Genomic DNA, 144179 nt, shown 5'->3' with positions numbered 1-144179 from the left:
AGAGAGGAACCTGTGTTGTGGTTTACACTGGCTATGGAAATAAAGAAGAGCAAAATCTGTCTGATCTATTTTCTCCAACCTCTGAAGTAGCTAATAATATAGAACAGAATGCTCAAGAGGTAAGGACGCAAAAAAAAATTCAATTCCTGGAAGCAGAGACTGGATGACAAACTAACCAGTATAACTTGTTGGTTTGATCAACTGAGGCATCAAGTTTTTCTTAATGACACCTTTAACAATAATGTGTGGTTTTTTTGTTATTAAAGAATGAAAATGAAAGTCAAGCTTCAACGGATGAGAGTGAAAACTTGTCCAGGTCTCCTGGAAATAAACCAAATAATAGCAAGTCAAAAACTACTCCGTGGAACTCTTTTCTCCCTCCACCACCCCCCATGCCAGCGTCAGGACTAGGACCAGGAAAGGTAAACTTTCCTCCCAGAAAAGATTTCTCAGGAAATAATATTTGGTACATTTAACCCCTCCATTATTTGTAGCTTTCCTGTGAAACATTTGTAGCTTTCTTTAGATGTTATTAACACACACATGAGAATTCTTTGAAAAGAAATAAAATGGTCATGCAGAGTGGTTTGTACTGAAAGACTTACCCAACTACTATTGTTGAGTATTGTGTGTTAGGCTAATAATTTAGCAAACTATTTGAGTTAGAAAGTATAATAATATTTTATCATCAGCTAGGAGATGTGTCGTAGTTCCCCATATCACCCACATAAGATATGTTAAAAAAATGTATATATACAGTGTTTACATCTAATATGTATAAAATCCTAAGGAGCTCCCAGATTATTTTGTAGAGTTAAAATGTAAATATTGTTTTCATTTATGGTTATAAGTAACAGAAATCAACTTAAACAAAAAAGATTTTTATTACAGATTAGGTTATGTCATGGAACCCAAGGGTATGTCCCTATGCAGTTGTTTTGTGTATAGCAGTGATTTTTTTCCCTGGAGGGCATGGTATTCAGGAAATAATTTTTGAAAAATCAAGCATGACTCATCAAATTTTTTTCTTAAGATTTTCTCTGATAGCTTTCTTATTGAGGTTTACATCGTATTATGGTTTCTTAAATTTAAAATGATCAAACCTCTTAATATATATCATGCTTTGTTGGTCTTGGGGGGTTGATTTTTGTTAGATGAGAGATTTGCTAGTTTTCATAATATGCGCTGTAAGTTATCATATATAGCTAAGAGTGTTTCCATTAACAGGTTATACAGTTTTTAGTTAATGGAAGTGTGGGGGATATAGTCTTTTATGATTGAAATGTCTTGCTAAATATACTGTGTCTGATTTATTAGATAATTACACATCTTCCTTTCTTGGATTTTACTTCCTTTACTTCTTTCTCATTTACGTAGAAAGGAAATGAGAAAAATCTAGAGGTTGTCATTTGACTTATGAGTCTGTTTGACTTCAGGATTTGGTACATGAAACTCTATTTAATCTTTTTGATATGTATAATACAGACCTTATTCTGGATAATTATTTTTATCCTTTTGGTATTGAATCCTTTTTCTTCCTTTCATATTGAAATTGGTAAATTACTTTTTCTTTGAAATATTCTTTATAGCCAGGTTTAAAATTCAATGGCCCACCACCACCACCACCACCACCCCCACCACCCCACTTCCTATCATGCTGGCTGCCTCCATTTCCTTCTGGACCACCAGTAAGTACAGAAGAATTCAGATTAAATTTTGCTTTCATATACAGTTTGGATTTAGCAGGATATAGGAGATTAGAAAATGTCATCTTAGACTATCCCTAGGGCCAGATTCTAATAGGCAAAAATTTGAACTAAATCTCTGATTTTTTTGTATTTAATGGTAGATTTTTAGGTATTAACAATAGACACAGACATTTTTTGGCAGACTATATGTTGGTGTAGGGGTAGGGTGGAGGTCCTACCCAAGACCCTTACTTAAAATGGCCCTTGAAATGCTATGTGGGTGTTTTTGTGTGTGTGTGTGTGTGTGTGTGTGTGTGTGTGTGTGTGTGTTTTGAGGAAAAACATAAAAGTATTTATGCTTGGTCTTTTACTCATAGCTTAATAATAGTGGAACAGAAAAATAGTCTCATCAAGTCAAAATGTTTAAACATTTTATGTCACCTATTATCTTTTGATTCTTGTTAAATTTAGTTTTCTTGGTCTTTAGTTGTTGTTATCGGTTGCCTTTCTCCAAATGTTAGATTTTTTAAAAAATTTAAATAGGAGATGACGTGAGATGTAGGAAAAGATGCAGCGTTCTATATGTAAATAGCCAGCATTCTCTATGTAAAATGAATCTCCAGACATCATATTTTTATTAACTGGATTTAAAATATATCTTTCTCCATTTCCAGATAATTCCCCCACCACCTCCCATATGTCCAGATTCTCTTGATGATGCTGATGCTTTGGGAAGTATGTTAATCTCTTGGTACATGAGTGGCTATCATACTGGTTATTATATGGTAAGTCAGCATCTTTTCCTAAAAATTTCTTTGTGGTTATATGACTTTGTCTTGTGACTAACGAGTAGTTTGTTATGTAGATCCTAAGACTTGAAAACTACCTTAAAAATTAAAAAATATAGCTATCTAAGGCTTAAGTTATTCTTGCATTGTCCCTATTAAGAGTAATTGTAGTTCATTTAAAAAAAACTTTGCGGGGGGGATGGCTGGGCAGTACAGGGATCCAAACCCTTTCCCTTGGTGTTACAAAGCTATGCTGTAACCAACTGAACCAACTGGACAGCCCTTTTTGTGCATAGAGGGTAGTATATATCAAATTAGACCTTGGGAACTGGTGCTTCAAACTTGTCATTTTGTACATCAGTCTAGTGCAGACATGTTCTATTGTATTTTGGTGGGAAATTTTAGAATTATTTTTAAAAGAAAGTTATTGTGTAATGCTAAAATTATGTGATATCATAGGCACTTGAATTTTTGTTAATTAATATAGAAGAAAATAAACAGTTGACTTGAAGGTGTAATATTTTTTAGCATGTCATCAGTGCATGCCCTTTTTAACATTCTTATTTAGAAACTATTCTTGGCATTGGCTCCCACTTCTGAACCCTGACCTCTGGATGTCTCAGCCAGAGTACTAGAACTGAATGTTGCAGACCTCTGTCCTTGACCCCTGATCTCTCTCATCCCTAGTCCAGGTTCTGGGTTCCCCAAACTGAGGCAGTCAGCCTCCCATCCAGTCCCTAAGAACCAAACCCATGGGCTGGTCCCGCTTTGAGCCCATGGCCAGTATTGACTTGGCCCCTGGGCCTGCAGCACCTACAGGGTAGCCCCCGTGGCCTGGATCTGAGCCCTGAAACATGGGAAGGGTGGTTTTTTTCTTTCTTTCTTTCTTTTTCTTTTTCTTTCTTTCTTTTTTTTTTTTTTTTTTGGTGCTTTGGAGACACCAGAATTAACACTATTTTTGATTTTGAAAAAATAAAAAAATAAAAGCTACTCTTTAGCTGTTGTATAACCATGGTATATTTGTATATATGATGAATTTCCCCTTTTAATAACCAAAAAGATGATAAAAATTAAAAAGTTAATTGCTTGTATTTTGTTTTGAGACCAATTATCTGACTCCATTCTCTAAGCTTGCATGATTTTTTAATTATGGTGTATTTGAAAATAATATATATAATGCACATATAAAGTATTGGCATAATTTATGTTTGTTAAAAATTTTTTTAGACAGGGAAGTGTAGAGGGGAAGAAATTCATGCATAACTCTGTTTACCCAGTTTAATATATATTGACTTATTTTGCAATTCATATTGTGCATAGATTCATGTTTTTTGTTTCTGGTTGTCAATGTAACATTTTATTGAAAGATACTCATATTGAAAGTGAACAGCTTGATGAATTTTCACAAAGTGATTACACCTGTGTAATCGGCACCAATATCAAGAAAAAGAACATTATCATAATCCCATAAGCCTCCATATTCTCATCATTACACATCCCTTTCTTAAGGATAACCATTTTCCTGACTTCTGACATCATAAATGATTAGTTTTTCTCATTTTGGGACTTTTATGGATGTCTGAGTATATAAGAATAAACAAATCAAAGTGTTTATTCTGTGCTGTCATCTGCAACAATCAACACAGAAGACTTCTGTGACCAAATTGTGGGAGGAGGGGGGTTCCCCACACACCAAGCATTCACTTCTGCACTGGACATCAGCTGGATGTTGTCTAATTTGGTTTAATTCTGTGAGAAATGCCCTCACCCATCCAATGCCAAAGGATGGACACGGAGACACAAGGTATAGTGAAGCGGGACTTTAATAACGGCCTTGCAAGTCTGGATGTCTGTGAATGGGACAGGTACATGGAAAAGGGATTGTAGCAAGCAATTTATTCCCTAGTACACAAGTCCCTCCCCCCAATTCCTTATTGGCTGTGTACTACGGGGTACACAATCTTCCCAAACTACGCCTAAAATTTATTATCCACTTGCAAAGAATTCCTTCGTCTGGGGGCTCAGAACAAGCCCACAGAAAATACCCACTAAAGCCCTGTGAAGGGAGAAACACCAGGGAATGAAGAAAACAAAAGTAGTTAGCAACTAATTACCATCTCAAGGGGAGCCTTATCTGTTCAGCAACTCTCTGGGAAAATGAAGAAAACAAAAGGGGCTAGTGACTAATTACCATCTCAATAAAACAAGGGTTTTTATGGAGACAACTCATTAGCATACAGTAAGGTACTTAGCACTTTGGAGATTCTAAGAATTTTAGGAGTTTTATGCTAGGAGACGGGGACAAAGACCAAATATGTTTTACAAAATCATAGGATGGATTCATACAAATATTCCTATGAGGCTGGCTTTTTTCCTTCAACATTTTGTTTGTGAGACTAATCTGTGTTGTTGTATGTAAGTGTAGCTGTTATCACATTTCATGATTGTAGCTACATTGCATTTTATTGTATGAATATACCATAATCTGTTTATTTGTTCTACTATTGATGGATGTTTGTGTTGTTTCCAATTGGGCTATTAAAAATTGTGTTGCTATGGATATATTTTTTTCTTTTTTCTTAATAGCTTTATTGAGATATTTTACATGGCATACAGTTCTCACTTTTTAAAGTATATAAGTTAATGGTTTGGGTTTTTAATATATTCATTGTTATGCACCATTGCTACAGTCCTACTGTCAATTTTAGAACATTTTCATTACCCCAAAAAGAAACCCTGTACACACATTTTCTGCAGCCAGTAAGCTTCCTGTCTATATGGATTTGTCTATTCTGGATGTGTCATATAAACAGAATTATATGTGGTCTTTCATATCTAGCTTCTTTCATTTAGCATAATGTTTTCAAGGTTCATCCATGTTGTAAAGCATGTATCTTTATATAAAGGCATAGTATGAGAATTAGTTGCAGTTTGGTTTTCTTACTTATCAGTCTTTGCTGGTGACTTTTTTAGCCCTACCATTTAGCTAAATTTAGGGACTATTTAGCTCTACCCACTTTTTTTTTTCTTTCTACCCACTTTCTTTATAACTTTTCTAGTTATCATGCCATTTCTTTCCTCCCCTCCACAGCCCAACTTCTTGAAAGCATTATTGCTGGTTTCCTACCTTCTTCACCTTACAGTGTCTCTTTAGTCCTATGAGGTAGGCTTCCCTAACCAACTAAGATTTTGCCTCCAGGTCAAATCAGTGGTCATTCCTCTGCTTTTATGTCTCTTCTCTCAGCAACATTTCTATACATTTGACTACACTTTGAAAACATTTATTTCTCTTGGCATGAGTGACACCATATACTGTACTGGTTTGATGCCTTTTGGCTGCTCCTTCTAGACTCCTTTAATGGCTTTTTCTCCTCCTAATATCTGAGTTCCTTATGTCCACCTCATAGCCCACTTCTAACTCTCACTAAGTGATCTTATCTAGTCCATGGTTTAAAATGGCATATGTGTACTGATAGTTCTCAGATCTGTAGCCCTAAATTTCAGACTTGTTTATCCAATTGCCTCTTTTTTTCTCATAGTATGGATATCTGTTAGATACATCTCAAAGCGAAACTCTTGGTGTTACTCCTTACAGCTGTATTCCAATAGCCTTTACATCTCACTGAGCAATATTATTGGTGTTCTAGCAGCACCAGTTGTTCAATCCAGAAACCTGGAATTAGCCTTGATTCTTTACTTTCCCTAACTCTGAACATCCAATTTGTAAAAAAGTCTTCTTGACTGTTTATGTACAGATCCTGAATCAGTGCACTTTGCTCTCTCTCTGCTGCTACTACCCCATTCAAGACAGCATCATCTCTTTTTTAAATTTGAGATACATTTCACATACCTTACAATTCACACTTTTAAAGTGTACAGTTCAGTGGATTTTATTATATTCATGAAGTTGCGAAACCACTACCACTATCTAATTCGAGAACATTTTCATTACCCAAAAAGAAACCTCATGCCCATTAGCAATTCCTCCCTAATACCCTCTCCTCCCAGCCCTTTAAACTACTTTCTACCTCTATGGATTTGCCTGTTTTGGACATTTCATATAAATGGAATCATACAGTATGTGGTCATTTGTGGCTATAATCTTTTTTTTTTTTTTTTTCTTTTGACAGCTGGAGGGTAGGACAATACAAACCCTTGACCTTGGTGTTACTGTGTGCAGATTCGTTTACTTAGCCTAAGTTTCTCAAGGTTTCATCCAAGTTATAGCATGTATCAGTACTTCATATGTTTTTAATGCTGAATGATAATTCGTTTTATGGATGTACTACATTTTGTTTATCCAGATGGACATTTGGGTTGTTCCCTTTTGGAGGCTGTTATGAATAATGCTGTTATGAAAATTTTTTCGATTCTTTGGGGGCATATACCTAGGAGTGGCATTATTGGCTCATACGGTAACTGGTTAACACTTAGAGAAACTGCCAAGCTGTTTTCCAGAGTGGCTACATCATTCTGCATTCTTTCCAACAGTGTGTGATGGTCCTTATTTCTCTACATCCATTTCAACACTTGTTATTTTCTCTGATTATAACCATCGTAGTGGGTGTGAAGTAGTACCTTATTGTGGTTCTGATTTACATTTCCTAATGACTGAATAATGTTGAGCATCTTTTCGTGTGCTTGTTGGCCATTTGTATATCTTCTTTAGAGAAATGTCTTCAAATCCCTTGCCTAATTTTTTAATTAGGTTGATTGTCTTTTTATGATTGGATGTTAATAGCTCTTTATGAATGCTGGAAAACAAATAAGACATCATCATCTCTTGCGTTACTGCAATAGTTTCCAGCTCTCTTTGCTTATAAAATCTTTTTTTATTAGCATATTCATTATTACAAATTGTAATTATTCTTTATGCCCCTTAGCCAACCAATCACTCCCCAACTCTCCTCTCTCCCTCCTCCCCATATCTAGTATCCTTACGTTTGTTCTCTCCTTTTGAAAGTTCAATGTATTATTGTCGTCTTTTTGCTTATAAAATCTTGTGTCCCACCCTACCAAATCCATTCTCCATACAGCAGCTAGAATAATACTTTAAAATGTAAAGCAGATCATACCTATTCCTTTAAAACCCTCCAATAGCTTCCAGTCATACTTAGGTTAACATCCAAACCTTTTACCCTGGTTTGCAAAAGTATAGCATGAAGTGTCTTGCCAACTTGTTTGCCTTTCCAAGCTCTTTCATACTTCATTCCAGCAACACTGGTCTCTTTTCTTCTTGATATATACCAGGTTTATACCTTCTTCAGGTCTTTGCACTCGCTGTTCTTTTGTCTGAAAATTCTGCCCCCAGATTTCACTTGTCAGGCTTCTTGTCATTCAGATAACTTAAATTTTACCTTCCCTGTTTAGTCTAGAAGTACTGTCCCTCATTCTCTATCACTTTACCTGATTTAGATCTTTATGTGGCATTTATCATTCCCTGGTATAATTTTTTTACCTTTTTATTTGTCTCCCTCCTGTGGAGTGTAAGCTCCATAAGGGTAGGGACGTTGCCTGTCTTGCAGCCCTTGGATCTGTAGCATTTAGAACAGTGCCTGGTTCATAATAAGGTTGGTTCAGAGTAAGTTTATAATTTGCCAAATGTTATATTAGCAGGTTTTTATTGTGGTAACTAGATAACCATTTTTATATATAAAGTTTCTTGTAGATTATTTTCTAATGATTTCTAGAAGTGTCATTATTGGGTCAAAAAGCCTAAACATTTTTTTTCCTTTTTCTTTGTTTTGTTTTGTTTTGTTTTTGTTTTTGGCACCTGGCTGGTATAGGGATCGAACCCTGGCACCACAAGTGTAAACATTTTGATGGCTTTTGATACATACTGTCAACTGGCTTTCCAAAATTCTTATTTCCATGTGCATGCTGCAGTGCAATTTGAAAATGCCAATTTTATCATACCCTTAGATAGTTATGTATCTTATTATTTCCAGCTTTGATGATTCTAACAGTAGTTAAAAATATGAATGCATTAACATGTTAGAATATATTTGATTTGAAAGATGACATGAACAATTAGAGTTAGTTAAATTGTACTTGAACGTTTCTATTTCATGTACTTGATTGTTGTACTGTTATTAAAACCTAGTAGTTTTTCAGTGGACTTTTAACCTTTGTCCTGACCACCAAAATCCAGATGTCTCTGTTTCTTTTTCTTGAGTTTGAGTAGCAGTTGTTGGGCAGCAGCCTTCTTCAGAATATTTGCCACAAATTCAGGGCTAACCAGAGAAATGGTCTTTACTTTTAAGAGTGTTATTTGTATAATAATATGCATTAATTAAATTTAATTAGCTGAATTAAAATATAAACATATGAACTTCATTTCAGAAGTGTGAGGAAATGAGTTTCCTAGAGCCTGCATTTTTTTTTTTTTTTTTTTTTTAAAGATGACCGGTGAGAGGATCTTAACCCTTGACTTGGTGTTGTCAGCACCATGCTCACCCAGTGAGCCAACCGGCCATCCCTATATGGGATCCGAACCCGTAGCCTTGGTGCTATCAGCACCACACTCTCCCGAGTGGGCCCACAGGTCAGCCCCGAGCCTGCATTTTTGTATCTTGGAAAATTTTAATGTTAAAAACTATAAGCCATTGCTTATTGTCAGGTTTTCCGACAGCTTAAGTGTTAAGACACCATTGCCTTAGGCTAGCAACTCTTAACCTTTACTCCACAGAGGCCACTTTGTTGATGACTTTTCCAGTATCCCGCTACTTTTGTAAGAGCAGCCATATAGGCTTTGAGTCCAGCTCTTAAACTCTACCTTTTTCTATTTCTAGAAATCTAATCAGAATGCAAATGACTAAGAGTAATGGTATTAGAATAACATAGAATAGGTTATGCTTTTGGTACTTATTATAACACATCACTTTCAGATGTATTCATCTTATGGCCTTTTAGGCCTTTTAGATGTAGATTAGTAGTGAAGTGGGAAGCCACTACAAGCTAGTATACATGCAGGGAAAGATACAAGGCGTTGAAGCCAGAAGAGAAGAATAGGACATTTGGGCTAGATGTAACCAGGAAAAACAATAAATATTTGAGTATTGATTTTTTAAAACTGCTTTAATGTTTTTATTTAGTAATTACTGATCTTTAGTGGTTTTATTTTAATAAATGAGTATTACAGAAATAATTTTAGGTTGTATATTTTTATTTAACAAAAATAAGGTATAGATGGATTCAGGAACTTTATTGGACTTAGTGAAAGAAGGAAAACTTAATTGCAGCCTAATAATTGTTTGCTTTGGGATCACTTTTAAAGCATATTAACATCTGTATTAAATGTGTATGTATTCTTTTAACTTCCTTTATTTTCCTTACAGGGTTTCAAACAAAATCAAAAAGAAGGAAGGTGCTCACATTTCAATTAAGGAGTAAGTCTGCCATCGTTATGAAAGTGAATCTTACTTCCGTATAAATTTTTTGATCTGTGAAAAACAAATGTTTTTGAACATTTAAAAATTGAATGTTAAATAGTTGAAAAGTTAATGTAAAACAATATTAAAGACATTTTGATGCCAAAACTCTTAGATAAAATATTGATCTAGGGGCTGGCTGTTTAGCTCAGTTGGTGAGAACATGGTGTTATTACACCAAAGTTGAGGATTTGGATCCCCCTATAGGCCAGCTGCCAAAAAAGAAAAAAAATAGAGGGAAGGGGGGGGTGCTTTGATCTGTATCCCCACTAGAATTCTCATGGTGTCAAATTATTATCTCACCAAATAATTGCTGATTGGTTGTGCAGAAGAAGCATACTTTTAATGTAAAGACCTTATTCATTCATTTATTTATTTATTGCGCGGGGCGGGGGGGGGGGGACAGTGGAGCTCTCCAGTACTGGGATCTGAACGCATGACCTTGGTGTTTAAGGCTGCACTCTAACCAACTAAGCTTACTGGCCAGCCTTACAATAAAGACCTTGCAACACCAAAGTCATCGGTTTAGATTCTTCTACTGCCCAGCTGCCAAAAAAAAAAAGAAAGAAAGAAAGAACACTAAAGAAATCCCTAGGATCTGATGACGCTTTGCAGTGCCAGTAGTCAGACAACCAAACATGCCTTTTGATTTGTGATGCAGTATGAAGTACACTATATTACCTATGAAGTGTTCTGGTCAAAAAAGTTTAACTGGAATTTAGTTAAGTCTTTAGTCTAATTTCCCATTTATAGGAAATTCTGGGGCTAGAGCAAAAAGTTAAGTGACACCACTAGAGAAATGATTAGACAGGCCCAGAATGTGGACTGTTATAGAAGGTAAATGGCCTCATTTTTTCAAAATATCAGTGTCAGGAAGGAAAAAGGAGGTGGGGTGGGTAACTTTTCTAGATAAAAATTACCTAACAGCATAATAGCCAAATTTAGTGTGGGATCCTTCATTGGACTCTGGTTTGAAAAGCCTTCTGTAAAAGACTTGGGGAAGAGGCATTGAAGAAATTTGAATATGGACTGGAATTTAAATATTAGATAATTATTACTAATTTTATGAGCCGTGATAAGAGTGTTGTAGTTTATAGAAGAATATATTTTAATTTGTATACTGAATAGAGTTAAGTGTTATAGTGTCTCTAAAATATTTTTAAAATAGTCTGGCAAAATGTGTATGTGTGTGTGAATCATATATGGCAAAATGTTAGTGAATCTAACTGCTGTGTATATGGAAGTTCATCTTTTTTTTTCTATTTTCTATATGTTTAAAAGTATATAATAACAGTTTCGGCCCATATCATTTATACTTTAATATGAACACCATCATAGCAGTGTGTGTGTGTGTGTGTGTGTGTGTGTGTGTGTGTGTGTGTGTATCCCCACTTAATGCACTCTTTTTCATATCTTTACATTATTGTTTCTGTCAGATTTTTTGCCTCTATACTGCCACTGTTCCTTTAGTGCAGTAGTTCTTGCCATTCTGGATAACTTCACAGTAAATACCTTCTATATGTAGTAATTTGATTCTAATCTGTCATAGTTTTAGAATGAATATCTGTACTATGACTATTTTATAAAAGACTGTGGATGTTGTTAGGATTCTTAGTAGATATTTCCATGTTTCCTTGAAAAGCAAATTTTTGAAGATCACATCGTCTTTTTCATTTTCAGAATGGGAGATGTAGTCCTGGGAGAAGTGTTTATTAAATTATATAAATCATTGCATTAAAAATGTAATTACCCATATTTCATTCTTTGGTTAAAATCATCTTCATTCACTTGAAGTTTTTTACCTGGGTTATTCAGCCAAGTCTAAAAATGTAAATAGAAAAATTAGGCAGAGGATGGAATTAGTTAGATTCTTCCAGGCGCAGAATGTACAAAGCCAGAAGCATTAGTGCATGATGTATTTATTTATTTATTTTATTTGTTTCTTATTTTTATTTAATCATAATTGATTATATATATTTTGGGGGTTCAACATTGACATACGTTGATCAAATAATATTACTAGCATATATATTGTTGCATGTCATACTTGTTCTTTATGCCCCTTGTCTAATCTCTCTTCATCCCCCTCTCCCTCCCACTTCCCCCTCTAATTACCCTAGATTTCTTCTCTCCTTCTGAAAGAGTAATGGTTACTCTGTTGATTTGTTGCCTAGATGATCTGTCCAATGCTGAGAGGTGCATTCAGGTCCCCCAATATTATCGTAGAGCAGATGCTTCTTCTGTCACTCTGGAATGAGCTTTGTGGAGAGAGACATCCTCTTCTTTTCTTTGGTCTCTGCTGGTGACTCTCCTTGTGTCAGTGGACTCCAGTGGCTGGTGGACCATCTGCATGGCGGTTGTGGCATCTAGTCGCTTTTATGGCAGCCGTGTTTATTGTGGTTACTATGGTGGGCCACCCACATGGAGGTGATGTTTTTGGCATGCTCCTTACCTAGTTGGTGGTGGCAATGGCGGTGTGCCTGGTTATGGGAGAGGGTCTGGTTCATAGCTCCATGCCTCAGGACTTTGGGCGGACCCTGTGGCGCTGGCAGTGAGGGCACGATGTATTTAGAGGCATAAGCTAGGTCAAATGCCATATCACTATTCTTAGTGCTACCCAAACTTCTTATCTGCCACCCCCATCTTTGTAATTTCCCCTCCTTTAATCTGCTCTCAACTTCTGTTACATAGCTTCTCACATTATATTGTCTTTATTGTTTATATATCTGTCTGTCTTCTATCATTAGAGGAATGGTACTACATCTTATTCTTCACGAAGTCTACAGTATCTGGCAGATTTTTGAAGTCAAGGATGGGCTTAGAGCATAGACTGGAGGTAATGTCAAAGAAGAGTGAAAATGGTAAATGGAAGAGAAATTTCAGAGTTGTTTTCAGATCAGTCTTCCATTCATCATGAAAGGTTAGGCATTAGTTCGATTTCTTGCTAGTTTTGAAGAAGACTTTTAACAAATCCTGTGTTAGGTGAGTGGTTTTGAAAGTTGAGTTAATCATAATGGTTATGACCTAGGATTATTTTTAGGCACTATTTACATTAACTAAATATTCAGTAATGAAGCAGCTTTCCTCTTAAGTACAGACAGAAAACAGCAAAGCCACAACATTGTATGTCTAGAGTAATCCTAGGAATAAAGTCAAAACAGAGCTAGTTCTTTGGCATTCACTATAGTAATTGTCCTTGTGCTTATAAGGAATCGCAGATGGATAATCCCAGATGGCTTGTTCTACAGCTATGGCAGTACCTACATTCAGAAGAGAGACAAACACAAGGAGCCATATTTGTTTTGTTTTGTTTTTCTCCTTAATTTTATTTTGTCGATGTACAATGTGGTTGATTATTGTGGCCCATTACCGAAACCTCCCTCCCTCCTCCCTCTCCCCGCTCCCACCCAACAATGTCCTTTCTCTTTGCTTGTCGTATCAACTTCAAGGAATTGTAGTTGTTGTGTCTTCTTCCCCCCCACCACCAGTTGTGTGTGTGTGTGTGTGTGTGTGTGTGTGTGTGTGTGTGTGTGTGTGTGTGTGTGTGTGTGTGTGTGTGTGTGTGTGTGTGTGGTGTGTGAATTTATTTATTTATTTTTGGCTCCCACCAATAAGTGAGAACATATGGTATTTCTCTTTCTGTGCCTGACTTGTTTCACTTAATATAATTCTCTCAAGGTCCATCCATGTTGTTGCAAATGGCAGTATTTCATTCGTTTTTATAGCTGAGTAGTATTCCATTGTGTAGATCTACCACATTTCCCGTATCCACTCATCCAATGATGGACATTTGGGCTGGTTCCAACTCTTGGCTATTGTAAAGAGTGCTGCGATGAACATTGGGGAACAGGTATACCTTCGACTTGAAGATTTCCATTCCTCTGGGTATATTCCCAGCAGTGGCATAGCTGGGTCATATGGCAGATCTATCTGCAATTGTTTCAGGAATCTCCATACCATTTTCCATAGAGGCTGCACCATTTTGCAGTCCCACCAACAATGTATGAGAGTTCCTTTTTCTCCGCAACCTCGCCAACATTTATTGTTCAGAGTCTTTTGGATTTTAGCCATCCTAACTGGGGTGAGATGGTATCTCAGTGTAGTTTTGATTTGCATTTCCCAGATGCTGAGTGATGTTGAGCATTTTTTCATGTGTCTGTTGGCCATTTGTATATCTTCCTTAGAGAAATGCCTACTTGGCTCTTTTGCCCATTTTTTAATTGGGTTGCTTGTATTTTTGTTGTAAAGTTGTTTGAGTTCCTTGTATATTCTGGATATTAATCCTTTGTTAGATGTATATTTTGCAAATATTTTCTCCCACTCTGTTGGTTGTCTTTTAACTCTGTTAATTGTTTCTTTTGCTGTGCAAAAGCTCTTTAGTTTCATATAATCCCATTTGTTTATTTTTCCTTTGGTTGCCCGTGCTTTTGGGGTCATATTCATGAAGTCTGTGTCCAGTCCTATTTCCTGAAATGTCTCTCCTATGTTTTCTTTAAGAAGTTTTATTGTTTCTGGGTGTATATTTAATTGTTTAATCCATTTTGAGTTGACTTTAGTGTATGGTGAAAGGTTTGGGTCTAGTTTCATTCGCCTGCATATTGATATCCAGTTCTCCCAGCACCATTTGCTAAAGAGGCAGTCCCTTCCCCAGTGTATAGGCTTGGTGCCTTTGTCAAAGATCAGATGGCTGTAGGTGTGTGGATTGATTTCTGGATTCTCTATTCTATTCCATTGATCAGTGTGTCTGTTTTTATGCCAGTACCATACTGTTTTGGTTATTATAGCTTTCTAGTATAGTTTAAAGTCAGGTAGTGTTATGCCTCTAACTTTATTTTTTTTTGCTCAGAACTGCTTTGGCTATGCGTGGTCTTTTGTTATTCCATATAAATGTCTGGATAGTTCTTTCCATTTCTGAGAAAAATGTCTTTGGAATTTTGATGGGGATTGCATTGAATTTGTATATCACTTTGGGTAGTATGGACATTTTCACTGTGTTGATTCTTCCAATCCAAGAGCATGGGATATCTTTCCATCTTCTTGTATCCTCTCTAATTTCTCTCAGCAGTGGTTTGTAGTTCTCATTATAGAGATTTTTCACATCCTTGGTTAACTCAGTTCCTAAGTATTTTATTTTTTTGGTGGCTATTGTAAATGGGCAGGCTTTCTTGATTTCTCTTTCTGCATGTTCACTATTGGAGAATAGAAATGCTACTGATTTTTGTGTGTTGATTTTGTATCCTGCTACTGTGCTGAAATCATTTATCAATTCCAAGAGTTTTTTTGTAGAGGTTTTAGGCTGTTTGATATATAGGATCATGTCATCTGCAAACAGGGACAGTTTGACTTCATCTTTTCCAATCTGGATGCCCTTTATTTCCTTCTCTTCTCTCATTGCTCTGGCTAGTACTTCCAACACTATGTTGAATAGGAGTGGTGAGAGTGGGCATCCTTGTCTAGTTCCTGTTCTTAAAGGAAAAGCTTTCAGCTTTTCCCCATTCAGGATGATATTAGCGGTGGGTTTATCATATATGGCTTTAATTATGTTGAGATACTTTCCGTCTATGCCTAACTTATAGAGGGTCTTTATCATGAATGAGTGTTGAATTTTATCAAATGCTTTTTCAGCATCTATAGAGATGATCATATGGTCCTTGTGTTTGAGTTTATTAATATGGTGTATCACATTTATTGATTTGCGTATGTAGTACCAACCTTGCATCCCTGGGATGGATCCCACTTGATTGTGTTGAATAATTTTACGTATATGTCGCTGTACTCTGTTTGCTAGTATTTTATTGAGGATTTTTGCATCTGTATTGATCAAGGATATCGGCCTGTAGTTTTCTTTTTTGGTTATATCTTTACCTGGTTTTGGTATCAGGATGATGTTTGCTTCTTAGAAAGAGTTTGGGAGATTTGCGTCTGTTACAGTCTTTAGGAATAGTTTGTAAAGAATCAGTGTCACTTCCTCTTTGAATGTTTGGTAAAATTCTGCTGTGAATCCATCTGGTCCTGGGCTTTTCTTTGTTGGGAGCTTTCTGATAACAGCTTCAATCTCCATTATTGTTATTGGTCTGTTCAGATTTTCTACATCTTCATGGCTCAGTTTTGGGAGCTTGTGTGTGTCCAGAAATTTATCCATTTCCTCCAGATTTTCAAACTTGTTTAGTTGTTTATAGTAGTCTCGAATGATTGCTTGTATTTCAGATGAATCAGTTGTAATATCACCTTTTTCATTTCTAATTTTTGTTATTTGAATCTTCTCTCTTCTTTTTTTTGTTAGCCATGCTAATGGTTTGTCAATTTTATTTTTTTAAAAAACCAACTTTTTGATTCATTGATCTTTTGTATTGTTTTTTGGGTTTCAATTTCATTAAGTTCTTCTCTGATCTTAATGATTTCTTTCCTTCTGCTAACTTTAGGTTTGGATTGTTCTTGTTTTTCTAGATCTTTAAGGTGAAGTGTTAGGTTGTTCACTTGCCATCTTTCCATTCTTCTGAGGTGAGCATTTAATGCAATAAATTTCCCCCTTAATACTGCTTTTGCAGTATCCCACAGGTTTTGGTATGATGTATCATTATTTTCATTAGTTTTAATAAATTTTTTGATTTCCTGCTTGATTTCTTCTTGGACCCATATGTCATTAAGTAAAATGCTGTTTAATTTCCATGTGTTTGTATAGTTTCCAGAGTTTCATTTGTTATTAATTTCTAGTTTTAATCCATTATGGTCTGAGAAAATACATGCGATAATTCCAATTTTTTTGAATTTGTTGAGACTTCATTTGTGACCTAATATGTGATCTATCCTGGAGAATGATCCATGTGCTGATGAGAAGAATGAATATTCTGAGGTTGTTGGATGGAATGTTCTGTAGATATCTGCCGATTTCAATGGGTCTATAGTATTGTTTAGATCTTGTGTTTCTCTACTGATTCTTTGCCTAGATAATCTGTCCAATATTGACAGTGGGGTGTTTAGGTCCCCTGCTATTATGGTATTAGTGTCTATTTCCTTCTTTAGGTCTAATAGATTTTGTTTCATAAATCTGGCTGCTCCAACATTGGGTGCATGCATATTTATGATTGTTATGTCTTCTTGATGGGTCAGTCCTTTTATCATTATGCAGTGTCCCTCATTGTCTCTTTTTATGGTTTTTAGTTTAAAGTCTATTTTGTCAGATATAAGAATAGCTACTCCAGCTCGTTTTTCTTTTCTGTTTGCATGGTAAATCTTTTTTCTTCCTTTCACTCTTAGTCTGTGTGAGTCTTTATGGGTGAGGTGGGTTTCTTGAAGGCAGCATATAGTTGGGTCCTTCTTTTTAATCCAGTCAGCCAGTCTGTGTCTTTTGATTGGGGAATTTAAGCCTTTTACATTAAGAGTTGTTACTGAATAGTGTTGATTTATTCCTAGCATTTTATTGATTGTTGTTTGGTTGTCTTAGATGTCTTTTGTTCCTTGCTTTCTGATTTACTGTTTATTTTCTGTGTTTGTTGGTTCCTTAGGTTGTAGATAGCCTTTTTTTTGTTTGTTTTCTCTTCATGAATGCCATTTTTATTATACTAGTGGGTTTTGATTTTTCTTGGGTTTTTTTGGCAGTGGTAGTTATTTTTCAGGAACCAAACCCAGTACTCCCTTGAGAATTTCTTGTAAGGGTCGTCATGTGGTGGTGAACTCCCACAGTTTTTGTTTGTCTGAGAAATATACTATTTGCCCTTCATTTCGGAAGGATAGCCTCGCAGGGTAGAGTATTCTTGGCTGACAATCTCTGTCTTTTAGTATTTTGAATATATCATCCCATTCCTTTCTAGCTTTTAGGGTTTGTGATGAAAAGTCTGATGTTAGCCTGATTGGGGCTCCCTTATAGGTGATTTGACGCTTCTCTCTTGCAGCTTTTAAGATTCTCTCTTTGTCTCTGAGTTTTGCCAATTTGACTCTATAACATGTCTTGGAGAAGACCTTTTTGGGTTGAATATGTTTGGAGATCGTTGAGCTTCCTGGATCTAAAGATCTGTGATTTTTCCTATACCTGGGAAGTTTTCTGCCACTATTTTGTTGAATATGTTTTCAATGCAATCTCCTTTTTCCTCTCCTTCTGGAATACCCATGACTCGGATATTTGAGCGCTTAAGGTTGTCTGATATCTCTCTCAGATTTTCTTCAATGCCTTTGATTCTTTTTTTTTTTTGTCTGCTTGTGTTATTTCAAACAGCCCATCTTCAAGTTCAGAGGTTCTCTCTTCAACTTCCGCAAGCCTGTTGGTTCAACTCTCCGTTGTGTTTTTTATTTTGCTGAATAACTTCTTCAGTTCAGCAAGTTCTGCTACATTTTTTTTCAGGACATTGATTTCCTTGTACATTTCCTCTTTCAGGTCCTATATACTTTTCCTCGTTTCATCATGATGTCTGGCTGAGTTTTCTTGTATCTCATTCAGTTTCCTTAGAATTATCACTCAAAATTCCTTGTCAGTCATTTCAAGGGCTTCTTGTTCTATAGGATCTAGAGCTTGAGATTTATTATCATTTGGTGGTGTACTTTGATTTTTCGTATTTCTGGTATCTTTTCTTTGATGTTTATTCATTGTGGCAGGGGGTTTCACAGTCCACAGGTTTGACACTATTGACTGACTAAGATGTTGCTGTGGTTGCCAATTTGGTATGGCTACCTCAGTGACTCCCTGTTCCTTGCGCTCTGGCCCGGGCTGCTGGGATGCGCCAAGGCACTGCAGAGCGTGTGGTCTCTGCAGAGCTGCCCCTTCCCCTGCAGGATGTCTCCCTGCTCTGTGCACTCTAGGCCGGGCTTGGGATGGAGCCGGGTGGCGGCGGTGAAGCCTACCTGCTGCTGGATCGCGCGGTGGTGGCCCCCGACAGGGTGTGTGGACTCTACGGAGCTTCTGTCTCCTTTGCTGGATGACTGTGCTCCTTACACATTGGGCCGGGCTGCTGGATTGCAGGGCAGCAGCGTGGACCCTGTGGAGCTCCCGCCTCCCCTGCCAGACTTCTCCCCACTCTGTGTGCACTGGGCTAGGCTGGGAATGAAGCCAGGTGGCGGCGGAAGCCTACCTGTTGGATCACGCAGTGGCAGCCCCACGGGGCGTGTGGTCTCAGCGGAGCTTCTGCCTCTCCCACTGGACGTCTCCCTGTCTCGGCCACGGGTTGATTCACTTCCAGCTCCAGGGACGGGCGGGTGGGGGAAGGGGGTCAGAAGCCGCGGGCACCGCTGCAGCCCAGGGTGACACACGCCAGCTCAGGCCTCCATGTTTCCACGTCTGCGGCTGCGATGCAGGCCGCTGCACACCAGCAGTTTGCACGCGGGTTGGGGGAAGATTCCTGGTTCTCGGCAGGGTAAAGACACCCTTTCGAAGCCATTCCTTTGTGTCGATTCCGCTACAGCTGCATCTGGCGCGGGCCTCAGGTTGCTTCTACTCGTGGCGGAAAAGCGGCAGGCAGCTCTCCTCTTGCCATCTTGACCTCCACTTTTGAGGAAGGAGCCAGCGGATCAGCCCGATCGCAGTGGCTCCCTGCAGCGCCAGCCCCGGTCGCATGCAATCCAAGGAGCCATATTTGAAGCGAGCCTTCATTAAGGCATCAGGCAGGGAATACTTCATCTGAGTCATATTGTAGTTTAGCTTTTCTGCATGGTTGACATTAACAGAAATAAACTACAGGGTTAATTTTTTTTTAAGTTTTATAAACTTAAGTCTTGTGAAGTTTGAAGCTCTTGATGAATGGAAAAACAATGAATTCAATTTAGAAGTAAAATTCTGAAAGTTAACAAGTGCAACTATTGCTTCTGTGGAAGTTCATGTTTCATTTACAGCAATCAGTAGAAGACACTGAGTACTTAGTTATCTCACCAAATACTTGGCATTAGGTCATGTTTATGTATAAATCATGGCCTTTCAAGAGAACTGAAGAACATTTGTGCACAGCACTCATTTTTTTCCAGTATACTTTGAGGTATAATTTATATACAATAAAATGCACAGATTTAATATGAAGAGTTTGATCAGTGTTGACAAATGTATACCCTTGTTATTAACACCTCAATCAAGATAAAGAACATTTCTCTCAATCCAGGACACCCTTTGTGCCCCTTTCTAGTCATTCATCACTCTTGCGTACGCTGGCAACCACTGTTTTGATTTCTTTGTGAGCAAAGGTTATTTTTACCTACTTTAGAACTTCATATAATGGAATCATATAGTAGCACTCAATCGCACACCATTGTTTTTATGGTATAATTATTTATGAGTTCAGCTATTGTGAGATAATGTACAAGGGTATTTCAGAAAGTTCACAGAAAAATAGAATTAAAAGGCAACAAAAAAATCTTTTCATGAACTTTTTGAAGACTTCATATGTAGTATATTTTGAAGATATTAAGTAATATAGTTGAGAAGCCTTTGAAAAAACTAGCTTCTGAGCTTTGAAGTTCTGATCCTTTCATCACTATTTATTGTGACACATAAATAGATCTTTACGTTTAAAAATTGCATGTAATTTAGGGTTGAATTATATTACACTTTTAAATAAAACCAGTTCTTGGTTGCTAGGTAGAAGATGACACAAGTGAAGGAGTGTATCAGAACATTAATGGTTACTAAGATTACTCTAACCTCTGTGTTTCACTGAAGACTTCTGGTTTATTGTGATTACTGTGTGCCAGACATAGTTGTTTCATTTAATCTTTGTAACACCCATCAAGTTAGATACTATTATTCCGATTTTTAGAGACAAGAGGGGAAAAAAGTTATTATTCCTGTTTTACAGATGAGAAAGTAGACGCACAGAGGTAAAATGACTTGCCTTGGTCCACATAGTAAATTGTGCAACTCTGTACAACCTCTGAACTCTCTCTGAGACCTCTCTCTCTGTGGAACTCTCAGCACTCAGCTCCCCAAAAGTTGCTTTTGCCAGGCCCTGTGGCATCTTGTCCTACACATGCACAATTTAAGATTGGGCAAGACCTAAGTGGAAATCCTACACAAATTTCTGAAGATTCTTCTAATCCCTCCTCTCTAAACCCTGCCATCTCGAATTCCAGCTGCTTTATTACAAGGCCTGCACTCTGATCTCTATTTCTTCCACTCAGGAAGACCAGTAATCTCCTTGGCCTCCCCCTTCCCTGCTGCAGTTTGGAAATCATATCGAGCAGAAGGGGTGAATATGAAGTTCATTTTATGTGTTTCCCTTTCCTGAAGATCTCAGCCCTGTACTTTCTGTTGCCCAATGCCTGCAAATAGTTGTATCGTATGTTGTGTCCAGTTCTATAGTCTGTGGGAGGAAAACAAGTCCTCTACCAGTTATTCCCCTCCTTTTAAAAGACCAGTTGGTTTCGACAAACATTTAATCATTTTCTTCATGAATATGTGGCTAGATGGCACAATTCACTGCATCATCTTTCCCATTTTAGAGCAATTAATTTTCAGTTATTGCATGTTTTCTGAAAGATTATTCTATTGTGATGGTTAAAACAAAATGTACTAAATGGTGATATTATACTCTATACCTCTCAAATACATAAGATTTAGATGTGAAATTTATTATTATATTTCTACATGGCAATAATAAATTTATTTTGGACTCTTTCGCTTAGCATAGTTCTATAGTAGTTTTTTTGTTCGTTGCTTAATTTTGAATACTGGTTCCTAAATTCTAAATAGTTCTATACATCATCATATACTGTTATATTGCTTTCCCCAAAAGAACAAATTAATTAATAATGCCCTCATTTTTTACACTTATGTGTTTTTTTTTTTTCCTTTGGTGGCTGGTCAGTATAGGGATGAACCCTTGACCTTAATGTTATAACACCTTGCTCTATCCAACCGAGTAATTATTATAGTCTCTACTTGGTATATTATTTTTGAGAATTATTGTTTTCTCTATTGTTATTCTTGTTTATAAAATAAAACTTCTAAAATAGTTTGAATCTATTTTTGAACATTATTCAATTTATTCTTTTAATCTTTTTTGTTTGTCTTTTAAAAAGCAACATTGTTGCTTTGTTATATGTATAGTAATCTGATAGGAAGATATATAATTGAAAAAAGTAACGTGGAACTGTATGTATTATGCTCCCTGCCAGTTGTGTAAATATGTTATGTATATGTGTGTATGAATGTGTGTTGATTATCTTCTCAGGGCAATACTCAAGTTACCTCTGAAGAAAGACAAAAAGACACAGGGATACTTTTCACAGTGCCCTTTTGTGTTTTTTAAAATTTTTTAACCACGTACATTTATTGAAGATAAAAAAATAAAATGTAATTAAAATAAATCTATTATATATCATCATTACCCCTTAAACTTTTAAAATTTTTTATTTTTATAGGTAATTCATACAGTATTCTTTAATAGGTAAGTGCTTTTTCTTCACTGTATCTTGGAGAACAGTCCATATCAGTATATAAAACTGTCTCATTCTTTTAAACAGTTGCAAGATAATCTTTTATATATAGATGTGTACCATATTTAATTGACCTCTTGTGGATGAAAATTAAGGTTTTTTCCAATCATTTGCCATTTAATACAATAGTAAGTTGTTATCTTACATAGTTCTTTTTATAAAAGTATGAATGCATCTAGAAGTAGAACTGCTGGGTAGAAGAGGATATGCGTTTAGAATTTTAATAGATTTTTGCTAAATTGCTCTCAATATAGGTTGTATTAATTTTATTCCCACTAACATTGTTTTGAGAGTTCCTGTTTCCCATAATCTAGCCAGTAGTTTTATCATACCTTTGGTTCTCTGTTGATCTAACAACTGGAAATGATTATCTTGTTGTATTTATAATTTTTCATTTATCTTATTATGAAGTTCAGCACCTTTTCATGTGTTTAAAAGCTATGTTTAATTTTTTTTCTTTGTGTATGTGGTTATTTTCCTATAAATGTTGTGTTTACTCTCTTAAGTTTTTGCTTATAAATTTTATTTACAGTCAATCCTCATTATTTATGGATTTCGTATTTGCAAATGCACGTACTTGCTAAAATTTATTTGCAGTCCCCAAATCAGTACTCTCAGTACTTTCATGTTTATTTGTGAACATGCATAGAGTGGTGGAAATTTGAGTACCTGACACAGACATTCCCAGCTAGGATTGAACAGTGCTCTGTTCTCTTGTTTCAGCTCTCATCCTATAAACAAATGTCCTTGTCAAAAGCAGTTTTCTTAGTGCCACAATTTTTGCATTTTTGTGCCTTTGTGATCTTGCTGTTTAAAATGGCCTCCAAACATTGTGCTGAAGTGCCAGCTAGTATTCCTAAGAGCGAGAAGGCTGTGATGTGCCTTATGGAGAAAATACATGTGTCAGATGAATTTTGTTTGGGCGTGAGTTATATTGCTGTTGGGTGTGACTTCAATTTAATTAATCAATAAAATATATTAAATAATTTGTCTTCAAACATAAACACACATAAAACAAGATTGAGTATTGATGGGCTGATGAAAATGTGACCAGAAGCTTGCAAGAATCTAACCTGATATTTCTTCTAGGAGCAGTGGTTAAGTATTACCTAATTCAGTGTTTGTGGCAACTGTATAGAACATAACTATCTCAAATAACAAGAAATTGATTGTATTCCTTTTCAAGTTAATTTTCAATTTACAAAAGTAAGAATAAAGGGATATTGAAAACTAACTTTGTTAGCAGTTTTAATGAGAATTCAAATATAGCAAGCCCAATTTTTTATTACATTTTCCCAGTTTTGAATTTATATGTATATCTGAATACATCCTTTGAATGCAGCTGTTCATTAGCTGTTATACACAAACGTAGAACATATCTATCTTATAAATACTGATTCCAGATTTCAAATACATCTCTACTATGTTCTAGCTTATCACTACTTTGTTTCTTCTTCATGTACTCACTTTGTCAAAATGCAGTACGTTTGAAAACTTCAATGGCTCATAATTTCATTGAAAAGATAGATGATGGCTATCTTCTTTGTTCCATAACAGCAGAACATGTTCACTTTTACGTTTATAAATACCAATTAGAATGATCTGCTCAATGGCTTTTTCATTTCTATATCATTTTTTACCTTCTAGTTATTTTGTATACACATCTATCTTTCATATTTGTCCACTTATAAACTATGTCAAGTAAATTCTAGTGCAAAAGAATAAAAGATGAAAGAATACTGTCACATCCTTTTAGCAGAATGGCATAATACAGATTTTTATCACAAAATATTTTATGATAGTTTTTTCTGTTGAATGACTAATCAAATTAGACTACTATATTTCCTTTTTGTCTTTAGAAATATATGAGTTCTTAAGTTTGAGAAAAGTCATCTAAGTAGGATATATCATCTGAAAACTCCGTTTGAGGTTTTGTTTTTCACCACCATTATTAATCTAGAGCAAGGATCAACAAAGGGTTAGATAGTGAATATTTCAGTCTGTGGTTTTCCTGCTGCTGGTCTAGATGTTGCTTTCTGTCTCTTTAATTAATCTTATGATTGGTTTAATAATTATGAAATTTCTTCCTCTGTCAATTTTCTTCTCTTTGCTATTATGTGAAATAGATAATTTTTGTTAATTTTGTGCGGAGTTTTTGGCCGCTGGCTGGTATAGGGATCTGAACCCTCAACATTGGTGTTAGAAGACTTTGCTCTAACCAACTGAGCTAACCAGCCAGACCATCTCTTTGCTATTATGGACAGGAAATGAAAAATTCTGAATTGTTGACTGTTTTCAAGGAAAGATTAGTTCCTACTGGTCTGTTTATTAAAATGAATATTTTAGGATCATAAATTTTCCTTTTAGTGTTTTTGTTGTATTCTGTATGTTCTCTTACATAGAGTTCTTATCATCATTTTCTAGATATTTCAAAATTTTGAGTTTTGTTTTCAACTCTAGAAGGGTTTAATATTATAATTTCTAGGTGGTTAGGTTTAATTTGTAGTTTTTTTATATTGTAGTAAGAGAATATTTTTTGTACTGCTAGAATTACTGTTTAAAAATATTTTAACACGGGCTGGCCCTGTGGCTCACTTGGGAGAGTGCGGTGCTAGTAGCACCAAGGCCGTGGGTTCCGATCCTATATAGGGATGGCCGGTGTGCTCACTGGCTGAGCATGGTGCAGACCACACCGTGCCGAGGGTTGTGATCCCCTTACTGGTCAAAAAAAAAATATATATATATTTTAACACAATTTTGATCATTGTTTTGTAATATGTTTTAAATTCTAGTAGGACAGATCAAATATCAGTACTCCTTAAAAATTTTGTTAAAATTAGTATTACATGTTTTTACATTCACATATTTTTATTCTTTGTATTCTATACAAAAATGTTACATATTTTTATATTTGTATTCTAGTTTTATTAATCATGATGATTGTATTACTATACATGTTCTCTCTATGATTTTATGAGAAAATAGGTTTTATATTTTGTAATTATATCTAGATTTTTTTTTCTTTCAAATTCAGGTACAGCTTTCTCCTAAGGAGAATGATATTTTGATGTTCCATGGTTGATATGAACGAAAGTTTCATCATTTTCTTCATGGACACTTGGTGGGGTGGCACGATCATCTATCTGCATTGTTTTCCCTTGTTGCATGTGTTCCGTGCTTAAGTAGCCAGCGAACTGTCTTTAGGGAATTATCAGCTTGAATAACAACAATGGAAATGTGAGTGATTAAAAGGAACTCAAGGTCACAAAAAATTCAGTCTTTCAAAATTGCCATTGAGTACGTTTGTATATTGTAACTTCCTTAGTAAGTATGTTAATCTTTTTATTAATTCCTATAAAAATAAATGAAAAAACTTTTTGACACCTCGAATATATGAATTTATTCCTTGGAATATATAGGGTGAGGTTGAGTCTCTCTAAAGATGTAGAAAGAAAATTACTCAGGCTTATTTGGGTGAAGAGTAGTACTATAAAGATAGAACCAATTGTTAAACAGTCTTACTGATAACCCACGGTTAGGGATCAAAGAAAGGCTAGCTGGAGCTTAGTGTCACAAGGACTGGACCAGCCAGTCAGGAACCAAGGCTGCATTCTGTTTCGCAGGAGTCATGTCATTCTCTTCTCTACACTTTCTCTTGTTTGTCTGTCTGTCTGTCTCTCTGTCTACTTGTCCGTCTCTCCTGGCTTCCTCTATGTCGTTACCATGCGCATTGCCTAACACAGTTGCCCAAGCCATTCTCTCTACCTCATGACCTTTCAGTTACTTTCACCATCTCAATTTGATTATTGTTTCTGTTTAGTGTAGGGATTATTAACTGTGCACCCGGGATTCTTCCTAGTCCATTTAGCTGTGGAGAAAGAGGTTAGTTTTAAGTGCTATTCCTTTCAGAGATTTTGGCTGGGAAAACTAAATTGATAAGCTCCACATGTGCCTAGCATATTAGTAGCTGCCCAATACATATTTGTTAAATAAATGAACATTTAGTGTCTGGTAAGTAATCTTTGCTGAATGGTATGTTCTATGCTTTAAGCTTTCTTATACAGGGTGAGTGGAGTTTTATCATATTTCATGATACTAGGCCAATATTTTATACATTCAGCATTGGCTATGTATGTGGCAGACTACATTTAATTATGGAGGTAGTTGATTTACTTTCTAAGATACCTTTGGATTTTTGCCTTCCTTAATACCTAACACACTTGGACTGTGGTTGTAGGTTTGGGAAAATCATTTATTCTAGCAAATATTTATTCAACTTATTCTATGTGCTAGGCACTTTCTAGGTGCAACTAGAAGGAGTACCTCCCAGGTAAAGGAGATGACAAGTGCAAAGGCCCTAATACAAAAGTGTGTTTGGCATGTTCAGGGAACAGCAAGGAAGTCAGAGTAGCTAGAGTTAGAAGTAAGGAGGAGAGATTAAGGAGATTGGGGTAAGAGAGGTAGCCAAGGGTTGGGCCATATGTAAGCCATTGTAAGGTCTTCAGCATTTACTTTAAGCTGGGAGTCGATTGGAAGGTTTTGAACCACAGGTATAGCATGATCTGACTTATAGAAAGAACCTTTTGATTACTATGTTGAAAATACACCATAGTGTTTTCAAGGGAACTAGTTAGGACCAGTGGGTAGTCGTGGTTGAATCTCAGTGTATTTTGCAAGTGGAACTACCAGGATTTGCCAGTAGATTGCATGTGGGGTATAAAAGAGAGGAGCCGAGGATGACTCGAAGGCGTCTGGCCTAAGCAATTGGAAGAATAAAGTTGGAATTTAAAGAGATGGAGGTCTTCATAAAGAGTACTTTTGTGGAGGGGAAAAATGGGAGTTAGGTTTTGGACATGTGAAATTTGAGATGCCCATTAATAGGAATTAGATATGAATAAAGAGTTCAGGGGAGAAGTCTAGGCTAGAAGTGAAAATGTAGAAGTTGGTATAGACATGGAATTTAATGCCATTCAACTGGATGAGATAGCCGAGGAAGTACATTTAAATAGAGAAGATGTCAGAGGAGAACTCTGAGGTATTCCCAGTGGTTAGATATCCAAACCCAAAAATGGTTGTTTCTGAACTTACAGTAGTAGCATCATGAATTTATTTGTTTGTTTATTTGTTTTTATTTTTGGCAGCTGGCCAGTATGGGGAATCCAAACCCTTGATCTTGGTATTATTAACACTGTGCTCTACTGAGCTAACCAGCATCACGAATTTAGAATGGTCTTCTGGTTATTCAGAAAACTGCTACTTAAGTAGGTGTGAAATTCTGGATACTGACATAGATGGAAACACATGTTAAATGTAACACCTTGAGCAATATGAAGTCACTAAAGAGAGAAAATATGTTCCCCCTGAGTAGAGTGGACTCAGGAAAATTCTAAGTCCATTATAACATCTGTTGAACTCTCAAAAGCCTCTGGAATAAAAGCATTTTTCCCTAAATTCTATTTCTTCTTCACATTGGTAATGGATAAAAGGTGTAAGTAAACTCTGTTATACCAACACTAGTTAAATATTCAAAACAGGTCCTACAAGCATTAAGGACTATCTCTTGGCCCAGAAAAGATTCATCTGGATCCTCTGTTAAAGTCAGTTGTGGGCTGGCCTGTGGCTCACTTGGGAGAGTATGGTGCTGATAACACCAAGGCCATGGGTTTGGATCCCCTGTGTAGGGGTGGCTGGTTAGCTTACTTGGGAGAGCGTGGTGCTGACAACACCAAGTCAAGGGTCATGATCCCCTTACGGGTTATCTTTAAATAAATAAAGTCAGTTGTTTCACCTATGTGCAAAACTAATTCATTCCTTAAGTTAGCCATTACTTATACAAATTTAACTGTCTCCCTTGGCTTTGATATAGATCATTGCACCTTTCCCCAACCCCTTCCCTGTTGACCCTGAGTAATGGAGGGTTAGCTGTATAAACTTTATATTTTTGTTTTGTTTTTGGCAAATGGCCAGTATGGGGATCCGAACCTTGACCTTGGTTTTATCAGCACCTTAATCTAACCAGCTGAGTTAACCAGCCAGCCCAGTACTGGTAATGATCTTAAGCTCAGTGATGAATATGCAGGGTTTTTTTATTACAAGCCTTACACATTTTATAAATATTCTTTTTGTGTGCAATATTTAATAATATGTTTTGGAGGGCTGGCTGGTTAGCTAAGTTGGTTAGAGCATGGTATTGATAACACCAAGGTCTAGGGTTTGATCCCTGTACCAGCAAGCAAAAATAAATAAGTAAATAATATGTTTTTAGATAACTAGGTTTTCACAATCGTCAACAAAAAAACTCTTGATTCAGCAGTTTTTAGCTCAATTTTTTATTTCTGAATGATTGGAGAGAATGGGAGTATCCATTTCCAGAAAATAGTTAAGTGTTTAGATTGAGGATGTCTTTCTTTCATGACATTAAGCAATTTGATGTCTTCTGCATCTAAGAGCCAACTTAACATGTTCAGTTTGGTGAGGCGTGGCAGTCGTGACACACACTGACTCAAAGACTTGACTGTTGTGGCCTGAGCTTTGATACAATTCGTGAAATGCCTGGAGATAGTCAACTCTTGCAAGTTTGGCATGTTGTCCAGTACTTGAAAGAAATTTCTATATCCTTCCTCTGTAATCTTGTGATTGATTGAAAGATTTAAGTTCTCAAGTTTCTGGAAACCTCCATTGATTGCTACCTTGGCTACAAAAACAAAGCATTCATGAAAACAGAATCATTTCAGTAATGGGTAGACTAGGTTATTTGAACCAACCTCCTCTCCCACCACCACCACTGAAAGTAGGAAATGCCCAATATAATATTTTTAAATTGTAAGGTCTTCAGCATTTACTTCAAGGAGCTGATGGGTTAATAAAGAAACACCTGGCCAAATCCAAGGGAAAAGCAGAAACCAAAAAAGTAGAGCTAAATTCTAGAGCACTGAAGTCACTTCTGAATTGCTAAACCTCTTTTTCCTAATTTGGGCAAAGATTAGGTTTGATTTCACTGTAGAATCCATGGCTGTGGCTTGACTGAGTTTAGAGACACAGGTATTGAGAAAATGTCTTCAGCTGAGTCCTGAGTAAGTATCTGCAGTAATATTCAAGGGATATTTCTTATTCCCCCACATGAAAAACACTTCTTTAGGGGCTTGAAGAAAAGCTTAGGCCTTCCACATTAATTCCCTTCTTTCCCCTGTTATTGCTATAGCCCATACTTTGTATTGTGCAGTTAACTGGTTGTATGAGGTATCTGAATGCTGTCTCCTATGGGTAAAGTTTAAGCATTACTGACTACTGGCAAACAGTGACCTGTCAGCTGTCCACCAAAAAAAGCCATGCGATAGTAAGCATTCTTTATTCAGTTAACAAATATTTACTGAGTTTCCACTATGTGCCAGCCGTGCTGTGCTGGGTGCTGGGAAGAGAAAACATCTCTTGGCAGCGAGAGGGACAGGGGTTATTGGTCCAAAATCTGTGTGTGAGATTCAAGTTATAAAGAAGGCTTTGACCTAATGTAGTGAGAAGAATAGGATACAATAATGATTTGTAGTGAATGGGGATGAGAGAGACCACAAAATTTAATGTTATTCAATTCTTCCTCTTGGTGGTGGGGGAGGGCTTTAGAAAAAGATCATAAGTTTCCATCATTGTTTTTAATAACATTTATAAAGTAACAGTGCTGAACAGTAAAAAATGAGATCCAACCTTTGTAATACACCCTACAAAGCCCTCTCCAGTGTGGCTTTTACTTTCCTCTGTAGTCTTTTTTCTCATAACTAACTCCTGCCTTTCCAGACGTTCCTTTTTTGTGTGGTTTTGAGGGGGTGGGTATTTTTGTTTGTTTTTTGAATTCTTTAAATATACCTGGTTCTCTTTAACTCCAGGATATGACACAACTGATTACTGCTATTTGAATTGTCTCAATCTCCTCTCCCAATGGTGCCTGGGCCATTCCTTCTTCAGGTCTCAATAGAAATCTCATTTCCTCAAAAAGGCCTTCCTTGACCCCAAATTAGGTTTAGTCCTTCTGCTACATGCAAAAGGAGAGGAGAGAAAGAATGAAGAACTGGGCAGAAGTGACATGCATACAGGCCAAGAACTTCCCAAAACTGATAAATGACATCGAGCCACACATTCAATCATTTCTATAAACCCCAAGCAGAGTAAATACAAAGAAACCACACCTAGGCACATTACAGTGTGCTACCGCTGTTTTAGGTTTGCTTAGGTGGCCATAACAAAGATACCCTAAAGTACCCCATCTCCATATACAGTCACATTGGGGGTTAGGGCTGCAACACGTGGATTTTGGAAGGACACAAGTCCACAGCAACTGCCACAAAGCAAAGAAAAAAAAAAGCCACGGGAGGGGGAGATACCTCACCTTCAAAGGTACAAGAAAAAGACTAACAGCTGACTAAATGAAAGAAATGATGGAAGCTAGAAATGAGAGAGAAAATAAATGTCAAGATAGAATTCTAAACTCACTGAAAAAATATATTTCAAAGATGAAGCCAAAATAGAAGATACTTTCAGAAAAACAGAAAGTGAGAAAATTACCAGCTGACCCAATGGAAAGGAAATACTAAAGGAGTTCTTTAGACAGAAGTAATATGATTCGTGATGAATGGAAATGCAGGAGAGACTAAGGAGCAATGAAACTGTAAATATGTGGGAATACTAAATAAATTTAAAACAATATTTGTGGGGTTTATAATTATGTAGCATCAAAATAGATGACAATAATGCAAAAGATTAGAGGGAGATAAATAGAATCAAAATATTCTAGAGAACACCAGAGTCAAGAGTTTGGATCCCCATAGTGGCCAGTGGCAAAAAAATTTAAAAAGTTCTAGGGTCCCTTACCTTGCTCATGAAGTAATAAAAGTACTAATTTATATTAGTGTCTAATAACAAAGATAAATTTTAATATCCAGGATACCACTAAGAGAATAATTTGAGAACCTATAACTAATACTAAGTACATGGAGGAAATGGATTAATGAGTGATGCAAGAAAGGATAGAAAAAGGAACATCTTGTAGAATAAATAAAATGTAAATTTTTTTTGGCTGACTGGTACAGGGATCTGAATCTTTGACCTTGGTGTTATCAACACCACACTCTAAAAAAAAAAAAAAAAAAAACACCACACTCTAATCAACTGAGCTAACCAGCCAGTCTTGTGGAATTTTTAGAAAAGAAAAGAAAAATAGCAAGTAAGAAAGATAAATTCAACTACATTAATAAGTACACTAAACATAAATTAATACTCCAATTAGAAGTAAAAGATTAATAGATTGGATTTTTAAAACCTAACCATATGTTCTGCATAAAAGATACACCTTAAAATAGGGCATAAACAGGTACAATTAGGAGGAATAAGTTCTGGTGTTCTGTTGCATGGTAGAATGACTATGGTTAACAGTGAAGTTTTGTATATGACATAATAGCTAGAGGAGATGCTTTTGTATGTTATTGCCACAAACAAATGATAAGTGCATGAGGTGATGTTTACATTTACTATCCTGACCTTATCATTATACAACATATATGTGTATCAAAACATCAGATTGTACCCCAAAAGCATGTGCAATTACAGTGTGTCAAGTAAATAATATATGTATATGGGGGCCTAGAAAGATAAAAAGTAAAAGGAGCCTCCACCTGGAAGCAGGCAAGAGAGCAGGAGTTCTTGTGAAGAGCCAAGGGCAGTGAGCCCCCTCTGTCTCTCTCCTCAAAGCCCACTCCAGAGCAATAGAAGCAGCTGCTCTACCAGATAACCAGACATCAACATAGAGACACTAGAAATACAAAAACCCAAAGAAATATGACACCACCAAAAGAAAACAGTAATTCTCAAATACTAGATCCTATAGAGCAGGAAACTCTTGAAATGACTGAAAAGAATTCCGAGCAACAGTCTTAAGGAAACTCACTGAGATATGAGAAGACTCAGACAACCTAATGAAACAAACAAAAAAACCCCCCAAGATATGAAGGAGGAAATTTGCAAAGTAATACCTTAAAAAGGAATGAAGCAGAACTCATGGAACTGAAAGATTCACTCAACAAAATAAAAAACAACTGATAGCTTAAGCAGCAGGCTAGAACAAGCGGAAGAATTTCTGATCTCAAAGTTTGTCTTTTTGAAATAACCCAGGCAAACAAAAGAAATGGAAAAAAAATTTAAGTGAAGAAAATTTAGGGCCGGCCCGTGGCTCACTCGGGAGAGTGTGGTGCTGAGAACACCAAGGCCCCGGGTTCGGATCCCATATACGGATGGCCGGTTCGCTCACTGGCTGAGCGTGGTGCTCACAACACCAAGTCAAGGGTTAAGATCCCCTTACCGGTCATCTTTTAAAAAAAAAAAAAGAAAGAAAAAAAAAAAAAAAGAAAATTTAAGAGAGCTAGCAGACAACCTTAAGCACACAAACATTCAAATCATGGGTGTTTCAGAAGGGAAGGAGAAAGGAAAAGGCATGGAGAACCTATTCAATGAAATAATAACAGAAGACTTCACAGTTATAGGGAGAGACATGGACCTTCAGATCCGGGAGGCTCAAAGATCCCCAAACAGATTCAACCCAAAAGGCCCTGTCCATGACACATTATAGTCAAACTAGCAAAGCTCAAAGACAAAGAGAGAATCTTGAAAACAGCAAGTGAAAAGCATCAAGTCACCTGTAAGGGAGTCCCTATCAGACTAACAGCAGACTTTTCAACAAATTCTACAGGCCAGAAGAAAATGGGATGATATATTCAAAATACTAAAAGAAAAAAATACCAGCCAAGAATACTAAACCCAGCAAGGCTATCCTTCAGAAATGAGGGGGAAATAGTGTGCTTTCCAGACAGACAAAAACTGCCACATGACCAGCTCTACAAGAAACCCTCAAGGGAGTCCTGCATCTGGAATATGAAAAATGATAATCACTACGGCAAATACACAAGAAAGAACAACCCACTGGCAGAACAAAAATGCAATGAGAAAGAGAAAGAATCTTACCACCACAAAAAACCATAATGACAATGTAATAATGCTTCTTTATTTCTGATTTTAGTAATTTTGGTCTTCTCTCTTTTTCTTGGTCAGTGTAGATAAAGGTTTGCAAATTTTGTTGATCTTTCTAAAGGAGCAACTGTGGTTTTGTTGATTTTCTCAATTGTTTTTTAATTCCCTATTTCATATATTTCTGTTGTAATCTTTGTTATTTCCTGTTTATATTTACTTTCGGTTTAGTTTGCTCTTTTCTATTTTCTTAAGGTAGAAGTTTACATTACTGATTTGAGATTTTTTTAATTTTTTAATTTTTATTTATTTATTTTTTTAAAAAGATGACCAGTAAGGGGATCTCAACCCTTGGCTTGGCGTTGTCAGCACCACGCTCAGCTAGTGAGCAAACCGGCCATCCCTATATAGGATCCGAACCCGTGGCCTTGGTGTTATCAGCACCACACTCTACCGAGTGAGCCACGGGCCAGCCCAAGATTTTTTTAATTTTTAATATAGGTGTTTACAAGTATAAATTTTCCTCTAAGCACTACATGAGCCCTGTATCCTATAAGTTTTGATATGTTGTACTTTGATTTTTATCTCAGTACTCTGTGATTTCCCTGTGATTTTTCTTTTTACCTATTGTTTAATTAGGAGAGTGTTGTTTAATTTCCACACATTTGTGAATTTCTAAGTTTCCTTCTGTTATTGTGGTCAGAGAACTTATTTTCTGTGATCTTAGACTTTTTACTTGTATTAAGACTTGTAGCAAAAAAAAAAAAAAAAAAAACCCTACATTTTGTAATGACAGATATGTCAAGTATCCTGATTTGATCATCACATATTATGCACAATTACTGATAGTCAACTCTGTACCCCACAAATATGTATAATCAATTATGTTTCAATAAAAAGTATATATGTATAAATAAATAAAGGTAAAGGAAAGAAAAAGATATCAAATGAATTCTGGGTGATTGTAGTGGATTGAAATATGTTCCCCCAACTCCCTGAAACTTGAGTTGTGTCCCCCAAGTTTTATGTACTAAAAACTGAGCCTCCACTGTGACTGTTCGGAGGGTGGGAAATCCTATTATGGTAATTGAAAGGTGGGGTCTTGAAGAGGTGATTGGATTGTAGGACCATGCAGTAGTGAATGGATTAAAAATGGTGGTCAGGGGCATGGTTCTGAGGATTTTAAGAGAAGAGGAGAATCTTTCCCTCTCTCTGCTCTCTATGCTTCCAGCATCTTGCAATGTGAGACCCCTGGGTCACTGTCGCCACCACCAGATGGACGTTGGACTTCCCAGCCTCAGAAACTGTAAGCAGTAAATGTCATTTTTCTTTATAAATCACTCAGGTCCAGGTATTCTGTTATAGCAACAAAAATGGACTAATAAAATGACTATATTAATATATGACAAAGTGATTGTAAAGCAAGAATTATTACTAGAGATAAACAGGGTTAATCCACCAGGGTGACCTAGCAATTCTACATTTGTACATACCCAGCTTTAAAATATGTAAAGCAAAAACAGAACTAAAAGGAAAAGAAGACAAATGAACAATCGTAGTGGGAGATTTTAACACACCTTTCCCGGTTACTGATAGAATGAGCAGACAAAAAATTATTAAATATATCAAAGATTTGAGTGATACCTTTAACACTTGATTCAACTGCAAAAAATACATTTTTTCTAAGTGAAAATGGAACATTTACTAAAATACTCATATGCTGAGCTATAATACAAGTCTCAACAAATTTCAGAAATTGAAATCATACAGTATATGTTCTATAACAGTGAAATTAACTAGAAACCACTAACAAAAAGGTTATTAAACAGTCCCCAAATTTCTGGAAATTAAGCATTACATTTCTAAACTAATGTGTCAAAGAAATAACAACTGAAATTAGAAAATATTTTTAACTGAATGAAAATGAAAATATGGCATATAAAACCTATGAGAGGAAGCTAAAGCCAAAAGTTGGTGTTCTAACTTCATCTCAAGAAGTTGGGATGTGGGGAGTAAATTATATCCAAAGAAAGTAGGAGAAAATAGAGATAAACGCAGAAGTAAATGAAAGATATGTGCAGAATAGAGAAAATTTACAAATTAATAAACTTGATAAATGATCAAATAATGCATAAATTCTCAATATCAGGAATAAAAGGAAATATATTATTATAGATTGTAAGTCATTTTAAAAGATTACAAAAATATGAGCAACTTTAGGTAAATTTTTTTAAATCCTAGAAAAGCACAACTTGTCAAAACATGCCGATCACAAAACATAAAAGTATACCAACAGAAAATCCATAATGAGATACCACTACAGATTCATCAAAATGGCTAAAATTTACAAGACTGACAATACCAAGTAGGCCCAGAATGTGAAGCAACTGCTGTTGGGGGCATAATCACCATGGAAAACTGAATTTACCTGCATCAAATAACTCAGAAATATCACCCCTAGAAATACCTCGATGTATACATCAAAAGTTATGTATAAGAATGTTCATAGAAGCATTATTCATAATAGCCAAAATATTAGAAACAACTCAAATATCCAGGTGAATGGATAAATAAATTGGGGTGTATATATAGTCATACAGTGAAATAATATATAGTAATGAAAATGAGTGAACTCTAGCCACATGCATCAATATGAATAAATACCACAAATATAATGAGCCAAAAAAGACATGAAAGAGTACATACTGTATACAATTCCATTACATGAAGTTTTTAAATGGGCAAAACTAATCTATGGTGAAAGCCATGTAACAGTCACGTCTGGGAAGAAGAGGAAAGTATTGACAGAAGGGACACGAAGGAGGATTCTGGATGTTGGGAATGTTCTATATACTAATCTTGTTCTATCTTCTTATGTTCTAATTCTAATCAAGTATGTTCACTTGAAGATTCATTGATCCATACACTTAAGATTTTTGTACTTTTCTGTATATATTTTAATCTTCGATTTTACTTATTTTTTTGGTGGCTGGCTGATAGGGGGATCTAAAGCCTTGACCTTGGTGTTACAAAGCTGAGCTCTAATGAATTGAGCTAACCAGCCAGCCCTACTCTTCAGTTTTAAAAAGCAGTACTTTGGAGGGTCCGTGGCCAGGATTTGAGGGTTTTATATAGCCGCAAATGGGAGGTTTTTCTTGTACTTCCAAATCTGACCAGAATGATCCGAAACCCACAGGACAATAGAAGGGACACCATGATGGTGAAAATGAGGAAGTGGGTTGAAAATTTTTAGAGGGGCAAGTGTTTTTACAGACATTTTGCTGCAGAAAGCTTGAGTAATACCACTGGCTTTCATGCAAGTGGAAACAGTTTATCTAAGGGTAACTCACCGATTTCCATCACGCTGTCATCATTCAAAGTCTGGCAAAATGAGAGGACTCGGAGACATTGAAGCTGCTGACACTGCTGGATGATCACTTTGGCCACTTGATAAATCCCGTCCCCCATAGGAAGGATCAGTTCTTCCAGGTTATTAAGAGAACCTAATGTGTAGGCTATCAGAATAAACAAAAGCTATTCTCTCTGTGCTGTTTGTTCCTATACAACAGTAATCTGTAGCCTAAAAATCATGCACAGTCCAGGAGACCCTATGGAGTACAGAGACCGTTCCTCTTCCTCTCCAAGGTCAAGAGAAAGGGGTCAGCACACACCTAGATTCTCCTTGCTACCTCCAGACAATTCCTCCACCCTCCCCTGACCAATCTCTCTTATGCTGAAGTCCAGGCTGCCTGTCATATCTGTTTCCTCTTTCAGAATGAAGCTTCTTTCCACTATAAATTCCCTTACAGGAGAGGAAAAAAAAAAAAGAACAAAGTTTCTATTGGCCTGTGGGTTACTCTCCCAGCTTTGCAATGCCTTCCGCCCCCTTCTTTCCCATCCCACCTCTTCTGTCATCCTCAGTGATTTCCACACCTGTCTCCCAGCATTAAAGCTTCACAATCCCTCACTCTCACTCTTCCTTTTCACTTTGTCCCTCCTTAGTATGGTATACACTGTGGGTCATTTGATTACTAGAAAGTGCTCTACTTCTTGAGGTCTCACACATTGAAATATTTTGAAAACTTTCTAGTATAAAGCCATGGTCTAGGCTCATCTTTTACCTTTCCTGTCCCAGTTCTTTAATCAGCCATCTCTCCAAGCACCCAGGTTCCTTTAAGGAAGGACAGTATTTAGAAATCAAGATCTGGGCATCTGTTGTGTTCATTACTACTACTAAGTGCTTTCTAATCTTTCAGTTGACTGAGGGGAAATATATATTTATGTCTGTCTGTCTGTCTGTCATCTATGTTTATAGATTAAAAAACCATGAGGCCACACCAATATTTCCAATTCTAATCTAACATCACTGAGTTCTTTCTAATCTCCCCTTTCATATTTGTAAATTCCTTCTCAACAGTGAGGAAACTTGGCTCCCATTATATTCAATGGATTATTTGTTTAATCAACCTGTGATATATGCCAGCCTACTCCTTGACCTCTTATCCTGCCTCTGCGGCCTCCAAAGGATGGAAACAGAAAGGAAGAGGAAGATCCAAGCTATCATTATGTGTGCTACAGTTTAAGAAGCACTTTGAATAGGACAACTCTACACTCCATATCTCCACTTTCTCCTTTATTTTTTTCCTATTAGGAAGTTTTCCATGAACATACATTACTTTTGTAATCATTTTTTAAAAATCAAAAAAGTATTTAAACTCTTTCTGTACTTATCATTTGGTTAAATCTGGGTTTTCACATATTGAGTTTTCTTAACCTTAAAAGATAAATTTTTACCTATATCCTAGAATCCTTCGAAACAACGAAAACTTAACATGTTTGGAATGGATACCTGACAATCAAATTGCATAGTGCTATGATGACCAAATATGTTCCTAAGAAGTGACTGTGAGAAAGAACGGTGCTTTGAATGAGATCGAGTGTGAGGAATGTACAAAAACAAGAGTGAAGGCATTCGGAGGGTAAAAACTGAGCATCACTATTACCTCCTCCTAATGAGCAAGGCCAGCTAATACATAGCTTGCTTTCTTGTGGCTAACACAAAATAAGAGAAAAAGGGATTTCTCTTATTTGGGGGGTGGGGGTGGGGAGCGAATAAAGAATAAGTAAAAAGCATTGTTTTGTAAACATACCAAATTTTTCAGATGTTTCCTTATCAGGAAACTGTTGTTGTGCAAGATTTAGTGTCTTCAGAGAAGTAAAATTAGGCAAAATGATGACTATGAAAGGGAAAATAAATATTTATGTTAGATACATCTCATAACAAAGAGTAACATCCTTAAAATAAAGAGTATTCAAAAAGTAATAGGAATTAATATAATACTTCAGATTGAATTAGTATGACGAAGAAGATAAAACAAATCTCTGCTCAGAAAATAATCCTAATAAATAGAAATGTTTAAAGTTCTACAAATACATTTTATTATTGAGAAATTTACTTAAGATCAGATAGCAATTACTGTAGTTTTGTTCTTAGACATCAATTGCATTTTTTAAATTTGGCTTTTTTTTCTCAATGAGTCTGGCCAGTATGGGGATCCAAACCCTTGACCTTGGTGTTATAACACTGTGCTCTAACCAGCTGAGATAACTGGCCAGCCTAACATTTGGCTCTTTTTTTTTTCTGGGCTTTCTTCAGGTTTTATTACATGAAGAGAAGAGACACAGCTGAGAGGCAAGTACCCATCCTGGGAGGCCATGAAAGTGGGAAGAGCCCCTCGCTCAGCCCCTGTCACCCCCAGATTCTCCCTTGGGCAGGAGGAGTCCCCCTACCCTTCTCACAAGTTCCCGAGTCACTCCACTGCACCCTGCTGAGCCACTTCTGCCCCCGCCATCCCCAGGCCAGGGCACTCTGCCAGAAGTGCAAATGGGAGGGTCGGGTAGCAAAGGGGAAGGCCAAGTCACATACCCCCTCCTCCTGGCAGGGCCAAATCCCCACACCCTTCATCCCCCACCCAAACCTGAATCTCCAATTGGAAATACAGGGTCCAGGGTCCTGCCTGGGATTAGGCTGGATCCTTCCCCCTCCAAGGGCAGGTGAAGGGAGGGCAATCCCTATATACTCTCTGAGCGCTTTTGGGGTCCTTGACCCTCTTTGCAGCCTCACAAGAATCCTGTGAGGTAGGTGGGGCAGGAGGAGGCACCCCACTAATCAAAAAGGAGACTAAGGCTCAAGGAGGTGATGTGATTCAGCAGGGAGGGAGTGCATCTGCCATGCAAGAGGGGGCCCAGGAAGGGGACCAGGGGCCTGGGAGACAGCTAGACAGTGCCACACATGGCCACAAACAGGTGGCCCTGCTCAGGGGTTTAAGAGTCCAGCTCAGGCCTTGAGAGGTCCCAGTAGGCCCCATCTCGACCCTGGAGGCAGAGGATTTGGCTCTTTTTAAAGAGTGCCTGATAAGACTCTGTGTCCACAGAAGCATCTTAAACCAAAAATTTAAGACTATAGCTCTTACCGAATGGGATGGCTTTAAAAAATGCTCCAGAAAAATTAATTTCTTTGAGTTTCTTGCAGGAAGCAAGTACAGTCATGAGAGACTCAAAATCCGAAATGAAATTACATTTTAGGTGGAAAACTTGAAGGTTAGGAGAGTTCTGAATCAATTTGACTGTAAAATATCAAAGATTTTCAGAAATTAGCGAAGACTGCAAATTTCTGTCAGAATTAGCCATGTACTTTATTATTTTGTTTCAACAGTACTGAACTGAAAGAAGGCGCCATGATGTACTAAGCTAAGAATCAGGCCACTTTGGGCTTAGGTTCAAGGTTCTGCAACTGATTAGTGAGTGACATGAACTTGAATAAGTTTCTGACTCTCTCTGGGAATCAGTTTTCTCTTTTGTAAAATAAGGACATTGACTCAGTAAGATCACCTTCAACTTAAACGTCCTAATGTTTCTAAATTTGTACATGACATTTACACAATAAGAATACTATACAAAGAAACATAAAAGGAATGACAACTCTGAAGCAAAACCTAAATTTGATGCAAAAATTGCTGACAAATGTAAAAAAACTATCACTTCCAGCTTCAGCTTCAGTGAATTTTTTGCATGCAACTCTGCATGTCAAGAAAGACAACTGCACAGGTTGTCCATCAAACCCTGAAGATAGGCTGGTGAGAAACAGGGAAATGCTTCCAATTGCTACCAGTCATCACATTTCCTACCCCTGAGCTGGCAGACTTGTAAGTTGCAACGTAAGAGCAATTTAAAGACAAAATAAAACAAATCTACGAACTATTTTAGAGAGGCAGTATATCAGGACTTAAGAGCTCAGATTTTGGAGTCAATATTCCTGTATTTGAATCACAGATTTACATTTCCTTAGCTGAATGACCTTGAGCAAATTACGTAAGCTCTTTATGCCTCAATTTCCCCAGCTGTAAATGGCACTAATAATAGTACCTTACCTCATATAGTGGGTATGAAGATTAAATGAGTTAATACTTGTGAGGTGCTTAGAACAACTCTTAGCATGCAGTCAAGGCTCAATAATTACAAATAGCTCTCTACTTTCTTAATGAAAATGCTATTCCTACAATTTACCATGGCTACACCCTCAGATCCACAGAAACTTTAACTCTTAAATAAATGATTGGCCAAGTAGCTTTTCCAACTGATGCAAAAAGAAGTAAATCAAAGTGCCATCCTTACCTAGTTTGGAAAGATCATACTCAGCTGAAGTTTGGATCGATAATTTCTCCATATGGTGGAGGTCTGGAAATTCTTCAGGAATGACTGAAAAAACATTTAGTGTATCATCCAGATTCAGAGACAGTTCTTTCAGGCACAGGAACTTGTCCAAATTAGGAAAGATTTGGTCTGGAAAGCAGCACATAGTTTTCCCATTATAAAAGAGGTCCACATGGAAATTTTGTCATTTTGACTCATCCAGCTATTTTCACATTTTCCAGTGAAAACCTTTTGCATACCATTAAACATTCCTTTCTAGAAAGCATGTATCTGAAGATATTACTCTTTGCAACATTTACTGATTAACTGATTATGTACTGTATGGGAGGCCCCATGCTACTCTGTGGTGTGGACTCAGTTAAATGAGACATCTCTTCAACAAATGGTGTGGGAATAACTGTATTTGCACATGCAAAAGAATGAAGTTGGACTCCTACCTCCCACCATATATAAAAATTAACTCAAAATAGTCAATGACCTAAATATAAGAGTTAAAACCATACAACACTTAGAAGAAAACATAGGGGAAAATCTTTATGACCTTGGATTTAGCAGTGGATTCTTAGATATGATACCAAAAGCACTAGCAACAAAAGAAAAAATAGATAAATTGGACTTCATCAAAATGAAAAACTTTTGTGCACTGAAGGAAGTTTAAAGAAAATGAAATGACAATCTATAGAACGGGAGAAAACATTTTCAAACCACATTTATAATATCCAGAATATACAAAGAACTCCTACAACTTAACAACAACAACAAAAAAAAACCAATTAAAAAACGGGAGGCTGGCCAGTTACTTCAGTTGGTTAGAGCATGGTGCTGATAACACCAAGGTTTTAGTCCCTTGTACCAGCCATCTGCCAAAAAAGAAAAGAAAGAAATGAGCAAAGGACTTGAATAGATGTTTCTTCAAAAAAAAGATATACAGGGCCGGCCCGTGGCTCACTCGGGAGAGTGTGGTGCTGGGAACACCAAGGCCCTGGGTTCGGATCCCATATACGGATGGCCGGTTCGCTCACTGGCTGAGCGTGGTGCTCACAACACCAAGTCAAGGGTTAAGATCCCCTTACCGGTCATCTTTTTTAAAAAAAAAAAAAAAAAAAAAAGATATACAAATGGCTGTTACGAGCACATGAAAAGATGCTCAACATCACTCAGTCATTACGGAAATACAAATTAAAACCAGATTGAGATACCACTTCATACCTACTATAATGGTTTTATGATAATGAAAATAAAACAAAAAATAACAAGTGTTGGTGAGGATGTGGAGACACTGGAGTGCTCCGGTATTGCTGGTGAGGATGTAAGGTGGTGCAGCCACTGTGGAGCACAGTCTGAAAGCTCCTCAGAAAGTTAGACATAGAATTACCATATGAACTGACAATTCCGTTCTTAGGTATAGACCCAAACTATTGAAAATAGGGACTCAGATACTTATAATACCAGTGCTCGTTGCAGCATTATTCACAACAGTCAGAAGGTGGAAACAACCAAGTGTCCATCAACAGATGACTGGATAAACAAAACATGATATATACATACAATGGAATATTATTCAGCCATAAAAAGGAATAAAGTTCTGATACACGCTACAACATAATGAACCTTGAACATTATGCATAGTGAAATAAGCCAGACACAAAAGGACAAATATATGATTCCAATTATTTAAAATATCTAGAATAGGTAAACTCATAGAGACAAAAAGTAGAATAGAGATTACCAGGGGCTGGTGGGAGGGAACAGTTATTGTTTTATGGGTACAGAATTTCTGTTTGGGGTGATTAAAAGGTTCTAGAACGGGCTGGCTGGTTAGCTCTGGTGGTTAGAGTGCAGTGTTATAACCCCAAGGTCCAGGGTTCAGATCCCCATAGTGCCAGCCACCTCCAAAAAAAAAGTTCTGGAAACGGATGGAGGTGGTGGTTGTTATGAATATACTTAATGCCACTGAACCGTATGGATAAAATGGTAAGTTATGTATATTTTACCACAATAAAAGAAGTATTTGGGGGGTTAGATGGTTAGATCACTCAGTAGACCATGGTGCTGATAACACCAAAGTCAAGGGTTCAGATTCCCCAAGAGGCCAACCGCCCCCCAAAATAAAAATGTATTTGAAAAGAAAGATAAAATTTTTCTAAATTTGATAGGTATCAACCCACAGATCCCAAAAAGGCTCAATGACCCTCAAGCAAGATACATATAAAGCAAAGCACACCTAGCACATAACAGTCAAACTGCCGAAAAACCTAGCAACAATTAGAAAAAGACAAAAAAGTTTTTTCAACACCATTTATAATAGTATCAAAAAACATTAGTACCTAGGAATAAATTTAATAAAATATGGGTAAAGTCTGCACCGAAAACTATCAAATATTGTTTAGAGAAGTTAAAAAAGACAAATAAATGGGAGATATCATTTCCCATTTATTTATTTCTCTTTCTTCCACTAGGCAGCTGGGGTGAGAGTAATTTTCAAGCGTCATCTTACATATAAATCATTCTTTCATTAATAACAAGTAATTCATGTCTGTGAAGTAAGAGCCTTCATTAATTAGATATTAAAGTTTATTTTATATTTATTCTGTCAACGGGCAATTATGGTCTCATACCTTCAGACGTTTTCATACACCTAAAACTAAGTGAAAAAATAAAATTACCCATCAGAATAGTCATCCAAAATATATTCAGTTATACCTTGTAACTGGATTATCCTTGAGACTTCAAGAGATTCCAGGGAAGGCAGGGTGAGAAGCAATTCTTGTTCTGCTGCACTGAGCTCACATTTGTCTATGGAGCACTTGGTGACCGAGGCCTTACACAGCTCAACAGCTGGGCGGATGCTTTCAAAAAAGCCCCTGCTGTACTTTAAATGGAGTTCGATATGCTGTGAAGCTGAGAAAGCTGCCATTAGAACTCGGAGCATCTCCTGGTCTATAGCATCAGTATTAGCCACATGGACTTCCAGAAGGGGAATCTTGTACTGCTTTGGAGAAAGTTTCCAGTAGCCAGTACTGATGTCTGGTGGTGCCCTCTGTTGGATATTCAGGAAGCTGTTTATGCTATCCTCTTTTTCAGCTAAATTTTGCTCCCATTCATACATAGGTTCAAAAGCAGAAGCATAGTCCTGATCTATAGTTGGTGCCTGTGATTTGTCAATACATGTTTCCAGGACTGAGAAGTCTGGCCTGGGTGAACTTCTCTTTCCTTTTATGAAGATCTGGATGCTGGTCAACAATAACAGGCTTTCTGGGTGGTCAAAAAAGTACTGTAACTTAAGTACATCCAAAGTCAGTGTTCTTCCCTGAAGGAATTGCAAAATAAATGGAGAACATGCAGAAACAGTGTTGCTTTGATAGGCAATTTTTAGGGCAAGGGCCAGTAAATGTTCTGAAATAAATGAAAAGTAAGCTTCTGGAGATATTTGCCAAAGTCCCCTGAATACTTGCATCTTCAGTGAAATTTCTGGATGGTGCTTCGGATAGTCATTTTCAGATACATTCTCCAATGAGTCTTTATTATCCACCAAATGAAGTAAATGAGACACAATTTTTGGCACTGCCTTTGTTGAAGGGTGGATGGAGACATAGTTCAAAAAATTGTCATAGAGACTTACAGCCATTAAGGATGAGTTAATTTGTTTCAAATAATAAAGTCCCAAATCTTGATCTTCCTGCCTATCTGAATCCAGGAGTTCAATCAGCCTCATCCCAGCAAGAAATTCTTGGAATGCAGGATGTAAAAACCGATAGACTGGTCTCAGTCTCTGGGCTGTGAATTTGCTCATCAAGCACATGGTTAGATCTTCATCTTCATCAGCCCCTGTTTTTGTGAGGTCATCAGCACTAAACTCAAAGCAAGATGAAAAAAGCCCTTTCAAGGCGAGCTCACCACAGGAGGACACAGTTGCTTTGAGAAGTTCAGCTGTAGCTTTGTGCCTTATGAAAAGGCATTCCATATAGGACTTGAAAACAGCCACATCATCAAAGGGCTGGTCAAAAGGATTCTGAAACCAATTAGCACAGACTGCTGCCACAAAGAGGGGGGTTTTCTGAATTCCCTGCAAATTTTCGTTCTTTCCAAAGTGAATCATAAAGCTTTGCAGACGGGTCATATTATGTGAAAAGAGTTTCCGTAATATATAGATAGTATTGTAGAAGGGAAACGCTTTGATCTCTAGAATTGTATCTAGGTATCGGCGGATGTCCCTGGCCCGGTTTGTACGGACGGCAATCAATAAGCAGTTCCGTGATGAGTGGTTTTTTTGAATCAGTTTTTCTATGACTTGGGGGATTGAGCACATTTCTTTGTAGTCATCCAAAAGGAATAACACCTGATTCTTCAACTGCTGGATGATATTCCTCAGGCACATTTCAGTAACAGATCGTCTCATCTCTAGGAGTTGGTCACAGATGATGTTGGCCAGTCCCTGGTCCAGTGTGGTAGAACTAAGGGAGAGGTAGAAGACCAGCCGGAACCTGTTTAACAAGGGACAGCATCCTGATGCCCACAGAAAAGCTATTTTCTTCAGGAGAACTGTCTTTCCACTACCAGCTTCACCCTCCACACACATGACAGAGTTCAAGCTGGCAAAGACCTCAGGCAACACCAGGGGCTCTTGCACGGGGTTGCTGTTGTGCTTTGAAGTGATGGAGAGGTCACAGCCCAGCAGGTGGTCAGTGGCTAGACTGGAAGAGATCTCAAGCAAGGACATGTGGCGGAAACTGGCACTGGTGTAGGCTGCTCTCAGTTGCTCACTCAGACTCTTTGCCTCTTGAAACCATTGGGCTTCACCCTTTGCCATCTCTGTGGAGAGAAGAAAGGGGGCACAGCTGGGAATCATATTCACATCTCTCTTGGTCCTAATACTCTTTTCATTACATCATTCTGCCTGGCTACAACGGAGGAGGACCTCCCATGGCCATCTATGATTCCTAGATCAGGATCCTCTCACACCTTTTTCCACAAAATCAGACCATGGGGAGTATGTGCTCAAAGTACCTCACTTCACATGGGGATCTCCACATACTGTCTGTTTATTAGGAGCGTCATGGAATCCTATAATTTCCCATTTAAAACCCTCAGGAAAGAAGCTTGCTGAATGGTGCCTTTAAATACTGGTTTGTTTGTATTAAGGCACATTGGCTATTATCAATTTGGTCTTGCATTCACTCTGGAGGTGCCACAAGAACCCTGACTTTCTCTCATAAATAACACTCTCCATTTCAGGGCTGCTCCTCTTAAGGAGCTCTTCAGACAATTCAAATACTCTATTTTCAAATCCCCTACATATAAATATATTTACACATACATATAATACCATGTGCTACTTCAAAGTTCTTACCTGGCACTATAGAACTAACTGCTACTGAATCTTCAAGATTGCTTTCACTTGTGCTTTCCTTTGAAAAATAAAATCCTTTATTAAATCAAAATTTGCATAAGAGAGTGAGGCATCATGTTATAATTGGGGACCAAACATCTTCTAAAGACAGCCCACCCTCAAATATTATGCTGATCGAAGGGAGGAGTTCTCCAAATATTAAACAATGAATAATCTGCAAACATCTGAAAGAGTGTGTGTTCCTAGATGATACATACATGATACATTCCATGGGTGAATACTACCCAGGTAATCAGAATCAGTGTCTAGATTAAGATAGACCCTCCAAAAATCATTAGGTATAGCCTCTGTCCTTAGTTATTTTATTTATTTACTTACTTACTTACTTATTTATTTATTGGCAGCTGGCCAGTACAAGGATTGAACCCTGGACCTTGGTGTCATCAGCACCACATTCTAACCAATGGAGCTAACCAGCCAGCCCCTGTCCTTAGTTATTAACTATATTTTTTATATTACACAACTGGGATGTAGAAAGTTTCTTCCTTTCAAAAATTAGCTATTTATATATCTGCAAACTTTTTCCTTCAGTATTATTTTTCTTTCTCTTTCTTCTTTTTTTTTTTTTGGGCATCTGGCCGGTATGGGGATCTGAAACCTTGACCTTTGTGGTATAACACTACGCTCTAACCAACTGAGCTAACTGGCCAGCCCCAATGTCATTTTTCAACTCACAAATATAAAAGATGAATCAAGTGAATAGCAAGTTGCTTTGTTTACTTTTTGTGGGATGGCAAGCATAATATACCTTAACGTATAGCCTCAAAATAGGGTGGTATGTATGCGTGTGTTAAATCGATAGTGGCTTATATAGCAAAGAAGTATGTAGGATTTCTCAGACTAAAGAGGTCGGCCTGTGATCTTGGATTATAATTATTTGTTGGACATTTGCTTTTGTTAAAAAAACATCTTCCCATCCCTGAAAAAGGCCAATTAGCAAGTCTGGCCTTACTGCCCTCCAAATGAAGATACATGTGGGATCCATTTAGCCTGGATGATAATCAAATCTAAGTCTAAAAGAGTCTAGGCCCCAAAGTAGAAGGAACTGACTATACATTTTGTGAAGCTAGGTATTGTGTCTTACTGGTATTGTGTCTTACCATGAATGTGGTATCCCCATTCATGCCTGACAGGTACTTAGTAAATATTTGTAGAATTTATTTACTTATTTGTGATGAGAAATTCCTGTTTAAAACAGTGTTTAATTGTATGATTACATACTGCTAAAACAAACAAGGTGGTGGTATTTACCCTTAATTCAGAAAGTTCACCATGGTTCTGAAGATCTGGAATCACTTCTGCAGAGGACTTCATATTTTGGAGAAATTGACAACTAAGCACAAAAGTTAAAAGTTATAAAAAATAGTTATGTGTGATTAAGCATTTGCATTAGGTTTTTAAAAACATTGTTAGAGAGTTAGTGGCAAGAAGTATAAAACTAACATTTCCAGCGATTCTGTCAATGTGGTCATCAGGCAAGACATTTAGATTGTAGCTCTCAGCAATAAAAATGTAAATGTTTATTAAGTAATGGTGAAGATATCTAGGGAATTTGGTGGAATGAGAGCATATTTAATGCTCATCCATGAAACCAACTAAAATGAATGTAAAAAATCAAAAATAGAGAAGAAAACTGCATCTATGGATTCTGGAACAACAAAAGAACATTAGTGGAAAAAGGGGTGAAGTCCAAATAAAGTCTGGAGTTTAATTAATAAAAACATACCAATGGCAACATAAGATGTTAGCATTAGGAGAAATTGAGTAAGGTAATATATAGGAACTCTGTATTATCTTTGCACTCTTTCTGTAAATTTAAATTATTCCCAAATTAAAAGTTTAATTTTTAAAAACTCCATTAATCAAAACCAAAGAATGGCCACCTACTGTCTACAAACTATTTTGCCAGACATCATGACACTGGAACACAAGTACCCTCTAAACTCAGGTATGACATCTGCTTGAAGAACTAAGAACATTCAAAAGAGCTCTACATGCAGTTATTAACTTGGACAGGTGAAAACTATAAATTTTAGTAGGTCAACAGAAAAACTAGGAACAACCAATGGGTTTGGGGCCCATTTCCCACTGTAGAAACACAGGAGAGCAGGGGGAAAAGCAGGGGATACTTCTTTTCCTTAGATGACTTGGAGGTGAGTCCAGGAATAGAAGCATAGCTACAGGAAAACAGCAAGTAGGACATTTAGTGTTTCTGTTCAGGTCAGCCATGTAGAGACAAATAAAAATAGACCCATCAAGCAAAAATGTGAATATACTAAATGCCACTGAATTGTGCACTTTAAAATGGTCAGTGTGGGGGGCTGGTTAGCTTAGTTGGATAGTGTGGTGCTGATAACACCAAGGTCCAGGGTTTGGTCTCAGTACTGGCCAGCCACCAAAAAAATTTTTTTTAATAAAATAATTACTGTGTAAATTTTACCTCAAAAAAAAAAAAAATAAGCAAACATACTAACAAGGCAATAATTATTTCCTACAAGAATAAAAAGATATACAGGAAGGAAAAATAAATCATAATTTTCTACAGGCTTCAGCTCTGCATAGCATTTAGTTATGATAATGTAAACATGTAATGTAAAAATATTGATCTAGCCAAAACCATGACATAACTATAATGAGAAGAAGGCTAGACAGGAAGGGTGTCATGGAGCAAGGGGACAAAAGACATAAAGACTCATCCTTCACAGCATGAATCAGAGGAGTGGGTGAAGACTTAATCCAAAGATAAAATAAAAACGGAAATGAGGAAAAAATTGCTAAAGCGCATCCAAAGTCACATGCGTTAAACATTCATTCCGCTCACTTGGGAAAATATTTGGTGTGATCTTCTAATGGGTCATCACCTTCCTTCATCTTCTCCAAACATCCTCCACAGGAAAAACACTGGACGATGTCCTTTACACCTAGAAGTAAGGAAATTTGCTCAGTGCCCCCAGTGTGTGCATTTGTCAATTGACAAGCAGATAATAACCACCAGACCTGTATTAGCAAAACCCTACTCTCATTTCCAATTGGATTTTGTGACAAAGTCGCAAGTTGGGTCACCAGTGAGGTAATATTCCATAAAGGACTCTTCATCCACCAATGGAGTAAACAGCAAATAGTCACAGAATGCTCTATGCACCTTGCACTTGGATGAACACTCTCCCTGCCCGATTCTCCTTCTATCAACAGAGACATCTGCCATCAGAATCGGGAATTGAAGCTCCGTGAGGGAAGAGATTTTTGTCTGTTTTTCTCACTAATGAATCTCATGAACCTACAAGAGTACCTAGCACTTATTAGGCACTCAATAAGTATTTGTTTAATGAATAAATCAGAAAGAATATATTTGGAGCTTAGGGGGAAGAGCATATGATCAAATCTAGAGGCCCTTATGTAAGCGAGTTCATGAAGAATCAATTGCCTCTTAACACATTACTGCCAGGTTTATTCCTCTAGAAGGAGGATCAAGTCTCCTCGTGACACTACATTTCTTTGGAAGGAAATTAATATTTGGCTCTGCCAAAGGATGGAACTAGAAACATAGCATCCCTCATCTTCCTGCCACTTACTCTTGGACGCCTGCAGGCACTGCCAAACTAGGGCAAAAAAAGAAAGCCTCTCTTCATGTCTGGCCAAAAATATGAAGTCCTAGAGCTTGAAAGACCCTAAAAGAGTCAAAAGACTAGAATTTGTGGGGAGAGGTGGAGGTTTGAATATGAAGAGGATGAGGACATTGGACAGAGGGACCTTGAGGAAGGCTGGGAAGAGGAGCACACGACAGAGTGGGGAGAAAGGGCTTTCCAAAAGTTTAAGATCGTGAGGCATTATGATTTTTGGACTAGTGGAATACATCCCTTAGATAAAAAGACAACTACACGCCCCTACTCTGAACCGCTCTATGATATGTGTGATATCTGCTTGGCGTCTCAGTTAAACACCTGCGTGAACCTCCACCATAACTCAGGTGTGCGTGTGGCCTGAGGAAGACCAGCAAGCTACCTAGGAAGGGCACAATATCCTTTGCTTCATCACCTTGTGCCTCAGGCAGAGTTAGCTGAGGGGACAGGCCACCCTTTGTGCATTACAAAGTGGAGTTCTCTGATGACCAGCATCTAAAGAGAGAATACTTTGAACTGGTGGAAGATTCTGCGTGCTTAGGAATCATGAAAATGAATGTCCAGATTTTCTCCCCCAAGCCGAGTATGGCAAAGATTGCTATCCATCCCCACAGTGTCTCCCGTTCCTCCATAGTAGTAGAAACCCTGATTTTTAGCTGGGCATACTGCCACCCAAGAAAAAGATTAGGTTTCCCAGCTCCTCTTTTGGTATGGCCATCTGACTAAGTTCTATTTAAAGAAATATAAGCAGAAGTGTCCTGTGACAACTTTCCTGAGGGGACACAAGGGGTGGGGAGAGTAATGCGTAGAAAGGAAAAGACATGATAATTATCCCAAACAGAATGTTTGTATTCATGTTAGTCCAGACTTTAAGGTTTCAAGTTTGGAGCTTTACCACCTAAGGAAGGTATGGAGAACTGGGGGAGGATTTATGAAGCAGTAAAGAAAGGGGATAAATAAAGAAAGATGAAGAGTGGAGACTGTTGAGTCTGGATGGAGGCGAGCCTAGGACTGTAAGGTCTGTGTGGGGTTTAAATGGTCCAGCAAGCAAGTAGGCACAAACTGCTAACGCACCTGTGTAGAAAAGTCCTGCTTTGGCCAGAGCTGTAACTCCCACAGGTGAGTCATGGGGCCAGTTCTTAAAAGAGTCCAGCCGTAGTTCTTCATGAGCAAAGACGCTGTCATTGCAATAAGCTTGAATAAAAGGCATGGGGTGAGAACACAATCCTTTGATATCGCAAGTATCAGTGTTCAAGTTATCCCTTCATATTTACAGATGAAATGATATGATGTATGGAGTTGGCTTCAAAATAATTGGGGGTGGGGTTAGAAAAGAAGAAATGTGTATAAATGAAGCAAGATTGACCACATGTTAGAACAGTTGAAGCAGAGTGGTAGGTATATGGTGGACATATACTATCGTCTTACTTCTGTATATGTTTGAAATTTTCTATAATAAAACATATTTTTAAATTATCTCTTCATCATCTAACGTAAGGATAAAACAGGAAAAAGCTAGAGGAGATTTCCTTCCTGCCAAAGCCAATGTCAACATTTGAGAAAGGCAATTTTCCTTGTACCTCCCATAAAAACAGCCACGTTTATTTTTTGCCCTTTGGGATGTCCACTCGGGCTCTTTCTGTTAGACTTTCCATCTTGGGCTGGTCCTGGGCTTTGGTTCCTGTCTTCTGCACCCCATGAGGACTTGAAAACTAAACTTACATAAATTTGGTTCTGCAGATTTCCTCATGATGAAAGCTTGCTTCAGTGTTCCACTTAACCTCAAGATCGTTGCTGTTGCTTTTTTTTTTTTTTTTTGGAGGCTGGCTTGTGGGGGGATCCAAATCTGTGACCTTGGTGTTATAACAGTGTTGTCACTTCATTTTTAATGTGAATATTATTTTAGTTATTCCTTAATTTCTTAACAGCACAATGATCCATTTAAGAATATTTTAAAAACATTTTATCCAGAAGTTTTAGTTGTTTTACAGGAAATGTCAGTCACGGAACCAACCCTGCCATATTTCCCTGTGTTCATCTATGCTAAAAACTAAGTCACTCCACAAGACCAGAAATCTCTTATGAAAATGATTTTTTTAAAAAGACTATGGCACCATAAAATGAGGAGGAAAATAGAAGAGTTTTTTAAAAAATAGGGGCAAAAAAAGCAAAAGAAGAAATAAAAAAGCAAAGCCTTTGGAATATGTTTGCATTTTTACCTGACGCCATAGGTAATTCTCTCTTGACCCAGGAATTCACAAAATGTTCTCCCTGAGAAAAATTAAAATATAAGTGATTGATTGATTGATTGATAAAGTATACCCCTTTCTATAAACAAGAACTGAAAGAACTTTACCCCTCCAAAATGAAGAGTTTCATTGGATGGCAAGGCAGGTTGTTGGAGAATCATTTCTTTAATTTTCATTTCTGTTAATGTTGGAATCATTTTCTGCAGCGCACGCAGACACACACACCCCTGAATGTTTACCTATACCCAGCAGAAAGCCTTCTCAGGGTCACTTTTTCCAGAGACCCATCTCAAAGATGGAACTTCATTAAGACATCACAGATGTTCTTTGAACAGTGAGGAAATAAGACATGGGAAGGAAATTAAATTCAGAAGGCGTTATATATTGAGCAACTCATCCTTCTGAATAACTACTCCCAGATTTCTTTCTGAGAAAACACACCTCCTCCTCCACTATCAGATCATGTTCTCTACAGGATTCTGAGTCATTTTAGCCAATAAATTCCCTTTTTTGCTTAAGCCGGTTTGGGGTGGGTTTACACTAGGTTTCAACTAGAAGATCCCTACAGATATAGGATAAATAACCAGCTGGGAGGAGCCAGCTCTGAGGCCCGCCGTGGGTGATGGTGCCTAGGTCAGAAGATCAGAAACATGCATTCAGATGGGGGCGGCAAAAGAAAGCTCGAGGAGGAGGCCTCGGTCAAAGAGGGGAAGACTTTAGGCTGGCAGGCAGAATCAGTCAAAAGCCAGCCCTGGAAAAAGAAATTCTAAGGGCTCTAGTTTAGAAGAGAATGTGATTTTTTTTCACTCTGCAGATGAAAGGCAGGGAAATGAAAAGTGAGGGGAAGAAAGAAATAGAACCCATGACATAGAAAGAATGCCCCCGCTTCTGATTCAGATATTATTAGGTAATCAAAAGGCAAATTGAGAAAAAAAATTTGCTGTTATAAATTACCGTCACGTCAACAAATCCCTCGTAGCTTTGAATATACTGGGCAATTTCCTCTGAGGATTTTTTACTTTGAAGAAATTCACATCTATAATTAATAAATAGAATTAAAATTTACCCTAATACTGTGATAGAGATGTCCTATATCACAATGAACATTTATTAAAACGTATTGAATTGTTGAATTTTATTATACTTCAATAAAACTGTCAAAAAATTCACCCCAAAACTTACTTATGAGAGTTGTCATTGTTCTCGTATAATTATTGTTTATTTCTATTAGTAACAATGACAACATGTGTAGTTATTTAAAATTAAATCTTCCAATAATATTTTCTCTTGAAATAAAATATGCAATACAATCAAAGACACTCTGATTTATAGGAAATACAGGATGGAGTTTTTTGTTGTCTTGAATTAAGCTGTGGTGACTCAATCTAGTTCCTCAGTTGGTTAGAGCACAGATTTATAACACCGAGGTCAAGAGCTTGGTTCCCTGTACCGGCTAGCCACCAAAAAAAACAAAACAAAAAAAACAAATCTAGTTCCTGTGGCCATATGAAAATTACTGGTAGTAAAGGGAACTGTTTAAAATTATGCAATTCAAAACTTTTCACAGAGTGATTGAGCCTTCCTGCTTGAAGAAATTCTGGGGTAGTCCAATTTTGGACAGGAAAAGATCAAAACTGAAGGAGCTACTCCATGAAGGTGGCTCTTTTGTCTTTAGCTTTATCTTTAAAAAAACTGAAAACTTCAAGCAAAAAATATTTATCTACTTACTTCGGGAACCACTTGGCATGCTCCTTCCAAGGATCATCTCCTTCTTCCCAATTTCCCAAACATCCGCCACAGGAAAAACACTGCACAGTGTCCCTTTTACCTATATGTAAAGGAAAGCATTTAGATTGCCCAGCAATAGCACCAGAGGGTGTGTTGCCAGAGATGATCATTTTGTGCATGAACAAGACACATGCTCCATCCTGTTCTCTCATGGCCTCATCTGGCTCAATCTCCATCCACAGCCCCGCTACCCTAATGACCACTTTCTAAGCTCTGGAACTGCCCCGCTCAGCCATGGCCATAGTTCACATACAGAACCCTAAACTGTTTAATGCAATATGCCTGCCCCAGTTGCTTCCCAGAGCTGGTATTCAGCTCTTTGAGCTCTTGAGGCCAAAGTGATGGGGAAGAGACAAAGACCAGGACTAGCTCAAGTAACACAGTTAGAAGAGCTAAGTTTTAGCTTTGCCATGACATTTCTGTAGAAACGTAGGCACGATTCTTAATCTTGTCGAGCCTCGATGAACTCAGCTGTGAAATGGAGGAGAAAGGGGTAAATTTGTTGGATTAGAATTAGTACTCGATTTGTGCCTAGCCTAAAGTAAATGATAAACAAGTAAATGACAGTTGTTACAACTCTCATTCGTGTCTGTCATAACATCTATGGCTAGAACAATTCAAACAAAGTGCCTTTTTCTGAAATGCTATTTGCCCTATATAGTAGAATTAGATTTCAGATTAAAACAAACAAAAAACCACTCCTATATTGTAGCAATTTTAAAAATCAAAGAGAAGTCATGTTAGAGCAGTAGAAGAATGGGTGAGTAACCTGGGATAAGACTGACCTCATGATTTATTTTCAGAGCTTTAAGAATACAGCCAATATTTTCTAAGGTCCAAATTTAAGGAAAAATAACATACTTTTTGGTGGCTGGCTAGTATGAGGATCCGAACCCTTGATCTTGGTGTTATTAGCACCACGTTCTAACCAAGTGAGCTAACCGGCCAGTCCAGGAAAAGTAAGTTTCTTATTTTATATATATTTGGCAAATTAACACATACTGTACTAAATGAAAAATAAAGGAAAAGTAAAATTACTGAAGTTGAATCTTAATAAAATAGACCTTATTCTTAAGAAAATACATTTAACAAGTGAGGAAAGATTCACAAAATATTGCAAAAGCAACTGAAAGATGGAACTTAAAACTTTAGAGAAACTCTTCAAAAAATCATTTCAAGTTACCTGTAAAGACAAAACCAGCAGCTGAGAGTGCCTGTGGGGATATCCCTTGGGCATAAAATGGCCAGTTCTGGAAGGATTCAAGTCTGGCCTCCTCTTCTTGGTACCTTACTTTGTCCGCTCTCAGCTTGTCCTCTGGGTTCTTTACCCTTATATCATACTTGGCAATGTTACCAACATCTTTGTTCAAAAGGAACTCGCAATCGGGATGTAACTTCTTGTGGTCTTCGATGGGGAGTCTCCTGAGGCTGGTACCAAAGAGAATTAAGCTGCAGCAGAAGCACTGAATCCCAGATTTCACCCCAGTGAAATAAAACCCAGCTGCTGCCATCTCCTGCGGTGTCCACGAGCTATACGGCTTATAGGTCACAAAAGTCTTCAACCTTTTCGCTTCACTGCGCATTTGTGAGTTAAAGCCTTTCTGCATTTTTTCTCGTTCTTTCTGCTCATCTTCTTCTATTTGCTTTGCAAATTGAACCGCATCTAGGCTCAGAAGAGCAGACAGCTCTGGGAGCAAAGCATAATCAAACTGGGAAATCCTCTCATCAGAGGCCTTCCCTTGGGTGGCCATTTTCTGAAAAGGGACAGAAAAGCAGGTTGATTGGGTATAGTAATATTCTTATTATACGTGTTTTTTCATGTTTTGACAGTGGGCTGGTACAGGGACCGAACCCTCAATCCTGGTGTTACAAGGCCAAATTCTAACCAGCTGAACTATCTGCCCAGCCCCACAATTTCATTATAAATAACATTTCCTACTGGTTCTGAAGAAGCCAGGAATTGAAGGAATACCAGAATTTTCAAGGCAAAAAAGAAATAGTTTGGGAAATGATAAAACATCAGCATTCATCCACTTAACAAATACTCACTAAGCACCTACTGTGTGTCAAGCACTGTGCTTGGCCTTAGGGATTCAGTAACAAAGACAGACACTGATCTGACTCCACTCATGAAGACTTCCAAGTACCAGTTACAGAGACAATGTAGTAAAACGGGCATATATTTTACCGTTTATGCCAAGGAAAAATATATACAATATTAAATAGCCTGGTAGCAACAACTGTAAAATTACTCAATTTTTAAAAACCATTATTTTAATTGTGTTCACTTTCTAAGTTTCAGAGCTCTGTGCCAAAACTCTAGATGCCCCCCCCCCCATAATTATGGTTATGGGTGCCATACATTGTATTTTATAAACTATTTTCCTCAACTTAAAAATTATAAAATATTGTCACATTAATAAATATATATCTACAATGTACTTTTTTTTTTTCTTTTTGCAATGTACTTCTTAATGGCTTAATTATTCCCCTAATGTAGGACATTTATGCTGTTGCCATTTTCTCTTTATAAACAAATGTGAGTTGAGTATCCTTGGAACAAAATCTTTTTTTCCAATCTTTTATTTCCTCAGGGTAAATTCCCAGAAGAAGAATTGCTGAGTCAAACCATATGCACATTTTTCAGAATTTTGATATATGTCACCAAATTGCTCTGGAGACTGGTTATACGTGGTCCTTTTTACCTTTAATATTGTCAAGGTCCTGGTTCTCCCCCAGATGGTTCCCTGTCCTGGGTTTGCAGATCTCAAAATATTTTATGTCCTTCCATAACAGAAGCAGTCAATTTAAGCCCAGTAACAGGTCAACAGTGATTTTCCAAAAGCCATATACTTGCCAGAAGCCTCTGGTAACTTGCTAGCTCTAAATCCCCAGGGCCATTCCTGGGTGGTAGTCACAGGCTTTGGCAAGCGATTCCAGTCGGCATGAGTAAGTTGCTGATACTTCTAATATTCATTTGAACATTAAGATTGCATGGACCCAAAAGAACCAACTGGACAATGGCTCCTTGAAGTTCCCAAAGAGTTTGCTATTACTGAAAACCCCATGCAAATTTAGCTCCCCACCCCACCCCCATAACTTTGAGAATAGGGGCTAACGAAATTCCCAAACACAGTATATAATTTCTCCAGGAATCAAGAAATCTAACCAAGTTTTGTGCCTCTTGTCTCTATCTTGTAGCTAGTAACTTAAGTTTGTGTGTTTGGGAATGTTCCCAGTGGCTCTAGCCCAAGTAATTCCTAAGAATTTTATCATTTATGCTAGGCCTTGTATTTTAACCAGTCAGTCAGTCAGCCCCTTTCTAGTAGTTATATGATTAACCAGAACTTCAATTCAGTCTTAGCTGAATATTTGGATTGAGGAATCAACATTACATCACCAATATAATGAAACACAGTACTTCCTAGTTTTCTAAGCTTTTCCTCACTAGGTTGCAGCAATAAGTAGGAGATTTAAATATCTTTGTGGGAGCCCCTTAAGTGTACATTGGTGGTCTTTCTACACAAATGCAAATTGGTTTTGACTTCCTTCTGAAATATGAATCAGACCAGTTTTTCATGGAAGGAAAGTTTCCCCCTTTTAGACATAACACCCATTCTCATAATATATCAGGGAGAGATGACACAGCAATTATGCAAAATTTCTTCTCATATATTCCTTCTTTGAGCCATCTTTCGTTTTTTAAATAACAATTTATTGAGATATAATTCACGCAACATAAAATTCACTGATGTAAAATGTACAACTCAATGTTCGTAGACTTTTGCAACCATCTCCCCCAAAACACTACACATTTAGCAGTTGCTTCTCTTTTCCCCCCAACCTATCCAGCCCTAGGCAACCACTATAGTTACTTTGTTTCTATAGATTTGCCTATTGTGAACATTTCATAAAAATTGAATCATACAATATGTGGTCATTTGTGTCTAGTTGCTTTCATCTAGCATGTTTTCATGGTTCATCCTTGTTGTAGTATGTAGGAGGGTACTTCAAAAAGCTCATGGAAGGCCGGCCGTGGCTCACTCGGGAGAGTGTGGTGCTGACAACACCAAGTCAAGGGTTGAGATCCCCTTACCGGTCATCTTTAAAATAAATAAATAAATAAATAAATAGCTCATGGAAAGATTTGTATTATCTTTCTTTGGTGGCTGACTGGTATGGGGATCCAAACCCTGGCCCTCGGTGGTGTAACACTGTGCCATAACCAACTGAGCTAACTGGCCAGCCTCGTGTATTCCCTTTCAATTTTATTTTTTCACAAACTTGTTGAAGTACCTTCGTATTAATACTTTATATTCCTTTCCATTGTCAAATAATATTCCATTATATATACTATACCACTCATCTACCCAGTTGATGGACATTTGGATTGTTTACACTTTGTTATCATTAATAATGCTGCTGTTCACATTTATGTACAAGTTTTTGTGTGGACATTTCTCACTCTTAAACCTATAATTGTGGGCCGATCAGGAGAGTGTGGCGCTGGGAGCGCAGCAGTGCTCCCGCCGCGGGTTCGGATTCTATATAAGGATGGCCGATGCGCTCACTGGCTAAGCGCGGTACGGCCGGTCACAAAAAGACAAAAAAAAAAAAAAACCTACAATTGCATTGTCATGTCACTCTAATTAATTGCCCTTTAACTTTCATAAACAGGCTTTGATATGACAATACATTATGCACCATGGTCTAATAATGCCAATAAAGGTTTTATTTTGTTTTGTTTTTCCAATGAAGTTTTTTCACGACCACCAGGCCATCTTATCCACACCAACACAATGTGCTTAGGTCCCCTGTGGTGGGAGCACCAAGCAACCCTGGCCAATCTCTCCTTCATATCACACTGCTTTAAAGGGACTGTAGATTGTGCTCTTGTGTCATTATAAGGGTTTATTGCTGTTGTTTATTAATTCATGAAGTCTAGGATAAATTAGAAATCTATCTTGGTCCTTTTACAGGTTGAAGAGTTGGTGAAGCAGACAGACCTCCCAACTGCTCTAATGAATCATCTTATAGTAATACATTGACATCTTGGTAGAACTCCATTTATTTCCTCCTTTTTCACGTCTAATTATCCATCTGAACATTTCCTCCTGGCTTACTAGTCCTGTGGTTTTTTTCATTGCTTTTATTCTTATTGGTTCCTTTCTTTCAAATGATATTGATCTGTTCATTATTCAGCACAATTTGGAGCAAATGAGCTAGTAGGTCAGTGACAGCCTCTCTCACTTTATCCTGTTCTCCCAACAGTAAGGTCATATAAAGAGCCGAGGACTTGGAGGCCCTCTTATCACAGCATTGGTCGTCACTTAAGTCAAAGGCATAAAATTAAGGCACACCTTAGTATCATCATAGAACCAGACAAACGTGTTTGCTTGCTTTCTCAATATTTCAGTAACCTCAAAGTATTCCATTTAATACCCATGGGTGGAGTTGGACAGTTCCCCTTTATAAGATATGGTTTATGTATCCCCACCTTTATCCAGCTCAACTGATTTGGAATTTGACCATCTACCCACATTTCTCCGAAAATTGCAGCTAATTTAGGATCTTTATTAAGACCAAGCACATCCTTTCATCTGAAAGTCCATTTGGCAGTACCTAATGCAAGGAAGAGAGCTCTTTTGTCACTAATCTATAATCCATTTTAGCAATGGATCTGTAACAGCAGTACCCCCATAACTGATCCTCTGATTCTTTTCCCCTAGGGCTGGAGTTGGAGGAAGTTCGCAAGGCATACTTGCATGGCAAAATCCCCAGAAATAGGAGGAGTACGCTTGTCTAGCAGAATGTAAGATAAGCATTAAGGCTAGCTTAGCACTCATTTTTCTGAGTTCCTTCTTTTCCCATAGTTATTTGATGTCTTGAACCTCAGTTAAGGGGCAGGATGACATTATTCACAAATGTGTAGAGCTGTTTTCCAAACAACCTGGAGCTGCAGCCTTTGCTACGAGGCACTTACCATCCAGACCCTGAGAAATCAAGGAAGACATCAATCAACCTATGCTGATCGCACTGTGAGCCAATCAAAATCCAGCATGACCCCCAGGCCCCGCCTCGCAAGATTTACCCTATAAATGCTCTTGATTCTGAGCCTTGGAGGAGTCTAAGTACAGCCTTAGTCAGGCTGTACGCCTTGGTTGGCGCCCTCCAATAAATGCTAATCTTACCTACTGCAAATCTTGGTGTACAGATTTATTGGCTGGACTGCGTGAGGGCCGGCAAACTCCTTTCTATCCATTAACAGTTCCTCAGGGAGCTTTCAGTCCATGTTACTTAGCTCTTTGAATAGCTCCCTGTTTCAGTTGTCTCTTGATGCACCCCCCTGTACAGTCTCTTTAGTGATTATCTATCTAATGAGGGTCACATTCCCACCCAAAGAAACATCTGCCCCACTGTCCGCGGCACCCTGTGCCTTCCTTTTATAACCGGCCATAGCTTAGTGGATTAGGCCACCTCCGGCTCTTTCCTAATTACTTTCACTTTTGTGAAAGCAGCCCAAACCAGCTCAAACCAGTCAAGGTACAGTATTCTTGGCTGATTTCCTCTGTGTCTGAATTTTTTTTTAATCCGTTTAGCTGTTTCTTCTAGTTTTGGATCTACCACCTTCAAGTTCCATTGATGTGCTTTTCTTCCCATCAAGAGTTGTAGGTACTCGAGTGAGTTCAAATCAGGGATGCCCCAGCAACCAGCATGGCACCAGAGATTCTAAATCTTTTCCCACTTTTTATCTTTCTCCCAAAGCCTTACCCATCATTTAAATTATAAAGTAAAAAAAATGTTTCAATTATCCCATTCACAGTACCATCATCAGCAATTACACAGTGTTGGATAACTGAAAAAACTCACAAGACTCTATGTAGTGTACTTACATAAGGCTTTAATACAGGTAAAGGATAAGATTTAAAAAAAAAAAAAAAAAGCACAGAGAAACAGCAGGCATGGTTCCTAGGGGCCTTCCTCACTTGCACAGGGTATGCTTCATCTGAACCACCTAGATACATGCAAGATACCTTGGTCTCAGGGAAACCATAACCCCATCTGAGAAGAGGTCTTTTACACTCCCCTGGTCAGGTGGCCAAAACTAGGATGCACAACCAGTCTCAAAAACAAGCTGGAATAGGCTGTTTCCCGGTCTGTCTCACACACCACACTGGAGGACATTGACCACTAGTTAATGCATTTCATTCAGGTTGGTTAACACAGGACCAAGGGGCCAGGACTCCCCAGAGATTTAAAAAAAAAAAAAAAAAAAAAAAAAAAAAAGCCCAGGGTTGCAACAAACCAGCTGATATCAACCTGTACTGACACAACAAAGTTCAGTGGTCAATTTTGCTGGTCTCGAGGCTATTTCTGGAGAGGAGAGATGATTTCCAAGGCCCTCTCTAGGTCTAATGTTCTTTGACTATAAGTGCCGAGATGGCCATTGTTATGGAACTCAGACTTAAACCCAAGTCTGTGAAGCTCCAGCATCTGTCCTCTTTCCTCCATAACAATCTGCCTCCGAAGAGAGAAACAAGAGCAAGAGAAAGAAGCAGGTCATACGTTTAGGTGCGGAAGAAAAGCATGTTTGCTGGAGATGGTAATTGACTTACCTAGAAATTTATCCAGAGTCCCAGTCAAATGGCAGGAGAATGCTGGCCTGGGGAAGGAGATGTGTGACTTACATACAAATGCTCTGTTTGTCTTTTAATGGGAAGCAATGAGAAAATATTTGAGGAACTAAAAATTTAAACAAATTGCAATTAGGGAAGTTGCCAGTAAATGCTTTAAGGTATTGAGTCAACAGGGTTTAGTCAGGACCCAAAAGAAATAACAAAACCTACCAAGTCCCACTGTTACCGACAGGTCAGGCTCGGCTTGCCCTCTCACCTTAAACAAATGACCTGAAAGTCCAAAAGTTGATGCAAGGATTGGAAGGTTTATTCAGATTACTGGTACTCAACTAAATGTCTAAAGAAGCAAACAAAGAGAAAAGAGGAGCAGTGGGGTCCAGTTTAGCTTAGTCCCTATCAGCAGGGCCAACCTATTCCATTAACAGTAATTGATAAAAGCAGTTCTTCCCACTGTTTTCAGCATAAAGAAGAAAAGTATTGACTAGATTTAAGTCAGAAAAACAAAGCATAGCCAGGAGCCCTCCAGGGTGCACCTGTACAGACGTGGATACAATCCAACCAAACAGAAGCGGACTCAGAAAATCAGATAAAGATAAAGAGAATAAAGCATTGCCTTGTCTGAATTGAGGCCAGGGACTCCAGGAGAGATCTACCAGCAGCAGAGACATGGGAGCAAAACAGTACCAGTGACCACTTGCCTCTTGCAGCTAGAGTCCTCTCTGGTGCCCAAAGCTTTCCAATTTTTGCCAGTGATTAAATTAGGCTCTCGGTTTCCAAGGTCATAGAAATGAACAATGTACCCAACAGTAAAGCAAGCAATGCTTTATTAAACGAGGAAATAGACCTATGCATAAGGGGGGCAGTGACGGTAAGCTAGCCCCCCAAGGGGAGCTGTTCAGGGTCTTTTATAGGGAAAGGAGTTAAGGGGTGGAAGGCAGCGTCACTGGAGGTGGTCCGTTCTGTTCTTCCTGGTTGCGTCACAGCTGCATGTTCAGTAGGTCCAAAATGGCAGTGATATTCATCATTGTCACCCCAGGAGGGTCATTGTAGCAGTCATCTTGATGCTTTGTGCACAGGTGCAAATTCCTAAAGGGGTCTTAAGGTTAATCTGTAACTTTTACAATTACAGTAAACAAGCCTTGGGGAGGGGGTTTTGCAACTCAGTAAATATCTGTTTCCTCTCTTATCTCAGTCTATTTTATCAGGGCAGCCCCGTGGGGTAATCATTTGCCCTGAGGGGTCTCGTGACTGAGGAGTGGAAAAGTAACAAAGTGTCCTCTGCAGAGAAAATGGAGTCAGTTTGGTTCACAGGCCTAGCCTTACTCTGTTTCACCACAACAGGAAGTAAGTAGTTTGTTAAGGTTGGCTAATAGTTATGGTGCTAGTTTAGGTCATATTTCTTTGATGGTGACAGTTTCTGTCTTTCTGGTACCTTTTAGGATCTTCTCTTTTATCCTTGGAGCTATAAAATTTCAAAATATTGTGTCTATATGTAGGTCCTTCTACATTCATTGTACTGGGTACTCAATGGACTTTTCAATCTGAGCACTTGGGTCTCTCATCAGCCCTAGGAGATTATCTTCTGTTATTTATCTAATAACTTCCTACTGTTATCTCTTTTCACTCTTTCTGGTATTACCACTATTCAAGTGGGAATTTAATTGATCACTCAAGTTCTTATCTTTTTTTCTCAAATATTCTTAGTGTTTTTGGTCAACTTTCTGGAGATTTCCCTTCTGAAAGAAAGTGAGCTGAGATGCCAGGTACCATTAAAGCTTTATTAAAGAAAGAAATCTGCTGGGCTGTGCTCAAAGTGGAGGACAGCCCAGGGCTGCCCTCAAAATGGGGGACAGCAGCTAACATAGGGCAGTGGGAGCTTATATTGGTATGTTGGCACCAAGAGCTGAGTGATGTAATTCCAGGGTCAGAATTGAGTTAGGTCATGGGAATGGAGAGTTCTGCAGCATACGGAAATGCAGAAAGTTTCATTTTCTCTGAACCCATGAGGCTTTTTGTAAGAGAGAACAGGGGAGGGGAGGGGAGAAGGTGGACAGCGCCATTTTGTACTTGGGCTTGTCTAAGGTGGTGGCACTGGTCATGTTTCAGATCTATTACCTTCTTTTATCTTTCAACTCACCAATAGTATTTTTAAATTTCAACAGTTATAATTTCCCACAGCTCTTTCTTGTTCTCTGATGGTTCCTTATTTTCATGGCATCTAATTTTTTTTTTTTTAATCAACACAATCTTCTTGAATCCTATGATACTAATGTTGAAGTTCATCTGTTTCCAGGATTATCTGCTTCCTCCAAGGTTATTACCATCCACCTTGGTGTTTATTTTTCACATTATCAGCTTTCGTCAAATGTGTAGTGATCCTCGGTTTTCAATTCATTTAAGAATTAGGCAACTTAAAAGCAGACGGGTCAAAATAATGGTTAAAAAATCAAATTAGGAGTCACATGAGTGTGCCTTGAACATAGGCCCTTCACTTAATGGAGAACAGATTGGGGAGCCAAGATTTACCCAGGACAAGCCCTAAATGTCAGAGATACCTCAGAAAATGATTTCAAGTTACCTATAAAGACAAAGCTAGCAGCCAAAAGCTCACCTGGGATATTCCTTGGGCATGCAATGGCCAATTCTTGAAAGATTCTTTGTTTTGGGGTGCTAATGCCTATACTAGTTCTCTAGTTTTGCTGAAGCAATTTATTCAGTTTTTTTGTTTGTTAGTCTTTGGAAAAGAATCCTCTAATTTTTTGCCTCAGGGTGTCAAATATTCTGATTGTGGGGTAGAAGCAGCTGACTGTCCATGCACAGCCTTTCAATTAGTCCCTCAATGTTCAGCCCTTCATGCCGTGCCTGCACGCCTTCCTACCTGGCATTGAGTCCCCAGGTGCTCCAGGGCTCTGTGTTGGGTAGTCTGTCTCGCTAGGTATTCAGGCTATGGTTTCCTTTGGCCTGCTTCCTTGATCACTACTATTTCATTTAATTTCCACTTTCCAAACATTTTAAAAACATATTCTATGTGCTGATGGTCCCATTCCTGTTTTCTTAATTACTGGGTTTATACTTTTAAATATCTCTTCAATAATATTACCAAAAATACGAACTAAAATTTACGTAGAGAAAAACCATTTCTCTACTCACAACACTTCTGACATCAAACATATGGGTTTTTCACGCTGAGCAATTCTAGAGTTCTTTGTGCTTACCAACTGGGTTTCCTACAATTTAATTCAGTTCTGACACTAACTATCTGGAGGTAGTGCAGATGCCACAGGTTAGGGGCTCAGCTTCTCAAGACTGCCTTCCACTTCAGATGCCAGCCAGAAGTTTTGGGTCTCCAGGGTACCCACATTTCTGTCCGACTTGGCTACAAATCAGGAATTCCTACAACCTCCTCCTCGGGTTTGCTATAATAGCTCACAGAACTCAGGGAAACTTTACTTATGTTTACCATTTTATTATAAAGACTACAGATGAGCAGCCAGATGAAGAGGCATATAGAGCAAGGTCCAGAAGCAAGGTCCGAGCAAGCACGTGGAGTTTGGGGTGCACCACCCTCCCAGCATGTGGAAGGGTTGGCCCATCTAGAAGCTCTCCAAGGCCGAGCCTGTGGCGCACTTGGTAGAGTGCTGCGCTGGGAGCGCGGCAACGCTCCCGCCGCGGGTTCGGATCCTATATGAGAATGACTGGTGCACTCACTGGCTGAGTGCCGGTCACGAAAAAAACGACAAAAAAAAAAAAAAAATAGAAGCTCTCCAAACCTTGTGGTTTAGGGATTTTTTATGGAGGGTTCATCCTGTAGTCATGATTGATTAAATCACTGGCCATTGATGATTAAGTCAATCCTCAGCCCTTTCCCCTCCTTGGAATGGGGGAAAAGCTGAAAGTTTCAACCCCCTCATCATTTTTTCCTTGGTCTTTCTGGTGACCATCCCCTATCCTGAGGCTGTCTAGGGGACCCCAGCCACCAGTAATCTCATTAATATGACAAAAAGACACTCTGGAAATTCCAAGAGTCTCACACTAAATATTATAACAAAAGATGTTCCTGTCACCCCTATTACTCAGGAAATTAGTTTTCAGAGCTCTGTGTCAGGAACCAGGATAAAGACCAAATGTGCATTTATTCTACCACAATATCATAGCCTACTACTTGCCAGGCACAATCCTACAGCACTTTACAGCTGTCATTTAATTCCTTTAACGGTCCAAACAAGGTAGGTACTGTTATTATTTCTATTTTACAGATAAAGAAACTCAGGCACATAGTGGTTAAGACTAACCAGGCAGTCTTGCTAGACTCTGCACTTTTAACTACTATGTTATGCCACCATAAAGACTAGGTTTTTATTTTTATTTTTCCTTTTTTATTTGTTTTTTTTTTGTTTGTTTCTAAAAGACTAGATTTTTAAGGAAAGGCAAACTCAGGTGTTCCAGAAGGTTCATTTCTTCCCCTTTTTGGTAGTTTAGCATATTGCTGAGTTAGTAAGGCTTCTAGCTGTTACCAGCGGCATCGGTATGTAAACTCCTCTGGCTAAGCTCTATTCCAACAAGACCATTTCTCCAACCAAGAAGCAATTGTTAAATAGTTGACCAGGTGTTCCCTGGCCCCCTTCTAACTTTTATATTAATATGTGCAATCATTACAGGGGCTTGTTCTTTCCAAGCACTTCCGTGGTGCATCAAGCTGTTCCTAGCTCAGCAATTCTTGTTACAGGAGGTCAAGTTTGTGGGGAAACTCTTCACATTGCTGGCCCTTCCGAAATTCCTTTTTACACCTCATGATACTGAAAACTCCTTCATAGCCTTAATTGGAAATACCCAAATATCATATCTATATGGCAGGAAGGGGGGAAAGATCCCCAAAGGAAGAGAATTAAAATACTGGGTAGCCAAAAACAAGCAAGTAAGCACACTCTCACAAATGTCCACGACCCAATCTGAAGAGAGGATTTGATGTTTTGAGTTTTAAAGTACTATAATACTGTTTTCAACCACTTTTTCAGCCAAAAAAGTACACACACACAGGGCAGTATTTTATTTTATTTTATTTATTATTTTATTTTATTATTTTATTTTTTATATTAAAAGATGACCAGTAAGGGGATCTTAACCCTTGACTTGGTGTTGTCAGCACCACGCTCAGCCAGTTAGCTAACCGGCCATCCCTACATAGGATCCGAACCTGTGGCCTTGGTGTTATCAGCACTGCACTCTCCCTGAGCGAGCCACGGGCCGGCCCCACAGGACAGTATTTTAAATATATGTATCTCATTGTGGTTTTAATTTAAAGGCTTATTGGTCAATCATACATATTCTTTGGTAACTAAATCTTTTTCTATTTTTAAATTGGGTTGTTAGCCTTTTTATTATTGAATTGTAAGAATTCTTTATATATTTTGGACACCAGTCCTTTCTTAGATATTTACTGCAAATACATTTTCTCAGACTTTTTGTGACTTGTTTTTTCATTTTCATTTTTTTTTTTCTCCTTTTTTGTGACCGGTAAGGGGATCGCAACCCTTGGCGTGGTGTCGCCCGCACCGCGCTCAGCCAGTGAGCGCACCAGCCATCCCTATATAGGATCTGAACCCATGGCGGGCGTGCCACTATGCTCCCAGCTCTGCACTCTCCTGAGTGAGCCACGGGGCCGGCCCTCATTTTCTTAATGGTCTCTTCCGAGGAACAGTTTTTAATTTTGATGAAGTCCAATTTTAATTTTTCTTTTATGACTAATGCTTTTTGTATCCTAAGAAATTGTTTCCTTGTCTACAATTGTGAAGATGTTCTAAAAATTAACTTTTGTATTGTAAGGTTGAGGATGTGGAACAACTGGAATCCTACACATTGCTTGTGAGAATGTAAGGTATACAATTTCTTTGGAAAAACAGTTCAGCAGTGTCATGTAAGGTATACATTTACCATTCAATCTAGCAATTCCATTCCTACATATTTACCCAAGAAAATGAAAGTGTATAAACACACACAGATTTGTTCATACAACTTTATTCATAAGTCAAAAAAACAGAAACAACTGTGTCCACTGAGGATAAACAAAGTATCCATACAATGGAATACAGGCAGTAAATAGGAATAAACTACTGATATATACAACACATGAATAAATCTCAAAAGCATTACACTAAGCAAAAGAAGTCATACATACTATATGATTTAATTTATAAGAAATTGTATCTAACAAGCAAAACTAATCTACAGTGATAGAAAACAGATCAATGTTAACGTGTGCTAAAAGTCTTCAGGAGTACTGACTGCAAACAAATCCTTTTGGAGAGATGAAAATATTCTCTCACTTGATTGTGGTGGTCATTGCATGGGTATCTATTACTTGTCAAAAGCATGGAATTATTTAAAATTAGAGCATTTTATTGTATGTTATTAATAACCCAATAAAATTGATTTTTTAAAATTCTAAGTATGCAAATACACTAATATTTATAGAAAATCTAGAAAAGTAAAAAAGCAATTCCATGTTTGGGATTTGTTTTCTGTAAAGTTACCTGAGTTAATTTTTTTTTTTAAGTTCAGTGGAAGTCTATTATCAGGACCTGTTTTTAAGTTACCCAAGTACCTCTGTAATATGATTAAGAGACAGTAGTTCTCATACTTCAGCATTTATCATAACCACCTGGAGGATTTGTTGAAGCACAGATTGCCAGGTCCACCCCCAGAGTTTCTGATTCAAGAGGTCTGCGATGGGGCCCAAGAATTTGCATTTCTAATGAGTTCTCAGGTGACGCTGATGCTACCTGTACAAACACCACATTTAGAATCACTGATTATAGAGCTCCTTAAAAGATCCCTCTTCCTCCAGTGACTCAATTCTTAATGCCTAAAACCAGAACTGAATCCACTAAGAGGGGTATACTTTCCCAGGAAAGTGTAAAACCTGAAAATTAAAAGATTACCTGCCCTGATGATAAGGGATGGAGAAGAGACAGGCCAGGCCCAAGTTTGTAAACTGGTGACCTGAAGATAAGTTTTACTTTGCCTGCATGTTCTTCAAATTATATGCCAACATTTAAAACTTAAGAGAATTCACTTTTAAAATCCAGTTTTTTAGTTTCTCTTTAAATATCCAATATATGGCACCAGAGGACCTCCGTTCACAGAAAAAAACAGGCGGGGGCTGAATAATAGTTACCTCACTTAAAAATCTTTTTTATTTTTTGGACTAGGTAACAAATGCATATATATATATAATTCAAAAGGTAAAAAAGCATATACAGTGAAAACTACACCTTCCTTCTACCCCTGCCTGACCTCAGCATCTCAGAGGCTGCCTCCTTTAGATGGGACAAGTGCTTTCCACTCTGCACTAACCTGGTCCCCTTTCACTTATTTGCATTATCTGCCTGGCCCTTGTGGACGTTTGAGTTGCATCCGAGCTACAGCTCCTCCTTTGCATTCCCATAGCACTGAGCATATCGTTAGCACTTGCACATGGACTTCTTTACAGGTCTCCTACTTTTTAGACTGGGAGCTTCACAGATCCATGAGGTTAGGATTTATGTCTTTTTAATGTCTATATTCCTAATGCCTAGGATCCTGTCAGACTTACAGCAGATGTACAAGGTGTTTTGAGTGAATTAATAATGAATGAACAATTGAGTATTGTTTCCAGGGCCCTGACCTGAGGTGTGACTCAAATAGCATAGATAGATAGGAGGAATAAGATCTAGTGTTCCATAGCACTGGTGCAATGACTATAATTAGCAACAATTTATTACATACTTTCAATTAGCTAGAAGAGAGGATTTCCAATGTTCCCAACATAAAGAAATGATAAATGTTTGCGGTAACAGAAGAAAATCAGTGGTTGCCAGGGTTTCCGGGGGGGAGAAAGAAGGGGAGGGATGAATAGGAGGAGCACAAGGATTTTTAGGGCAGCAAAACTATTCTGTATGTACTTTAATGATGAATACATGACATTATGTATTTGGCAAAACTCATAGAACTGTACAATACAGAGGGAACCCTGATGTAAAACTGAGTTAATAATAAATCGATATTGTTCATAACTATAACAAATGTACCCCATTAATGTAACCAGGGATGGCTGGTTAGCTCAGTTGGTTAGGGCACAGCCTTGTAACCCCATGGTCAAGGGTTTGGATCCCTGTACTGGCCAACCACCAAAAAAAATAAAATAATAGGAGAAATGGGTGTTGGGGGGTAATGGGAAGTATACTTTTGGCTCCATTTTTCTGTAAACCTAAAACTGCTATAAAAATAAAGTCTACTACTTAGAAAAAACAAAATTTTAATCCCATAAGGACCCCAGCAGAGTCCCCAGTCCATTTTGTAATACCTCTCCCCAGAACAGAATTAGACAACATGGAAATTATAAATCCTTTGCCCTTACAAAACTGGACGCAAAAGTGTACTCCTAAAACTACTTCCCAGAAGTGTGACAACCTCCCATGCCCTTTTTTTTCTTACTACAGGCCCCAGGAACTCAAACTTCTTGCCCTTTCTCCTCAACTCTGCCACCCACTAAAGGCTTTGGGATTCCACAAACATACTTCCCAAGGGCTGGTTGTACCCTTTATTTCTCACTACTCATGAGGTCATTTCATGTTATGAATTTGCCAATCATTATAGAGATAAAGACAGCTGGAAAAAAAGAAAAGAAAAGAAAAAGGGCTGGCCAATAAGCTCAGCTGGTTAGAGCATGGTGCTGATAACATCAAAGTCCAGGTTTTGATCCTTGTACCAGCCAACACCAAAAAAACCCAAAAAACCAAAAAAACAAAAAGAAAAAAACCCAGGGGAAACAGGGCATGAATGCTAATAGGTATTGGGTTTCTTCTTTTTGTGGGGGACCATGTGAATTGTAAGATCTGAAGTGATGTCTCCTCTTTCATTCCTGATATTAGTAAGTCGAGTCCTTTTTTTTCCTTGGTAAACCTACCTAAAGCTTTGTTAATTTTGTTGAACCAACTTTTGGTTTCATTGATTTCCTCTATTGTTTTCAAGTGTTTCTTTTTGTTTATACAAATATATATTCTTATTTTTCCTCCTTTCTGACATAATAGGTAGCATACTGTATACTCTGAATGCTACTATATTCTGAGGGATGTACTTCAGAAGGAAAATCATCCTAAATAGTTCTGAGATGAAAGAAGAAATGAAGAGCCAAGAAAGTGGTAAGTATGTGACTGGATCTTCATAAACGGACTGATTAAAACAAATATTAATATCTTGTGAAGTGAAAATAAAAGAATTAAATATATGAAATAATAATATATATGTGAGGAGGGAGGTAAATGAAATTAAGGTATTTTTAGTCCTTGTATTGTCTGTGGGGAGGATAAAGGTACATGCAAGTATTAACTATAGATTTTGCTAAGTTATAAATGAATATTGGACACAAACTTCTAATGCCTCCTCAGATTCCCTTGGCTGCCTCCTCCTCTCCAAAGGTGTTGCCTACCTCCTGCTCCACACTGCTGCCACCTTAGTCTAGCTTCCTGAGCTGGCTGGAGTCCAAACTGAAGTGCAGCAAGCCTATCTGACCTGAGTTGCCCCTCCACCTTCCACAGTTGGATGCAGTGCCACATCACTGAGCATGACATCTGGCTTCCTGAGCATGAAGTTACCAAAGGACCGGATGATACTGCCCTGTGGGCAAACCATGACCAATGGGAAATAGGAGATGGAAGAAGTTAGGAATATTAAGTTATCTTTCCTTCCTCCCTTCAACAAACTGCTCAGACTGGCAGTTTCTCCTTACATACCTTCTGGAGAAGTTTTGCATTCTACGTGAACACATTTGCTGGGAGACTTCTATCTTCATAGCTTGTCATGAAGCCCCCCTGTGGTAACACATTGTATCCTGTTCTTCCTTGCCTTACTTTCCCTTTTCATCTCCACCCTCACCTCCCCAGATCTGCAATTCCCAAATAAAGTAACAATATTTTCATCTTGCCTCAGGCTTTACTTTCTAGAGGACCCACGTTAAGAAATTCTGTGTGCTGTAATTTGTAGGGTAACCACTGAATAAAAACAGTATACAATTTCCAAGCTAATGAAGAAAACTATAGAATGGTGGAAAATAATCCAAAAGAAGGCAAGAAAGAAGAGAAAAAGATGGAATAGTTTAAACCAATAAGAAAAGATGAAAGATTTAAACCCGAATACATCGGTGGTAATATATATTTTTATACATAAATATAATAAATGTTTGTATTTATTAGATATACAGTCGACCCTTGAACAATGCAAGGGTCAGGGTGCCAAACCCTCACTGTCGAAAATCTGTGTATAACTTTCCCTGCATCTTTACTTAGTTAACTGAAGTAGTTAAGTAATTAAATAGTTGGCCGTGCATAAGAAAAGTCAGCCTTCCAGGGTTCCCCATCCCATAAATGCAAATACTGTATTTTTGATACATGGTAGTTGATTAAATCTGATTTGGAACCTGTATATAAGTGGAGCTGTGAAGTTCAAACCCCTGTTGTTCAAGGGTCAACTGTAAACTTAATTTACATATTACATATAAATGGAATAAATGCTTTAGTTAAAAGAAAAAGATGGGGGGGAGGGGGGAGGGCGAAGGGAGGGAGGTTTTGGTGATGGGGAGCAATAATCAGCCAAAATGTATATTGACAAAATAAAATTTAAAAAAAAAAAAACTCTTGGAAAAAAAAAAAAAAAGAAAAAGAAAAAGATGGTCAGACTGAATACAAAAGAATATAAAGTAAAAATGTATACATGTGAAATATTTAACATAAATCTAATTTTCATAATGAATTTAAAGTATTAAAAATTTTCTAATTAATTCAACAGTGGAACTCAGAAGACATACTGTTCAGAAAGATCCCTAATGTTAAGTAGTTTCCTTGGGCTGGCCACCTAGCTCAGTTGGTGAAAGCACAACCTTATTAACCCCAAGGTCACAGGTTTAGATCCCCTAGCCAGCCACCCAAAAAAAAAAGCTTCCTTCAATATTGTAGTATATTGTGGAGTTCCAAGAGGAAATTAAAGGCCCAAACTGTCTTATATCATTATTTCTATTTCTGCAATCTTAAACCAAGATTTTCTCTATAATTGTGAAAAAGGAAATTCCTCCTTAAGCATAACTAAATATTCACCTTAACCTTATCAAGTATGAAATGAAACCCAAAACTGTAGAAAGAGATAAAGCTGTCAAAAAGGATACTGGCTATCCCTTTTTTATCAGGTTGGGAGGGTGAGTCTCTAATATAGTTCTACTAACTTTTCAAGCATTGACTACTGTAGGCCTTCTTTCTAAGTCAGGTAGGGGAAGATAGAATACTCTGACAGTGTTAAAGACATCTCCTGCAAGTCACGGATACCTCTGCTGACAAAGTAGAAGGAAGAAAATAACAGTTACCAGGTGACTTACAGCTGAAATCTGTTTCCACATTAAAAAACCACTAGGTCTAGGCTCAGGGAGTATGACTCCTGAGAAAAACACCTGTTACTTTGATCACATTACACCTTTGTGTGTGTGTGTGTGTCTGCTTGTTAAAAAATGCATATTCCTGGGCTCCACCCACGATTGATTGAATAGACTCTCCAGGGTGGGATTACATTGTCTTTACTGATAATGTTCTTCTTATTTATTTATAAAATTCTTATTTATAAAATCACAAATTTTATAATGAAACTCAATCTAGAGTGACTGAAGTTTATAGATATAAAATAGATACCTTTGCTAGGGAAGTCTGATTCACTCTCCAAAACGTATACCCAGAAAAGAGTTCTGCTTATAATGACATATCTGCATTGAACCTAAAACCTACACTTCCATCACCCATTCTCACCTAAATTTCTCTTATGACCCATAGTGGGAAAGTTGAAGAGAGTTAAGTTAAATAATTCCTGGGTATGAAACTCAGCAAGGCTAACATGGATAGACACCACAACTTTGGCTTCATTAGCCTGAAACTACATAATAAACTACTCTCAAATACCAAATAATCAAACTTAGACATATTCCATTAAAAAAAAGTGTTTTATCAATTAATACAGTGTGAGCTTTAAAGCAATAGGTTTAGCACATGACAATGAAGGGCTAAACAAGACCTTTTCCCTGTCTGCATTTGAATATCACCTTCAGTTAAACTTTTTAGCTCTGTTACCCTGGTAACTGATAGAGGTAAGAATGTCAATTATGCTTCTACACAACTTTGCTTAGTAAAAATGACTCCTGATTGCTAAATTTTATCTTGACTGGGATGCACTATAAATAACCAATAGGGACCTCATACTTTAGGCTTTCCTGAGTGTGGTGACTCTTGAAACTGATACATCCCTTTTGGGGACCTGGAAGCTGTGATTATGGAATTGTTAAAAGAAATTTTGGCTCCTTGATGCCTGTGGAGGATCTCATCTCCTTGCACCTAGACTGTGGTAGGTAGACAGCTACAAGGACTTCCACTGCTAATGACGACTGTTTGATGCTGCCCTGCTGGCAGGCTGTTGTTCTTGTTTAACAGCCTTTTGTGTATCCAAGTGTGACCATGGCAGTCTTGTGAGTTTGAATATTTAACCTAAAAAGACCCCTATTGGTCATAGCCACAAATAATTTCAAAAGTATTAATTTTATAATTATATTATAAATGTTTAGTTAAGCCTAAAAAGACCCCTCTGGTGGATGCAATAGTATTGTCATTTCATATGTATTAATTTCATAACTATTGATTAATTTTCATCTTATACTGAATTTACATTTATACTAAACTGTCTTCTTACATTAATTAATTAAAATAAACCATAAAGATTCTGTATTTAGTTTAATTATAAAACAGTGAAATTATCCCATCAATTTAATCATTATAAGTAATTTATACATAATAATGCACAATGACTTTGAAAACATTATGACTTAAAATAATAAAAAACACAACTAATTGAATGAAGTACTATTGAATTCGAGGCATATCTGTGACATGACATAAATTAAAAAATTAATAAAATATTACATTCTCAGCAAAAAGTTTCTTAAATCAGATTTTTTTTAAAAAAAATTGTTCTTTATGTTTTAATTGGAGCTTCTTCTAAAGAATTACTTTATTTACAGTTGCAAATTTCTTTTTGACACATACAATGTGTACTACATGCTGGAATCAAATATCTGAAGGAGTTGGAATCTTATGAATACAGCCAGGACAACAGTGGAGAGAGTCATGAACAAAAACATCACAGTCGACACAGAAAACATTCTGGCACACAGCACAAACATAGACCTGCAGTAAAAAGATGAATAAACAAAAGTAGTTTCCAGAGGTTAAGTAACAGCATAACTAAAAGACATGTAAGTTCCTTCGCTCTTTTATATCTCTATCAGTTTTTCCCCACCTGCCTACCTACCTACTTTATTATTTCCAATGTAGTATATATTCTCAAATCTAAGTATATATTCTTTAAAAAACTATACCTTAGAAATGAGGGAATAACTTTGTTTTTGAGTCCTTAAAGTCTATTCTATTACAGGACATTATCAATTACTTCATGTTAAGTAATTTCAGCCATGCATTGCTTAACAATGGGATAATGCATCATTAGACAATTTCGTTGTTGTATGAACAGAGTGTACACAAACCTAGATGGTACAGCCTACTACACACCTAGACTATAAAGTATACCTTATTGCTCTGACCACCATCCTACATGCAGTCTTTTGTTGACTGGTACATGACAATATTTGGGGAAGACACATGAACTTGAAACCAGTGATGGTTTTGAATGCTTAGAGAGGAAACCTGACTGACTCAATTAAGAAAAGAAGCACAAAAACTTAACACAAATTTAGTTATTCTTAGGGAATGACCTAACAATTGCAAAATTTATATTCCCTTTTCAATTAAACCTTTAAAGAATATGTCAATGATACATAAAGAAGAAATAAAAAGAAAAAAAAACACACCATTGTTCTATTAGTAATATATATGGTATTATATATAGTATAGGTATTATATAGTATTATATAGTATGGTATTGTAGAGTATTATATACTTGTGCCTTGAGATAAAATTCCAAGGTGGTATCATACAGATTTAAAAATCACTAAATCTTGAACAACACAGAAGTAGAGATGAAGTGTTCTTTAAAACTGTCAAATGATTTAAAAAGTGTTCTAGTGAGGATGAAGCTCCTGATGTCAAAGAGGCATGTAAAATTTAATAAAATTGTTTTATGAAATTTGAGACAAATAAATGAGCAATACTTCTAATTTTTTATATTTTTATAAAGTATATTAATTTTAAATATGAACATGTAGCTAAATAAAAAATTAAAACTAGACAGTGATCTATATTATTTGCCTCTATATAAGCTTATATATTCAAATTGGCTCCCGTCAAAATTTTTAAATATTTTCTCATTTGCACAATGTGGGAATCATTTTTTATCTGTAGCCCCCTTAAATGATAAATTCAAAATGAGTTATGACAGATCCTAAAAGTATAATATGAAGAAAAAGTTTTAAATACTTCTAAACTAAATGCAGTTTAGCTTGGAAACTAAAGACAAAGTACTAAAATATCTTTATAGTAAAATTAGAATGCATAATGACAAAACTAATATTTAAACTGTTTTGTTCCGATTTTACCTCTACATACTATAACTATGTATATGAGGAATAACCTGATATAAGCCTGGTCTTCAACCACCTACTGAAACTTATTACAGTACCATTTTCTCAATATTTCTTACACATTACTTAATATTTAGAAAGCCAATGAACTTACATGTTGGTCTTTCAATTCCCCCTGACATCCATAACAGAATCTGAAAAAGAAAGTTTAGGAATTATTTTTTTTTCGAATTCACTCATTAAAATAGTTTACCAAAATCTCAACTAGAATTCTTTAATTAATAAGTAATTGTCTTTATACATGACTTTTAGGAGAAAGAGTTTAAGAATACCAATTTTTTTTTAATTACACGGTACATCCCAAGGTCGTCAGATAGCCAACCAAAAATTTAATTTTTATTTTCATTAAGGTTAAATATGAGCATGCTTTCTCAACTGGGATTCTGTGAAAGAATTAAGCCCCACAGAAGATGCTTTCAGTTACTATTTTTCAGTTCTCCCAGAAATGGTAGACAGATGGTACAATTCTAGATGGACAGGAGAAAAGTTAATTTATCACATATAATGAATGCCTAAGAGCTTAATTTTCAAGGAATGGTTTAATGAGTTAAAAGTTCTCAGAACTGGGCTGAGCCCGTGGTGCACTTGGGGGAGTGCGGCGCTGGGAGCGCAGCGACGCTCCCTCCGAGGGTTCGGATCCTATATGGGAATGGCCGGTGCACTCACTGGCTGAGTACCGGTCATGAAAAAGACGACAAAAAAAAAAAGTTCTCAGAACTTATTATAAATATAGCAGTCTCCTATCCACCCTTCAGCACTTCATTTCCAGCTTCCCAGAAACACTTTCAAAACTTTTAACTGTTTGATATTTACTTATGCTTCTAAGTGCTACCTCTTGGTTATTCATAGGTATTGGCTATGAACCTCCAACAATGGAAGATAAGAATTTAATTCTCTTCCAACCCTCTCGAACCAATAGAGCATGCACGTATAACTAGTGTCATTTTCAATTCTTTCTACATAGTTAAGACATCATTTTGGACATAACAATGTTCAATGTTTAGTTTATTATGCCTATATAAACATTCTCAGCTGAGCCATGTAATAAATTGTAACTTTTCCTGTTTTTAAAACTATTTTTTTCCTGGAGTTAATAACTATCGTTATGCCCAAGCTCAGTTTCCTACATAATTAACACTAATTCAGCCTAATCTTCCCCTTAATAGCTGTCAATATGTTCAACTACATCAGGAATTCTATAGTATTCATCCTCTTGGTGACATCTCTCCTGGAGCATTCTGACCTTCTCCAAACTGGATTGACTATTCTCCATATTTGACACACAGATGTTATTCTGGGATATCACCTTACCATCATCATAGGGCTTTCTTTAGCCTGTTTTGAATTAGATACACATTCCTAGATCCCATGTCACTGCCTTCCTCTGTTCCTTTGAATCACCTACCTATTCCAGAGCTTCCCCCAAAAGTCTCTCTTTGAGACCGTAGAAGTCTGAAAATGTCTTTATTCTACCTACAGTTAATTGATAGCTTATCTGTGTATATAATTTAAGTGAGTAATAATTTTCACTCCAAATTTTGAAGGTGACTGCTCCTTGTCAGCATCCCGTGTTGCTGATGAAAAGCCAAATCATTTTAATTCCAGATCCTTGGCATGTGACCTGATTTTTCCTCTCTGGAAATGTTTAGGGTTAGTATTTTGCTGTTTATTCTGAAATTCCACAATTACATATTTTCGTGTGGGTCTGTTTTCTTTCAATATGTCAGGCACTTGACAGTCCCTTTCAATCTAGAAAGTTCTGTCTAGAATATTTCCTTGAATGCTTTGATGATTTCCTACTCTACATTTTTTTTTTTTTTTTTTTTTGGTCGTTTTTTCGTGACCGGCACTCAGCCAGTGAGTGCACCGGTCAGTCCTATATAGGATCCGAACCCGCGGCGGGAGCGTCGCCGCGCTCCCAGCGCAGCACTCTACCAAGTGCGCCACGGGCTCGGCCCCCTACTCTACATTTTACCTTTACTCTTTTTCTCGTATTATTCTGATAAGGGACCTCCTGGATAAATCCGCCAGTTCTCTTATTTTTACTCTTTCTTTATTACACCTCTTTATTTTATACCTTTTACTCTACTTTCTGAGCTATTTCTTCAACTCTTTTCTAAACCTTCTTCTGGGTTTTTCATTTCTACTATACTTAACCTCACCTATAAGTAAATAAATGCAAGCTAAAACAATGAGATTTTTTTTACTTGTCAGTTTGGGCCAATATCAAAAAGTTTCATAATACCTAATGTTGTCCAAGTGTGGAAAAACAATAAATGAAAACTCTTTGAAGGACAACTTTATAGTATCTATCAAAATTCACAAAACATACATAACTTTTGATTCAGCAATTCCACTGCTAAGAATTTGCCATGGATTTGTGTTTATTTTAATTAATTAATTTTAATTTTACATTTTTATGGGGTAAAATTTGATGTTTCAGTACATGCATATATTGTATAAAGATCCAAGCAGAACAGTTAGCATATCTATCACCTAAACAGTTATCACTTCTTTGTGGTTATAACATTCAAGATCTTCTTTTCTGGCTATCTTGAAATATACAATACAATATTATTAGCTTTAGTCACCCTAGAGCACCATTTGTATTTGTACAAATGTTCAAAGATATAGATAAAAGCATTATTTGTAAAGAGCAAAAGAAACAATCTTAAATATCCAACAGGAGGCAATTGATTATATAAACCCTGATATATCCATAAAATATGCAACAATTTCAAAAACAAGACTGATCTAGATATGCTGATATAAATGACTTCCAAACGATTTTTTAAGTGTGAAAAGCAAGGAGATGGAAGGATACATAAGTGTACGCTAGCCAGTGTTTAAATGGTTCCTAAATCCTGGATGTTCTTAAAAGTAGCAAATGTTTATTTCCTGAAAACTATTCTATAATAGATCGACCATCTATTTCAGACTTTATTAATGATATTTCACAGGAATAGCACTAACGAAAACACTTACAGGTCTATGTTATGCCAGCCTCTTATTTTCAGTGGTGTGTTAGAGATGAATTGTACTGGCTCAAGAGGGCCAACTGTTAAATACTCAGTAATTTTGAGAGCTTGTTGTTAAACAGTCAGTAGCTAGAAATTGGCCATGGTGGAGGTATTTATACCACAGAAATCAGCAAATACTACCAATTTGGGCTTTTTATTTTTCTTTTTGGAGAGCTGATTTACCAGTACACCATCACTCTTATTATACAGAGATGGGTTTAGGGTAATTAATAGATTTCTGGAGATCCAGATCTAATAATGAGTCATTTCAGTCATAACCAAGGCATTCTACATCTCATTTTCTATATTAGAAGTAATCTTGCCCAAGTTAATATGACTATCTTTTTAAAAGTATTAACAATCTATTCAAACATTAGTTTACCACTTAAAACAGATATAAATCAATCAAAAATTATATACCTTTCTCCATTATATTCTTCTAAGGAAATTTCTTGAAAAGCATCCAGAGGAAATAAATGATGGTAAGATCGTGCCAAATGGGGAGCAGACACCAAAGTAAGACCTAACAACAAAGCAGAGAGACATGTTTAATAGCCCAAACCTTATAAAGATAATGGCTGAAAAGCCAAATGATGGAACTTAGGCTAAATATTTTCAAGTTTTTTTAGGACTGCAGGTGTGCATTCTTCAGTTTACCTGTGGCCATAAAAGGAGATTCCAGGATGGACTCGGTTCTGTCACTAAGTGTGTGACCTCTCTTGGCTTATTTGCTTACTTATAAATGAAATAAAATTCTGTAAATCTGTTACTTTAATTCCTCATTCTACTTATATACATTAATTTTATAAAGGTAAGAGATGGAAAAATATCTACTAGATATTTTGCACTGCCTTTAAAGAACATACTTTTTTCAAAAAGAATATCAGGACCCGTCCCGTCGCTGGACTTTTTGCCCTCTGTTCTGGGGTCCCTCAGGCGGTCAGGCCAGTTGGCACACGCCCAGGCGGTGCTCCTGCCCCACGCTCCCTCCCTCTGCCTTTCAGTCCCAGCTGCCAACATCTTGGAAGCTTTGAAGCTTAGCAAAGAAGGGAAATCCATTGAGAACAGTCTGAAAAGTGCTTTTATTTGAAGTTCTAAAAGTGTTCCATTGGTGTTAATAGAGCTTCCCAGCACCCTCTGAAGTATCCCAGGACTACCTGCCTGCTTAGACCTGCTACAAAAGCTCTGTGCATCCTGCCATAGAGGACTCCCAGGAGGGAGCAGTCGACTGAAAGGACTTATTTTTCTTCTGAGTCTATCCCTACAAAGAAGGAAGCCCTTGATAGCTCATTTCATATTTTCTGAAGTTCTGTTTCCTCTGGTCACATTCTCTAGCAGGGCCCTGTGTAGTAGTGTAACCAGTAATGGAAAATCCTCTACACAGAACATGCTCAAAAGACTCAATGAGCTGAAGCAGGTGCCTTATCCTTGAGGACACAGTGGATGATATTTGTGTCCCCACTATACAGAAAAGGGGAGACACTGAGAAATGAGGGAAATACTATGAACAACTTTTCACTCATATATTCAACACTTCGAAGAAGTAGAACAAATTCTCAAAAGCCATAAACTACCGGTAGGCAGAGGTGCTGAGGCCAATATCCTTGATGAATATAGATGCAAAAATCCTCACTAAAATACTAGCAAACAGAATACAGCAACACATATGTAAAATTATTCACCACGATCAAGTGGGATTCATCCCAGGGATGCAAGGTTGGTTCAACATATGCAAATCAATAAATGTGATACACCATATTAATAAAGTCAAACACAAGGACCATATGATCATCTCTATAGATGCTGAAAAAGCATTTGATAAAATTCAACACTCATTCATGACAAAGACCCTCTATAAGTTAGGTACAGAGGGAAAGTATCTCAACATAATCAAAGCCATATATGCCAAACCCACTGCCAATATCATCCTGAATGGGGAAAAGCTGAAAGCTTTTCCTTTAAGAACAGGAACTAGACAAGGATGCCCACTCTCACCACTCCTATTCAACATAGTGCTGGAAGTACTAGCCAGAGCAATCAGAGAAGAGAAGGAAATAAAGGGCATCCAGATTGGAAAAGAAGAAGTCAAACTGTCCCTGTTTGCAGATGACATGATCCTATATATCAAACAGCCTAAAGCCTCTACAAAAAAACTCTTGGAGGTGATAAATGATTTCAGCACAGTAGCAGGATACAAAATCAACACACAAAAATCAGTAGCATTTCTTTTCTCCAATAGTGAACATGCAGAAAGAGAAATCAAGAAAGCCTGCCCATTTACAATAACCACCAAAAAAATAAAATACTTAGGAATTGAGTTAACCAAGGAGGTGAAAAATCTCTATAATGAGAACTACAAACCACTGCTGAGAGAAATTAGAGAGGATACAAGAAGATGGAAAGATATCCCATGCTCTTGGATTGGAAGAATCAACATAGTGAAAATGTCCATACTACCCAAAGTGATATAAAAATTCAATGCAATCCCCATCAAAATTCCAATGTCATTTTTCTCAGAAATGGAAAGAACTATCCAGACATTTATATGGAATAACAAAAGACCACACATAGCCAAAGCAATGCTGAGCAAAAAAAAATAAAGCAGGAGGCATAACACCACCTGACTTTAAACTATACTACAAAGCTATAATAACCAAAACAGTATGGTACTGGCATAAAAACAGACACACTGATCAATGGAATAGAATAGAGAATCCAGAAATCAACCCACACACCTACAGCCATGTGATCTTTGACAAAGGCACCAAGCCTATACACTGGGGAAGAGACTGACTCTTTCGCAAATGGTGCTGGGAGAACTGGATATCCATATGCAGGAGAATGAACCTAGACCCATACCTTTCACCATACACTAAACTCAACTCAAAATGGATTAAAGAATTAAATATACACCCTGAAACAATAAAACTTCTTAAAGAAAACATAGGAGAGACACTTCAGGAAATAGGACTGGACACAGACTTCATGAATATGACCCCAAAAGCACGGGCAACCAAAGGAAAAATAAACAAATGGGATTATATCAAACTAAAGAGCTTCTGCACAGCAAAAGAAACAATTAAAAGAGTTAAAAGACAACCAACAGAGTGGGAGAAAATATTTGCAAAATATACATCTGACAAAGGATTAAGATCCAGAATATACAAGGAACTCAAACAACTTTACAAGAAAAAAACAAGCAACCCAATTAAAAAATGAGCAAAAGAGCTAAGTAGGCATTTCTCTAAGGAAGATATACAAATGGCCAACAGACACATGAAAAAATGCTCAACATCACTCAGCATCCGGGAAATGCAAATCAAAACTACACTGAGATACCATCTCACCCCAGTTAGGATGGCTAAAATCCAAAAGACTCTGAACAATAAATGTTGGCGAGGTTGCAGAGAAAAAGGAACTCTCATACATTGTTGGTGGGACTGCAAAATGGTGCAGCCTCTATGGAAAATGGTACAGAGGTTCCTCAAACAATTGCAGATAGATCTGCCATATGACCCAGCTATCCCACTGCTGGGAATATACCCAGAGGAATGGAAATCATCAAGTCGAAGGTATACCTGTTCCCCAATGTTCATTGCAGCACTCTTTACAATAGCCAAGAGTTGGAACCAACCCAAATGTCCATCATCGGATGAGTGGATACAGAAAATGTGGTATATCTACACAATGGAATACTACTCAGCTATAAAAACGAATGAAATACTGCCATTTGCAACAACATGGATGGACCTTGAGAGAATTATATTAAGTGAAACAAGTCAGGCACAGAAAGAGAAATACCACATGTTCTCACTTATTGGTGGGAGCTAAAAATAAATAAATAAATTCACACACACACAATAAAAACCCGGGGGGTGGGGTGGGAGAAGACATAACAACTACAATTCCTTGAAGTTGATACGATAAGCAAACAGAAAGGACATTGTTGGGTGGAGGGGGGAGAGGGAAGAGGGAGGGGGGTTTCGGTAATGGGCCACAATAATCAACCACATTTATTTTATTGACAAAATAAAATTAAGGAAAAAACAAAACAAAACAAAACAAAAAGAATATCAGGAAACTCTTCTGGAATGCCATATTTATTCTTAGCAGTGGAGTACTGGACACTTAATGGAAAAAGTAATCTACATCTCTCTGCTCAAATTAAATCCAGAAACATAGGTAGAATTCAACATTTACACTTATTTTAGCAGCAATATGGATAAGTTATTCAAGAATAATGTACTGAATAATGAATAGTTGGTTTCTTACCACAGATTTTACACTCAACAGGAAGCTCACAGTACTTCGCCCGACACTGTGGGCAGAAATAGCCTCCTAAAGTAAGCCCTGGCTCGGTACTGCTATCCAAATGCCTGTGAGAGAAAAAAATTACTTTAGAAAAGTAATACACAAAGATATAAAAAGTTAGAGCTAAAGAAAATATGCTACCTTGATCTTAAAACCTTGAGTGTATTTTAAAATCTATTTAAAAGTCTATTTTAAAATCTGATAGTGTGTCTTACAGCTCACTTATGTTAGATTCATCTTTCTGGTCTTTTTTTTTTTCTCTTGTCACTTTTATTTTCAAGTGTCTATTACTGTCTTGGACTTCACTAATCTTTTCTTCTGCAGTGACTGATCTATACTGTTAATCCCATCCGATGTGTTTTTCATTTCAGACATTATATTCTTCATCTCTAGAAGTTGGATTTGGGTCTTTTTTTACCTTCCATATCTCTTCTTATCATTCTCATGTGCTTCTCTATTTTTCTGAACATGTGAAGTATATTTATAACTGCTGTTTTAACATCTTTGTCTACTAATTCTATCAAGTGTGTTATTTCTGGGTATGTTTTCATTCTGATTTTTCTCCTTGTTATGAGTCATATTTTCCTTTGCATGCTGATTAATTTATGATTGGCTGCCAAACATTGTGAATTTTGCTTGTTTTGGATGCTGGATTTTTTTTTTTTGGTATTCCCTTAACTATTTGGGGCTTACTTTGATGTGTTCAAAACTTGCTTTTAAGCTTTGTTAGATTAGTCCAGAACAGTCAGTAGTCTAGGGTTAATTTGGTGCCATTACCATGGATTTTATTCAATGACTGTCATGTTAAGAGATCTTTCCACACAGACTGGTGAGAACTATTCCCTGCCCTGTGTGAGGTCTGGGGATTGTTCTACCTGCTCCTTTCCAGTGTTTCTTTCCCTGGCTTCTAGTAGTTTCCTCACACAAATGTGCTTATCAATACTCAGCTGATGGCAAGTCTGCAGATCTCTAGACAGTTCTCTCCGTGTGGCTCTTTCCTCTCTGGTACTCTGCCCTGCAAAATTATAGCCATCTCAGCCTTCCCAAATGCTGAACTTTGATTCTTCAATTCAGCAAGACCTCCAGGCTCTGCGCTGCAGCCTGGAAATACTGTCTAGGCAGTAAGCTGGAGCACTCACAGGCCCACCTCATTTGTTTCCCTTCTTTTAGAGATCATTATCTGCACTACTTGTTGTCCAATGTCTGGTTTTTTGGCAGGAGGGTAAGTCTAGTCCCTGTTACAACTTTATAGCTGGAGGCAGAGTCTTGTTTGTGATTTTAAAGAATTTCTTAAATTTAATTTTGTTTTATAATTACGTAAAATATAAAGCTCTAAAGTTAAAACAGGCTAGCTGGTTAGCTCAGTTGGTTAGAGAATGGTGTTATAACACCAAGGTCAAGGGTTTAGATTCCTGCACTGACCAGCCACCAAAAAAAAAAGTTAAAACAAGGTATATTCACAAGAGTCTAGGGTCTATCTTTCTGCCTTTCCCTACACACCCACCAAGGTAAATTTTTTTTTTTTTAGTTTTTACTTTCTATTTCCATTACTCTTGTTTTTATTATTAACATAAACAAATATGTATATCTACCCATATTTCCACCTTCTTAGATGAGTGGTAGCATACTATACACTTTTCTCTACCATGCTGTTTTACTTACTAATGTATCTTGAAGATCACTCCACAGAAGTACATAGAGATAGTTCTCATTACTTTTTATAGCTACATAGAAGGTAATCTTTTAAAAAGTCATTATACTTCAAGCCCATCTTTTTAATTCACAGAAGAAATTTAAAATTTAAAAACATTATCACTGACAATTTCAAGGTCTTTACTTACGCCATGCTGAAAGAGGGTTTTGCATCTTGATCAGACAAAGAAGCAATGGTGTGCTGAGGAAATCCTTCATAAAAGAAAATGTATTACTTTCTTTTTCCAAGCAAAGAGCAGAATTCTGGAACTAGGAACCTAAAAATGTTCCTACCAGAAAGCTAACAAAGTTGTACAAAAGCTCTCTTACCTGCCTCTTAGATATGCTTATTTTATATAGCATGATGAAACTGACCATAATTCCAAGCTACAAAAAAAGGAGAGGAAATGGGGGAAAGAACTACCTATATATACGACCTCAGATTCTATAGTTCATATCTATATTTTCTTTTTATTTTCCTTTGGCAGTTGGATAACATGGGGACCCAAACCCTTGACCTTGGTTATATATATTTTCTAATTTAATAACAACAATGCTTTTTAGAAACAAAAACAGATCGTAATTTTTATATAATTTCTGATACAACTAAAGCTTATGTTAGTTACATGGTCCACTTTCAATTTAACCAAGCAATCCTTTTTTTTTTTTTTGGGGGGGTGGCTGACCAGTACAGATCAGTAGGGATCTAAAACCGTGACCTTGGTGTTATATGGCTGTACTCAAACCAACTGAGCTAACTGGCCAGCCCCTAAGCATATACTTCCACATTTAAAATTCTGGAATGCCCAAACCTTTCAAGTAGTTTGTCTTTGGTATATAATTATAAATTATGAAAACATGGTCAGGAAAAGCAGAAACCATTGAAAAGAGAGAGATTTTATTACATAACAATTTGAAATCTATGTATAAAAAATAAATAAAAGCCAAATGACCAACTGGAAAAATAATGGTATGTGGTGACTGAGAAAGACTTGATATTCCTAAAAGGACTTTAACAAATCAATTTGAAGAATAAATTATAAGTTTAAATAATGGGCTGGTTGTTTAGCTCAGCTGGTTGGAGTGTGGTGTTATAACACCAAGGTCAAAGGTTCAGGTGCCCATTTAAGGCCAACAGCAAAAAAAAAAATTAATTAATACTAACTTTTAAGGGCTGGCTGGTTAACTCAGTGGGTTAGAGCATGGTGCTGATAACACCAAGGTCCAGGGTTTGATCCCTGTACTGGCCAGCCACAAAAAAATAAAAACAAATAAATAAATAATAACTTTTAAATGGACTAAGGAAATATACCAGAAAATCACAAAAAATTAGCCAACATGATACCTAAAAAGTTTTATTCTAAATGCTTCATCTGTGTTAAATCAGTCCTTGCAACACACAATGAGGTAGATACTAATATTCTTTTATGGATGAGAAAACAGAGGCAAGAGAGGTTGATCAGTAATATAAATAGCCAAAAACAGGGTAAGAAAACATGACATCCTATTGACATTTTAAAAAAGCATAATTAAACAATGAGATTCTAGGGCCGGCCCGTGGCTCACTTGGGAGAGTGTGGTGCTGATAACAACCAAGGCCATGGGTTCATTTCCCTGTATAGGGATGGCCAGTTAGCTCACTTGGGAGAGCGTGGTGCTGACAACACCAAGGGTTAAGATCCCCTTACCAGTCAACTTAAAAAAAAAAAAAAAAAAAAAAGATTCTTTCCATATTTAAAAAGTTATGCCTTTTTTCAATATAAATGTAATAAATGTTCACTATAAAATTTTTCAAAAATAGAGGAAAAGGAAAACATTTTTAAATGATCCCAAACCAATCATTCTCCCTTCCCTGAAAAAAAAATCACTTTGAGCAATTTGATACATAACCCTACAATCTTTGTCTTTGCACTGTTTGTATCATAAAGTTTGATCATATAGTACAGACGATTTTGGAGCTTATTTTTTAAATTTCTTAATACAAGTATTTTTCTATAAACACAGTGTTTTTAATACCTTTTTAGCCTTAACAATAAAGGTAGTAGTGTTCTCTGAGTGACAGGACTACAGTAGTTTTAATTTTCTTTTTACTTGTCTATGTTTTCCAAAATGTCTTCAACAAGCATTTTTTTTTCATTTAAATTTTTAAAAAAACTTTTAAATGTTAAAATGATAACTAGTGCAAATAAATATAGAATGCCTAGTTTGAGCCAAAATGTATATTTTAAAAAGTCTATTCTAAAATAACATTATAAAATGAACACTTACCCATACGAATAAGTGAGCATTCAGAACTTGAGCTGGCAGGAGGAGGACTGACATGATGTGTTAGCAATTCTTTATAATGGCTTTCATCTAAAATAACATGGTATGTGCCTAACAAAATGAAAAGTAAAAGAAAAAAAAATTGGATTTGTAGACATAAGAATGAATTTCTGTGTAACTCTATAAAAGTTTTATCATCTGAAAATGTACATTTTAAAAAATAATTTTAATTATCATTTTTAAAAAACCTTATTTAACTAATGTCTCTTAATCAACTTCTCTAGGAATAACTATAATTACAATATAATTAAAGACAAGTTGTGAAATCTTTACAAAGTATTACATATAGTGGAATTTGTAGCTTTCCAAGAGTTATACTTCCTCTAAACACTGACTACTGAAAATTCCTTGCATTTTGAGATGATTTCTTATAGAATCAATAATAAATTTAACATGATTGCCCATATTTCGGACTTTACCAGATATGAACTGATTTAAGTTTAGTAGCTTAAAAGAGATTAAAACATCTTTTTGGATCCCCCATACTGGCCAGCCACCCCCCAAAAAAATCCAGATTTTTTTTTTCTTTATATTTAGTCTCTGTAGAGACTGTCAAAAATTGCCAATGCCAACCATTTTGCAAGTTGTCACAGTGGGGTATTGGGAAAAGTTTTCAATTAGCAATAACCGCACCTCAGATTAATCTCATTGGCTATGATACTGCCACTATGCAGAACTTAAAAAAATCCTAATTAATAAATTATTTCTTACATAGTAATTATAAATATTGAAGGTACTAGATACATACCACCAGTTTCACGAGCAAGTACAGTGCAAACCCGAACCTCTGCAGACAATCCAATAACAGACACTCTAATTTTAGCTGTCTTTAGGGTCTTCACAAAATCCAAGTAAACAGAGAGTTTTAGGGGAAAAGAAAAACATTTCAGAACTAATGTATTTCAAAAATAAAGTAAGCTCTGAAAACTAGCGATAAATTCACTACAGAATTATCTTTAGAGTTGTAACTTTGGTTTTGATTTATTGGTTCTACCTTGATTAGATCATAAATATTAGATGGATCACAAGTTGTAAGGCTGCTGAAGATGATCAGGACTTCTCTACTTGTATGTCCAGGCATGTGTCTAAAGAAATATAAAATACACTCCAATTAGGTTTAACAATTTACAGTAGAGAAAAATGTACTCATTATAGCACATATGGTTTACACATTTAGAGTACAGAATACTTCATTTGTTTCAGCACTGCAAGGGAATGAATTGTGAGCATATTTTAAACACTTTAATGTATATTTTTCTTTTTTTTTTTTTTTTTTTTTGTCGTTTTTTCGTGACCGGCACTCAGCCAGTGAGTGCACCGGTCAGTCCTATATAGGATCCGAACCCGCGGCCGGGAGCGTCGCTGCGCTCCCAGAGCAGCACTCTACCAAGTGCGCCACGGGCTCGGCCCTAATGTATATTTTTCTAAAATGAGCTACACACTTAAAGAAATTATTTTTGATTAATTTAATAAATATTTATTGAGTACTCTCTTAAATTCTGGAAATAAGAATGACAAACAAGACTGACAAGGTTCCTGACATCAGGAAGCTTACATTCTAGTAGGTTTGTTCCATACAAAACCTAAAGTGTACATTGAGAAATATAACAACATCATATGGATCAACTTTAAGGTTTATACATGTGTCTTAACAATAGTAACACACTTCTTTCTTGAAGACTATTATTTAACCTCATGATGATCATAGAAATCATAAATATTAATCTTATGTACCAATTAATTAAATGATGGCTTACGGGGTTTTAAAATTTGGTGGGCTATTTCCCCCTATACAGGGTTGAATATCCCTTATTCAAAATGCTTTGGACCAGAAGTGCTTGAATTTCGAATTTTTTTCAGATTTCAGAGTATTTGCAGAGTACATACCAGTTGGACATCCCTAATCCAAAAATCCGAAATCTGAAATGCTCCAATGAACATTTCCTTTGAGAGTCACATCAACGTTCAAAAAGTTTCAGATTTTGAAGTATTTTGGATTTTGGATTAGGGATGCTCAACCTGTATTAAATAGGAATTATATGTTATTTGGAGGAATTTTTTCAGTTAGTTATAGCTTTTCTGCTTATATTTTTATGGTTATGATTCCAGCTTCCACTTGTAGATGTTGCTATTGTGCTTACCTTTACTATGTGTGTTACCTCCTCATTTACTGCAAAACTAGAAAAATGTCTATTATATAAAGTTATAAAGTCTGAGCCAAGGAAGATTATCCAGAGGTAAAATATATGAGATTTAACTTTATTGACTATCTCCTTTGGGGGTCTTAGCTACATTACACATAGTTGAACTTGCTGGAAATGTGTGCTATTAATTTATAGGCGTAGTACAAAATAAGTTAATAAACGTCATAAAGATACATACAACTCACAATTATTATACCACATTAGATTCCATATGCAATCCATTTACCTACTAAAATGTAAAATAAAAATTACTAACCAACACCATGCTAAACATCATAAATGACATTACATATTTTTCCTACTTAACAATTTTGTTATAGCTGAGTTTATGGAGGCCCATATTAACATATGAGGGTACTTCAAAAAGTTCATGGAAAGATTCATATTACCTCTCAATTCTATTTTTCCAGGAACTCTTTGTATTATCATTACAACTTAACTCATTCAAAAAACTTCTAAATCAATAATCAATAATAAATGTAAAATACTAACTTTAGAGTCTGCATAGCCATGCTTAAGGAATTATAAAGAGATGGTTCTCCATGGCAGGTCATATCTACAGCTTTCTTCAAAGATGCTATGTGTTTTCTTGGGTTTCCTAAAATAGAAATGGAATAATTTACTTTTAATACAATTCCATATATACATTAAGAAAATTTATGTTTATCCGAAATTTACTTATCTATGATGCTAAAGAACAGAATCCCTTCAATTTATATTTTTAGCAAGATACACTTTTATCAGCAATGTTTGGTAGATAGTCCCACTTTCTACTGAAAAACAGAATACAAATAATTTCTTTTTATCCATTAGCACATATATTTTAAAATATTAATGAAGAACGCATAATTTTTACTCAATATTTCCATGTTTCATCATTTTTAAAACCAATATATTTTCACATTTAACATCTCTGAAATCGGCATGTGTCTTACTGGCAGCCAGGCAGCATTTGTGACATGGTGCCATTGCCTGCTCATGTGGGAACCTATGAATAGCTCTTCACATGGTGATGCTTCAGTTGCATTATGTACATTGTGCTCTTTACGTTGGGTCGGTTTAACTGCCATTTAAAATGTTTTTACAGAGGTTATTAATACAAAAGTTTATATTTTTATGTAGAAAGACATGGAACAAAAAAGTGAGGTATAAATTTGTTATTAATGAAGCAAATATTCATCGATGGAAGAATGTCTGCAATTCCATATTTTTCTTGGGGGAAGAAAACAAGAGCTTTACAAGACCTAAGAAAGGAAGATTCCCACAAACAGACAAAGGATGTGTAATGTTCTGTTACTGAAATACTATCTGAAAAGACTGCCTATCTTATGCCATGTAATACAAAGGGAGGAGAAACTGCCAATTCCTTTAGAGTAGGTGACAGACATGTCAAATCACCAAGAAGATGGTGTAACCAATTCATGTATCATTTGATATTGTATCAAAGTTTAACCATTAGGACTTCTCCATCTTAATGGCTCATAAAATAAAGGTATCTTACAATTGATGGAATCTGAGATTCAATGAAATATGGTATTCTGTAAACATTTTCTCTTATTTCAACAGTCTTCATATTAATTAACAATAATCAAAATATCATTAAATTGATTTTATCATATAACTCATCAAACTGCCTCCATACTATTGAACATTTAAGTTACTTCCAATCGGTCACTGTTAGAAGTAATGTATTCTTTGTGTAGAGTGAACTTTTTTTCTTTCATAACATTTCCCAAGAATAATCTCAGGGAATAACCATTTTTATGCTTTTCCAGTTTACAAGACTATCAACACTATAAGAACTAGTTTTTACCAAACTAGTTTATCAAGTTTTTACCAAGCAATATATTGCTTTTGAAACTTAATTTTGCTCACTGAAAATACATAAAATAAAAAAATGTTATTGAGTTAGTTAAACTTTTAATAGCCATTTAGTTTGGTTTTTTTGTTGTGAATTATGTCTTCTTTGTCCACTCATCTACTTGCAGCTTTCTAGTGTTCTTATTTATCTGAGTAAGTTTATAATACCAACCATTTGCCATATTTAATATTCATTGAAAATATTTTAGATTCATAAAATTTTAGAGATGAAAATTTACCTCACTAAGTCCAAATACTTCATTTCATAAGTATTAAAAAAAACCCCAAAAACAAATCTAAACAAAGGAAGTAATTTGCCCAAAGACATATGCCTTCCTAGTTGCAGGACCAGCAGTGTCCAAACTTAGAACTTCCGGCTGTCTATCCATTTCCCTCTCTACCATACCATATAAAATGTTTTAAAAAATCTTTCACTGTGTTGTGGATACAGGAAAAAAGCAGACTACATTAGTGTCAGTGTGGTTTACAGCAGTGGTCCGATTGGAGGGAGAGAGATTGACTTCAAGAGGCCTGTCAGAATCTCCAGAAGACTTTTCATCTCTATACATATAACTTTGCTGGCATCCATAGAAAACAGCTATTAATTTGAGGGGGAGGAAGGGGAAAAGGGTTGGCCCTACATCCCTTTCTTGGAGAAACAATCTTTCCTTCACCGTACAGGGTACTTCAAAAAGTTTATGGAAAAATGAAATTAAAAGATAATACAAATCTTTCCATGTACTTTTTGAAGACCCTTCCTATAACAATCCTGCTTAGTCCATGTGGTGCTGACCCTGCTCCTGCTCTGGGCACGGGCATGTGGTGCAAGCCTACCAATAAAATATTTCATTCCTCTGGCCACTCTGACTGCTTATGGATGGGCAGATCGGAAGTAGGGTGAATAAGATTCCTCCCTGGACTTGTGCTGAAGCTATGGAGTATGAGAGCCACATAGATACGGGACTATTAATAGACATCTTTTCACCTTACAGAAAACCTATCAGAGAATGAAGCCAGACAAAGCCACGACCCCTGGAAACAACTCTATGTGAAATCAGCCCACCTCTGAACATAAGCCAATAATTTCCCTGTTGCACTTAAGCTAGTTTGAGATTCTTCTGGGGGGCAATTGCATTTCTTGGATAACTCCAGGCTACTGTACATTTCACTCCTTACCACTATAGTGAAAAACTATTTATGATGAAAGTATGTCATTTTCCTCATATGTGTTAGTGAGGATAAAAGGTTGAGAACCAATTTAAATCACAGTATATTTCACAGAAAAATAAAACCGAATTAGTGTGTAAATCTGGAACAGCACAAATACCAAAGCGAATAAAAACTGCCACTATTATCTTTTAAGAGACTAAAATTCAGTTAGGGATGTCATGCAAGCAGAAAAATTGATTGATTAACAATAGCAATTCAATTTTTATACTTTTTGCACTCAAGAGATTTAAATTTTTAAAAAAATTTATCTTAAGTGGATTTTATTAATGGCTACAATAATTTTATCTTAACATTTTCAGGATAAGAATGTATAGTTCTTAAACAAATACATTTACTTTCAATGTAATACTATTCACCACTGTGCAGAACTCAGTTTGGAACAGTTAATGTTAGATCCCAAGAGTTTAATGGTGGAGTGGGCATTATAAAGTTGTTTTCCCTAAAGAGCATACAGGAAGCTTTCACTTTACTTATTAGGCAGCCATAACAAGGTTGGGTAAATAAAGCAAAGTCCTTGAATTCTGTAAAGGTAATTTTATGCATACCTGAGAGTTCAGTCAGTTTCTCAGCTCTTTTACTCTTAGTTACAATTATTCCAATCTCAAAATAAAAACAAAAATGATTATTAATTTAATATAACAAATTATTTTCTCTTGATAAGAATTTCATAGCTAAAATAAATTATTAACTACAAAAGAAATAAGCTACATGTGAGAAACTTTTTCTCATGGTGTTTTTGACAAATTTAGCTATGAGTTCACTGTACATTCTTTAACTTTTAGAGTTATTTTGCTTTTCACTGATAAATATACCAGAAACTCGTACACAATCTGGATCACTTAATAATGCATAAAATATATGCCCTATTTAAAAAAATAAATTACATTTGGCATTAAAATAGGAATCTAATTCTGAATACCATCACTTATCTACATACCTGACTAATAGGATTTTGATCAAAATATTCCTCTACGAAGTATTCCAACAACTGTTTAAAGAAAACAAAAGGAAAATACTAGATAAAAGTAAAATAACCATTGAGAACGCATCCAATTAATCTTTTGTAAAACCTATTAAGAATCACTTCTCAGGCTGACTGGTTAGCTCAGATGGTTAGAGCGTGGTGTTAATAACACCAAAGTCCAGGGTTTGATCACTGTTCTGGCCAGCTGCCATTTAAAAAAAACAAAACAAAACATAAAAAACTTCTCTTGATTTTTAAGCTTGTTGATTTTTTTTTAATGTCTGGTAGTAAGAATTTTAAATAGTAAAAACTTTAATCTGAAATGATGGGTGATGAGATAGGTTTGAGCTAGGTTTAAAAGATGGAACCATCTGGACATGTCAGAAACAACCTTAGGGCCGAGCCTGTGGCGCACTCGGGAGAGTGCGGCGACGCTCCCGCAGCGGGTTCGGATCCTATATAGTAATGGCCGGTGCACTCACTGGCTGAGTGCCGGTCACGAAAAAGACAAAAAAAAAAAAAAAAAAAAGAAACAACCTAAACAAGGAAAAGATCCATTGAAGACATTGAGATAAAACAATGAACACAATTGAGGATGGGTTCTGATAAATTAGGAACAACATGACTATGTCTGTAACCTGGGAGACAGACTCAAGTAAATTAAAGGAAAATGAAGATTCAATGAAGAAGAGAGAGAACTGAAAAGGCAAGATTCTGAATTGGGATGAGAGGGTAGAAATGAAAGACACAAATAATTATCTCCTTTGGCTTCTCATTTCCCTAAATGATCTGACAGCACTTCTACTTAGCCATCGTTTGTATTAACCAGAAAACAAAATAAAAACTATTGATTCTTAAAATTCATTCTTTTAGAATTCATTGTCCTTCCCCATATTTAGTATAGAGTAAGTGATTTTACTATACCTTTAAAGTACACGTCAGTCTAGTAGGCTTTAAATCTTGGTCTTCCATTGTTCTTGATCCATCTACTACCACATAAAGGTGTCGCATCTACCAAAATTTTTTAAAAAGGTCAATTTTCAAGTACATTTTTCATTAAGAAGTAAAAATGGCATTTAATATTCATATATTCTATACAAATATTTTTGATACATTCTTTTAAAAGGTTTGTTGTTTTACTATTGTTTATTCTATCAAGCCAGAATGTTTCTCTAAGCCAAACTAATTCTGTATGATAAAAGGAAAAGTAATAACATACCATTCCAAGTCGAACTTGTCCATGGTGTTCAAATACTCTGTTAAAATGATAAAACATTGTAATGAAATACCATATACTACCCCCAAAATCAATACAACTTTCCAACTAACCTACATTTTTTAGTGAAGTAAATTATTAACTTATAGAATACACATAATTATAGTCATTGTGAGTAGTCCCTGAAAATCCATTTCCCCGCTGAGGCAAGGCTAGGTTGCTAGGTCCTTCCCCTTATTCAGAACGTTACAGGTCAGTTTACCCGAAACATAGCTGAAATGAAGTACTAAGGAATAGTTACAGGTGGACAGAAAGGTTTAAAGGAATGCATTTTACCTTTTGAAACATACCTTAGGAAGAGTTTACATACCTTTTTCTCTTTGCCTTGAAGAGAATGTCTTCTATTGTAGCTTTAAGTGATCCAGATTCATCTTCTTTAAGAATCTCCCTATAGCAATAATTCTTTGTTTAAAAAGATGAACTCAAGAAAAATGAAAATATATATGAACACACAGATTTGCACATGAATTTTCAAAGCAGCAATATTCATCATAGCCAAAAATTGTAAAACAACTTCAATGTCCATCAACTGTGGACAGAAAAACAAAAATGTGGTATAACCATATAATGGAATACTATTCAGCAATAAAAAAGGAATGTAGTACTAATACATATGACATGGATGAGCCCTGAAAACAGTATGTTAAGTGAAAGTCAGACATCAGACCACGTATTATATGACTACATTAATGTGAAATGGCCAGAAAAGGCAAATCTACAGAGACAGAAAGTAGATTAGTGGTTGTATAGGGGTGGAGGTGGGGATGGAATTAATTATAAATGGGTGTGAAGAATCTTATTGGAGTGGTTAAATGATCTAAAACTGTTTTATGATGATGGTTACACAGCTCAGTAAATTTTCTAAAAAAATCATTAAATTGTACATTGGAAATGGATGAATTTTAAACACATGTAAAATATACTTCAATAAAGTTGTAAAAAAAAAAGACAATGTCTAAAAGACAAGACAGGATAAATAATGCCCTACTTACCATGTTCTTTCATAACCTCCTTCCCATCTTTTAGTTCTTTCGGGTTCTTCATCCATTGTTCTTTTAAAAGTGTTATATTATTCAATATTCTGTAAAATCCATTAGATTGTGAATTTTCAAAAGATGTTTGTTACAAAATGCAGCTAATTAAATTTGAAAATTAAAGAGAGAGAACTAAACATAAAATCAGAACACAAGGTCATCTTATTCTTTGTAATTTGTTCAATAATTGCTGGATAAAAATACAAAGTCCTCATGGACCGTTTTCCCATTTCCAAGAAAGAGTATGAATATTCATGTACAAACTTGATACCAATAGAAATAAGCATCTTTTTACAATTTGTACCCCAAAAATGCACTATATACATATGTGTCACAGGACAAGACCACAGAAGTATGAGAAATGGGTATAGGTGTAGCTGAAACAAGATTAGCCACAGCTGACGACTGTTATAGCTGAGTGATGGATACATGGTGATTCATTGTACTATTTCTCTACCTTCATATATGTCTGAATTTTCTCATAATCAGAAGTTTTTAAATAGAATTTGTTATTTATAAATAGTTATTTATAATTGTTATTTATAGATGCTTATGCCTCATAATTTTTAAAAAAAAGGATATAAAGCCAGCCTGTTAGAGCGTGGTGCTGATAACACCACGGTCCTGGGTTCAATCCCTATACTGGCCAGCAAAAAGAAAAAGAAAAAAAAAAAAAAGGACACAAAATACTATAACGTTCACTATTAACAGACAATGGAAGTATTTATTTAGTCATTCAATAAACAGGACAAATGGTTTCACCTGGATGATAGCATTAAGGGTGATTTTTTTTTTTCCTTTATTCTTTTCTGTATGTTCATATTACATGTACTTATTTAATAATTAGGGATAAAATTGGTGGTGGGGGAAACCCATTAACCATAATCAAGTAATAAACTTCCCATCACACCCACCATCAATCCTCACTAAAGTAATCTCTTTCCCCACCCCATGCTCTCAGTTTCCTTCTTCCATAAATGAGATCAAAGGAATCTTTAAGTGCCAAGACATTAAGAACAAAAAGCAATATCTCCTGTCACTGGCAGGGACAAAGATGAATTTTTGTGATGAGAACCATAACCAAGACCCTACCCTCCGTTTTTTTTTTTTTTTTTTTTTTTTGTGACCGGCACTCAGCCAGTGAGTGCACCGGTCAGTCCTATATAGGATCCGAACCCGCGGCGGGAGGATCGCCGCGCTCCCAGCGCAGCACCCTACCAAGTGCGCCACGGGCTCGGCCCCTACCCTCCGTTTATATCACTGTTTCTATATTAAAATATATTTTAAAATGTAAAGTATTGAACTGTAAATAGACTTCTGGAATTAAATCCTATTGACAAGTTGGAGACTGCTTCTAAGGCACCACTTTTTGTGACACTTGTTATAATCAGATGTTATTAGCTAAAATTCTGCATGTTTCCCATTGAATTAACAAACCTCTCCCTCGCTTTGTAAGAGATTAATTTGTTTCAGAAATCTGGTGATCCACTTTAATATCCTGAAGTAACTAGAAGTGACAATAATTTTAACACCTATGTTATCACAACTCCCTATGTTGGTGCCTTGTAGGTTTGATGATGAGTGTAGTAGCATAGTACACAGAGACTAAATTGAATACTTTGATCCTCTCTGTGTTTTTTGTATTTATTATGAAGATCAAAAATGAAAAGCAGTGTTCTCAATGTTTTTAAACTCAAATGCTTAAAAACGTGGCTACTTCTATCCATCACATCAATATTTAAATTACTTTTAGCTTATTATTATTCATTCTCTGAAGTTCAGAAACAGAGTGCGAACCAACGAGTGGCAACTGGAAGCTGGAAGACTTTTGGCTCACTGTGTACAAGGATTTCTTAATTAGAGCAGCCTGCAATGGCAAATCAAAGAGATAGAACAGGAGGCACTAAGCTCCCCAAAACTGCTGATCAAAGGGAAGTTCGAAGTTCACAATGCATGGCTGTTAATAGAAAAGGGATTTATGCACACTGAAGATAACTTTGGAAAGATCTCCAATGTCCTAGGACTTCCCAATAGTCCACGCTATTCTTAAAAATATCGCTGATCTGTTTCCTGGAATCCAACCCCAGAAAAGCCACATTCTCCAACGTAAGTCTCCTGGTGATTACTGTTATACGAACACGGAATGCTATCAGCAAATAAACGAGAGCGGCACCAAACATCACAATTTATGACGCTTTTGCTCACACCTTACCCTGCCAAGCACAATCAAGAATGATTTCTGTCAGGGCCCGCCTGACTTGGGAGAGTGCGGTGCTGATAACACCAAGGCTACGGGTAGGGATGGCGGTTCGCTCACTGGCTGAGCGTGGTGCAGACAACACCAAGGCAAGGGTTAAGATCCCCTTACCGGTCATCTTAAAAAAAAAAAAAAAAAAGCGATTACTGTCATTGCTTTTCAGGTGTGGAACTCGAAGCTCAAGAAGTTAGTAACTCGCTCGAGGCCTCACAGCCGGATCCAGGTCACAAACTCTAACCCAGAAAGACAATCGCCCACACTCGCGCTTTGCCTTAGGGAAGGAGAACCATTCCTCAGACTGCAGCTCCTCCACACGTTCCCTCACACCGCCTTTCCCTCTGAGGCCTGCCGGGCACTTCCGCTCCGCGTCCTGAAGGCCCCTCCCGGCCGCCTCGCTTGGTAGACGGCCCGTCCCCGCCTCGACGCAGCGCAAACTTCCACCCGCGGACTCACCGATCCTGCCGGGACGACGCTCTGACGGAAGCTCCGCCCAGCCGCTCTCAGAGAGCCGCTGAAATTCTTCCGCTGCGCCCTGCGGCCGCGCAGAAATGTTCCGGCAGCTGCAGGCTGGGGCTGCCAGTGCAGGGCGCTCGGGTGCAGATGCACCCTCAGAGCTGGCTCGAGAGGGTGCAGGGAGGTACCGCCCCTTCCAGCTCCTCTTCGCCAAGAAGCGAGAAGAGTGGTTGCTGTTCGCTCCCGGGAGGTCAGAGGCTCAGCAGTCTTCGACCTGGACTTTTAGGGGCTTGATTTTGTTTATTTCTAAAAAGCTGGGTTGGAGGACTGTGACCACAGCAGCCAGGCCAGGCCCTTGCTGTGCAGCGGTATTCCGGAACTCCTCTGCTGCTCCTGTTGCTCATTCTACAAATATTTATTGAGCACCTGCTTTGGGCCTGGTACATTTCTGAGCCCTGAAGAAATAGCCATGAAAAACTGACAAAAATCCTTGCCCTCGTGGAGTTTTAATTCTGCTAGGAGTCAGCTATCAAGAAAAACGTGTAGTGTATCAAACGGTGACAATGCTATAGAGAAAAATCAAGCATGTTAGGGGAAAGGGGCTGCGGTTTAGAGTAGGGTGGTCAGAGGAGTCCTGAGAAGACAGTTGAACCATGACGCAAATGAGGGAGGGAGTTAACCATGTTGATACCCAGGGGAAGAGCTCTCCAGGGAAAGGGGCTACAAGTGCGAAGGCCCTGAGGCACATTGGTGTGTTTGAGCGACTGCAGGAGTGAGCAGGGGATTAACATGGCAGCTGAAACCAGAAGGGTGAGGTGGAGGTGGGGGGATGTGAGCATTGTAAAAACGTTGACTTTTGGGGCTGGTGGGTTAGCTAAGTTGGTTAGAGCATGGTGTTATAACACCAAGATCAAAGGTTTCGGATCCCCTTACCGGCCAGCCAGCAAAAAAAAAAAAACCAAAAAAACAAAAACTGATTTCAGATGTGGATCCTAAGACTCAACTAGGAACGGTTCCAAAACATACATAAATTCATGGCAATCTTTTGGCATAATTACGACTGACACAATATCCTAACATGTATAAAGTCGCAGAATAAATAAACCAGCCAAATGTTTTTTCAACTTGTAAACTAAAGGACAGCTATAAAGAATAGAACAATCTGTTCTTTGCCCATGGTTGGCTGGACACAATCACAGATTTAGGAAACTCATGAACAGCTAGCTCAGCCAGTGGACTCAAACTGCAATACAAGAAGCGTGGAACCTGAAAGATTGGAAGAGGTAAACTATTCCAGTACCTATAGATGAAACTAAATCATTCCAGACTCACGTAAAACCTCCAGAATTGACTGCAACAGTGTCTAAATTGTGATCTTGATATGTAAACTCTATTTGTTATATCCGTAAAAGCATTTATTTGTTCATCTATGAATAATCATGATGCCAAGCCTAGTGCATTTTCTGCCTATAATTCAAAATAATTTATACCCTAGAGTTGCACCCAGTACAGACCAAGCATATGGAATTGGATGATACATACACTTTTAAAAACACAATTTGCACGGCCGGCCTGTGACTCACTTGGAGAGTGTGGGGCCGATAACACCGAGTCAAGGGTTAAGATCCCCTTAACGGTCATCTTAAAACACACACACACACACACACACACACACAATTTGCTTTTTAAAAAATTGTTAAAAGCTTCACCTTCTGGCTTAGGGAGCTAGGTGTAACTGGCTATATTTATTAATCTTTTTTGGACAAGAATTGTTTTAAATCACACATTACCTTCATAACTGTGAGACTGTGAAATTACTACATATTACAAGTATCTTTTACAGTTAAAAAAAAAACTGAGGTAGGGAGATTAAGTAATTTGTTCAAGGTCCCACAGCAGGTAACTGAAGGGCAAAAACAAGAATTAGACAACACTTGGTTAAGAACGTGGTGTTGAAAAATAGGACAACACGTGCAGGCAAGAGTAAGCAGGTCCTATGGCAGCAACTGGAGAATTTGTCACAAAAAACACGTCTTGGTTATATGAGGGGCTTCCAAAAGTTTGTGGAAAAATAGAATTAAAAAATGAATCTTTCCATAAACTTTTTGAAGTACCCTTGTATATTCATGTTCTTTTTCTAACTCCAAAGTGGCATTCTTCTAATTTACTAACACAATGTTTTCTAAAAACTACCCAAATTATTCAGGCATTTTTGCTGATTTCTTCCCATTAGAAATGTTAATATGAAACACAAAAGGGATGATGCAGTCCTCCACCTAGTTTGCCTTTTCGCACAAGAGATGGCATGGTGTGGGGTAGTAAAATCATGAGCTCCAGGAGCTTGAATACAAATTCTGATTCCCACAGCTAAGCCTTTCAAAAAGTCCAGACAGGAGACACTTCCTAATGCTGAGGAGGATGTTTTGTGTGAAGAACTCCTGTAAACCCAGGTGAAGCTAAAGTCCCTGGAGCCATGATTAGAGAACTCTTCTGCCCTGACCATTCTTTACAGTACATACCCATTGAGGTCTTTACAGGTAATTTAGATGTTTCATATGAAACATTTCATGTTAAAGGTATTTAAAATGCACTCAAATTAAGATAGGATACTTTATTAACATCAGACAGACCAATCCCACATTATCCAACGCTTTAATTAACAAGATCCATTTAGGATGGAAGTATAGAACCGCAACAGACCAGGATTCTAATCCTTAGTTTTGCCACTTGCTAGTGTGTGACAATAGGCCAGTTAATCTATCAAATCATTAGTTTCTTTATCTGTAAAATGAGAATAAGAAATGGTTACATGTCAAAAGACTTATGATTTATTGGGGTTATATGAAAAAATTTTTTAATATGAGGACTAAATAAAATTTGTGTGTATACAATAGTAACTATTATTTACTATAACTAATAGGAGACTTTATTTCAAATAATACAAAGCACATATGACAAAACATTGACATCTGTTATTTCTGGGTGGCAGGCACATGTATGTTTATACTTTACCATATTTCTTTAAAATTTTTCAAAACAAAATACTGATGCTATCTAATTTTACTACAAAATCACGCATGTAGGGTATTACTTTATGTAGGGGACCTTTATGAAGTGGACCACATACATGCTTTCACAACAAATTCTCTGAAGCAATGACTTATAGCAGAAAGCAGAATTGCAGACATTAGAACCATAGAAGGTCAGAAATGGGAGAGACCTCTGAAATCTAATCTAAATCTCCTATTTTCCAGACCAGGAAACTGCCTGAGTAGCCTTTCAAAGTGACATCCAGTTAGTTAATGCCAACACCAATAGAAACATCCTGATCCTGGCTTCCTGAAGTGGTCTTTAGTGTAAGTATCACATGTGAAAAATTATTTTCTGTTTTGTATTTTAAAGTCCAATTTTATGACACAATTTTACAATTGCAGACTCTTGCTATTTCATTTCCTTCATTCAGCTAAATAGTTTTGTTTTTTGAGTACATCAGCAAATTTGCCTCCACAAACTAAGTAAATTGACTCCCAAGAACATATACGTAGTTAAAATTTTAATACATAACAATCAGTTAAGGTGCTCAAGAGCCCTTTCCATTTGGTGTGAATCCAAAAGCTATGAAAATACCTTTTGTGTTAAGTATGTGCAGTACATAGAAAATTAAGAATTTCTTCAATTTGAAGAAATGAATCAGTGTTATAATAGAAACATCATTTAAAAGTTTATCTTTGGAAAATAATTCAGAATTGTATATAGAAAATTATATACTTAAATGTCTGAACTGCATACTAAAGATTAGTTCAAAGATTATTCTTCAAAAGATTTTCAGAAAAGACAGTCTAAAACTGAGATGATGATCTCAAGCAACTTGGTTAGCACAGTATTATCAGCTCATTTTAATTTATTAATAAGAATTTGAATTTTTTTAAAAAGTGATGAGATTTAAGGGCACCATTTGAAATAATTTAGTGTTTTATGGTATAGCATTCTATTTCTAAACACATCAGCCGCCTTATAGTGAAAGGACTGGGAAACCACTAACCAGCACAGCACCCAAAATTGTTTAAAACAATAGATACAACTCCTGAGTATAGTTCTCCATAGCTTAATATTAACAGAACTAATGACATCAAATATTTATAGACAGAAAACACCAGATTAAATACCTTATAAAATATGTACAGAACTTGAACATTCCCAAAAGATATAATTCGTCACAATTGAATTATAAAAGTAATCGATTACTCTGATACAATGAAAAGGTCTAGGTGGTTAAAAAACAAATGTATGTAAACCATAAAAGATAAAAAGTATTTAAAAACACACAAAATTCTAACCACTAGGTTTGAACTTTGATTTTAAAAAAGTAAATATATATATTTACAATCTTTAAATTTCACAATTTGTTACTTTTACATGGTATTTATTATCAGGATAACATAAAATAAGAAAAACTTTTTCATCATTTATATGACCATTTAATATAATAAGAAAAAAGTCAACAGGGAGGATGGTAGAATGCAGTGTATACACAGTAGCTAAAATATGAAAGACTAGGGACTTTATTATTAATGGAGTCATAAAACAGACTTAAGCAAAACTGTGCTAGGAAGCAAGCAGTTTCACATCAGAGCCTTCACTGCAGGGACCCAGTTTCCTTATCAGAAAATTATCATAAATAACAATTATCTGAAGGGTGGTTGGGAGGATTAAACAAGATCACCTAGTCAAACAAATGCACTTTAGATATTAAGACATCACTGTCTGGGGTGTGAAAGTTCACAGCACAGTTCACAAAAGGGACCTTTATGGTTTAAAACCTCAAATAGTATTTTGTTCTTAATACAAGAATCAATGTTTAAAGTGTAAAATCTTTAATTGTAGTGTTCAGCCAAGTTGATTAGCAAAAGCTATTTATAAAATGCTTCAATACTGATGAAATTAAACTGATGATATTAAAGCTACCAAATCTTTGTAATGATCACAAAGATTTGGATTCCTGGATTAGAGTCCAAAGTCATTTGCCCTCTGAGAACATTGCAGAGGTATCACATAGATACTTCTCCATTTCTCAAGCAATGTGGCTTCTGCCTTCTATGTTTTCTGTCTATCATAGTCTCCAACCATCTTCTTGATGTGCGACAATTTACTCTTCAATTGCTTGCAATAACTCCTCTTACTTTTGTAATCTGCAGACTAAAAGGGAAAAAATGAATAACAAATTCAACAAAATAAAAATAAGTCTGCTGGGAAGGCAGAGGTGAACAAAAAAAGGAGCATTAGCTACACAGAATTGTTGAGTGTGTTAAATGAAGTAATATACTTAAGTAATACACTAACCACATAGGCAGCTGATATTCTTTGCCCATTCCTACCTCCTAACCTGAGTTTTACAAAGTATACACTCATTTCTAACAATATGCATAATGACCAAGAAAGCTTATTGGCCTTTTTGCTAATACATCATCTTAAAAAAAAAAATCAGTAGAACAAGAAACGGGTGATATTGGTCAACTGGGGAAAGGGAAATTGTGTGAATGGAGGCTAAGAGAGTCAGAAAATTTTACTATAGTTTAACCTTTTTAATAATTTTACCCTGTTAAAAACTCATTTATTTAAAATCATGATACTCTGTGATTTACAAAAATTTTAATATAAAATATTTTTAAAATAGGGCTGGTTGACTCAGTTGCTAACAGTGTGGAGTTGTAACACCAAGGTCAAGGGTTCAGATCCCTGTACCACCTGCTACCAAAAAAAAAAAAAAAAAAAGGTTTTAAGTCAATAATGACTGATAATGCCAAATGTTAACAAAGATATGGAGCAATAGAGTTTACACCACTTGGTCGGAATGTAAACAGAAACATTTTGGAAAGCTGTTTGACAATATCTACTAAGGTTCAATACCCACATGCCCAATGACCCTGCAATTTCACTCCTAAGTATACACCTAACATTTATGTGCACATATACAAAAATGTGTGAAGCTGCATTATTTGTAAAAGCCAAAAATTGAGAACCCAAAAGTTCCTTGACAATAGAATTAATAAGTTGTGTGTTATTAGGGGGAGGAAAAAAACCCCACTACACAGCAAGAAAAATAAATGAATCACAAATACGTGCTATAACATGGATGAATCTTACAAACATAATACTGAGCAAATGAAACCACACACAAAATACGTGTATGACTCCATTTATATAAAGTTCAAAATTGGCAAAATTAATCTATGATGTTAGAAATCAGGGAGGAGGTTACCCTCTAAGGAGAATGTAAAAATTGGAAGGAGTACAAGGGGGTAGTACGGGTCACCAGGAATATTAGGGAAGTATTTCTTGATTTGGATACTGTGTACACAGGTGTGTGGTCACTTTGTGAAAATTTACCAAGTTGTAACTTTGATTTGTGCACTCTTCTGTATGTACTGGTCAACTTTTTAAAAAAGTTTTAAAATATCAGTATTGGTTGTAGCTGCAAACAATTGAAATTAAGGTTCCAATTTATATTTTTCATCTCAAAATTACAGGGCCTTCTGTCTATAATCAGTGCATATATAACAAAGTATTCATAGTCATTCTGAAGGTTAAATGAAAAATACATAATAGAAAAGTTCCTAAAGTCCCAAAAGAATCTTACAGTCTAGGATACTTACTCCCTTAACTTGCTTCAGCCTATTGTATTCATCAGCAGCAGCCTATTAATAAGAAAAACAAGGAAATATGTTTAGTGTGACTATTTCTTTTTTCCAAAATAACATTCCTGATGTTATACTTCGGAGCTAAAAACAACAGCTTAGGACAAAAATATAGGGAATTAAAATAAGGAAGTCTTAAAGTTCTTAAAACTCTTAAGGTCAGCAGGAAAGCCTGAAGGAATCCAGCAAAGAGGCATTTATGATACTCTATTACTCATGTCTCTTTCCCGTAGGCAGGTAACTATTTGTTCTACTTCTCATCTCTCCCTGACTCCAGTCCAGTGCCAGGCTGACACCAGAAAGGTCTTTTGTAAGGAGCAGCTCTGATCAGGCTATATCCACTATAAAATTGGTCTGCGATCCCTATTAACTTTTCTACTCATCTAGTGTCCTACCTTTCCAGTCTCAGTGCCCATCATTAGCATTTTCTTTAAAAAATTGGGTATGTTAATGCTTCAAGATTTCTACCATGTTTTCCTTATGGCTGTAATCCTACACCTCCCCCACCCTTCTGTCTAGAGAATTTTTTTGTCTAGAGAATTTTTAATGGTTACCTCTCAGAGAAACCTCCCCTAAACTCTCTAGCTCTTGAGCAGACTTTATTCCTCTAAGCAGGTAGTTACAGTGCTTTCCACGGCATTAATCACATTGTCTAAGTTGTTTAGATGTCAGTTTCTTCTGGAATATGAGCTCTTAGATGGTAGGGACAAGATTTTATTTATCTTTCTCATCTCAGCACCTCCACATCATCAAGCACACGATTAGTGATCAATAAATGGTTTTTAAATCAAGAAAGTTTTATAACAACATCATATAGAAACCATAAAGAAAACAACAAATAGGGCTGGCCTGTGGCTCACTCGGGAGAGTGTGGTGCTGATAACACTAAGGCCATGGGTTTGGATCCCATATAGGGATGGCTGGTTGCTCACTGGGTGAGCGTGGTGCTGACAACACCAAGTCAAGGGTTAAGATCCCCTTACCGGTCATCTTAAAAAAAAAAAAAAGAAAAGAAAATAACAAATAAATCAAACTATAAGAAGCAAATACTTCAAAAACTGAACAGCAGGGTGGCTGGTTAGCTCAGTTGGTTGGAACGCAGCCTTGTAACACCAAGGTCAAGGGTTCGGATCCCCATACCAGCCAACCACATAAAATAAATAAATAAAAGCAGATCATCTCAACTGAAAAATGGCAGAGTATTTAATGAAGTTTCATTAAACATATGAAGTGATGAAGAAAATTTAATTACTAATATCTCAGACACAGGGCAATAATTTTTCAGGCACAAGTGAGACCTGGGTCAAACAAGCCCTCTAGTGCATTACTATGGGGAATGCAGTTGGTATAGTCTTTCTAGAGGGCAGTTTTGCAACAAAAGTTTAAATGTATATACTCTCTTACTCAGCAATTTCACATTCTGGAATTTCTTCCAGCAAGATAAGCAGACAAGAGTGCAAAAATAAGATGTTCACCAGTGTACTACTGAGGTCAGGGGAGACACACTTAAATGTCACTGTGGTGACCTTTAATTACATTGTGACACAACCATAAAATTGAATATTGTATAGCTATTTTTACAGATAAAAAATTTTAAAGTAGATCTTTATTATTAATATAAAACAATAACCATAAACTATTATTGAGAAAAAGAGCAGGAAATAATCAGTGCCAGAAAGTATTATTTATTTTTTTATTTTTGATATTTTTGGCGGCTGGCCGATATGAGGATCCGAACCTTTGACTTTGGTGTTACAAGGCTGCACTGGAAAGTATTTTTAAAAAAAGAAAAAGAAAAAACCCTACAATGATAAGGGTATATCAAAGGGATATAGGAAGCAACTGTGATCTCAATTGTCAAAGCTAGAACAATTTGAACCACAAAATATAGTATTATATTATAGCTCAGTTGGTTGGAGCATGATGTTGAAACACCACGGTCAAGGGTCCAGATCTATCGGCCAGCTGCCAAAAAATTAAAAATTCAAGAAAAATTAGTATTAGATTATAACTCAAAGTACAAAACAGATATCCATGAGTCCATACTTACATAAATAATTGATAAAATAAATGAACAAATAAACAAATGGGGGGAGAGACTAATATCCCTTTGAAGGGAGATTTATCTGTATAAATTTCAATTGGCTCAGTTGGTTAGAGCATACCATTATAACACCAAAGTCATGGGTTCAGATCCCCATACTGGCTAGCTGCCAAAAAATATAAAATAAATAAATAAATTTCAGTATGTATATAAAATACAGTATGGGAAGGGTGGATTAAAAAGAGTAAATAACGTTATATGGACAAACACTACCTCAGCCAGGTGATGGGGGAGTGGGAACAAAAGGTAACCATAAACTACTGTTGAGTAAAATAGCAGGAAGGATATGAGTAACACATATGAGATAATTTCTCATTGAAGATCATGTGTGCTGGGTGCACTCCTGCACGGAAAGGATGTTTTAACTAATATTTTGTGACAAGGATTTTGTAGTGGCAGGATTTAAGGTGATTATTTTTCTGTATACAAGTCTGTATTTAGGTTTTTTACAGAAAGAATGAATTCTGTTTATAAATAGAAAAGTAATATGGCTATTTTCTTTTAAACAGGAAGAGTTAGATGTACACAGTCTATTGCTTTGTAATTCATAAGTACATTAGTGCACACTTCAATTTGGAAAGACTTTCATCTAAGACCCAATCTCTTTAATGAAATTAGTTTGACAATAGCAAAATTCTTATCAACACTCATTTAAAGGATACTGTATCTCCACAGATTAGAATCAAATTCTACATAATATATAAATATCAGGTTTGAATTTACCATGTACTCTTCACTTTCTTCTCTATAGTCATCTAATTCTTTATCCAGACGAGAGAGTTCTTTATTGATCTCATCAAGTTCTGCTTGTAAGCTCTTGTATTCCTGCAAGCCAGTGTCAAAATTTCTCTTGTAGAGTTGTCTTTGTTGATCTGAGGTGATAGGTGGATATTCTCTAAAAGATTGAGAAGGAAAATAACTATATATATATATCCCTAGCCAACATAAAATCCAGTGTTTCCTCCTCAAAGATAATAAAGCTGGCGGGGTATGGGGAACGACATTCTCTCTCCCTTTTTTTTTTTTTTTACTAAACAACAAAAATTTATTTTTTTATATTTATTATTTTTTATTTTATCAATATACAGTGTAGTTGATTTTCGTGTCACTTTACCAATTCCTCCTTTCCCCCCCCTCCCTGACCCCTTCCCAATCAACAACATATCTGTTCACTTAACAAGTTCAAGGAATTACTGTGATTGTTGTGGGTTTTTTTTTCTCTTTTCTTCTTTTTTTTTTCTTATGGGAAAGGGAGATGGGATACAAATAATTTCCATAAGTTCCATTAAGAATACTTCAAGGGGTGGCTGGTTAGCTCAGCTGGTCAGAGTGTGGTGTTATAACACCAAGGTCAAGGGTTTGAATCTCCACACCCGCCGGCCATCAAAAAACAACAACAAAGAATATACTACTGCTCATGTTTTTTAAAATGCTCCCATAATTTTTAGAAATAAAGTTGAAAATCATTTGTAAAATTTAAGGTTCTAGTCACAGGAACTCATTTATTCTCAATAAACAATACATGACAATGGAATACTTATATTAAAATCTTAAAACTAGAATTCCAGAACACAAAAGTCTGTTTTGATCACTGCAGTAACAGAGCACCTGACTGGAAGTCGCTGTTTCCTGTTACCACCTATAATTTCAAAATGGTTTATTTATTTTTTGGTCTTTTTTTCCTAAGGGGAAATAGCTTATTTTGTCCTTTCATTATAAATGTAGGCATTAAAACTGTACACTTATAAAAACATGCTCATTGTAAAAATAATCTGGTAATTCATTAAAGTATGAAGAAAAACTAAAATTCTCTATCACTTGTATCTCTCAATATACCAGCTATTTCTTACATATATGAAGGAATGCTATTAACCCACAATCTACTGAGAAGATATTCTAAATTGTTTCATGCACTAAGGAGCTTCATAGCAACATGGAATTTCAAATTTTAGATCTAACAGTCTAATATAATATCTTAATTTTAAAGAGGGGAGAAAATTAAAAGAGTTATCAAAAGGGAAAGAAGAATCTAGGATTTCTGAAAAGTTTTCAGTTCAGTCTTCCATTACGTAAATTAAGCAGGGCTGGCCAGTTAGCTCAGATGGTAGAGCACAGCCTTATAACATCAAGGCCACGCGTTTGAATCTTTGTATCAGCCAGCCACCAAAAACAAGATAAAATAAAAATAAGTTATCTATTTTACAGATAGATGGCTGAACCAGGCCAAAAACTCTTGGGGGAAAAGGGAAGATGAGATATCAGAATATCAGTGAGTAGGGGATTGCAAGCTATCCATGCCCCACCCCACCCCTCCTAACACCTTGGGAAGCAATGTTTTGATTAACCACCGTTCACACCCGCAAATGTTTCCCATGTGCATCCCAGTCCTCAGAATACTTGGGTATAAAAGGGCTACATGTCATACACGAGTATAACTGGTGGCGATAGACTAGAACAAAACCACTGACACACAGAGGAATTTAACCACAACCTTGGCCAGAACACTTAAATTGTTACCTCGATTGTTTACAAATCTGTTTGCCAAAGTTCTCTGGATTAAAGTTTAAAAGAAACTCTGGTCTTCACATGAAAGCTTAACTTAAAAATAATCGTCAAAGGTCTGTCTGGGAATTTTATAATCAGTAAAACAAAGTTCCTCTATACCTATATTTATTTGAAAGACCTTTCTTGGGCGAGTGTTGGTAAAATGTAAGAGCTCTGGTGTAGTTCATCAGCCATTCTGCAGGGAAATTGAAAGTGTTGGCAAAGTATGGTTACAGACAAACATATCCCCTCCACTTCAATCTTTATTACAAAAGAGTACTAAGGAAAAAAACAAAACAAAACCCAAAAAACTCTCTCCGGTCCTGGTTGGCAAAGAATGAGATTACACCACTGACCCAGTTTAGGAGACAACAACTCCAAGCCCCCGCTGGTCCACGTTAACAATCAGAGCCTGTACCTGATCCAGTCCTCCTCCAGCTCATCGCAGGACTCGCCGCCAGTCGTGTAGTCTGTTTCATAGTGGTCTTGCTCTGTTCTTTTTGACTTTCCTGCTTTTCCCTTCGTGGGAGCCCTTTTTGAGGGTGTTTCAAAGTTACTACTGCTGCTGTAACGAGGCTGCCTGAAGTCGTCCACAGGTGAAGTCACCGGAAGCTCCTGAACCACTTCAGGCACCCTAATAAGAACAAGAGTCATTGTTTAGGGACCACTAGGTGCACTACAACCCCTTGCCAGTACACTGTAACTACAAAGTGCAGCAATAATAAGCACAGAGAGACATCTACACACATATACACTCCCTTGAGGAGTGCACCTGCTCAACACTGAGCAGATATCTCGTTTCCTGCATTGGATTTAGCACCAGCTCTTAATCCTCTAATACACATGAGTAGCTTTAACTTTCCGGTTTAAGCAGGGGGCTCATTTTTAAACCTTCTAAGTAAAATGGACCTCAGATTTCATTTTAGGAAGTTCAGGCTGATCTATTAGATGTGTTTATGTGACCTGTGCCAGGGACTCAATCTACAAAAGACTGTCAGGAAAATAACGATCATGATTCTTTTCCACAGGTTCTTCCAGTTCCATGGACTGCTAGATGGGTAAGAAAGCACCATACATATCTTTGAAAACTGATTTTCAGAGATAAGCCCTTCATGATATTAATTTCATACTGCCATATATCAATTCTCTTTTTAAGATAAAAATTGAAAAGCTAAAAACCTAAAAGACTAAAAAGCTTTATATAATGAATTGAAGAATTCATTAAGGATTTTTTTTAAATGTTGTTACATCCTAAAGCCTTGTAGAATGAATGGAAAGGTTAACATAACACTTATTTTCCTAATGCAATTATTTAATGTTGCATCAGATTTTAAATTGCATATAACATTCCTGTCACAAGCATGAAAATGAAGCCTAACAGGAATAAAATACCAAGAGCTATGGCAAATGTAAACTAATTGTTAACAGAAATACAAAGTTTCACTTTCCTCAGTAAAAGAGCAAGAACAGAAATAAAAAGACCAAAGAAAGGGCCTGAGATGTTCCAAGTAAGTATCAGCCCTGCTATTCAAATCAACTGTTAAAATGTCTTACGCTCTTTTTTTCTTATAGCTTCCAACTTACAGAAACAGTGATTTTGAGCTTTATCTACTAGGTTTATTGTTTTCTAGGTGATCCAGAGCCACTTGATTCTAACTGTTGTCAGAGTCTTAGCTTTCTAATCACACTTAATTTCTTGTAGACCTCTAAAGCTTTGGGGTATATGTGTGTGGTCAAGAGTGTTGGTATCTATTTCTTCTTTCTAAATTTATTCAGGTAACATGGCTTTGTGTGGTATGTTAATGCTACTTCTAATGGAGGGAAAATATGACTTTCTCCATGAGTCAATGATTAATAAGATCCCAGACACTCTGCCAAGACTGCTAAGTACTATGCTTCTTGTTTTGAGGTAGCAAAACAAAACCTTTAGAATGCAGTGGGTCTATTTGGGGTGGGGTGGGGGGGCAGAGAAGGAGGAAGCTAAAAGGCAAAAGAAATTAGAAAACAAATAAACAGTAAAACATCAAAGCAGGCCTCCTGCCATAATTTTTTGATAGCTTTCCTCCATATTAGTGGGAAGTAAAAAAAAAAAAAAAAATTATGATATCAAGATACTGATATTATTAATCTTTACCTTGGAAGTTTTCCACCTTCCTTCTTCCTACATCCTTTAAAACACTACATAGTAATATACTTGATCTAGCATGAAAGCTAAAAGCAAAATGCTTAGCAAGAAGAGTAATTATAAATTAATAAGTTAGAGTCTATACTTCCCACCCCTCATTGGCTCCCCTCTTTACTCAGACAGGTGATCTCAACCTCACTTGGTCTCCCAGGTTTGGAAGTTTACCCTTTTATAGCTTTTGGATTCATTCTTTTTATTCTTTAGTCATTTTTTAAATTCTCTCTCACACACACACCCCAACATGCCTTTGCTGCTCCCATCTTGCCCAGACTCTCAGTGTAGCTGTGCACTTTCTTTCACCTGTTTTTGCAACCTCCATGACAGCATGGACTTGGTATTTCCCAGGGGCACCTGGCTCAGTATTGTATACATGGCAGATGTTCAAGATAATTACTGAATTAAAAACCAAATTACAAGATTCCTCTTTTTCTGATGACACAGTATCAGTGAAGGAAGAGAAACAATACATGATTAACATTAGTGCCATGACTGTCAGAATGATGTTCATTATACAGAGTTATCTCTCAGTATCAGCGGGATTAGTTCCAGAACCTCCCCCATACCAAAATCCCAGATGCTCAAGTCCTTGATATAAAATGGCATAGTATTTGCACATAACCTATGCACATTCTCCCCTATAATTTATTTATTTATTTAAAGATGACTGGTAAGGGGATCTTAACCCTTGACTTGGTGTTGTCAGCACCATGCTCTCCCAAGTGAGCTAACCGGCCATCCCTATATAGGGATCCAAACCCGTGGCCTTGGTGTTATCAGCACCACACACTCCTAAGTGAGCCACGGGCTGGCCCCTCAGCCACGCAATTCTGCTTCTAGGATTTATCCTCCAGATACACTCACATATGTGCCAAGTGATAAAGAAATCTCTGGAGGAATATAAAAGAAACTGGTGACTAACTGCCTCTGGGAAGAGGAACTGGGTAGCTGGTACCTTTTGTCCCTTATAAATTTTATATATGAATGTACTGGCTTATTCAAGAATAAGTAATATTTTTAAATTGTTCCAAATGAATTTGTGAAGATACCTTGGTTTTCATGAAAAGGGACAATACCTGGGAATGCTGTGTCACCGTGCAGGCCTTACACTGTAGAGAGAGAGCTGGTCCTAAGATGCGGTGTAGATGTTTATTTTGTACGTGTGAAAGTCATGCAAATCATATCTTAAAACTTTTAGAAGGATTTCATCTCTACTGTGTACGTTTGCCCCTAACAACCTCGAGTGTTTTCGTTTTTGTCAAAATCCAAAGAAAAGAAAGGAAAACAAAGAAAATGTTCTTTTTCCAAATAATTCACAATTGAAATCAATAGCAAGATCAATTCTGAAGGCCAAAACAAAATATATTGGGGGGATGGGGATTAGGCAGACTGCCAGTCTATTTCCAAATTCCATTCTAGGGTAATAATAAAGCCTATTATCCTCAAACTAATTCCATAATTAACTCAGCTGCTGCTATCATCTTATGGGGGCTCCAGGTCCAAACTACTGTGCACCCAGAATGGATCTCTATATAACCCAGCCTACTAAAGTGATATTTCCTTTGTTGGTGGAGGCCTAGGGCTTCTTGGAAGACCAGGGGTGGGGTCTAAATGGGGTGAGGGATTTGGGATAAAACTGTGAAATAACAAAAAGCTTTCCTGTAGATACACCTTTAACTTAGAACACTGAAACTAGATGAAAGGAATTTTTTTTTTTTTGGTCACCAAAATAATTTGGAGTTCTAAAATTATATATAGGAACACTAATTTATCATCCTTAGGCAAAAATTACCGCAAAGTCCATAACAATATCTCCAACATCCTTCTCTCACTAATCATTAGGTTGAATTAGAATTGGGCTTTAGGGTAAATGTTTCCACCACAGAGATACCATTTCAATAACCACAATGGCACCTACCCTAGGCCAGACACTCACTGTGAGGTTTCACATCCCCCAGAAATATGGAAGGCTTTAGCACAGCAAATAAAATACCAGAATTCCTGAATTCAAATGAAATCTTCTAGTTTAATAGAAATGTATGTGGGTAGGGTTGATCAATGTGCAATCTCCCCCTACTATTCATGACATCTAATAATTACAGGCAAAAGGAGAGACTGAGAACTGAACTTAGCTCTGCTCAGTAACTTCCTTTTACCCTCACCTAAACTTCAAAATCAGAAATAGGAAAGAGAGCACACAGAACCACATTCCTAGAGTGAAAGAACCTAACTCAGCCTTTCAATTAAGTCAGCAAGTAAAAAGAAGCATTTTCAGCTTAAAAAGGGAAGATGATTCCAGCCTCATCCTGGTCTTCCAAGAAGCACTAGGTCTCCACCAACAAAGGAAATATCACTGTAATACAAACACCAGTTTCCAGCTTTTGTGTGTACTGTTGGATTTTTTTAAAAAAGAGAATGGCACAAAACAACAAATGATTTTAAACATGCAAATATTCATTTTTAGACTCATTCTATTAAACTAAGGGAGATGCTACTTACGGAGTTGATTTATAGGAAGACTCTAAATATGACCGCTTGTCATTCACTTTGCCATTGGAAGAGTATACCATGGAACTGTCAACCCTATCCACATAGTCAGACAAGGGTGGAGGCATGTCTTCTGTACCTGCAGACACATTTTTAACCTAGAAAAACAGCCCCAAAAGACAGTTATTATTTACCTTGTAATTTAAAGGGAGTAGAAATGAAAGAAAATGATAATATATAAAATTATCTAATATTTATTGGGCTCATTAAATGCTAATTAACCTGTAATGACTTCCTTTTTAATATTAGTTTTAGCAGTCAACTCGGTATTTTTTTTAAACAGATAAACAGTGGTATTGCTAGTTTAACAAGACCAGAATATATTACCAAAAAGGAAAAATCCCAGTTATGTAATTCTCACCCCGACATCCTGATGTGATCAGGTAGAATAATTGCCTATGGTAGTCATCCCACTTCACATTAAGAAGACCCATCTCATTTTATCTAGGTTAGGTCTGGGTTAGAGAATTTTCATTTCTAAAAAGCTCTCAGGAGATGCTGATGCTCCTGTCTGAGCATCACACTTGGAAAACCACTAACCTAGGACAAAGGACACTGATTCTTCTTAATCTATTCATCACTGAACATGAAATGTTAAAACCACAGAAGAAATTAAGAAGCTGATTTCTGCTACAGCTCTTTTAATAAGATTTGTTTATTCTCCCTTATTGTGCACTCTTAGTGGCTCTATTATTAACAGCCTACACAGTACATCACAATATCACTGCTTTCCCTTTGTACTTCTTATTCCATTCTGATGTATAAGTGAATTCATCCTATGCACTAGAGATTATGCCTAGTTAACATGGAAGGTTTACTGCAGAAACTTTGGGGCGGTGGGGGAAAGAAAACTTAAATATAAAAAGAACAGCCAGTTAGAGTCCCAACACTGTTAGGTTTCATGTAGCAGATTGATAACCAAAAAACTGCTCCAACCAGGTCAGCTAAATTATACTGCCTTGGGGGATCTGGGGTAAATCAATAGTCATATCCACCTGTCCTGGAAAACATTATCATATGACCATGTTTACTTAGAAGCAGATTTAATGGTACCAGAGAGCCATAATACAACCTAAAATGCCTCTTGTAACCCTTATGTAACCTAGTTACCATCCCAAATCTATATGTCATGTACTACCAATAGAAAACCTGATGAAGTAATTAGAATGGACTGTCTTTCTCTCTCTCTCTTTTGACCCTTCCCCTTCTTGTGATTATAAAATGCTAAGGTCTGCTGGCCCTCTTCAGAACACATTCCTCAGGGAGACCTGACTATGTGTCTCCCTGGTTGCAATCATCATACAGGCTCAATAAATCCTTGCTATATGTATTTGGCCTCAATTTCCTTCTAAGTCAACAAGATCCAGCACTCTAAATTTCACCTAAAAATCTTTAAATTATTACATATTACTCTATAATTGAAAAAAAAAATTGGAAAAAAAAAAATCAAAGACCCAAACAAGAGCTAAACCCTGATAAATCATTTTGTTGTTTTAACATAACGGAACAGAAATAATGTGTAGAAAAATCAAAATAACTCCACAAATTATTTCTGTGAAAAACAGTGACTTTTGAAAACTAGAGAGGGTGGGACTGCTTTAGCTTGGTAATAAGAACAATGACAATGAATTGCCTGGACTTGCTACAGGTCTGCCAAATAACAAGTTCTATAAAGCATCCACCTCCTCATCTGCAAAAAAATGGGGAAAACTACCTCCTTCTTAAAGTTGTTTTAATGAATAAACGAGATGACAAGGTACCACATTACTACAGTGCCTTCTAAACACTGAAACCTCAGAAGATGCCCTGGAATTACAGCTATTAGATACAATCAAAGAATTTTTATAAGAATCTGCAGGTGATAGCAGACTTTTAATTGGATTATTTTGCTATTATAAATCCTTGCAATTAGGTTCAGCATCAATATAGTATATTTTCCTGTAATACAAACACCTTACATCTTAAATTTTCCATTTGTAGCATTAAAACATGGCATTTACCCCTCCTGACTATAATATCACATACCAAATGATATTTACCACCCCTCAGAGTACAGGGAGGTATTTTTGATATTTTAATATTCAGAGTCAGAAAGGAATGAAATTATTTCCCTTTGAAAATGGAATTTGGCAGCTCCAGCAAACCATTCTCAGCTCCCACTGAATTCCTTACAACAGAACATACCAAGCTTCACAGGCAAATGCTCTACCAAGTCAAAGGCCTATTCTTATTCCAGAGACCTTAATTCCAGAGAATTTAAAAGGACTTCTTTTTCTTAAAAACTCATTTTATACTTCTTCAGGCTCACCTCACCTCGCTTCCCCCCACCACACCCACCCTTCCAGCAATGACTTTAGCAGAGCTTGTGTGTCCTTTTAGAGACTTCTGGCTGCCTGGAATGCCCTTCCCCCTTTTCTTTGCCAGCTAATCCTTAACTGCTCAAGGTCCACCACCTTCTAGAGGCCTTCCACATAAGTCACTGCTAGGTGAGGCACCAACCTATCCTCCCACCTCCCCACACCTGGGCATACAAACCTCGCAGGAGAACACTTATGCTCTGCTGAACAACTGCTTACTCACAGTATAATGGCTTGCTTATGTGTCTCTAACTTGAGTGGACAGTGGACTATCTTAAGCCACAACTGTCTGACTGTTTACAATGTGCCAAACACTAACAAATCACTTAGTAGGCATAACTTTGCATGTAAATATTATTCTTTTCTCAGAAATGAGGGAGCTGTGGCTCAGGGAATTAGATGACTTTCCCAAGGACCTAGTCCTAGTAAAAATGGTAATGTGGGCAGTCCCCACTTTCCTCTGAGTCTCCAAAGCCTAAGCACAGTGCCTGGCACAAATCAGGAGCCCAGAGTTTGCTGCAAAGGATTACCTCATTGGCCACTGTTCTACTTCTATGTTGAGCGTCTTATCAATGAGCTGCTCTGAGCTAACCTTTATCTCTCCATATCAGCAGAACTGGACTACCTTGACCGATTCTCCAGCAGAGATCTTCCATTACTTTAACCTTTTTAAATATATATGCATAAAAAATTCCAAGGCAGTGCTTGCTTTGGCAGCACATACGTAAAGCTGGAACAAAACAGAGAAGATCAGCATGGCTCCTGTGCAAGAATGACACCCAAATTCATGAAGTGTTCCATATTAAAAAAAAGAAATCCCCAGCCAGCTGTAATGCCAGACTCAAAAGTTAAAGAAACAGCAGGCTTTCTCCTCAAAAGGAGTTTAAGAGTCTACAGGCAGAGGCAAAATATTTGTAAAACAAGTCTTTTTTTTTCCCCTTCATTTTTATGCTTCACTTTTCCCAAACACAGCTAAAATATTACTTTTTCTCTAATCTACTTCACAATACCAATGCAGAATGAGTATAAACCCAGTACCTACTGCTTGTGAAGGACAGGAGAAGGAAGGGAGGGCAGTGGGGAGTGACTAGGTATTTGTAATTTATACAAGGAGTCCCCAAACTATATCTCCTATTATGAAAAAAGAGATTCCTGAGTTTCACTATTTTTATTGAGAGGATCCACAGCTAGCCACAAAATTCAATGATGCATCTAAAGTTCTTTTTTAAAAAAAAAGGAAGAGAAAGACCACTCTAATACTTTAATAATCACACTAAATTTTTAAAGATTTAAAACCTGAGGAAAATTAGGCTTAATTCTAAACAGCAAATGGTGAACCATTTTTTCCTTAAGTAACTTAAGAACAACTCTAAGAAATTAAGGGCAAAAGAAAACACAAATTAAGGAAGGTCTGTCTTAAACTAAGCACTGAGGGGAAAGAAAAGTTTGAGAATCAATTATTCCCAAAACCAAATGCTGGAACTCTGCTCTGAAGCAGAGAGGAGCTGCAGGCAGGGTGGTGTGGAAGAGACCCAAGTGGGGAAGGGCTCCCTGGGCAAGTGGAAATCCACACTGCAGAGACCTGCTGGCTTCTCTTTACTGGGATCTGCTAAAGGAGTTCGTGGTCCTAGAGACCCCACCCCACATTTAAACTGTAACAGGAAATACACAAGACAGCAGAAGGAAACACAGACATGCTGAGGCTGTGGGGGAGAAAAATACACCCAACTAACCAAAGAGTCGACTCACACTCATTCTTGAGATTATCAAAAAGGAAAAGCACACAGACTATGTTTAAAGAACATTAATAATTAATTGAGGGGGATACACAGGGAAGTTTTACTAAGATTCATATTCCAATCAAGAGAGAAGTTAAATTTACTGAAATGTCAAAATGAAAAAAATGTGATTTCAAAAGATCTTCACAAGAGTTAATTATGATAAGGACTAATTTTCATACTAAATAGAATTACACTCATTAGAAATGTTCTGATTATGTCACTTGTTAAGAAAAATCTCTGTAACAACATCTAACACTCCTTGGAGAGTTAATGAAAACACCCTAAATCCCTGGGATACCAAAAGGAAAACAAAGAAGGCAGCTTTCCTTTAGAGGAGCTCAGATGCTCTCCGCCACATACCTGTCATTATTCTGCCTTCCTCACCTGGGACCAGGAGGGAACTACATGATCATGTTGGTCCACCTTCCCCACCCTGACTCCCTGAAGTCACAGAAAGGATTGTGAAAGTTGATGAAATCACATTCTGTCAGACCCAGACAAAACAGAGCCAGAAAAGGCACGAAGGAGGGGGCTCTTGCTTGCTTGTCTGACATAAGAACCGTTTCCAAAGACCTTTTATTTTTTATTTTTAAAAAGATAACCGGTAAGGGGATCTTAACCCTTGACTTGGTGTTGTCAGCATCACACTCTCCCAAGTGAGCTAACCGGCCATCCCTATATAGGGATCCGAACCCGTAGTCTTGGTGTTCTCAGCACCACAGTCTCCCAAGTGCACCACAGGCCGGCCCTCAAAGACCTTTTAAAAACCCATCGAAATCCCTTCACGTCTTTCACACATTTCCTGCTTTGCACATTACACACGTTTCTGTGACAGAGTTTATCATTAGACATTCTTCAGAACTGCAATAATTCAGGTAAGAGGCTCTGAGAAGAAATTGCCCAATAATGACATCTCAACCAATGAACTGATGAAAATCTGACTCTGAGCCTCCGAAACCAAGGAACTCCGTTTCCAAACAGCATAAGTGAATCTCTCTTATCCTCCCCTCACTGAACACATTGGTGGCTTGCCCTGCCTGGTAGGCATTCCGGATTGTAATCCTATTTTCTATTCCCAAATAAACTCAACATATTTGGGATTTTTTAATGTGTTTTTTTCTACGTGAACAGAATAAAAAGGTCAAGAATGTTTTAAGTCACTTTCAATGAAAATCTCCTCTCCCCCAAAACAAAGTTTGGGGAAAACACTTATCCCCACTGAAATTAATTTCATATGTCATTTGGAATCATAGTAAAAGCAAAAAGTTGCAATGACAGACATTCCCCGTTTTTCTCTTAGTCCTGCCTTCATTCCTGGTTCACACATGGGAGACAGTCAGGCTAGATCTGCTCATGTGACAAAAGTTCACTTGCCGAGTTATCGATCGTGTGCCAGGCAAAACCTGACCTTGTTTATTCCCCACCACTGCCCGGTGAGATACAATTATCTCTACTTCAGATGAGGAAATGGAGCCTCTAAGGTTAAATTAACTTGGTCACATTAGGTGAAGTGGCAGAGAGGAGATTTGAACTCCTGTCCACCTAGCTCCAAAGCCAAGCTCTTTCTGGCATAATAATTACTGACACCTCAGTAATTCAAACATGGCTCCAGGTACCCATCCTGGCGGGGTATTTTGACTATTCTCAGTAACAAAGGAAACTATTATCATTGGCTTAAACACACCACACCCTAATGAGATATGTCATGAAACCATTTTGAAAAGCTTTATTCGCCTATTAGTCTAACTTTGTAAAAGCAGCTTTTGACACAAAATTACTATGAATATGTGCTCCAGCCACCAGGTGCCTTTGTGCGGGTGAGAGTATAGGAATGCCACCCTCAAAAGGGAAACAGACGGGCTCTTCCTGCTTGATAATTAAAGTGGAGAAATACCTCAGGCATTACAGGGAGGAGCACCTTAATCTCAAAATATTGTCTCCAGTTTTAAGACCTGGTCCTGCCCGTTCCACCTTCACTGGCCATGTGCCCTTGTACTACAGGTTCTCAACAGTAAGTGGGCCAACTCGTTTTTCCTGTTTTCTAATATTTTACACCTGCAGATGCTCCACCCCTACCCCAGCAAAAGCCTCAAAATTGCTTCTGGAAAGTTCTCAAACTTTTCTCCACCTCTGGTAGTTGAAGGCAGATGCTCCCCCATATACTAATCCCACAAACAAAGAGAGCATGAACCAAGTTTGAGCAAGTCTGATTAATCTACGTTGCTCAGATGGCACTGAGTATTTAGAAATACATGTTCCCTACCCAATTGCATGTACCAAAGAAATAGTAATATATACCAGCCAAAATTACTAGAGCTTTGGGAGGGGGTGAGGTGGAGAAATCTTGCATTCTGTGAATGAACCTTATCTCATTCAGGGGCCGTTGCTCTAGAGACAGAAACTCAGTGTAGACCATAATAGTTTAGTTTAATAACCTCATGCTGGAGCTTCTCAACAGGTATGCTGAAAGGCACAAATGCCTTAGACCCTGCAACCAGTCATCATCTGCAGTTCCAAATCCCCTTCAGTTTACCCCCGTATGTTGTACAACGCTGCCACTCTCTAAGTATGCCATGAAGTAGAAAAGGCCTTATGTATACATTAACTCAAATGCTAACTGGGCTTGCAATCTAACAGAACTGTGGTTCTTGAAGTATGGTCCCCTAGGCTGAGTGGCTTAATTGGTTAGAGTGTAGTGCTGATGACACCAAAGTCCAGGGTTAGATCCCTATACCGTCCAGCTGCCAAAAAAAAAAAAAAAAAAAGTATGGTTCCCTGCCCAGCAATATCAACATTACCTGCTCAGACCCCACCCAGATCTACTGAATCAGAAACTCGGGTAGGGCCCAGCAAGCTGTTTTAGCAAGCCCCCCAGGTGATTCTGATGCTTGCAAAGTTCTGAGAACCACTGATATAGGACACAATTCTCCTCTATGTTGCAGACAACTGTGCCTTGTTTAGACCATCATACCTATAGCTGACTTTAGGAACATATACTCTTTAGTACTGGAAATCTAGGAATTCCTGCTTTCTAGAGCCACAAAGACCAGCTGTAGTGCACACTCTGCCTTCTATGACAGAACTCTCTAAAGCAGCTCTCCAGGATGCCCTGGCCTGTCCTCCCACCTCTTTTCATTCACAGTGGTGCTGAAACAGACAGAGCCTTAGGTACTCCCAGCTGGGTGGTTCTGGAAGTCACGGTGCTTCCACTTTTGTTCCATTTGAGGCCACAGATAACAATGTAATCTTTCCCAGAGTGAGAGCCTAATATACCAATAGTCTATAGCCCACAGGACTGCTTTTACACTAAGAATACCTCTACTGGCTGAAAATTTTTAAAAAGCTGAATTATTCAAGTTTCATCAGATGTCTAATACTGATTACCACCACCGCCCTGTTCCAGCAGCCTAGACTATGCACATCTATCCCCCTGCATGCACACCTGTGTACAAAAGGAGATAATATGCACAGCCTACCTACACCACTGAGAAAAATATTTGTTCTTATTGTAAGACTGTAGCAGAATGGATAAGAAGAAGATTAAATTAAACTGCAACCAACATCATATGTAGTACTTACATTCTGGGTACTCCTGCCCAAGCTCCCTTATTCAAGCTCACTGCAAGTACTAACAATTATTCTATCTAAAATTTATTGGGCATAAATATATTATATGCTGGTCCTGACCTAAGCCTTTTAATTGTTAACAGCATCAGCATATCTGTAGATGGAATTTTTATTTTCCCCATTTACAGAATAGCAACCTATTAGATGAGCAGACAAAACTGACTTGAGGCAAAGTAATTATCTTCATCAGATGTTAAGGAAACCAAAAGCTACCCAATGCTGACCACAAATGACCAGGCTGCACAATCAGGATCCTGTCCCTTCTCTACGCTTTGTGATTTTCTTTTAACTTCGCTGCCAAAATTGTTAAGACATGAAGCTCAAAGCCAAATCAGCCTGGAAACAGTGCACTGAAAAGAGCACTGAGTAAGCAGAATCCAAACCTGTCTGTCACCGCCAGCAAGATGCCATCTTATTAGTGTCCACCTCTCAGATCGCCAGCTTCCTTTATGTAAGTTCAGCAAGGTAGATCAGATGACCTCACTCATGTCACTCTCAGATTCAGCTTTCTTTTACTTAACCAGAGCCAAATAAGGAGCACCCAAAACTGAAGTTGTCAACTTTCAGTTACTACTTCACCAGAATACTGTAGGTATCAATGAAAATGAATCTCAAGTGCATCAGTCTTACAGTCAGCTCTCAATAGTTACCGTAGAGGTGTGTGCTTTTCCAAAGCCAAGCCCCACTTACAAGTTTTTACGTTACTTATAATGAATATATATGTTTTGATATTTATAACTTTCTAAAAATGCAGTCGGGGGAAGAGGGATTTGAACACAAAGATGAACATGAAATACTCATCTTTGTGGACTAAAGACTGCTAGTGCCTCCCAACTCGGCTCTGACACCAGTGGCATTCTCATCGTGCTGGCAGGACACAACTCTTTCAACCACAGTCCCCAGCCCTTGTGAGAAGGCCAGCTCAGACGGGAAGAAAGGGATCTGAGCAACGTGGCATCCACAATGGAAGAGGCCAGCAGACACATTCAAAATTCATTCTAAGCTACTCAAATCATACCTTGAATTTAAACCTGGTGAGATGACCACAGACATCAAAAACAAGGGGCAATCACAATTAACTCGCACAACATATTACATAGTACATATTGTCTACAAAGCACCCTTTTTCTAGAAACCATCTCCGCATTCCACAGAGTAACTGTGGGAACGCCACATGCCATATTACGTGAGGGGGACCCTGACCACAGAGGGTTAGTGTAAGGATGGCCATCAGGCCCAAGCTGACTCAGTCAGGGTCCCTTCCCAGGCCATTTTTAGATGAAGCACTAATGTGAAAAACTCATGAGCTCTAAGTGGTTGCTTTCTGCCTGTCTTCCCTGAAAGAAAATGAAAGGCAGAATGAAGTCAAGAAGAGAAAGCAAGTCCCAAGGGCCTGTAAGTCCCTGATTTTAGTTTTTCCTGATACACAGTCACATCCCTGCCCTCTGAGGCTAAGTTGTTTCAACTCTTTCTAAGATTTCGTTAGTTACCATTGTTAACCTAAAAGAAGAAACTGAGGCAAAAATATATAAAGCAAGGAGTTTATTTGGGCCAAAGTTGAAGTCTACAGCCCAGGAGTCACAGACTCAAGTTGTTCTGAATGCGGTTCATTAAAACACAAGTTTCTGATTAGCTACACATTGCTCTTTGCATCATAAATTCCAGGAACATTGCAACAAAGAAAGAGTGAGGGTCATGATGTATGACTTGTGGTAACATTTCGGTAATTTGTTCCCATTGGTTGTGAATACTTTTGTTCAAACATGCAATTTGGCAATTACCCTGAACATGGGTGAAAGGAATGTGACCGAAGCCCCATGCTCATTTCTCTCTGGGCCTGATAAGGCTAGCACATTCCTTAGATTGCTCTAGGCTACTTTTCTTTCTCAACACCCAAAATCTTGCAGAAAAAGTCCTCTTTTTACCTAAACAAATTTAAGTCATGTTTTTATCATCTGAAACTAGGAGAATGCTAATTTATGCAACAACGTCAAAATTCTTATCTGTAGAGTCAGCTATTTTCCTTTCGATATCCCTGTCAGGTAGACAACCACACCTTCACTGGTCTCAACCACTTTCTCATATGCATCTCACATCAATCTTGAGAGGCAGACAAATAGCACTGTCCAATTTTATAGACAAGGAAACTGTGGTTAAGAGGGGTTAATTTGCTTGCCAAAGAGTGGTAGAAGCAGTACTTGAACCCAGAGCTTTAGGATCCAGTGCTATTGTCAGCACCACGCTCAGCCAGTGTTTTTTTTTTTTTTTTTTTTTTTTTTAAAGATGACCGGTAAGGGGATCTTAACCCTTGACTTGGTGTTGTCAGCACCACGCTCAGCCAGTGAGCGAACCGGCCATCCGTATATGGGATCCGAACCCGGGGCCTTGGTGTTATCAACACCGCACTCTACCGAGTGAGCCACGGGCCGGCCCAGGATCCAGTGCTATTGCTCCTACGCTAGGCACCCTCTCCAAACCAGACCTACTTGACATACATATTGGTTAAAAATAACAGAACTGATCTGTCTAAAGTCACAACAAAAGCAGTGAAGCTAGAACTCAAACCCTGGTATTCTAACTCCCTAACATTACTGCTTCTATTAGAAGTAGAGAAACCAACACTATACATCAAGAGTGGAAGGAAGCGGAACACTAACAATCCCGTTAAGCTATTTATCTAAGAACTGAAACCTACAAGTGAAGGGTCTCCTTTGCTTACAATGATGGACAAACCCAGCAGTACTGGTTTTCTGGCCTGTGTGTAGTAAAATAACCGAGAGCAATGAGGAGGTTCATTCACCATGAGAAGAACATTTGAGTATATCTACTTTCATCACAATGGAACCATCAGTTGATTTTCAGCACTGAAAAGCATTTCTGTCAAACAATCAAGACAATGGAAAAGGTAAGAAACACATATTTCCTAATTAAAGGGGGGATGGCACTTTGGCTTGTCTTATCTATCATGGGTTAGTCATTTGTGAAAGTACACTAAGGATCATGCAATAGACTACACCACTTCAGAACTATGCCTCATAAAAGTTGACCTTTACCCCATATCAAAACTCTTAGAAGTATCAAGAGTATCAGAGAAACTGTTGAGTTATGCCACCTCAGCAGTTGCCAAAAGGTAAAAAGCAGAAGACAAAAGCAGGAGAGAAAAAACATGATAACATGCCAGGTCTCACTCAGAAAAAGTAACTGGTGGGGCTGGATTAATACGCAGGCAGTTTGGGTATAGTCCACACCCGCTCTGCTATATCAAATTTGTGTCTGTGACTGTACAAAAGGAGTCTAAGACGGGGGTGAGGAGCAGCATTCACACTACACCAATAAATACCTATTTTCAGAAAAATTGAATTGGAGCACCAAGGGAGTGTGTCTTAGAAGGTATGAGGACAATAACGGTTTCAGAATACAAAAAACCTAAAAAGATATAAACCTACCTGTTAGAAAGTTATTAAGTGGCCACACTGGGAAATTGAGGAAGAGGGGAGAGGCAGGACAGGTACGTTTTTTAAATTTTTGACTACATTATTTGCATTTTGTATGAACATGTATTAGTTTATATTAAGAACTTTTTGCAAAACAACACAAACAAAAGCCATTATTTCAGAGTAAAAATTTGAAAAAACCTAACACGCAACTATAGGGGTGTTCAAACACATCTCTATAATGGAATACTATTAGCAGCAGTGTGTAGAAACAGAATTTCATTCATTGCTGCTGGTTGTATAAATCAGCACAATGCCTATGAAGGGCAATTTCTCAAAATCCATCAAAGTTACAGACGCATATACCCTTTGACCCACTAATACTACTGTGGAGAATCCGTCTTATAGAAGAATACATGCATAGATATATATACAAGGCATATAAATTTTTTTTATATATCCTTTCATTGTTTGTAATATTAAACAGCAAATGTATTGGTTAGAGCACGGTGTTACAATATCAAGGTCAAGGGTTCGGACCCCCATACCAGCCAGCCGCCAAACAATAAAACAGCAAATCAACGAGGGACTGGTTACATAAACCTTGGTACATCCATACCACCAGGCAGTTCTCCAGGGAGTGGTAAAGCAAGATCACCAGAGTAACAGTGTAAAGGAAAAAGGGTAGGTACAGGCAGAATGGTGAGAACAGAAGGCGAACTTTTGTGTTTTGTTTTTCTTTAAGGAAATCTATTTTTCTTTGGTTTTATTTCACAAAATAAAACAATGAAAGCAATCATAAGAAACTAAGAAGTGTATGTATGCGAGTGGAAGAGGGAGGGGAAAGACACCCAGAAATGGTCAAATGGTAACACAACTATAGCAAGGAACAATTTCCCTAAAAACCTTTTTTGTTTTAATACTGACCACAGCTTTTTCAAAAGGGATAATCAGGAAAGCTTTTATCTTGTCAAAAAATAAAAATAAGAACCCAGTGTCATACTGATAGATGCAACGACATAAATGAATCTCATAGACACTATGTTGAGTGGACACACAAAAAAGCACACAGTACATAATTCCTGTTTAAGAACAGGAATTAAGGCAAAACTAACTGATGTGATAGAAATAAGAATTACACCCTCTGAGGATACTGACTGAGAAGAGGACAAGGAACCCTTGGACAATGGACTGTTCTATATCTTGATCTGGGTGATGGGTATATATGCGTGAAGATTCACCTAGCGATGGGTATATATGCGTGAAGATTCACCTAGCTGTACAATGAAATTAATGCACTTGATGTACTTTACTCTGTGCATGTCTAGATATATATAATTATACTCCAAAAAATTAGCAATATCAAAAATGTTTTTGAGGAATACAATGGTAAAATGCCTACAATATTAAAAAAAAGTCAAAAAAGGTAGGATTTTATACTGATAGGAATATGAGCATACTTCTGATTTAGAATAAGAAGTAGTAAGGGAAAAAAAATTAAAGAAAATACACCAAAGTGGTAACTGAAAGTGTTAGAATTTTCTTTATACTTCACTGTATTTTCAAAATTCTCTACACTTAAAATCAGATACAAGGGCTGGCTTGTGGCTCATTCGGGAGAGTGCGGTGCTGGTAACACCAAGGCCATGGGTTCAAATCCTATATAGGGATGGCCGGTTTGCTCACTTGGGAGAGTGTGGTGCTGACAATACCAAGCCAAGGGTTAATTAAGATCCCCTTACCGGTCATCTTTAAAAAAAAAAAAAAAATCAGATACATATTTTTAATTCAGAAAAAAACAACAAAAAAAGATCTGTAAATTTAATTAAAAGAACCTTAAAACATTTAAAATACGACAACCTTGGTACACCCTTGAGTGAGTGACTATAAACGGCCGGGTTAACAACCAAACTGTGTAAACACGGCCTATTTATTTTATAAAGAACAAGATACCCGGGAAGGGAAAAAAAACCTAAAAATATTTAAGAGAAACTACTGTGTTGGGGATACAGGGACAAGAAACTAGAAAATTACAAGTTTTCTCACAGATAATACAGAAGAACTAAAACCTGTTTAAAACTCTGAAGGCTCAGTTTTTGACTTGCCTTTGCTCTGGAGGTAATGATCCTAAGGATGTTAAAAATCCAAGAAGAAAGGCAGTAAGATTTTAAAAAATAAATTTCTAGGCCTACTCCAATTTGTAGGGAGGAAATAAACTAATACTGAGTGGCTAACTGTTACTTTAGTAGGTTTTTATTTTACCCCCAACCATTATTAGATCTATAGGGAGTACCTTGTCTTAGCTCTCCACAATCAGAAGCCAAATTTTAATCTTTACCCAAAACAAGTAGTTTATTCTAGATTCTCTTCATTATTTTAAGTGGAGAGTATTTTGATGATATTAATTTCTAATGACCAAAAGGAAGAAAAATCTCTTATCTACTCCACTTTTGGGCACTGGAGATGCAGGGTCACTCAATTCCAGCAGCCGCTGCATTATCAGAGGGAAACCCATTCAAGCAGAAAGATGTGTAAGAGCAGATAAACAACAGAAATAGGCTGCATCTGGTTGTCAAACTTACATGAGAATGTGGTATTGAGTTCAGCAACACAATCTTGGGCAGTTAAGGAGAGAACAGAAGGACAAGCAAAATACCTGTGGCTAAAACCACCTCCAAATAACTTGTATCAAATAGCCTTTATTAGGCATATCACTTGGGGAAACTGTAGGGAAGAAGAGAAAGGAGGAATTTGCATGTTCTTAAGTATCACATAAAATATTAGTTTAGGCAAAATCATACATCTGCTGTTCAACAGATGACTCTTTAAATTTCATAGGACAAAAATATTTGTTATTAGAGAGAAACAGTGAAGCTCATGTGAAACAACACATTTCGATTCAGGGAGGAAGTTTAATAAAAATAATGTGTTTTTAAAAGTTAAATAAATAGTCCTTTCCCCTTCATCATCATCATCACTCCCAAGTTACTATGGCTATCTTTTGCCTAATTATCAAAAGCACCCAGAACTCACTAACCCTTCACTGACAGTAATATCAGATGAGAGGCCGAAGTTCACTGGGACTCTAATATTTACTGGCATTGGTTTCCCTTGAGCTGGTGGTTTTTTTTAAAGCCTCCTGAAACCTTAAGTAAACAAATCCAACAGTCAGTGAAAACTGACACACCCAGAAACTCTCAGTGAAACATTTACTTCATAGTTCACAATAGACTGTCCTATTCCATCTAGAGGTAGTCCTAAAGGTCGAATAAAAGCACTCCCTAACACCTTCACATTTTATAGGGGGAAAAATGGACTAGGAACAGGGACATAGGAACTATTGTCTCAGTGGTAAATACATGCCACACGCTTTCTGGCTTTCCTAAGACTGCTTTGTTTTTGCTTCTTAACTACGTAGAAAAAATTTCACCTATGTTTCTAGATTTCCTTAAAAATAAATAAATAAATAAATAAAATAATTAGACCTATAGGATACTAGAGCAAATGAGCCTTCAGGATTACCTATGTTATTCCCCTAGACCTGCCCAGCAGCATCCATCATAAACCCTCCCCACTCCCACTGGCCAAAACCAAGCTATCCTAGAACCAGTGTCCAGGATTCTCAACTAACCTTCATGGCAAGAAATCAATCTGGTCAAAGAAACCTGTGATGGCAGTTTCTGAGGCTGCTTCTAACAGCATGCTAACTCAGGAGTTCTGAGAAAGTCTCACTCCAAACATCTCTAAAGACAGTTTAGTAACATTCATTTGAGAGAGATTTTTAGAAAGAGGGACTTTCTGGGCTTTCAGCACATCACATGATATAGGAAGCCTGGTAAGATTAATACATACAAAAAAGCAAGTTTCCCTAATCTCTCTTTACCTCACTAAAGTATTTCTTACATAAATGTTAGTACAGAATTAGTCATTGTGGTTTGCCACCTTGTTATCCATGTAAAAAGTTTAAAGACCTGCCACCTGCCACCATTCCAAAAACACCCTTGCCAATCTTGACCCAAGACAACACCCTGGGCGATGGTGTTTCCTCTGAAACGGTGAGCAGCAAAATAAAAGGGAGTGGAAGGAAGGAGTTGTTTTGCAAAGGCCAAGTTCTTTCTGCATGATCCCTTTAAGAAGCCATTTCTTTTCAAGGAAATACACTAAGTCCATTTTACCTTGTAGTAAAATAATTTCCACTTATTCCACCTTCTTAAGATTCTAAGTAAAAATCAAAGCAACAACTTTTGCAACACACACAAACAATAATTCTAAGAACAAAGTTGAACAAAGCACTAAAAATTTAGCAGCAGAAACCTGGGGTTTTTAATAAAAGATTGAAGGTTTTATTTTTTTTTATACTTACCCATTCTTCAACATTAGGGGGCTGCTCATCATAAATGTGTTCCTTGTCCCACAAAATATTGGACTTATCATACCGGTCCATCTTTCTTCGAGTTTTCACAGCATAGAAAATTATTAAAGCAAAAGCCAGAATAATCAGGAATCCCAGAACAATGGCAATGGCCTAAAAGGGGATCAAAGATATTGGCATAATTAGATTAACTGCTTACTCAATCGAATTCCCAAATCCCTCTACAAATTATTAAAACCCTTATCTACCTAAGGCCCTACTAAATATCTGTGGTTTAACTGATATAAAACTGAAGCAAAGGGCCGGCCCGGGGCTCACTTGGGAGAGTGCAGTGCTGATAACATCAAGGCCGCAGGTTCAGATCCCTATATAGGGATGGCCGGTTAGCTCACTTGGGAGAGTGTGGTGCTGACAACACCAAGTCAAGGGTTAAGATCCCCTTACCAGTTATCTTTTTTTAAAAAACAAACAAAAAAACTGAAGCAAAAAGTTACACTGTAGACATATCATAAAACCTAATCCATACCAACTGGACTAAGGCCAGCAGAACACACACACATACATACATACATACATACGCTAATTGACTCAATCCTAAGAACATGCTTAAAGTTAGGTATTATCATCACTCCATTTTAGAGCTTTAGAAAACTAGTTCACTTTATAAACAGATAAGAATGAGCAGTAAATTAATTCAATCATTGGTATACTTCTGAAGGGCTTGAAAAATGTTGTTCTCAGAAGTTGCTTTAAAATACCCAATCACGCTTATAATCTTATTCATAACATGTGCTGGACAAATCTTTTACACTGAATGTAAATTTCAGTCCACAGAGGATCTGCCTTACCATAAACGAAGACATGGATATAACCAAGCTATAAATTAGAGCAAGCAGATTAATGATTCATTTAGTCTGGCAAGTTTCTCTGTTTTGTAGTCTTGTGTACTTATTAGAAAGGGCCCTGTGAAAAAGAAAATTCCCACTCTTGACAGTTCTCCCAGTGTGTCTGATAGATATAATAAGCAGTACACTGGCCAGGGAGACACTTGAAGTGGAGGCAGGGACCAGGCCTCAGTCCTGGATGTCTACAAATGGGTAACAGGAGGCTCTCCTGGCTGTCTAACAGTGACATTCTTTTTCAAAGAATACAGGTTTCAAGAGGAGTGGAGGATGTGGAAGATAGGAGTACCAACCCTTTTTACCACTGGATACCTGTGAATGGTAACAACAAACACTGAAAACCGACATCAGCAGGAAAAACATTCAGTCTTCAAACTAATGGTAGACAGTTAAGTGGAGAAGTTCTAACCCTGAAAGAGTGACTCATTCAGGAAAAAGAATGGGAATTCCTCAGTCAGTGTAGGATGAAAAAAGAAAAACAAACAAACAAACAAAAACAAGGAGAAAAAAATGAGTAACTCAGAAACATCTTGGGTGTTAATATAATTAAGATGACTCATGGTTACTGCAGACAGGATTATCAACCTCATCTGCACATTTGAATCACCTGGATAGATTTTTTTTTAAATAGTGACTTAAAGACAACCTACATAAATCTAATGACATTCTATGTTCATTGATCAGAACACATCACTGTAAAGATGACAATACTCCTCCAATTGATCTACAGATTCAATGCAACCCTTCGAAGTCCTAGCTGGCTTTTTTGCAGAAATTGACAAGCTGGTCCTAAAATTCATACAGAAATGCAAGGAACCCAGAATCTAGCCAAAACAATGTTTAAGAACAAAGCTGGAGTACTCCCACTCCACGATTTCAAACACTACAAAGCTACAGTAATGAAGATTGTGTGGTCATGGCATAAGAATAGAAATATAAATTAGTGGAACAGAACTGAGAGTCCAGAAATAAATGTTCACATTTGTGGACTCCCTCTTTGCACCATGTCCAAAATTAACTCAAATGGATCATAGACCTAACTGTAAGAGCTAAAATTATAAAACTTCTTAGAAGAAAACATAGGAGTAAATCTTTCTGACCTTGAATGAGGCAAAAACATTCTTAAATATGACACCAAAAGGACAAGCAACAAAAAATTAAATAAGCTGAACATCTAAACTAAAAACCTTTATGAAAAGGACACCATCAAGAAAGTGAAAAGCAAATGACAAAAGAGAAAATATTTGCAAATCATTTATCTGAGAAGGGACTTGTATCCATAGTATGAGTATATATAAAGAACTCTTACAACTCAATAATAAAAAGAAAAATAGCCCAATTAAAAAATGGGCAAATTATCATTTCTCCAAAGATGGTAAAGAAAGGGCCAGTAACTACATGAAAAGATGCTTAACATCATTAGCTATAAAGGAAATGCAAATCAAAACCACTTCACACCCTTTAGCATGGCTAGAATCAGAGGGACAATAACAAGGATTGGTAAAGATGTGGAGAAATTAGAACCCTTATATATTTCTGGTAGGAATGCAAAATGGTGCAAACTCTTTGGAAAAGTCTGGCAGTTCCTCAAAACGTTAAAAAGAGTCACCATATGACCCAGCAATTCCACCCCTAGATGGAATATACCCAACTCAAGAGATACTAAAACACAGGTTCACAAAAAAACTTGTACACAAATGTTCATAGCATCATTCGTAATAGCCAATGTGGAAACAGTTCAAATGTCCATCAACTAATGGATAAATATAATGTGGTACATCCATACAGTGGAATATTAGCAATAAAAATGAAGGACTGGCACATGCTCTAACTTGTATAAACCTTAAACATTATGCTATGTGGAAAGAAGCCAATCACAAAAGACAGCATATTGTGTGATTCTGCTTGTATGAAATACCCACAGAATAGGCAAATCTATAGAGGTAGGATTAGTGGTTGCCTAGGGCTAGGGAGGGTTAGGGAAATGTGGAGCAACTGGTTTTTTTTGGAGGATAGTGAAAATGTTCTCAAATTGATTGTGGTGACGGTCGCACAATTCTGTGACTATACTAAAAACCACTGAACTGTTCTTTAAATTGGTGAATTATATGGTGTGTTAATTATATCTTAATAATGACACCCAGCCCCTACCCTAGATTCTGATTTAATTAGAAGTAGGGCCTTAACGTCAATATTTTGAAGTTCTCAGAGTGATTCTAATACATATTCCAAGTTGAGAGCCTATAACCTAAGGAGGGGAGAAAAAACTAAAACACTACTCATACCTCCTGGGGATCCACCACACAGTAGTGGTACAAATACTGATCCACATACAGTCCAGTAGTTGTAGATGTATAGAACTGGTTGCAGAGAGCATATATTTGAGAACCGTATACAGATCCTGAAGCCTGAGCAGTTGGGTTGACTCCCATTATATAGACAATTGTGGCAATAAACGTCATGATGCCCAGGATTGCACTCACTATTATCACAATCAAGTAATATCTTCTTGTTCTGGACATTTCAGACCTTATAACACTGGTAACAAATATCACCAATGTGGCAATAAAACAAAACGCAGCCATGGACAACATGAAGCCCTTTGCTGCTCTTGGATCCGTGTAGCCTCCTCCATAGCCATAACCATAGCCATAGCCATAGCCATAGCCATAGCCACCAAAGCCACTTCCTCCATAAGGGTAGCCACTTCCCAGGTAAGTAGTTCCATAGGTTCTGTCCCAGGCAAGTGTGGAGGCGACACAGGCAAATATGGCAATGCATATCACAATAATGATCATAGACAGAATCCGAATCACTCCTGGTGGAGAGGTCCATTTGTAGAAGTGAAGAATTTCATCTTCTGGGTAGAAAGAATATGCAGGCTGAGACAGCATTGGTCGAACATGCATTTCTCCTCCATATACGTCGTTGCTTGGTGCATAATGATTTGGTTTGCTGAAATGCACATGAAAACAATTACAAGTTAGCACTTTTTGGTGGTAAACAGAAAGAATATATAAAGTACTTGGAGTAATTTAAACAAACCACTGGTAAATGAAACTGTTATTACTGCCCCAGTGAACATAAAAGGTATCTGTGCATCAGAATCACCTGGAGGGTTGTTAAAACAGATTGACCCTCAGCTCCAGAGCTGCTGATTCTGCAGTCAGGGGTAGGACAAGTTTTTAGATGATGCTGATGCTGCTGGTCTTAGAAACATGTGGAGCAAAGGTTCTCAAAATCTGCTCCATATTAGCATGACCTGGGAAATGTCTAATATTCTTAAGATGGAACACACCATACCAGTTAACTTTTAATCTGTGGAAATGGGAGCCATGTTTTAGAACAATGGTGTCAATCTTTTTGCCTATGTGTCACACCAGACCAGTGCATTCAGACAAAATGTCTACAGTGGCCTATCCAGAGTGATGTGCAATTCCTGGAAGCATCACTGTCTTACTTAAGAAAGCACAGTCATTCATTCATTCATTCATCTGACAGCTATTTACTGGAGTTGCCAAGCTGATGTGTGCTGGGTTCTACCATGCTAGATAGTAGGAATATAGGCCGAGCCCGTGGCGCACTCGGTAGAGTGCGGCGCTGGGAGCGCGGCGACGCTCCCACCGCAGGTTCGGATCCTATATAGGAATGACCGGTGCACTCACTGGCTGAGTGCCGGTCGCGTAAGAAACGACAAAAAAAAAAAAAAAAAAATAGATAGTAGGAATATGACAATAAACAGGACAGTCTCACTCCAAAGTTTAGTCTCTGTCAAGGGAGTAAGATATTAAGCAAATCACTACATGATCTATAGTTACAGTTATGGCAAGAAGTACAAAGTAAACCAAACATGTGATGAGAGCTCATCAGGGTAACTGGGATCTTGAATCTCCTTTATAAAAAAACACTTTGCAAATCCCAATAATTTAATCATAAATAGGCTGTGACAAGACACACTGATGTGTGGCCACACTGAATCTAAGAACTATGGGCCCCGGGGAAGCAAAATTTGATTCATAAACTGACCCCTTCTGTTTCTGCTATCATTTCTACACACCACCTTCCTCACTCCCAAGCAAGATGTCTTACTCTACTGACCACGAGAATTCAAAGAAATTATTTGAGTATATGAGAAAGAAAACAAAAAAGAAACAGGAAAACTACAGAAAACACTGATAAGCTGGTCTTTGAAAATGTCAAGCATAAAATTTCTACAATCCAACCCACTCAGATATTTGGGTTGTCTCTGTTTGGGGGTACTATGAACAATGTAGCTCTGAATATCCTTGAACATGTATTCTGATACACAAAAGCACTTATTTTTCTAGGATATTATACCCAGGAATGGAATTTCTGGATCACAAATTTTTTTATCTTCAGGTCTACTAGACAATGTCAAACTGTTTTCCAAAGTGACTGTACCAATCATACTCCTGTCAACAGTAAAAGTACACAGCAGAATTGCTTATGATAACCCAAAGCAAGAAACAGTCCAAATGTCCACATACAGTGGAATAGGTAACCGTGATGTACCCATACAGCGGAATGCTACAAAGCTGTGCAGTGCCATGTGGCAGCCACCAGGCACATGGCTCTGTGAAGCACTTGAAATGTGGCTTGTCCAAACTGAGATGTGCTGTTAAATGTGTAAAATACACAGTGGCTTTCAAAATTATAGTATGAAAAAATAATGTAAAGTATATCATGAATCATTTTTTTCTTTAAAAAAATTTTTTACTTATATTTTTTATTTATTTTTATTATTTTGTTACATTCTAAGATGTTGTGGAACAGTTGGAGGGGAGGGAGAGAAGGGAAACAGGAGGAGGATACAGTGGGAGGAGGAAGAAAGAGGGGGGACATGGTCAAGACCCGTGGGACCCCCCCCTCATTCCAGCAGGGGAGCCCAGGAGCCTTCCCACGGCAGCTTGGTCCTGGATGGGCTGGATGCAAATATCAGTGGGGCGTGGTTGAGGCCCTCAGCCCTCAACCACCCTGGCTTGGGAGACCGGGTGCTTCCGATGGTGCTGGCTCATGGTCTCGCTGGGTTGGGAGTGGAAACTGGGGAGCTGGCTGAAGCCCTCAACCCTCCCCACCCTGGCTTGGGAGCCCAGGGGGCTGGGCTTCCAGTCCTGCGAGGTTTTTTAGGTGTTGTTTGGTGGTGTTAGACCTTTACTGGTTAATATCAGAACTTTGTCTCTGATCCATGGGCTTTTTATTTTTCTTTCAGTTCTGTCCTGGATTATTTGCTATTCCCACCACTTAAACTCTACACTGGTATTAATTTGTTGCCCTTTGGTTACTTCTAAATTGGGAGAACTTCCAGTGGGAACCAGTACTTGAACTATGTGCTTGAGCTAAGTTGCTGCTTTGCTGCTAATTCCCTGGGGAAGGCTCTTTGTGCAGCTCAGGTTTTAACTGTTGATGCTGTAAGCATTTCCACGTCTCGTGAGGTCCAGTACATCTGGGTTGTGTAGATGGTTTACGCACAAGTCTTTTCAGAAAACTGCACCCCCTGCAATTCTATATTCCCAACCAGTCTCTACTGAGTGGTCCTGCGCTGATTGGAGGGCAGATCAGCTGTCCATGCTGTGCCCCAGTGTTCCTCCAGTGGGCCATCTCCCCAACTACCTGCACTCCAAACACTTTCTATGGGACGGGCCATGTGCTGGTCCCTTGCGATGACCCTCTGGCCTCTGAGTGGCTCCTTTTTTCAGTTGTCTGTGGCCCCTCACTCCTATGTGGGTCCACAGGAACCCTGTTAGTCATCTTGCTGTCCTGGGGGCCACCAAGGCCCTCTCCTCCCCTGCCGCCTCCAAGCAACTTCATACAAAGGGCACAGCAGTGGCTCTTTCTTTACGCTCACCAGGGCCAGCCTTGAAGTGGTCAAGGCAGTCCTTTCTTTCTCTAATTGTGGCTTTTCCTGCCTTCATGAACTCTGTAGGTTTCTCCTCTTCCCCTGAGCTCTAGTGGGCCCAGCTTGGCTGTCATTGCTTTTTAATAGTTGTAGATTGGTTGATTTGTGGGAGAGGGTGACCCTGGGGACCATCTATTCCTCCATCTTGATTGGAAGTCCTCATTAATCATTTCTTATACCAATCACATGTTGAATCAATATTTTAGATACACTGAATTAAGTGAAATATATTATTAAAATAAATTTCTCCTTTTATTTTTAATGCGGTTACAAGAAAATGTAAAGTTACATATATGGCTCACTTTATATTTCTATAGTGCTATGAAGCAAAAAATGATAAACTGTACATGCAGCTACATGGATAAATCTTATAGGTAATGCTGAAAGAAATAAGACAGAAAAAATATATACAGCATTATTACATTCATATAAGGTTCAAAAACAACATACGCAAATCAATAAATGTGATACACCATATTAATAAACTCAAACACAAGGACCATATGATCATCTCTATAGATGCTGAAAAAGCATTTGATAAAATTCAACACTCATTCATGACAAAGACCCTCTATAAGTTAGGTATAGAGGGAAAGTATCTCAACATAATTAAAGCCACATATGCCAAACCCACTGCCAATATCATCCTGAATGGGGAAAAGCTGAAAGCTTTTCCTTTAAGAACAGGAACTAGACAAGGATGCCCACTCTCACCACTCCTATTCAACATAGTGTTGGAAGTACTAGCCAGAGCAATCAGAGAAGAGAAGGAAATAAAGGGCATCCAGATTGGAAAAGATGAAGTCAAACTGTCCCTGTTTGCAGATGACATGATCCTATATATCGAACAGCCTAAAACCTCTACAAAAAAACTCTTGGAATTGATAAATGATTTCAGCACAGTAGCAGGATACAAAATCAACACACAAAAATCAGTAGCATTTCTTTTCTCCAATAGTGAACATGCAGAAGGAGAAATCAAGAAAGCCTGCCCATTTACAATAGCCACCAAAAAAAATAAAATACTTAGGAATTGAGTTAACCAAGGAGGTGAAAAATCTCTATAATGAGAACTACAAACCACTGCTGAGAGAAATTAGAGAGGATACAAGAAGATGGAAAGATATTCCATGCTCTTGGATTGGAAGAATCAACATAGTGAAAATGTCCATACTACCCAAAGTGATATACAAATTCAACGCAATCCCCATCAAAATTCCAAAGACATTTTTCTCAGAAATGGAAAAAACTATTCAGACATTTATATGGAACAATAAAAGACCACGAATAGCCAAAGCAATGCTCAGCAAAAAAAATAAAGCTGGAGGCATAACACTACCTGACTTTAAGCCATACTACAAAGCTATAATAACCAAAACAGTATGGTACTGGCATAAAAACAGACACACTGACCAATGGAATAGAATAGAGAATCCAGAAATCAACCCACACACTTACTGCCATCTGATCTTTGACAAAGGCACCAAGCCTATTCACTGGGGAAGGGACTGCCTCTTCAGCAAGTGGTGCTGGGATAACTGGATATCGATATGCAGGAGAATGAAACTAGATCCATACCTCTCACCGTATACTAAAATCAACTCAAAATGGATTAAGGATTTAAATATACACCCTGAGACAATAAAACTTCTTAAAGAAAACATAGGAGAAACACTTCAGGAAATAGGACTGGGCACAGACTTCATGAATACGACCCCAAAAGCACGGGCAACCAAAGGAAAAATAAACAAATGGGATTATATCAAACTAAAAAGCTTCTGCACAGCAAAAGAAACAATTAAAAGAGTTAAAAGACAACCAACAGAGTGGGAGAAAATATTTGCAAAATATACATCTGACAAAGGGTTAATATCCAGAATATATAAGGAACTCAAACAACTTTACAAGAAGAATACAAGCAACCCAATTAAAAAATGGGCAAAAGAGCTAAGTAGGCATTTCTCTAAGGAAGATATACAAATGGCCAACGGACATATGAAAAAATGCTCAACATCACTCAGCAACCGGGAAATGCAAATCAAAACCACATTGAGATACCATCTAACCCCAGTTAGGATGGCTAAAATCCAAAAGACTATGAACGATAAATGCTGGCGAGGCTGCGGAGAAAAAGGAACTCTCATACACTGTTGGTGGGACTGCAAAATGGTGCAGCCTCTATGGAAAATGGTATGGAGGTTCCTTAAACAATTGCAAATAGATCTACCATACGACCCAGCCATCCCACTGTTGGAAATATACCCAGAGGAATGGAAATCATCAAGTCGAAGGTATACCTGTTCCCCAATGTTCATCGCAGCACTCTTTACAATAGCCAAGAGTTGGAACCAGCCCAAATGCCCATCATCAGATGAGTGGATACGGAAAATGTGGTACATCTACACAATGGAATACTACTCAGCTATAAAAACGAATGAAATACTGCCATTTGCAACAACATGGATGGACCTTGAGAGAATTATATTAAGTGAAACAAGTCAGGCACAGAAAGAGAAATACCACATGTTCTCACTTATTGGAGGGAGCTAAAAATTAATATATAAATTCACACACACACACACACACACACACACAAACCGGGGGGGGGGGGGAAGAAGATATAACAACCACAATTATTTGAAGTTGATACGACAAGCAAACAGAAAGGACATTGTTGGGGGGGGGAGGGAAAAGGGAGGGAGGTTTTGGTGATGGGGAGCAATAATCAGCTACAATGTATATCGACAAAATAAAATTTAAAAAAATAAAAAATAAAAAAAATAAAGTTCAAAAACAAGTAAAATTAAACTGAATTGTTTAGGATGTAAAGGTACTGAAATAATTTTAGAAAGCAAGTGATGACCCTACTAGGGAAAACAAGAGGACACAGGGAAGGACTTGGAGGTGTTCTATTTCTTGACCTGGGTGATAAATGCAAGGATGTTTGCTTTGTCTTTATTCCTCATTTAATATACACGTTCTGTGCCCTTTTCTATATATATGTCATAGTTCACCATTGTTTACAAAAGCAACACAAAATACGTATCAGATTAATGGAGCACTACTCAATTACTGTATTCTCCAGTATATTTTAAGGACAATGTCAATAAACAACTGTGTCCCTATCATGTTCAGGTACCAGTTAAGGACTCTACATAATTGAAATGTGACCCCCCTGGGATATTGTGAAATATATATTTGGTCTTCTCCCTTTCCTGGCACACAACTCCTAAAATCCTTGGAACCTCCAAACTAGTGTCTTTCGTATGCTAATGAGTTTGACTGGTGGCTGGCAGCCCATAAGTAGCTTTAGGATGATCACACGAAAGACCAAGGCATGATTAGAGGGTTGAGACTTTTCATCCCCACCCCTCAACCTCTGGGAAGGGGGAGGGGCTGAAGGTTAAGTTGATTACCAATGGCCATTGATTTAATCAATCATGCCTATATAATGAAGCCTCCATAAAAACCCAAAAGAACTGGGTTCAGAGAGCTTCCGGATAGCTGAACACATGGATATTCCTACAGGGTGGCATAACCAGAGAGGGCATGGAAGCTCCATGTCCCTTCCCACATTCCCTGCCGTATCCATCTCTTCATCTGCTGTTCACTGGTATCCTTTGTAATATCCCTTACAATAAACCAGTAAAGGTAATTGTTTCCCTGAGTTCTGTGAGCTGTTCTAATGAATTAATTGAACCCCAGGAGGGGAACATGGGAATCCTGACTTATAGCCTAAGTCAGAAACACAGGCCATAAACTGTTCTTGCTATTGGCGTGTGAAGTGCAAGGGAGTAGGGGGTGGGGAAGTCTTATGGCACTGAGCCCCCAACCTGTGATCTGATGCTATCTCCAGGTAGACAGTGTCAGAATTGAATTGAACTGGAGGACTCTCAGCTGGTGTCTGGTATAGACCAGATTGTTTGGTTGCTGGTGGGGAGAAATTCCCAAACATTTTATTGACCAGAGGTCACAGAAGTGTTCTGCATTGTGTTGTGGCAGTATAGTAGGAGAACCTGAGTTTGTTTTTTCCCACATTATACCCCAGTATACTTGTCGAGCTAGAGCTGGGTCTAGAGCTCACAGACCCCTCAAGCCCATTGTCCAGACTGGGTCACAAACCCTTCACATACCAGGCTGGGTCCCCAGACCCCTCACATGCCAGGCTGGATCACCAGACCTCTCACACACAGGTCTATGAGCTAGGTGACCAGCAAAAAGGTCCTTGGAGCCACAGGTTGGAGAACATGGCTGCATGGGGCAGACACCCAAGGCAGTCAATGCCAGCCAAGGTGGCAGAGCCTGGCAGGCACACTAACTCCACCCACACACAACTCGTTTACAAAGAATGGGCCACACCACCCCCAACTGGACCTAAGGCAATGGGGTCTGATTATTCTATTTTCCCAACAACACTTATCAAAGAGTTAAAGCTACAAACTACTTAAAAGAGGAAATTCCTGTCAATGTTGATAGTAAATTTAAAATTTAAGAATTCACTAATAAATCCCCAAATGACAAAGGACCCCAAGATCCCTTAACTTTGCTTGTTTTACATAACGGCAGAAACCACTCTTAAAATTGACAATATGGAAAACATTTTGTTAAGTGAAAGAAACCAGTTACAAGACGCCACATATTATATGATCCCATTTTATATTAAATATCCAGAATATACAAGTCTATAGAGACATAAAAGTAGATTGGTGGCTGCCTAGGTCTGGGGAAACTGGGACGGTAGGTTTCATTAGAGGGTGATGAAAATGTTCTAAAATTAACTGTGGTGATAGCTATACAACTGTGAATATGCTAAAAACCACTGAACTGTCCATTCTAAATGGGTAAACTATATGATGTATGAATTATAAGTAAAGCTGTTATCTTAAAAACTTGACAGTATGTTGTCAACGGCCATTTAAACAAGGTATTAATATGGAAGCTTCATACCATTTGTGAAAAACAAAAAGGAATAAATATACAAATATAAACCTAGACAACCCCTTGAAGCAAACACTAGACACAGGTAAAGCAGCTGCCTCCCAGAGAAAAGCTGTCATCTTGGAAGTGAGGAGTAACATGGAAATTCACTTTTCACTGCATACCTTTGGTACAATTTAAATTTACAAGTGCACATGTTATTTTTAAAAGCAAATAAACACTTAATAGATGAAAGTTTCAACCATACATATTTTTTACATGTAACAGTCTTTAAAAAAAAAACAAAGAAAAGAAAAACACTGAAAGAGTTATTTACTTACAATTCATCAGGCCTGTAAGGAGGTGGACTTTCAAAAGGCCTCGATGACATGGCTGACGTCAACGGTCACCTGATCTTCAGGAGGAGCAATACCTGGTAAGCTCCCAAGATAGGCCAATCTAAGCAACAAAAGTAGGGTAACAGCATTACAACTGAGCTCAAGGTTTCCTTGCACCACTAAGAAAATGAGTGCTACCAATCTCCAAGTAGCCACTAACTCCACAGTTATTTCTCTTGTCCTTTCCAATGCCATTTTGATAAACTGCACGTGGAGCACAGTAAATCATTAAGCACAGGAATGAGTCTGCCTGGTATTCCTCATAGCAGCTACCCACGTCTGCACATCCCTGGCATACAAATACTCTTTAAACTTGAAATTCTAAGTTACAGCAATCATCATTTCACAAATTATCATTTTAGAGCATAGGTAAAAATGATATTTTTAAAGTAGTCACTTCAAAGAAAAAAGATGTATAAAGAAAAAAATAAAATTTTTCAAAATAAATTATTTCATATTACTTTTGAAAGTTCACAGAAAATGAGAATGCATATGACAGTGCCTATATAGCAGCATCTAACCCCTCAATGTTAACTACAGCATAATCTAATTGGTTAAAAAGTATGCCTTTATCATAAAAATTATTACAAAATGTATCTCTCAATAGTGGAACTGTGGATATTTTTCCCTTATCTCCTTTTCCAAGTCTTCAAAATTGAGCATAATTTTTACAAAAGGGGAAAACCACTGAATACACATTGTATTAAAGAGTCCTTTTCTAAGAGAAAAGCTGGATGATTTTGTTCTAAAATTCCTCAGAGCACAAATTCCTAAACATCTGAGAGGCAATTTCACTCCATCAACAAGTATTTGTTTGTTTTGGTTTTTGGTTCTTTTTGGCTAGCTGGTACAGGCATCAACTACATGAAGAAGTGCAGCCTGGGGGTGACCAGGGGTGACTTCAAGATGAAGAGCCAGAAGCTGGGTCCTGCAATGAAGGAATGGCATCCAAGCTGGTTGGGTGCTGATATGCATATAGCTGGTTCAGGGGACAGTGAGGAGAGCAGCAGGGATATGTTGGAATGGTGTTGTCTCTTAAAATAAGGCTATGGCGAGAATATGGAGGGCTTTGAAAGTCTACTGGGAGTTTCTCATCTCATTCAGGCAGGAAATAGGGAGCCAGTTCATGATTCTCAACAGGGAGGTATAGAAGTTTGACTTGAAGGACAAGGTGGACAGGGCTGGCCAATTAGCTCAGTTGGTTAGGGCATGGTGCTGATGACACCAAGGTCCAGGGTTCAATCACTGTACCAGCCAGCCACCAAAAAAAAAAAAAAATTATATATATAGGACAAGTGGACAGAGTAGAAAGGAACACATGGAGTCCACAGCAGCAAACCCAGTGTGAGGTGCCAGTGAAGGACTAGCTTAGACCCTAGGAG

The 144179-nt window shown here is 37.4% G+C and overlaps 4 protein-coding genes and 2 non-coding genes across 12 annotated transcripts in view; 2 read left to right on the top strand and 4 right to left on the bottom strand.

The window, feature by feature from the left end:
* Positions 1 to 25683, top strand: part of LOC134369972 (survival of motor neuron protein) — a 35632-nt gene extending 9949 nt beyond the window's left edge. The window contains exons 3-9 of one of the 3 annotated variants that reach the window (XM_063086849.1): positions 1 to 119; positions 267 to 422; positions 1590 to 1688; positions 2363 to 2473; positions 9814 to 9864; positions 22243 to 22268; positions 25352 to 25683. The exon at positions 1 to 119 is cut by the window's left edge and continues 82 nt beyond it. In XM_063086849.1, coding sequence (XP_062942919.1) covers positions 1 to 119; positions 267 to 422; positions 1590 to 1688; positions 2363 to 2473; positions 9814 to 9861 — 533 coding nt within the window. In that variant the 3' untranslated portion in view covers positions 9862 to 9864; positions 22243 to 22268; positions 25352 to 25683. The remainder of the gene's footprint in view (positions 120 to 266; positions 423 to 1589; positions 1689 to 2362; positions 2474 to 9813; positions 9865 to 22242; positions 22269 to 25351) is intronic. The other 2 variants (XM_063086847.1, XM_063086848.1) reach the window with 2 other exon arrangements.
* A 2963-nt stretch (positions 25684 to 28646) lies between these two features.
* On the bottom strand, positions 28647 to 55852 carry NAIP (NLR family apoptosis inhibitory protein). The gene is made up of 14 exons (XM_063087346.1): positions 55285 to 55852; positions 54042 to 54141; positions 53268 to 53349; positions 52284 to 52335; positions 51139 to 51258; positions 49266 to 49365; positions 47696 to 47777; positions 46385 to 46442; positions 43738 to 45846; positions 40996 to 41163; positions 39795 to 39947; positions 38472 to 38558; positions 36672 to 36836; positions 28647 to 29011 (listed from the first exon to the last, which is right to left on the bottom strand). Exons 1-14 carry the CDS (start codon positions 55850 to 55852, stop codon positions 28647 to 28649), a joined length of 4209 nt encoding a protein of 1402 aa, XP_062943416.1.
* Positions 55853 to 74773: 18921 nt separating this feature from the next.
* On the bottom strand, positions 74774 to 98997 carry GTF2H2 (general transcription factor IIH subunit 2). Of its 4 annotated transcripts, XM_063086013.1 has the most exons (17): positions 98806 to 98822; positions 98523 to 98685; positions 96269 to 96357; positions 95587 to 95664; positions 95220 to 95256; positions 94925 to 95011; positions 93974 to 94051; positions 93582 to 93636; positions 90439 to 90544; positions 88737 to 88827; positions 88491 to 88578; positions 87686 to 87793; positions 85567 to 85630; positions 83687 to 83790; positions 79835 to 79937; positions 76489 to 76528; positions 74774 to 74985 (listed from the first exon to the last, which is right to left on the bottom strand). In XM_063086013.1, the coding sequence occupies exons 3-17, from the start codon at positions 96322 to 96324 to the stop codon at positions 74866 to 74868; spliced, it is 1215 nt and encodes a 404-aa protein (XP_062942083.1). In that variant the 5' UTR covers positions 96325 to 96357; positions 98523 to 98685; positions 98806 to 98822; the 3' UTR covers positions 74774 to 74865. The 4 variants fall into 4 exon arrangements, with proteins under 4 accessions (XP_062942083.1, XP_062942082.1, XP_062942084.1 ...); XM_063086012.1 differs by having other exon boundaries at positions 98523 to 98997; XM_063086014.1 differs by having other exon boundaries at positions 93974 to 94024; positions 98523 to 98997.
* Positions 88280 to 88420, bottom strand: LOC134371269 (U4 spliceosomal RNA). Its single transcript, XR_010022715.1, has one exon. It is a non-coding gene; the product is annotated as a U4 spliceosomal RNA (small nuclear RNA).
* A 5117-nt stretch (positions 98998 to 104114) lies between the features above and the next one.
* OCLN (occludin) lies at positions 104115 to 142790 on the bottom strand. 2 transcript variants are annotated; one of them, XM_063087425.1, is made up of 8 exons: positions 142741 to 142790; positions 133851 to 134520; positions 130655 to 130816; positions 115045 to 115190; positions 110782 to 110997; positions 108543 to 108714; positions 105674 to 105715; positions 104115 to 104216 (listed from the first exon to the last, which is right to left on the bottom strand). In XM_063087425.1, the coding sequence occupies exons 1-8, from the start codon at positions 142788 to 142790 to the stop codon at positions 104115 to 104117; spliced, it is 1560 nt and encodes a 519-aa protein (XP_062943495.1). The 2 variants fall into 2 exon arrangements, with proteins under 2 accessions (XP_062943495.1, XP_062943496.1); XM_063087426.1 differs by lacking the exon at positions 130655 to 130816.
* Positions 118151 to 118256, top strand: LOC134371315 (U6 spliceosomal RNA). The gene has a single exon (XR_010022754.1). It is a non-coding gene; the product is annotated as a U6 spliceosomal RNA (small nuclear RNA).
* Positions 142791 to 144179: the final 1389 nt, after the last annotated feature.

Source organism: Cynocephalus volans, chromosome 2 (genome assembly GCF_027409185.1).
Source record: "Cynocephalus volans isolate mCynVol1 chromosome 2, mCynVol1.pri, whole genome shotgun sequence".
Lineage (NCBI taxonomy): Eukaryota > Metazoa > Chordata > Mammalia > Dermoptera > Cynocephalidae > Cynocephalus > Cynocephalus volans.
The sequence above is the reverse complement of the archived record's forward strand: the minus strand, read 5'-3'. Positions and strand labels throughout refer to the sequence as shown.

Bases quoted from the DNA above. Each gene is read 5' to 3' on its own strand.
- GTF2H2 (XM_063086012.1), bottom strand. From the start codon at position 96,324: ATGGATGAAGAACCCGAAAGAACTAAAAGATGGGAAGGAGGTTATGAA. The intron at 88,579-88,736 runs GTAGAACCAATA...GATTTTGTGAAG, and splicing joins ATATTTATGATCTAATCAAG to ACCCTAAAGACAGCTAAAAT. The intron at 85,631-87,685 runs GTAAGTGTTCAT...TCTTTTATGAAG, and splicing joins ATGCTCACTTATTCGTATGG to GATTTCCTCAGCACACCATT.
- NAIP (XM_063087346.1), bottom strand. From the start codon at position 55,852: ATGGCCACCCAAGGGAAGGCCTCTGATGAGAGGATTTCCCAGTTTGAT. The intron at 46,443-47,695 runs GTAAATACCACC...TATTTTTCAAAG, and splicing joins GTGAACTTTCTGAATTAAGG to GAAAGCACAAGTGAAAGCAA. The intron at 38,559-39,794 runs GTAAGAGCTATA...TCCCTTTCATAG, and splicing joins TTTTAAAGCCATCCCATTCG to TCATCATTTTGCCTAATTTT.
- OCLN (XM_063087425.1), bottom strand. From the start codon at position 142,790: ATGTCATCGAGGCCTTTTGAAAGTCCACCTCCTTACAGGCCTGATGAA. The intron at 134,521-142,740 runs GTAAGTAAATAA...TGTGCATTTCAG, and splicing joins CCTTACAGGCCTGATGAATT to CAAACCAAATCATTATGCAC. The intron at 130,817-133,850 runs GTATGAGTAGTG...ATCCCCTTTTAG, and splicing joins GTGTGGTGGATCCCCAGGAG to GCCATTGCCATTGTTCTGGG.